The following is a 144,179-nucleotide window of genomic DNA, read 5'->3' on the forward strand; positions in this document are numbered from 1 at the left end:
TTGTCACAGAGGATGAATGCTCAAATTTTTAAAACGATCCAAAAAATTTAATACATGACTAATGAATATAATCTCAATTAACCTAGTTACACTTAAGAAACTATTTGCTTATTCATGTACAAAAAAATTATTTGCCCTCATTTTTTGAAGTAATAAATTTCTATGATATTCTCTGCATAATAGGAGGAAGAAAAAAGTTAAAATTACGAAGTAGTTCCTTTATATTTATATTTGGTTCACTATGATTAATGTATCTTGTTTTATTATCTATGTCAATAAAATGTATCAATCGATTTTCTCTCTAGATTTTTACGATTCCACGATAATGATACCTCCTGTTTTCCTGACTTAACGTCCAATGAGAAGATGGTTTCTGCTTGGTTTCTTTTAAATTAGCTTCTACCTGTGCTTTAAAAGTATTACTAATTTTATTGCTCAGGTAGAAGAGTATTTAAATGAAAAAATAACCACTACTACGTTCTCGCCTCGTACAAAATATAGGAAATAAGTATTATATTAATATTGAACTGGAAGTCACATTTAAAGATTTTATATCTATATCTATCTATCTATCTATATATATATATATAAATTTTCTCATTCAATACCTCATTTCGAGTTTGTATATTTCGTGAAATAGACATGCAGTTTCCGCTTGGTTTCTTTTAAATCACTTCTACCTGTGCTTGAAAAGTATTACTAATCTTTATTGCTCAGGTAGAAGTGTGTTTAAATGAAAAAATAACCACTACTACGTTCTGAAAGGTCATCTCTGAAGCCCAGATTATTGGTAAGTTTTATCATATCTTGCTTGTGCATAAAAATTTACCTAAATCTGTCTAATCCATATATAAATATCATGCAAATATAGAAAAGAGTTTGGCTTCAACGATGCTTCTAAGAACCATTTTTTTATTGAAGATGCTTTTCCAGTCTCACAAGTCTTATTCCAGGCAAGTGCTCTACCTTCATTTCTATGCAGTTTGCTCCTAAAACAGTTACTTTTAAATATTATATTATTTTATACTTTAAAATTTATAATCAATTATTTAAACACGTACTTGCACCATTTGTTTGAAACCTGTGTATAAAAGCATGATCTACGTTGAAAATCAATTATTGATTTTTTTTAAATTGAATTTTTTTAAATATTTTCTCGCTTCTGTTATATTTTGGAGGAATGTTAATTACACAGTATAATTTGTTTTTAACTTTAGGTAATGTTTCAACGAAATATTTTATTTGTGATAACAAGGCCTGCTTTAGAGTGAAGCAAATATGCGATCCCTTAAGCTTCCGTCATCTAAGGGACCCTCGATTCTAAGGAGGTGGATTTCACAAGAAATTATTATAAAAAATATGCTAAATATATTGTTAACTTTAGTTTCCATCAACTTGTAAAATTTATCCAGACAATTACATCTGCATGAATTAAGTAAATCTCTTGTTCTAAATTTTAAAATATGTGATTTCGATTTAAATTTATCGTCTCAAGATGAAATCGACAGAAAAATTTCATTCCTAAGAAAAACACATTGAAGAGTCTGCGTATTGTGTTATTGAAATTATAACATGCCTAGCTATTCAATGTGTAACCTTTCAATTGTCATGTGACGTTATTTCGAAAAACAACTGATACTTATAAAATTTCCATAGACCGGTTTTTAATTTTGAATTATAGTTAATTATTGTATTCATTATTACTTTGCATAATCAAAAAAATCAAATTTGAGTGACTTATTCTTTAGGAAAAATCACCCAAAATGATTTTTTATAACTGTGATATCGTCAAAACATAAGTCTGAGATGGAATAGCATTAAGCATTATTTTACATTTATTTGTGGCTAGATGAAATTTATAATAAACAGTCAGATCCTCAACTTTCTTGCTTCGAGTTGGAGTGTTTCTCATACTGCTATACCGGAAATTTCTATGCATTTTGTTTTTTGATTTATCTATTCTATTATGAAATTTCAACTGAAAATAATTGTGTATTTAGAAAATATTATGTAGATGCAGATCCCTTGACTGATATAGCCGATATCGTAAAGTGTGGAGAAAAATCGGATGCTTCTCTCGGAGCGAGGAAAAGGAAGCGCCTCCGTGAATGTGTTGAGAAACACTGAGGAACTTTCTTTACTTGCTTTGAGTGAAGCTTTATTCAACTCGTTATGTCCGTAGTTCCATGCATTTTGATTGTTAGATGGATGGATGGATTTAATGTATCCCGAAAGTGACAGACAATTGCCTGGATGAATATCATTATAAAAACTCTGTGGTTTTTCTTTCTTGATATGAGTGAAGATTTAATAAACTCGTTATATCTATAGTTCTATGCATTTTGATTATTGTTTTATCGATACTACTATAAAATTTGTACTAAAAATGAATTTTTGTTTAGAGAATATTATGTTGTTGCTCATCCTTGTACTAATATACAGAATTTTATCAAGTTCCTAGAAAGTGGGATTATTTGCACGAAACGATTAAGGCAAGTAACTGGATGAATGTTATAAGATGACAAGAAATTTGCCTCCGTTGGCATAAGTAAAAATTTTTCAACATTTTGTTCCGGCAAGTTCAACGCAATTATTTTATAATATTATTATATCGTCACAGATTTACTCATTATTTTTAGGCATAAATTGCAGCTGTTCTCAGGAATAAAAAAGACTATTTTAGGAAATTGGAAAATTATTTAAATTGGAAAAACATGCATAGCTTCCAAGTAAAGTAGACAACGGATTAGGCGAAAGATCATAGACAACTTACCAAAATTCTTTCTTGCTTTGAGTGGAGCGTTACTCATTCCTTTATACCGGTAAGTTCTATCGATTTTGTTCTTTGATTTTTCTACTGCAATTTGAAATTTTAACTCAAAATGAGTGAAGATTTAATAAACTCTATGCATTCTTGATATGAGTGAAGATTTAATAAACTCGTTATATCTATAGTTCTATGCATTTTGATTATTGTTTTATCGATACTACTATAAAATTTGTACTAAAAATGAATTTTTGTTTAGAGAATATTATGTTGTTGCTCATCCTTGTGCTAATATACAGAATTTTTTCAAGTTGCTAGAAAGTGGGATTATTTGCAAGAGACGATTAAGGCAAGTAACTGGATGAATGTTATTAGATGAGACAGGAATTTCCTTCCGTTTGTGTGAGTAAAGATTTATTCAACATTTTGTTTCTTCAAGTTCAACACAATCATTTTATAATATTATTATATCCTCACCGATTAACTCATTATTTTTAAGCATAAATTGCAGCTGTTTTCAGGAATAAAAAAGATTATTTTAGCAAATTGGAAAAACATGCGTAGCTTCCTTCCATGTAAAATAAACAACGGTTAGGCGAAATATCATAAACGCCTAACCAAAATTCTTTCTTGCTTTGAGTGGAGCGTTACTCATTCCTTTATACCGGTAAGTTCTATAGATTTTGTTCTTTGATTTTTCTATTGCACTATAAAATTTTAACTCAAAATGAGGTTGTCTTTACAAAGTGTTATTTTGCCGTAGATCCTTGTTTTAAAATACCGGATATCATCAATTTCTAAGAAAAATGGGATACTTCACTCGAAGGAAGGAATACAAGAGCCTGGATGAATATTAATATAAACACACAGTAATTAGCCGTTCTTGCTATGAGTGAATTTATTCAAATGTATATGCAGGCGAGTTCAATATATTTTTTATTGCATTATTAAATCCTAAATGAAAGTTAGATTATTTTAGGTATAAATTGCAGCTGTTCTCAAGAATATAATACATTATTTTAGCATCATGGATAAAACAAACATCGCTTCCTTCGATGTAAGGAAGGAAGTAGAGTGGGTGCAAGATCATAAACAACTGATGAGTTGTTTTTATTGCTTTGAGTGAAGCTGTACTCATCCCACTGTGCTCGTAAGTTCCATGCATTCTTTTAATTGTTTTTCTATTTTTTATGAATTACTAACTGCAGATGAGTTTTTTTTAGACAATACTTTGATTGTCCAGATACTTGGTAAAATATTCTCGATTTCATCAAGTTCGGAGAAAAATGGATGCCTCCTTCAATGCGAGGAAGACAAAGGGCTGGATGAATAGGATTATAAAAACTCAGTTCTGTGCCTTTCTTCCTTTGCAAGAACCTGTATTTAACTCCGTATGCCTGCGCTTCAAAGAGTTTTCAATTATTTTATGAAATTTTAAATGAAAATAGATTGGTTTTTAGATATTGTGTTTCTGCGAATATTTGGAATAATATATCCAATTTCTTAAAAGTCGGAAAAAGTGGGATGCTTCTTTTTTAGCTAGGAAGTCAACGGAGTAGGTGAATGTGATTGCAAACACTAATTTGTTGTGTATCTTTCTTGCTTTGAGCGAAGATTTATTCAAGCCGCTATGCATGTAATGAAAATTCATTTTCTCTATTGATTTGATTATTTTTAGGAATCAAACAGATGATTTCAGCTAGAAAGAAAAAACATACGTCACTTCCTTCGAAGTAGGGAAGTCAAACGATTAGGTAAATGGTCATAAACACTTAATTAGTTGTCTTTCTTGCTACTCATCCCGCTATGCTCGTAAGTTCTCTTTGTATTGTTTTTCTTTTCTTTATGAAATATTAACTGAAATAGAGTTTGTTTTCAGAGAATATTTTGCTTCTGCAGATTATATAAAATTGTCGATTTTACCAAGTTCCGAGAAATAACGAAATGCTTCCTTGAATACGAGGAAAACGAAGAACTACGCGAATGTGATTATAAACTCATGTTTGTTTGTATTTCTTTTCGTGAAGTTGTCTTTACCTCTCTATACCTGCCCTTCAATCTGTTTTTTTGTGTGTGTATATTTTCTATTATTTTACAAGATTTTGAATTGATTGAGTGATTGATATAAGGTTTTTAATGATGATAAATGAATAAATCAATGAACATAAATAGCTTATTTCTAGTCTTTCTTGCTTTCAGTTGAGATCTATTCATCCAGATGAAAAAGATCTATTTTAGGCAGCAAGTGGCAACGAATTCCTGGGATAATACTCCCCACTTTAGCAGGTTATAAGAAAATCGGATGCGTCCCTTAAAACGGGGCAGACAGGAGATTAGATGAGTTTTATTAAAAATATTTATCTCTAGTCTTTATTTCTTTATTTGAAATAAACACGCAATTTTAAGAGTCTATAAATTTTTCGGTATATAATTCATAAATACACCTCATAACTAAAGAAAGCATTTATAAATATTTTTATAAGGTTTTTGAATAATTGTTTTTCCCTTTTTCTTCGTGTTATCTTTTTATACATAAAATGCATATCCATTAAGTTGAAATTGTAAGAAATTCTTCTGACTTTTGTTGATACCAGAAATTTGTTGAAGCTTTGGAAACACAAAAACTGAAAACTGCCATTCTGCGCCATCAGTTCATTTGAGAATTCCTCAATTTCTGTATTTGATGGGCAAAACTATTACTCTTAATTGATATTCTTGACAAAATACTAAGTATAATTGCTGGTCCAATTTTAGATTTATGGCATCAGTAATATTATGTCATGTCCCTTTGTTCATTACTTATCCCCTCCAAATTTAGGTCTACCCTTTATAAATATCCTAAGAATGTGTGTTCGTTCCTTGATTGAATATTTTCTTCATGTTAGGTTATGTTTGTAACCTTCTGTTTTGAGTCTTTAATAGTTTTTTGGAGAGATAACTTAATTTTGGACAGCTGTTAATACCCTCAATCGACAACGTGTCGAACCCATAGCCTATCTCTCATTTTGAGTGTCCAGACAAGGAATAAAGAATTATAAATCCAGGCTGTTTTTTAAAGAAGTATCAAAGTTATGTGTCTTTTGGAGTGTTAAGACTAAATACTTAAAATCAAAAGAAAAGAAACCTTCGTTTTTGAACTTTTGTTTGTTTGAAACGTTGTTATTTGAAATGAAGCCCGAAAGTGAAGGAATACTAACTCTGGAACAAGTTATCTACCATTAAACAGAGGCGAATAAAAATCCACTTATTGTTCCTATAAATGAAACAAATGCTTCACAGTAGCACTTAATGTCTGATGAATAGAAATGATAATAACATAAGCCCTTTCAAAATTCCTTAGATAATACATTTATGAATTTAATTTAACAATAACTCTATCTTTTTAACATGATACCCCATAACTCCCTTCTCATCCCGCCAATGTGACCCAATAGAGCCAGTTAATGGCCAATGCACTTATTCCGACAAGAAAAATACCACGTTATAGAATTTTAAATTGTCCTATTGGACATTTTTCTTATTATCCTTATGCTATCCTTAAATAAATTCTAATCCTTAACATAAATTACTGAGTCATAATCAAAATTCTAAAAAAAATTATGCTCAACATATTTTGTTTGTCACTTATTCATCATTAGAATCGAGCGAAGGATTATAGGCCGTCGAGCCTAGGTGCTTTCCAAGAACACCCCACATCAATGGCATTGGCCTAATCGTGACTGAATACTTAATTCTTAAACCATTAGATATAAGCATACAATTCTAGTTTGAAAAATTCTTTCAATGATGTAAGGAATTATGTGTATTTAAAATGTTTCGGATCAAAATTTAATACAATAGAAGAAATAACGAACTTTGAATTTCCCTTGAAGCGACGAAGAAAAGGGACTAGGTTAATATAACTAAAATGATTCCGTTGTTGTCTTTCTTTCTTTCCGTCAATATCTATTTAACTCGCTATACCCGCAATTTAAATACATATTGTCTTTTGTTGGGACTCGATGAAAATGCTTATAAACACTCTGGTGTCTGTCTTGATTGCTTTAAATGAAGCTTTATTCAATTCGCTATGCCTGTAATTTAAATATCTTTTGCCTTTTGTATTATTAAATTCTTACTGAAAATTGGATTTTTTAAGACATAAATTGCAACTGAAGAATTCAACTCCATATGCCGGCAAGTTCAATACTTTTTGTTTATTGTATTACCAAATCCTCATTGAAAATAAAATTATTTTTAAGCATAAATAATTGCGGTTCTCAAGAATAATATGAATGATTTTAGCAAGTTGGTGAAAACTTACTTCGATGTACGGAAGAGAAAAAATAGGAGCATATTCATAAGCAACTAATTAATAGAATTTTTTGCTGTGAGTGGAGCTATACTCATTCTGCTGTGCTTGTAAGTTCTATTCACTTTTTTTTCTTTGAAATTTTGAAATTTTAACTGAAAATGAGCTTGTTCTTACGGAGTATTTTATTGATGCAGTTCCTTGTAATCATACATCGTATTTCATCAAGTTTGGAGAAAAATGTCATGTTTCTCTAAAGAGAAAAACACAAGAGACTAGGTAAATGCCATTATGAACACTCTGCTTTTTGTCTGTCTTGCTTTCAGTGAAGCTTTATTCAACTAGTTAGTCCTTAGTTCAGCACATTTTGTTTATTGTATTTTCTTGATTAAAATAAAATTTTAGCTCAATATGAGTTTTCTATTTGAGAATAATATGCTCCTTATAAACACTCAGATGATCGTCTTGATTGCTTTGAGTGAAGCTTAACTGAATTTTGTCGTTTGTATAGTTAAATTTGTATTGAAAATTATATTTTTATGCATTTATTGCAGCGGTTCTCAGGAATGAAATAGCTGATTTTAGCAACTTGGAGAATTTATACTTAACTTCCTTCCAAGTAAGATTGACAACCAATTAGGTGAAATATTATAAACATCTAATTAGTAGTCTTTCCTGCTTGGAGCGGAGTGTTATTCATCAGTATAAGGAATATATTATTGATGCAGTTCCTTGTAATCATACATCCTATTTCATCAAGTTTGGAGAAAAATGTCATGTTTCGCTAAAGAGAAAAAGACAAGAGACTAGGTAAATAACATTATGAACACTCTGCTTTTAGTCTGTCTTGCTTTCAGTGAGGCTTTATTCAACTAGTTAGTCCTTAGTTCAGCACATTTTGTTTATTGTATTTTCTTGATTAAAATAAAATTTTAGCTGAATATGAGTTTTCTTTTAGAGAATAATATGCTCCTTATAAACACTCAGATGATTGTCTTGATTGCTTTGAGTGAAGCTTAACTGAATTTTGTCGTTTGAATTGTTAAATTTTTATTGAAAATTATATTTTTATGCATTTATTGCAGTGGTTCTCAGGAATGAAATAGATGATTTTAGCAACTTGGAGAAATTATACTTAACTTCCTTCCAAGTAAGATCCACAACCAATTAGGTGAAATATTATAAACATCTAATTAGTAGTGTTTCTTGCTTGGAGCGGAGTGTTACTCATCAACATACGGAATATTTTATTGATGCAGTTCCTTGTAATCATACGTCCTAATGCATCAAGTTTGGAGAAAAATGTCATGTTTTTCTAAAGAGAAAAAGACAAGAGACTAGGTAAATGCCATTATGAACACTCTGCTTTTTGTCTGTCTTGCTTTCAGTGAGGCGTTATTCAACTAGTTAGTCCTTAGTTCAGCACATTTTGTTTATTGTATTTCCTTGATTAAAATAAAATTTTAGCTGAATATGAGCTTTCTTTTAGAGAATAATATGCTCCTTATAAACACTCAGATGATTGACTTGATTGCTTTGAGTGAAGCCTAACTGAATTTTCTATTCACGTGATTTAAATTCCTTTTGTCGTTTGTATTGTTAAATTTTTATTGAAAATTATATTTTTATGCATTTATTGCAGCGGTTCTCAGGCATGAAATAGATGATTTTAGCAACTTGGAGAAATTATACTTAACTTCCTTCCAAGTAAGATTGACAGCCAATTAGGTGAAATATTATAAACATCTAATTAGTAGTCTTTCTTGCTTGGAGCGGAGTGTTACTCATCAGCATACGGAATATTTTATTGATGCAGTTCCTTGTAATCATACATCCTATTTCATCAAGTTTGGAGAAAAAAGTCATGTTTCTCTAAAGAGAAAAAGACAAGAGACTAGGTAAATGCCATTATGAACACTCTGCTTTTTGTCTGTCTTGCTTTCAGTGAGGCTTTATTCAACTAGTTAGTCCTTAGTTCAGCACATTTTGTTTATTGTATTTTCTTGATTAAAATAAAATTTTAGCTGAATATGAGTTTTCTCTTAGAGAATAATATGATCCTTATAAACACTCAGATGATTGTCTTGATTGCTTTGAGTGAAGCTTAACTGAATTTTGTCGTTTGTATTGTTAAATTTTTATTGAAAATTATATTTTTATGCATTTATTGCAGCGGTTCTCAGGAATGAAATAGATGATTTTAGCAACTTGGAGAAATTATACTTAACTTCCTTCCAAAAAAGATTGACAGCCAATTAGGTGAAATATTATAAACATCTAATTAGTAGTCTTTCTTGCTTGGAGCGGAGTGTTACTCATCAGTATACGGAATATTTTATTGATGCAGTTCCTTGTAATCATACATCCTAATTCATCAAGTTTGGAGAAAAATGTCATGTTTCGCTAAAGAGAAAAAGACAAGAGACTAGGTAAATGCCATTATGAACACTCTGCTTTTTGTCTGTCTTGCTTTCAGTGAGGCTTTATTCAACTAGTTAGTCCTTAGTTCAGCACATTTTGTTTATTGTATTTTCTTGATTAAAATAAAATTTTAGCTGAACATGAGTTTTCTATTTCAGAATAATATGCTCCTTATAAACACTCAGATGATTGTCTTGATTGCTTTGAGTGAAGCTTAACTGAATTTTGTCGTTTGTATTGTTAAATTTTATTGAAAATTATATTTTTATGCATTTATTGCAGCGGTTCTCAGGAATGAAATAGATGATTTTAGCAACTTGGAGAAATTATACTTAACTTCCTTCCAAGTAAGATTGACAGCCAATTAGGTGAAATATTATAAACATCTAATTAGTAGTCTTTCTTGCTTGGAGCGGAGTGTTACTCATCAGCATACGGAATATTTTATTGATGCAGTTCCTTGTAATCATACATCCTATTTCATCAAGTTTGGAGAAAAAAGTCATGTTTCTCTAAAGAGAAAAAGACAAGAGACTAGGTAAATGCCATTATGAAGACTCTGCTTTTTGTCTGTCTTGCTTTCAGTGAGGCTTTATTACACTAGTTAGTCCTTAGTTCAGCACATTTTTTTTATTGTATTTTCTTGATTAAAATAAAATTTTAGCTGAATATGAGTTTTCTTTTAGAGAATAATATGATCCTTATAAACACTCACAAGATTGTCTTGATTGCTTTGAGTGAAGCTTAACTGAATTTTCTATTCACGTGATTTCAATTCTTTTTGTCGTTTGTATAATTAAATTTTTATTGAAAATTATATTTTTATGCATTTATTGCAGCAGTTCTCAGGAATGAAATAGATGATTTTAGCAACTTGGAGAAATTATACTTAACTTCCTTCCAAGTAAGATCCACAACCAATTAGGTGAAATATTATAAACATCTAATTAGTAGTGTTTCTTGCTTGGAGCGGAGTGTTACTCATCAGCATACGGAATATTTTATTGATGCACTTCCTTGTAATCATACGTCCTATTGCATCAAGTTTGGAGAAAAATGTCATGTTTTTCTAAAGAGAAAAAGACAAAAGACTAGGTAAATGCCATTATGAACACTCTGCTTTTTGTCTGTCTTGCTTTCAGTGAGGCGTTATTCAACTAGTTAGTCCTTAGTTCAGCACATTTTGTTTATTGTATTTCCTTGATTAAAATAAAATTTTAGCTGTATATGAGTTTTCTTTTAGAGAATAATATGCTCCTTATAAACACTCAGATGATTGACTTGATTGCTTTGAATGAAGCTTAACTGAATTTTCTATTCACGTGATTTAAATTCCTTTTGTCGTTTGTATTGTTCAATTTTTATTGAAAATTATATTTTTATGCATTTATTGCAGCGGTTCTCAGGAATGAAATAGATGATTTTAGCAACTTGGAGAAATTATACTTAACTTCCTTCCAAGTAAGATTGACAACCAATTAGGTGAAATATTATAAAAATCTAATTAGTAGTCTTTCTTGCTTGGAGTGGAGTGTTATTCATCAGTATACGGAATATTTTATTGATGCAGTTCCTTGTAATCATACATCCTATTTCATCAAGTTTGGAGAAAAATGTCATGTTTCGCTAAAGAGAAAAAGACAAGAGACTTGGTAAATGCCATTATGAACACTCTGCTTTTAGTCTGTCTTGCTTTCAGTGAGGCTTTATTGAACTAGTTAGTCCTTAGTTCAGCACATTTTGTTTATTGTATTTTCTTGATTAAAATAAAATTTTAGCTGAATATGAGTTTTCTTTTAGAGAATAATATGATCCTTATAAACACTCAGATGATTGTCTTGATTGCTTTGAGGGAAGCTTAACTGAATTTTGTCGTTTATATTGTTAAATTTGTATTGAAAATTATATTTTTATGCATTTATTGCAGCGGTTCTCAGGAATGAAATAGATGATTTTAGCAACTTGGTGAAATTATACTTAACTTCCTTCCAAGTAAGATTGACAGCCAATTAGGTGAAATATTATAAACATCTAATTAGTAGTCTTTCTTGCTTGGAGCGGAGTGTTACTCATCAGCATACGGAATATTTTATTGATGCAGTTCCTTGTAATCATACGTCCTATTTCATCAAGTTTGGAGAAAAATGTCATGTTTCTCTAAAGAGAAAAAGACAAGAGACTAGGTAAATGCCATTATGAACACTCTGCTTTTTGTCTGTCTTGCTTTCAGTGAAGCTTTATTCAACTAGTTAGTCCTTAGTTCAGCACATTTTGTTTATTGTATTTTCTTGATTAAAATAAAATTTTAGCTGAATATGAGTTTTCTATTAGAGAATAATATGCTCCTTATAAACACTCAGATGATTGTCTTGATTGCTATGAGTGAAGCTTAACTGAATTTTCTATTCACGTGATTAAAATTCCTTTTGTCGTTTGTATTGTTAAATTTTTATTGAAAATTATATTTTTAGGCATTTATTGCAGCAGTTCTCAGGAATGAAATAGATGATTTTAGCAACTTGGAGAAATTATACTTAACTTCCTTCCAAGTAAGATTGACAACCAATTAGGTGAAATATTATAAACATCTAATTAGTAGTGTTTCTTGCTTGGAGCGGAGTGTTACTCATCAGCATACGGAATATTTTATTGATGCAGTTCCTTGTAATCATTCATCCTATTTCATCAAGTTTGGAGAAAAATGTCATGTTTCTCTAAAGAGAAAAAGACAAGAGGCTAGGTAAATGCCATTATGAACACTCTGCTTTTTGTCTGTCTTGCTTTCAGTGAGGCTTTATTCAACTAGTTAGTCCTTAGTTCAGCACATTTAGTTTATTGTAATTTCTTGATTAAAATAAAATTTTAGCTGAATATGAGTTTTCTTTTAGAGAATAATATGCTCCTTATAAACACTCACATGATTGTCTTGATTGCTTTGAGTGAAGCTTAACTGAATTTTCTATTCACGTGATTTAAATTCCTTTTGTCGTTTGTATTGTTAAATTTTTATTGAAAATTATATTTTTAGGCATTTATTGAGGCAGTTCTCAGGAATGAAATAGATGATTTTCGCAACTTGGAGAAATTATACTTAACTTCCTTCCAAGTAAGATCCACAACCAATTAGGTGAAATATTATAAACATCTAATTAGTAGTGTTTCTTGCTTGGAGCGGAGTGTTACTCATCAGCATACGGAATATTTTATTGATGCAGTTCCTTGTAATCATAAGTCCTATTTCATCATGTTTGGAGAAAATTGTCATCTTTCTCTAAAGAGAAAAAGACAAGAGACTAGGTAAATGCCATTATGAACACTCTGCTTTTTGTCTGTCTTGCTTTAAGTGAGGCGTTATTCAACTAGTTAGTCCTTAGTTCAGCACATTTTGTTTATTGTATTTCCTTGATTAAAATAAAATTTTAGCTGAATATGAGTTTTCTTTTAGAGAATAAAATGCTCCTTATAAACACTCAGATGATTGACTTGATTGCTTTGAGTGAAGCTTAACTGAATTTTCTATTCACGTGATTTAAATTCCTTTTGTCGTTTGTATTGTTAAATTTTTATTGAAAATTATATTTTTATGCATTTATTGCAGCGGTTCTCAGGAATGAAATAGATGATTTTAGCAACTTGGACAAATTATACTTAACTTCCTTCCAAGTAAGATTGACAACCAATTAGGTGAAATATTATAAACATCTAATTTGTAGTGTTTCTTGCTTGGAGCGGAGTGTTACTCATCAGCATACGGAATATTTTATTGATGCAGTTCCTTGTAATCATACGTCCTATTTCATCAAGTTTGGAGAAAAATGTCATGTTTCGCTAAAGACAAAAAGACAAGACACTAGGTAAATGCCATTATGAACTCTCTGCTTTTAGTCTGTCTTGCTTTCAGTGAGGCTTTATTGAACTATTTAGTCCTTAGTTCAGCACATTTTGTTTATTGTATTTTCTTGATTAAAATAAAATTTTAGCTGAATATGAGAATTCTTTTAGAGAATAATATGCTCCTTATGAACACTCAGATTATTGTCTTGATTGCTTTGAGTGAAGCTTAACTGAATTTTGTCGTTTCTAGTGTTAAATTTTTATTGAAAATTATATTTTTATGCATTTATTGCAGCGGTTCTCAGGAATGAAATAGATTATTTTAGCAACTTGGAGAAATTATACTTAACTTCCATCCAAGTGAGATTGACAGCCAATTAGGTGAAATATTATAAACATCTAATTAGTAGTCTTTCTTGCTTGGAGCGGAGTGTTACTCATCAGTATACGGAATATTTTATTGATGCAGTTCCTTATATTCATACATCCTATTTCATCAAGTTTGGAGAAAAATGTCATGTTTAGCTAAAGAGAAAAAGACAAGAGACTAGGTAAATGCCATTATGAACACTCTGCTTTTTGTCTGTCTTGCTTTCAGTGAGGCTTTATTCAACTAGTTAGTCCTTAGTTCAGCACATTTTGTTTATTGTATTTTCTTGATTAAAATAAAATTTTAGCTGAATATGAGTTTTCTTTTAGAGAATAATATGCTCCTTATAAAAACTCAGATGATGGTCTTGATTGCTTTGAGTGAAGCGTAAATGAATTTTGTCGTTTGTATTGTTAAATTTTTATTGAAAATTATATTTTTATGCATTTATTGCAGCGGTTCTCAGGAATGAAATAGATGATTTTAGCAACTTGGAGAAATTATACTTAACTTCCTTCCAAGTAAGATTGACAGCCAATTAGGTGAAATATTATAAACATCTAATTAGTAGACTTTCTTGCTTGGAGCGAATTGTTACTCATCAGCATACGGAATATTTTATTGATGCAGTTCCTTGTAATCATATATCCTATTTCATCAAGTTTGGAGAAAAATGTCATGTTTCTCTAAAGAGAAAAACACAAGAGACTAGGTAAATGCCATTATGAAGACTCTGCTTTTTGTCTGTCTTGCTTTCAGTGAGGCTTTATTACACTAGTTAGTCCTTAGTTTAGCACATTTTGTTTATTGTATTTCCTTGATTAAAATAAAAGTTTAGCTGAATATGAGTTTTCTTTTAGAGAATAATATGTTCCTTATAAACACTCAGATGATTGACTTGATTGCTTTGAGTGAAGCTTAACTGAATTTTCTATTCACGTGATTTAAATTCCTTTTTGTAGCTTGTATTGTTAAATTTTTATTGAAAATTATATTTTTATGCATTTATTGCAGCGGTTCTCAGGAATGAAATACATGATTTTAGCAACTTGGAGAAATTATACTTAACTTCCTTCCAAGTAAGATTGACAACCAATTAGGTGAAATATTATAAACATCTAATTAGTAGTCTTTCTTGCTTGGAGCGGAGTGTTATTCATCAGTATAAGGAATATTTTATTGATGCAGTTCCTTGTAATCATACATAATATTTCATCAAGTTTGGAGAAAAATGCCATGTTTCGCTAAAGAGAAAAAGACAAGAGACTAGGTAAATGCCATTATGAACACTCTGCTTTTAGTCTATCTTTCTTTCAGTGAGGCTTTATTCAACTAGTTAATCCTTAGTTCAGCACATTTTTTTTATTGTTTTTTCTTGATTAAAATAAAATTTTAGCTGAATATGAGTTTTCTATTAGAGAATAATATGCTCCTTATAAACACTCAGATGATTGACTTGATTGCTTTGAGTGAAGCTTAACTGAATTTTCTATTCACGTGATTTAAATTCCTTTTGTCGTTTGAATTGTTAAATTTTTATTGAACATTATATTTTTATGCATTTATTGCAGCGGTTCTCAGGAATGAAATACATGATCTTTGCAACTTGGAGAAATTATACTTAACTTCCTTCCAAGTAAGATTGACAAAAAATTAGGTGAAATATTATAAACATCTAATTAGTAGTCTTTCTTGCTTGGAGCGGAGTGTTACTCATCAGTATAAGGAATATTTTATTGATGCAGTTCCTTGTAATCATACATCCTATTTCATCAAGTTTGGAGAAAAATGTCATGTTTCGCGAAAGAGAAAAAGACAAGAGACTAGGTAAATGCCATTATGAACACTCTGCTTTTAGTCTATGTTTCTTTCAGTGAGGCTTTATTCAACTAGTTAATCCTTAGTTCAGCACATTTTGTTTATTGTCTTTTCTTGATTAAAATAAAATTTTAGCTGAATATGAGTATTCTTTTAGAGAATAATATGCTCCTTATGAATACTCAGATTATTGTCTTGATTGCTTTGAGTGAAGCTTAACTGAATTTTGTCGTTTGTATTGTTCAATTTTTATTGAAAATTATATTTTTATGCATTTATTGCAGCGGTTATCAGGAATGAAATAGATGATTTTAGCAACTTGGACAAATTATACTTATTTTCCTTCCAAGTGAGATTGACAGCCAATTAGGTGAAATATTATAAACAACTAATTAGTAGTCTTTCTTGCTTGGAGCGGAGTGTTACTCATCAGTATACGGAATATTTTATTGATGCAGTTCCTTGTAATCATACATCCTATTTCATGAAGTTTGGAGAAAAATTTCATGTTTCGCTAAAGAGAAAAAGACAAGAGACTAGGTAAATGCCATTATGAACACTCTGCTTTTTGTCTGTCTTGCTTTCAGTGAGGCTTTATTCAACTAGTTAGTCCTTAGTTCAGCACATTTTGTTTATTGTATTTTCTTGATTAAAATAAAATTTTAGCTGAATATTATTTTTCTTTTAGAGAATAATATGCTCCTTATAAACACTCTGATGATTGTCTTGATTGCTTTGAGTGAAGCTTAACTGAATTTTCTATTCATGTGATTTCAATTCTTTTTGTCGTTTGTATTATTAAATTTTTATTGAAAATTATATTTTTAGGCATTTATTGCAGCAGTTCTCAGGAATGAAATAGATGATTTTAGCAACTTGGAGAAATTATACTTAACTTCCTTCCAAGTAAGATTCACAACCAATTAGGTGAAATATTATAAACATCTAATTAGTAGTGTTTCTTGCTTGGAGCGGAGTGTTACTCATCAGCATACGGAATATTGTATTGATGCAGTTTTTTGTAATCATACATCCTATTTCATCAAGTTTGGAGAAAAATGTCATGTTTCTCTAAAGAGAAAAAGACAAGAGACTAGGTAAATGCCATTATGAATACTGCTTTTTGTCTGTCTTGCTTTCAGTGAGGCTTTATTCAACTAGTTAATCCTTAGTTCAGCACATTTTGTTTATTGTATTTTCTTGATTAAAATAAAATTTTAGCTGAATATGAGTTTTCTTTTAGAGAATAATATGCTACTTATAAACACTCAGATGATTGTCTTGATTGCTATGAGTGAAGCTTAACTGAATTTTCTATTCACGTGATTTAAATTCCTTTTGTCGTTTATATTGTTAAATTTTTATTGAAAATTTTATTTTTATGCATTTATTGCAGCCGTTCTCAGGAATGAAATAGATGATTTTAGCAACTTGGAGAAATTATACTCAACTTCCTTCCAAGTAAGATAAACAACCAATTAGGTGAAATATTATAAACATCTAATTAGTAGTCTTTCTTGCTTGGAGCGGATTGTTACTCATCAGCATACGGAATATTTTATTGATGCAGTTCCTTGTAATCATACATCCTATTTCATCAAGTATGGAGAAAAATGTCATGTTTCTCTAAAGAGAAAAACACAAGAGACTAGGTAAATGCCATTATGAACACTGCTTTTTGTCTGTCTTGCTTTCAGTGAGGCTTTATTCAACTAGTTAGTCCTTAGTTCAGCACATTTTGTGTATTGTATTTCCTTGATTAAAATAAAATTTTAGCTGAATATGAGTTTTCTTTTAGAGAATAATATGCTCCTTATAAACACTCAGATGATTGTCTTGATTGTTTTGACTGAAGCTGAACTGAATTTTCTATTCACGTGATTTAAATTCCTTTTGTCGTTTGTATTGTTAAATTTTTATTGAAAATTATATTTTTAGGAGTTTATTGCAGCAGTTCTCAGGAATGAAATAGATGATTTTAGCAACTTGGAGAAATTATACTTAACTTCCTTCCAAGTAATATTGACAACCAATTAGGTGAAATATTATAAACATCTAATTAGTAGTCTTTCTTGCTTGGAGCGGAGTGTTATTCATCAGTATACGGAATTTTTTATTGATGCAGTTCCTTGTAATCAGACATCCTATTTCATCAAGTTTGGAGAAAAATGTCATGTTTCGCTAAAGAGAAAAAAACAAGAGACTAGGTAAATGCCATTATGAACACTGCTTTTTGTCTGTCTTGCTTTCAGTGAGGCTTTATTCAACTAGTTAGTCCTTAGTTCAGCACATTTTGTTTATTGTATTTTCTTGATTAAAATAAAATTTTAGCTGAATATGAGTTTTCTTTTAGAGAATAATATGCTCCTTATAAACACTCAGATGATTGTCTTGATTTCTTTGAGTGAAGCTTAACTGAATTTTCTATTCACGTGATTTAAATTCCTTTTGTCGTTTGTATTGTTAAATTTTTATTGAAAATTATATTTTTATGCATTTATTGCAGCGGTGCTCAGGAATGAAATAGATGATTTTAGCAACTTGGAGAAATTATACTTAACTTCCTTCCAAGTAATATTAACAACCAATTAGGTGAAATATTATAAACATCTAATTAGTAGTCTTTCTTGCTTGGAGCGGAGTGTTATTCAACAGTATACGGAATATTTTATTGATGCAGTTCCTTGTAATCAGACATCCTATTTCATCAAGTTTGGAGAAAAATGTCATGTTTCGCTAAAGAGAAAAAGACAAGAGACTAGGTAAATGCCATTATGAACACTCTGCTTTTAGTCTGTCTTGCTTTCAGTGAGGCTTTATTGAACTAGTTAGTCTTTAGTTCAGCACATTTGTTTATTGTATTTTCTTGATTAAAATAAAATTTTAGCTGAATATGAGTTTTCTTTTAGAGAATAATATGCTCCTTATAAACACTCAGATGATTGTCTTGATTGCTTTGAGTGAAGCTTAACTGAATTTTGTCGTTTGTATTGTTAAATTGTTATTGAAAATTACATTTTTATGCAATTATTGCAGCGGTTCTCAGGAATGAAATAAATGATTTTTGCAACTTGGAGAAATTATACTTAACTTCCTTCCAAGTAAGATTGACAACCAATTAGGTGAAATATTATAAACATCTAATTAATAGCCTTTCTTGCTTGGAGCGGATTGTTACTCATCAGCATACGGAATATTTTATTGATGCAGTTCCTTGTAATCATACATCCTATTTAATCAAGTTTGGAGAAAAATGTCATGTTTCCCTAAAGAGGAAAAGACAAGAGACTAGGTAAATACATTATGAACACTCTGCTTTTTGTCTGTCTTGCTTTCCGTGAGGCTTTATTCAACTAGTTAGTCCTTTGTTCAGCACATTTTGTTTATTGTGTTTTCTTGATTAAAAAAAATTTTTAGCTGAATATGAGTTTTCTTTTAGAGAATTATATGCTCCTTATAAACACTCAGATGATTGTCTTGATTGTTTTGAGTGAAGCTTAACTGAATTTTCTATTCACGTGATTTAAATTCCTTTTGTCGTTTGTATTGTTAAATTTTTATTGAAAATTATATTTTTAAGCATTTATTGCAGCAGTTCTCAGGAATAAAATAGATGATTTTTGCAACTTGGAGAAATTATACTTAACTTCCTTCCAAGTAAGATTAACAGCCAATTAGGTGAAATATTATAAACATCTATTTAGTAGTCTTTCTTGCTTGGAGCGGAGTGTTACTCATGAGCATACGGAATATTTTATTGATGCAGTTCCTTGTAATCATACGTCCTATTTCATCAAGTTTGGAGAAAAATGTCATGTTTCCCTAAAGAGGAAAAGACAAGAGACTAGGTAAATACATTATGAACACTCTGCTTTTTGTCTGTCTTGCTTTCCGTGAGGCTTTATTCAACTAGTTAGTCCTTTGTTCAGAACATTTTGTTTATTGTGTTTTCTTGATTAAAAAAAATTTTTAGCTGAATATGAGTTTTCTTTTAGAGAATTATATGCTCCTTATAAACACTCAGATGATTGTCTTGATTGTTTTGAGTGAAGCTTAACTGAATTTTCTATTCACGTGATTTAAATTCCTTTTGTCGTTTGTATTGTTAAATTTTTATTGAAAATTATATTTTTAAGCATTTATTGCAGCAGTTCTCAGGAATAAAATAGATGATTTTTGCAACTTGGAGAAATTATACTTAACTTCCTTCCAAGTAAGATTAACAGCCAATTAGGTGAAATATTATAAACATCTATTTAGTAGTCTTTCTTGCTTGGAGCGGAGTGTTACTCATGAGCATACGGAATATTTTATTGATGCAGTTCCTTGTAATCATACGTCCTATTTCATCAAGTTTGGAGAAAAATGTCATGTTTCTCTAAAGAGAAAAAGACAAGAGACTAGGTAAATGCCATTATGAACACTTTGGTTTTTGTCTATCTTGCTTTCAGTGAGGCTTTATTCAACTAGTTAGTCCTTAGTTCAGCACATTTTGTTTATTGTATTTTCTAGATTAAAATGCAATTTTAGCTGAATATGAGTTTTCTTTTAGAGAATAATATGCTCCTTATAAACACTCGCATGATTGTCTTGATTGCTTTGAGTGAAGCTTAACTGAATTTTCTATTCACGTGATTTAAATTGCTTTTGTCGTTTGTATTGTTAAATTTTTATTGAACATTATATTTTTAGGCATTTATTGCGGCAGTTCTCGGGAATGAAATAGATGATTTTCGCAACTTGGAGAAATTATACTTAACTTCCTTCCAAGTAAGATTGACAACCAATTAGGTGAAATATTATAAACATCTAATTAGTAGTCTTTCTTGCTTGGAGCGGAGTGTTAGTCATCAGTATAAGGAATATTTTATTGATGCAGTTCCTTGTAATCATACATCCTATTTCATCAAGTTTGGAGAAAAATGTCATGTTTCTCTAAAGAGAAAAAGACAAGAGACTAGGTAAATGCCATTATGAACACTGCTTTTTGTCTGTCTTGCTTTCAGTGAGGCTTTATTCAACTAGTTAATCCTTAGTTCAGCACATTTTGTTTATTGTATTTTCTTGATTAAAATAAAATTTTCGCTGAATATGAGTTTTCTTTTAGAGAATAATATGCTCCTTATAAACACTCAGATGATTGTCTTGATTGCTCTGAGTGAAGCTAAACTGAATTTTCTATTCACGTGATTTAAATTCCTTTTGTCGTTTGTATTGTTAAATTTTTATTGAAAATTATATTTTTATGCATTTATTGCAGCCGTTCTCAGGAATGAAATAGATGATTTTAGTAACTTGGAGAAATTATACTCAACTTCCTTCCAAGTAAGATAAACAACCAATTAGGTGAAATATTCGAAACATCTAGTTAGTAGTGTTTCTTGCTTGGAGCGGAGTGTTACTCATCAGCATACGGAATATTTTATTGATGCAGTTCCTTGTAATCATACGTCCTATTTCATCAAGTTTGGAGAAAAATGTCATGTTTCTCTAAAGAGAAAAAGACAAGAGACTAGGTAAAATCCATTATGAACACTCTGCTTTTTGTCTGTCTTGCTTTCAGTTAGGCTTTATTCAACTAGTTAGTCCTTAGTTCAGCACATTTTGTTTATTGTATTTTCTTGATTAAAATAAAATTTTAGCTGAATATGAGTTTTCTTTTAGAGAATAATATGCTCCTTATAAACACTCAGATGATTGTCTTGATTGCTTTGAGTGAAGCTTAACTGAATTTTCTATTCACGTGATTTAAATTCCTTTTGTCGTTTGTATTGTTAAATTTTCATTGAAAATTATATTTTTATGCATTTATTGCGGCAGTTCTCAGGAATGAAATAGATGATTTTCGCAACTTGGAGAAATTATACTTAACTTCCTTCCAAGTAAGATTGACAACCAATTAGGTTAAATATTATAAACATCTAATTAGTAGTCTTTCTTGCTTGGAGCGGAGTGTTACTCATCAGTATAAGGAATATTTTATTGATGCAGTTCCTTGTAATCATACATCCTATTTCATCAAGTTTGGAGAAAAATGTCATGTTTCTCTAAAGAGAAAAAGACAAGAGACTAGGTAAATGCCATTATGAACACTGCTTTTTGTCTGTCTTGCTTTCAGTGAGGCTTTATTCAACTAGTTAATCCTTAGTTCAGCACATTTTGTTTATTGTATTTTCTCGATTAAAATAAAATTTTCGCTGAATATGAGTTTTCTTTTAGAGAATAATATGCTCCTTATAAACACTCAGATGATTGTCTTGATTGCTCTGAGTGAAGCGAAACTGAATTTTCTATTCACGTGATTTAAATTCCTTTTGTCGTTTGTATTGTTAAATTTTTATTGAAAATTATATTTTTATGCATTTATTGCAGCCGTTCTCAGGAATGAAATAGATGATTTTAGCAACTTGGAGAAATTATACTCAACTTCCTTCCAAGTAAGATAAACAACCAATTAGGTGAAATATTATAAACATCTAATTAGTAGTCTTTCTTGCTTGGAGCGGAGTGTTACTCATCAGCATACGGAATATTTTATTGATGCAGTTCCTTGTAATCATACGTCCTATTTCATCAAGTTTGGAGAAAAATGTCATGTTTCTCTAAAGAGAAAAAGACAAGAGACTAGGTAAAATCCATTATGAACACTCTGCTTTTTGTCTGTCTTGCTTTCAGTTAGGCTTTATTCAACTAGTTAGTCCTTAGTTCAGCACATTTTGTTTATTGTATTTTCTTGATTAAAATAAAATTTTAGCTGAATATGAGTTTTCTTTTAGAGAATAATATGCTCCTTATAAACACTCAGATGATTGTCTTGATTGCTTTGAGTGAAGCTTAACTGAATTTTCTATTCACGTGATTTAAATTCCTTTTGTCGTTTGTATTGTTAAATTTTTATTGAAAATTATATTTTTATGCATTTATTGCAGCGGTTCTCAGGAGTGAAATAGATGATGTTAGCAACTTGGAGAAATTATACTTAACTTCCTTCCAAATAAGATTGACAACCAATTAGGTGAAATATTATAAACATCTAATTAGTAGTCTTTCTTGCTTGGAGCGGAGTGTTACTCATCAGTATAAGGAATATTTTATTGATGCAGTTCCTTGTAATCATACATCCTATTTCATCAAGTTTGGAGAAAAATGTCATGTTTCTCTAAAGAGAAAAAGACAAGAGACTAGGTAAATGCCATTATGAACACTGCTTTTTGTCTGTCTTGCTTTCAGTGAGGCTTTATTCAACTAGTTAATCCTTAGTTCAGCACATTTTGTTTATTGTATTTTCTTGATTAAAATAAAATTTTCGCTGAATATGAGTTTTCTTTTAGAGAATAATATGCTCCTTATAAACACTCAGATGATTGTCTTGATTGCTCTGAGTGAAGCTAAACTGAATTTTCTATTCACGTGATTTAAATTCCTTTTGTCGTTTGTATTGTTAAATTTTTATTGAAAATTATATTTTTATGCATTTATTGCAGCCGTTCTCAGGAATGAAATAGATGATTTTAGCAACTTGGAGAAATTATACTCAACTTCCTTCCAAGTAAGATAAACAACCAATTAGGTGAAATATTATAAACATCTAATTAGTAGTCTTTCTTGCTTGGAGCGGAGTGTTACTCATCAGCATACGGAATATTTTATTGATGCAGTTCCTTGTAATCATACATCCTATTTCATCAAGTTTGGAGAAAAATGTCATGTTTCCCTAAAGAGGAAAAGACAAGAGACTAGGTAAATGCCATTATGAACACTCTGGTTTTTGTCTATCTTGCTTTCAGTGAGGCTTTATTCAACTAGTTAGTCCTTAGTTCAGCACATTTTGTTTATTGTATTTTCTTGATTAAAATGCAATTTTAGCTGAATATGAGTTTTCTTTTAGAGAATAATATGCTCCTTATAAACACTCGCATGATTGTCTTGATTGCTTTGAGTGAAGCTTAACTGAACTTTCTATTCACGTGATTAAAATTGCTTTTGTCGTTTGTATTGTTAAATTTTCATTGAACATTATATTTTTAGGCACTTATTGCGGCAGTTCTCAGGAATGAAATAGATGATTTTCGCAACTTGGAGAAATTATACTTAACTTCCTTCCAAGTAAGATTGACAACCAATTAGGTGAAATATTATAAACATCTAATTAGTAATCTTTCTTGCTTGGAGCGGAGTGTTACTCATCAGTATAAGGAATATTTTATTGATGCAGTTCCTTGTAATCATACATCCTATTTCATCAAGTTTGGAGAAAAATGTCATGTTTCCCTAAAGAGGAAAAGACAAGAGACTAGGTAAATACATTATGAACACTCTGCTTTTTGTCTGTCTTGCTTTCCGTGAGGCTTTATTCAACTAGTTAGTCCTTTTTTCAGCACATTTTGTTTATTGTGTTTTCTTGATTAAAAAAATTTTTAGCTGAATATGAGTTTTCTTTTAGAGAATTATATGCTCCTTATAAACACTCAGATGATTGTCTTGATTGTTTTGAGTGAAGCTTAACTGAATTTTCTATTCACGTGATTTAAATTCCTTTTGTCGTTTGTATTGTTAAATTTTTATTGAAAATTATATTTTTAAGCATTTATTGCAGCAGTTCTCAGGAATAAAATAGATGATTTTAGCAACTTGGAGAAATTATACTCAACTTCCTTCCAAGTAAGATCCACAACCAATTAGGTGAAATATTATAAACATCTAATTAGTAGTGTTTCTTGCTTGGAGCGGAGTGTTACTCATCAGCATACGGAATATTTTATTGATGCAGTTCCTTGTAATCATACGTCCTATTTCATCATGTTTGGAGAAAAATGTCATGTTTCTCTAAAGAGAAAAAGACAAGAGACTAGGTAAAATCCATTATGAACACTCTGCTTTTTGTCTGTCTTGCTTTCAGTTAGGCTTTATTCAACTAGTTAGTCCTTAGTTCAGCACATTTTGTTTATTGTATTTTCTTGATTAAAATAAAATTTTAGCTGAATATGAGTTTTCTTTTAGAGAATAATATGCTCCTTATAAACACTCGCATGATTGTCTTGATTGCTTTGAGTGAAGCTTAACTGAATTTTCTATTCACGTGATTTAAATTGCTTTTGTCGTTTGTATTGTAAAATTTTTATTGAACATTATATTTTTAGGCATTTATTGCGGCAGTTCTCGGGAATGAAATAGATGATTTTCGCAACTTGGAGAAATTATACTTAACTTCCTTCCAAGTAAGATTGACAACCAATTAGGTGAAATATTATAAACATCTAATTAGTAGTCTTTCTTGCTTGGAGCGGAGTGTTAGTCATCAGTATAAGGAATATTTTATTGATGCAGTTCCTTGTAATCATACATCCTATTTCATCAAGTTTGGAGAAAAATGTCATGTTTCTCTAAAGAGAAAAAGACAAGAGACTAGGTAAATGCCATTATGAACACTGCTTTTTGTCTGTCTTGCTTTCAGTGAGGCTTTTTTCAACTAGTTAATCCTTAGTTCAGCACATTTTGTTTATTGTATTTTCTTGATTAAAATAAAATTTTCGCTGAATATGAGTTTTCTTTTAGAGAATAATATGCTCCTTATAAACACTCAGATGATTGTCTTGATTGCTCTGAGTGAAGCTAAACTGAATTTTCTATTCACGTGATTTAAATTCCTTTTGTCGTTTGTATTGTTAAATTTTTATTGAAAATTATATTTTTATGCATTTATTGCAGCCGTTCTCAGGAATGAAATAGATGATTTTAGTAACTTGGAGAAATTATACTCAACTTCCTTCCAAGTAAGATAAACAACCAATTAGGTGAAATATTATAAACATCTAATTAGTAGTCTTTCTTGCTTGGAGCGGAGTGTTACTCATCAGCATACGGAATATTTTATTGATGCAGTTCCTTGTAATCATACATCCTATTTCATCAAGTTTGGAGAAAAATGTCATGTTTCCCTAAAGAGGAAAAGACAAGAGACTAGGTAAATACATTATGAACACTCTGCTTTTTGTCTGTCTTGCTTTCCGTGAGGCTTTATTCAACTAGTTAGTCCTTTGTTCAGCACATTTTGTTTATTGTGTTTTCTTGATTAAAAAAATTTTTAGCTGAATATGAGTTTTCTTTTAGAGAATTATACGCTCCTTATAAACACTCAGATGATTGTCTTGATTATTTTGAGTGAAGCTTAACTGAATTTTCTATTCACGTGATTTAAATTCCTTTTGTCGTTTGTATTGTTAAATTTTTATTGAAAATTATATTTTTAAGCATTTATTGCAGCAGTTCTCAGGAATAAAATAGATGATTTTAGCAACTTGGAGAAATTATACTCAACTTCCTTCCAAGTAAGATCCGCAACCAATTAGGTGAAATATTATAAACATCTAGTTAGTAGTGTTTCTTGCTTGGAGCGGAGTGTTACTCATCAGCATACGGAATATTTTATTGATGCAGTTCCTTGTAATCATACATCCTATTTCATCAAGTTTGGAGAAAAATGTCATGTTTCCCTAAAGAGGAAAAGACAAGAGACTAGGTAAATACATTATGAACACTCTGCTTTTTGTCTGTCTTGCTTTCCGTGAGGCTTTATTCAACTAGTTAGTCCTTTTTTCAGCACATTTTGTTTATTGTGTTTTCTTGATTAAAAAAATTTTTAGCTGAATATGAGTTTTCTTTTAGAGAATTATATGCTCCTTATAAACACTCAGATGATTGTCTTGATTGTTTTGAGTGAAGCTTAACTGAATTTTCTATTCACGTGATTTAAATTCCTTTTGTCGTTTGTATTGTTAAATTTTTATTGAAAATTATATTTTTAAGCATTTATTGCAGCAGTTCTCAGGAATAAAATAGATGATTTTAGCAACTTGGAGAAATTATACTCAACTTCCTTCCAAGTAAGATCCACAACCAATTAGGTGAAATATTATAAACATCTAATTAGTAGTGTTTCTTGCTTGGAGCGGAGTGATACTCATCAGCATACGGAATATTTTATTGATGCAGTTCCTTGTAATCATACGTCCTATTTCATCATGTTTGGAGAAAAATGTCATGTTTCTCTAAAGAGAAAAAGACAAGAGACTAGGTAAAATCCATTATGAACACTCTGCTTTTTGTCTGTCTTGCTTTCAGTTAGGCTTTATTCAACTAGTTAGTCCTTAGTTCAGCACATTTTGTTTATTGTATTTTCTTGATTAAAATAAAATTTTAGCTGAATATGAGTTTTCTTTTAGAGAATAATATGCTCCTTATAAACACTCGCATGATTGTCTTGATTGCTTTGAGTGAAGCGTAACTGAATTTTCTATTCACGTGATTTAAATTGCTTTTGTCGTTTGTATTGTTAAATTTTTATTGAACATTATATTTTTAGGCATTTATTGCGGCAGTTCTCGGGAATGAAATAGATGATTTTCGCAACTTGGAGAAATTATACTTAACTTCCTTCCAAGTAAGATTGACAACCAATTAGGTGAAATATTATAAACATCTAATTAGTAGTCTTTCTTGCTTGGAGCGGAGTGTTAGTCATCAGTATAAGGAATATTTTATTGATGCAGTTCCTTGTAATCATACATCCTATTTCATCAAGTTTGGAGAAAAATGTCATGTTTCTCTAAAGAGAAAAAGACAAGAGACTAGGTAAATGCCATTATGAACACTGCTTTTTGTCTGTCTTGCTTTCAGTGAGGCTTTATTCAACTAGTTAATCCTTAGTTCAGCACATTTTGTTTATTGTATTTTCTTGATTAAAATAAAATTTTCGCTGAATATGAGTTTTCTTTTAGAGAATAATATGCTCCTTATAAACACTCAGATGATTGTCTTGATTGCTCTGAGTGAAGCTAAACTGAATTTTCTATTCACGTGATTTAAATTCCTTTTGTCGTTTGTATTGTTAAATTTTTATTGAAAATTATATTTTTATGCATTTATTGCAGCCGTTCTCAGGAATGAAATAGATGATTTTAGTAACTTGGAGAAATTATACTCAACTTCCTTCCAAGTAAGATAAACAACCAATTAGGTGAAATATTATAAACATCTAATTAGTAGTCTTTCTTGCTTGGAGCGGAGTGTTACTCATCAGCATACGGAATATTTTATTGATGCAGTTCCTTGTAATCATACATCCTATTTCATCAAGTTTGGAGAAAAATGTCATGTTTCCCTAAAGAGGAAAAGACAAGAGACTAGGTAAATACATTATGAACACTCTGCTTTTTGTCTGTCTTGCTTTCCGTGAGGCTTTATTCAACTAGTTAGTCCTTTGTTCAGCACATTTTGTTTATTGTGTTTTCTTGATTAAAAAATTTTTTAGCTGAATATGAGTTTTCTTTTAGAGAATTATACGCTCCTTATAAACACTCAGATGATTGTCTTGATTATTTTGAGTGAAGCTTAACTGAATTTTCTATTCACGTGATTTAAATTCCTTTTGTCGTTTGTATTGTTAAATTTTTATTGAAAATTATATTTTTAAGCATTTATTGCAGCAGTTCTCAGGAATAAAATAGATGATTTTAGCAACTTGGAGAAATTATACTCAACTTCCTTCCAAGTAAGATCCGCAACCAATTAGGTGAAATATTATAAACATCTAATTAGTAGTGTTTCTTGCTTGGAGCGGAGTGTTACTCATCAGCATACGGAATATTTTATTGATGCAGTTCCTTGTAATCATACGTCCTATTTCATCATGTTTGGAGAAAAATGTCATGTTTCTCTAAAGAGAAAAAGACAAGAGACTAGGTAAAATCCATTATGAACACTCTGCTTTTTGTCTGTCTTGCTTTCAGTTAGGCTTTATTCAACTAGTTAGTCCTTAGTTCAGCACATTTTGTTTATTGTATTTTCTTGATTAAAATAAAATTTTAGCTGAATATGAGTTTTCTTTTAGAGAATAATATGCTTCTTATAAACACTCAGATGATTGTCTTGATTGCTCTGAGTGAAGCTAAACTGAATTTTCTATTCACGTGATTTAAATTCCTTTTGTCGTTTGTATTGTTAAATTTTTATTGAAAATTATATTTTTATGCATTTATTGCAGCCGTTCTCAAGAATGAAATAGATGATTTTAGCAACTTGGAGAAATTATACTCAACTTCCTTCCAAGTAAGATAAACAACCAATTAGGTGAAATATTATAAACATCTAATTAGTAGTCTTTCTTGCTTGGAGCGGAGTGTTACTCATCAGCATACGGAATATTTTATTGATGCAGTTCCTTGTAATCATACATCCTATTTCATCAAGTTTGGAGAAAAATGTCGTGTTTCTCTAAAGAGAAAAACACAAGAGACAAGGTAAATGCCATTATGAAGACTCTGCTTTTTCTCTGTCTTGCTTTCAGTGAGGCTTTATTCAACTAGTTAGTCCTTAGTTCAGCACATTTTGTTTATTGTATTTCCTTGATTAAAATAAAATTTTAGCTGAATATGAGTTTTCTTTTAGAGAATAATATGCTCCTTATAAACACTCAGATGATTGTCTTGATTGCTTTGAGTGAAGCGTAACTGAATTTTGTCGTTTGTATTGTTAAATTGTTATTGAAAATTACATTTTTTTGCATTTATTGCAGCGGTTCTCAGGAATGAAATAGATGATTTTTGCAACTTGGAGAAATTATACTTAACTTCCTTCCAAGTAAGATTGACAGCCAATTAGGTGAAATATTATAAACATCTATTTAGTAGTCTTTCTTGCTTGGAGCGTAGTGTTACTCATCAGCATACGGAATATTTTATTGATGCAGTTCCTTGTAATCATACGTCCTATTTCATCCAGTTTGGAGAAAAATGTCATGTTTCTCTAAAGAGAAAAGGACAAGAGACTAGGTAAATGCCATTATGAACACTCTGCTTTTTGTCTGTCTTGCTTTCAGTGAGGCTTTATTCAACTAGTTAGTCCTTAGTCCAGCACATTTTGTTTATTGTATTTTCTTGATTAAAATAAAATTTTAGCTGAATATGTGTTTTCTTTTAGAGAATAATATGCTCCTTATAAACACTCAGATGATTGTCTTGATTGCTTTGAGTGAAGCTTAACTGAATTTTCTATTCACGTGATTTAAAATCCTTTTGTCGTTTGTATTGTTAAATTTTTATTGAAAATTATATTTTTATGCATTTATTGCAGCCGTTCTCAAGAATGAAATAGATGATTTTAGCAACTTGGAGAAATTATACTCAACTTCCTTCCAAGTAAGATAAACAACCAATTAGGTGAAATATTATAAACATCTAATTAGTAGTCTTTCTTGCTTGGAGCGGAGTGTTACTCATCAGCATACGGAATATTTTATTGATGCAGTTCCTTGTAATCATACATCCTATTTCATCAAGTATGGAGAAAAATGTCATGTTTCCCTAAAGAGGAAAAGACAAGAGACTAGGTAAATGCCATTATGAACACTCTGCTTTTTGTCTGTCTTGCTTTCAGTGAGGCTTTATTCAACTAGTTAGTCCTTAGTTTAGCACATTTTGTTTATTGTATTTTCTTGATTAAAATAAAATTTTAGCTGAATATGAGTTTTCTTTTAGAGAATAATATGCTCCTTATAAACACTCAGATGATGGTCTTGATTGCTTTTAGTGAAGCTTAAATGAATTTTGTCGTTTGTATTGTTAAATTTTTATTGAAAATTATATTTTTATGCATTTATTGCAGCGGTTCTCAGGAATGAAATAGATGATTTTAGCAACTTGGAGAAATTATACTTAACTTCCTTCCAAGTAAGATTGACAGCCAATTAGGTGAAATATTATAAACATCTAATTAGTAGTCTTTCTTGCTTGGAGCGCATTGTTACTCATCAGCATACGGAATATTTTATTGATGCAGTTCCTTGTAATCATACATCCTATTTCATCAAGATTGGAGAAAAATGTCATGTTTCTCTAAAGAGAAAAACACAAGAGACTAGGTAAATGCCATTATGAAGACTCTGCTTTTAGTCTATCTTTCTTTCAGTGAGGCTTTATTCAACTAGTTAATCCTTAGTTCAGCACATTTTTTTTATTGTTTTTTCTTGATTAAAATAAAATTTTAGCTGAATATGAGTTTTCTATTAGAGAATAATATGCTCCTTATAAACACTCAGATGATTGACTTGATTGCTTTGAGTGAAGCTTAACTGAATTTTCTATTCACGTGATTTAAATTCCTTTTGTCGCTTGTATTGTTAAATTTTTATTGAAAATTATATTTTTATGCATTTATTGCAGCGGTTCTCAGGAATGAAATACATAATTTTAGCAACTTGGAGAAATTATACTTAACTTCCTTCCAAGTAAGATTGACAACCAATTAGGTGAAATATTATAAACATCTAATTAGTAGTCTTTCTTGCTTGGAGCAGAGTGTTACTCATCAGTATAAGGAATATTTTATTGATGCAGTTCCTTGTAATCATACATCCTATTTCATCAAGTTTGGAGAAAAATGTCATGTTTCGCTAAAGAGAAAAAGACAAGAGACTAGGTAAATGCCATTATGAACACTCTGCTTTTAGTCTGTCTTGCTTTCAGTGAGGCCTTATTCAACTAGTTAGTCCTTAGTTCAGCACATTTTGTTTATTGTATTTCCTTGATTAAAATAAAATTTTAGCTGAATATGAGTTTTCTTTTAGAGAATAATATGCTCCTTATAAACACTCAGATGATTGTCTTGATTGCTCTGAGTGAAGCTTAACTGAATTTTCTATTCACGTGATTTAAATTCCTTTTGTCGTTTGTATTGTTAAATTTTTATTGAAAATTATATTTTTATGCATTTATTGCAGCGGTTCTCAGGAATGAAATAGATGATTTTAGCAACTTGGAGAAATTATACTCAACTTCCTTCCAAGTAAGATAGACAACCAATTAGGTGAAATATTATAAACATCTAATTAGTAGTCTTTCTTTCTTGGAGCGGAGTGTTACTCATCTGCATTGCCGAGAAGTTCTATACAGTTTGTTTCTTGTTTTTTCTATTATATTATGAAATTTTATCTGAAAATGAAGTTGCATTTTCAAAATGTTGTTATTTCTGCAGATCCATGCACTAATATACCAGATATCATCAATTTCGGTGAAAAATAGGATATTTCTATCAAAAAGAGGAAGGAAAGAGATTTGGTGATTATTTTTATAAACACTCAGTTGTATGTATTTCTTCTCGTGAAGTCGTATTTAACTCTTTATGCCTGCACTTCAATGCATTTTGTACTTTGTATTTTCTATTATTTTACGAAATTTTAAATTGAAATTAATTTGATTTTTGATATTTTGTTGCTGCTTATCTTTCGATTCATATATCCGATTTTATCGAGTTCGGAGAAAAATGGAAGGCATCCGTCGAAAAGAGGAAGACAGGGGAATGTGTAAATGTTATTATATTCTCTCTATCGTTTGTGTTTGTTGCTTTGAGTGAAGAAATTTTCAGCTCGTTATGTATGTAGTATGGTACATTTCGTTTATTGTATTATGAAATTTCAACTGAAAATGAGTTCGATTTTACAGAATATTATGTTACTGCTGATCCTTGTACTAATATACATAATTTTATCTAGTTCATAGAAAAGTGGGATTATTCCTACGTAACGAGGAAGGTGAGTAACTGGATAAATGTTATTATAAACAATCAGGAATTGGCTTCCGTTGCTATGAGTGAAGATTTATTCAACATTTTGTATCGGCAAATTCAACACAAGGATTTTATAATATTATTAGATTCTCGCCGATTAACTCATTATTTTTAGGCATAAATTGGTGCTGTTCTCAGGAATAAAATAGCTTATTTTAGCAAGCAAGAGAAAACGTATGTCGTTTTTTCCGAAGTAATTAAAGAAACGTTTTGTGTGAATGATCCTAAACACTTAACCAGTTGCCTTTCTTGCACAGATTGGAACTTTATTTATTCTACTATGCCCGTAAGTTGTACGCATTTTGTTTACTTTTTTCTATTGATTTATGAAATTCTAATAGAAAATCAGTATTTTGCTAGATAATATTATGTCGTTGAGGATCCTTCGAATGATGTATCCGATTTCATCAAGTTCGTCGAAAGATTGGATGAAATTCATTGCCATGAGTGGACCTTTACTCATTCTAATATGTACGTAAGTTCTATGCATTTTGTTTTTTCTTTAAAATTATTGTATTTTCACTGAATATGAATTTGTTCCTAGACATTATTTTGTTGATGCGGATCTTTGGAATCCTATATCGATTTCATCAAGTTTGGTGAGAAATGGGATGGCGCCCTAGAGAGAGGAAAACAACGGAATGGGTAAATGTCATTACAAACACTCTATTGTCTGTCTCTCTTTCTTTCATTTCAGCTTTTTTCAATTCGTTATGTCCTTTCTACAAAAAGTGTAATTATTGTATTTTCTTGAGTAATATTAAATTTTAACTAAACAAGATTTTTCTTTTGGAGAATACTATTTTCGTGCGGATTCTTGCATTCATATATTGGATTTTATCAAATTTTGAAAAAAATGGGATGGTTCCACGAATTTAGGAAAACAAGGAACTCGATGAAACTGATTATTCAGACGATTGTCTTGATTGCTTTGAGTGAATCTTTTTTAAGTTTTCTATTCCCCTGATACAAATTCATTTGACCGTTTGTATTATTAAATCCTTCCTGAAAATTATATTTTTAGGCGTAAATTGCAGAGGTTCTCAGGAGTTAAATAAATGATCTTTCAACTTGGAAAAAAATACTTAGCTTACTTCCAACTGAGGCAAACGTGAACACCTAATCTGTAGTTTGTCTCGCTTTGAGTGAAACATTACTCATTCCACTGTGTCGGTGAGTTCTATTTATTTGATTTTTTGATTTTTTAATTGTATATTTAACTGAAAATAAGATTGTATTTACAAAATGTTTTGTTTCAGCTTTTCCTTGTGCTAATCTACCCAATATCATGTATTTAGGATAAAAATTGGATACTTCAATCGAAAAGAAGAAGGCAGGAGCTTATGTGATTGTTATTATAAACACTCAGGAATTTGCCTTTCTTTCCATGAATGAAGATTTATTTCATTCTTTATGCCGGCAAGTTCAATATGTTTTTGTTTATTGTATTATTAGATCCCCACTATTAATTATATTATTTTGAGGCATTCATTGCAGCGGTTCTCAAGAATAAAATAGATGATTTTAGCATCATCGAAAAAACAAACATCACTTCCTTCGAAGAAGGGAGTTCAATACATTGATTGAATGATCAAAAATGCCTAATCAGTTGCCTTTCTTTCTTTGGTGAAGCCTTATTCAATCCCCTTAGTACGAAAATTCTATGCAATCTTTTTATTGATTTCCTATTTTTTTATGAAATATTAACTGCAAAATTATTTGGTTTTTAGACAATATTTTGCTTCTGCCGATACTTTGTATAATATTCTCGATTTCATCAGTCTCGGAGAAAAATGGGATTCTTCACTGAATACGCGATAGATCGGAGACTTGGTGAATGTGATTATAAACTCTCAGTTATTTGTAGGAAGTTGATTTTAACTCTGTATGCCTGCACTTCAAAGCATTTTGTTTGTTGTTTTTTCTATTATTTTATGAAATTTCAAAAGAAACTAAGTTTATTTATAGTTATTATGTTGCTGCGGATCTTTGAAATTATAAATCCGATTTTTTCAAGTTCGGAGAAAAATGAAATGCTTCCAACGATGCTTGGAAGACTAAGGACTGGGTGAATGTATTTATATATATTCAGATATTTGTCTTTCTTGTTTGAGTGAAGCTTTATTTAAATAATGATTCCGGATAGATCATTACATTTTGTTTATTGGATTATAAATCCTCGCTGAAAATGAAATTGTTTTTTAGCTTAAATTGCAGCCGTTCTTATGAAAAATATAGATGATTTTACCCGTTCTGAGAAAACATATTTCGCCTCCTTCAAAGCATTTATGATAAATGATTAAGTCAATGATCATAAATAGCTTATCTCTAGTCTTTCTTTCTTTCAGTTGAGATCTATTCATCCCAAAAAAGATCCCGAAAAAGATTATTTTTAGGCAGCAAGTGGCAACGAATTCTTGGGATAATATTCCCCACTATAACAGGTTAAAAGAAAATCGGATGCTTCCCTTGAAACGGAGAAGACAAGAGACTCGGTGAATTTGATCATTTATCTCTATTCTTTGTTTCTTTATTCCATCCACTGCGCCCGAAAGTTAAATATATATTTCTCTTCTTTGTATTATGTGATACTACTTAAAATTATTATGTTTTTATTGAGGAAACTGAACAGAATCCCATGAATAAAATAGGTTATTTCAGCAAGTTTGAGAAAAAAATAGGTTCTTTCATTTGAAGATATCTGTTTCAAGAATAGGTTTCGTGTTGGTCTGGTGTTAAGATCTCAACGTCGAAATCGGAATTTTCTAGCCTTATTATCTGATTCCACCGACAAGCCGCCGTATAAGAGGGTCTCTCGAACTTTAAATTCATCGAAACTAAATGGCATCCCGCTGATGTGATGTGGAAATTTGAAAAGGGGTTAATTTTATGGTATTCTGGTTTATTTCTCACCTCATAATGGCTCAAAATTACGGTGTCTCTCATTAATTTACCCTATAGTTCTTTATAACCTGAATGTTAATATAATGATCCTTCAAAGTACGGAAGACAAGTTGGGTGAATATGATCATAAACGGTCGGTATTTATCCCTCTGTACATAAAGCTTTATTCTTCCCACTATTCCCTAACTTTCAGTACTTTCTGTTTAATGTATTATTAATTGCATCAATAAAGTTTAACTGAAAAAGAGTTTGTATACAGGCAATAAGTAGCAGAGATGTAGCTTTTTTTAAGGGAAGGTTGAGAAGCGTGGAAAATTATGGACTGATGATTGTGATCTGTGTGAATTTAACATATTAGAAATATTAGTAAACTTTGTTATAATTGTATGTTATTTGAACACGCATTTTCAGAATCTATAATTTTTCCGGTATATAAATCATAGATACATCAAATAAATGTAGAAAATATCTATAAACATTTTTATAAGGTGTTTAAATATTTGTTTTCCCCTTTTACTTCGTGTTATATTTTTATACATAAAATGCATATCCATTAAATGAAAATTGTAAGAAAATTGTAAGTTTTTTTTTTTTGTTTGTTTGTTGATATCAGAAACTTGTTGAAGCTTTGATAACACAAAAGCTGTAAACTGCCATTCTGCGATATCATTGCAATTGAGAATTATTCAATTTCAGTATTTGCTGGGCAAAACTATTACTCTTAATTGATATTCTTGACAAAAAAACTAAGTATAATTACTGGTCCTGTTTTAAATTTACTGTCACAGTAATATTATGTCATGTGCCATTGTCCATTACTATTCCCCTCCAAATTTAGATCTACGCTTATAAATATCTTAAGAATGTGTATTCGTTCCTTGGTTGAATATTGTCTGCCTATTAGGTTATGGTTGTAACCTACTGCTTTGAATCTTCAATAGTTTTTTGGGACAGATAAATTAAATTTGGACAGTTTTTAATACCCACAACCCAAAAAGTGCTGAACCCACAGTCCTTCTGTTATTTTGCATGTTCAGAAATAGAATATAGAATTATAAATTGCAGCTGTTCTTTAATGAAACATTAAAGCTATGTTCCTATTGAGGTGGGAAGACTCAAGGCAAAAAATTCAAATTAAAGGAACTTTTGTTTCTGAACTTTTTTATTTCAAATTGATCCCGAAAGCGAAGGAATATTTACTCTGATCTCGTTTTCTATAGCCAAAGAGAGACGAACAAAAATCAACTTATCATTTCTATAAATGATAAAAAAATGCTTCACAATAGCTCTTAATGTCTAATGAATAGAAATGATAATTACATGTGGCATTTCAAATTACTTAGATAATACATATATGAATTTAATTTTAAAATAAATCTATCTTTTAAGCAGTGTGTCCATCCTAATCTTGACTGAATACTTAATTCCTAAACTATTAGATATAGGCATAGAATACGCCTTAATCTCGTAGTTTCATAAGGATTGAAATGTTACTATTTTACACAATTTCAATGGTTACTTCAAGATTGGTCATCTCGTTCCGGACTCCATTTTGTCGAAAAGAGCATTAATTGATCTAAAATAATTAAGGCTTCATAATATATTGAGTTTTGAACGCAGATTAGTAATTTTTTGTTTAAAGTATTAACATTCCAAAATTATTTTACTAAAAATGGCTTAATATAATCTGGAAATTATATAACAATGTAAATTTCTTAGACTTATATTCTTTCAAATATCTTAAATAATATTTCTTTACACAATTTAAAGCATTCTTCCACGAGGATCTATATTCCAATTTCTAGAAAAATTAAAAATAAGCTCTAGAGTCATGATTAGAGAAAACACCCTATACAGGATCTTGAACATTGCCAGTAATGATTTTTCTTACATCAAAAATAATTTATTTTATCATTTTAGTTGTCTTACAGTTCTCATTTACATCATAATGAATTCGTTTCTCACATTAAAAAAGAAAATACACTCAGTAATTCTGAATACTTTTAATTTTACAATGTTAATAAGGGAAACCCATTTTTTTCCTACATATATTTTTCCAAGATATTTCATCATAAAAATGTCTACAAATGCCAAATAGAGCAAAGAAGCATGAGAAATCTATTGGTATCTTTTGTTTTGAACGGTGAAGACTCATATTTAACAGTTTGACTTAAGCAAGTCTTGAAATATGGATCCTTACACTTCAATTAAAACATTATAAAATATTTATTTCCGCAGAATATCGACATAGCGAAAGAAATTTTACAAGTATAAATTTTCAAGTGTCAGTTTACTCTACATTTTTGTCACTTCTATAGAGGTGTGTGCATGAGAGTTGTTCCTTAAGTTTGATACTTTTTCGCTTTTTAAAAATTTCTGCACTTTTTACATTTTTTTGTATATTTCAGATAAGTAAGAAATGCAGATTAGTCTTTTTTTTTAGTTTCATATTTAATTAGGTTTGGTTTCTATATCATATCTATTGATGTGTCTGCATGACAATTGTTTCTTCCCTTTTATAATTTTCCTCTTTTTAAAAAATTCTTCTCTTTTTACATTTTTAATTTTTGTTCCATATATATCATAAATAATATGTACTGATTAGTCTTAATTTTTATTCATAGTAAGAAAGACCGTTATCTTCATCTGAATTGATTTATAAAAAGGTTTTGTTATCGTAGTGTCTAGAAATAACAAAAGACAAGAAGAAGAAGCAGGTATCTACTAGTGTCTTTTGTTTTGAACGGTGAAGACTCATATTTCAAAGTCTGACATAAGTAACCTTTGATATATAGGTCCTTGCCTTTCAATTCAAACATTATCCAATTGAAATTTCTCTGCGATATCTTTAGAGAAGAAGAAAAGTTACAGGTATAAATTTTTAATACATCAGTTTATTCTATATAATTGTGTCTGTTCTATAGATGTGTGAGCGTGAGAATTATTTCTTTACTTTAATAATTGTTCTGTTAAAAAAATATCTAATCTTTTTTACGTATATATATATATATATATATTGTATGTTTATGATAAACGAGATATACTGATAAGTCTCAATTTATAATCAAAGTAAGAAAGAACTGCATCTCTTAATTTATTCATCCAAACGCTTGATTATGAGACCTGATAACATATCCCTTAAATTACGTTATAACAAGAGAAGTATCTGAGATTCTTCAAATCCGAGAAATATATTATATTTGGCTTATAGCTGATATACAAAAATTGAGTTTTAATAAAAATAGCTTCAATGACTGAGTTCTATTGATATAATTTAAATCAAACTGAAAAATATGAAATAGTACATCGTTCAGTTGTATGAGATTTTCTTTGCGAAATGAAGGTCCAAATGATGTTGTTTTGCTGAGAAAAATGAAATTAAAGGATTGAACATACTTCCAGAATCGATTAAAAATAAAATTGTACAAACAAAAATAAATTTTGTGTTTTACTCCAAGTATAAATTGAAAGAAAACTATAAAAAAATAAAGACAAAAGAGAAAATTCTATATATTTCTAGTGATCGATTATTTATCAAAACATCTTATCTTAATTTCTCCCTAATTAAAAGTCTGAAATTTCTTTCCGTAACTCATAGCTACCTTGCGTATTCATGTAGGATATTTAGTATGTTTTAGAAATGAAAAATAAATCATTGAACTTAAGAAAATATGCAATTATTTTCTTTCTGGCATCTGTAATATGGAACTGGAAAAAAACATATTTCATGGAACTTTATAGAGCAAATTATTTGGTTTCTCAGACAGAGAATCCGATCCATTAGATTATAATTAAATTAATCATTTTAATATTAGATGATTAGAAATAATTGAAATATAATGAATAATTTTCTCTGAAGGTTTGTCCTTCAATTCACTCTTATTTCTGCTTGATTTCAAAAGTAGTGGGCTCGTTCTTTGGTGTGTGATAATAAAAAAACCAAAGATCTGGCCCCTACTGTGGAAGTCAAGTGCAATTCAACTGATACTTGAACCTACATCTCTTGCACGAAAGGCGATGAAAATGGCCGGTGAAAAAAATATATGTTCATTTTTCATTTTCATTGGCTGGTAGCTCGATGATATTCTTTTTTTAAGGTATGTAATTCTTTTTATTTATTTATTTAAATTCAGCATTTTATAAATATAAGATATAGGGATATATTTGCTGAATTATTGCATGAACTTCAATCTTCAGAAAATTTATTGCCCATTTCTATAAATACTGTTTGTTTTGAAGCGTTGTGGGCTGCTTTAATGTGGGACGATCACTGAGTTTGCTATATTTTCAGTTACATATTACCCTACTCGCTCGAAATATATTTTTATGGAATTTGATTCGAAGAAATATTAATTTAGATCACATGAAATTATATTTTTAAAAAATTCTAAAATGGTAGAGTGGTATATGGATGAAAATAACAGTATAAATCAATCTTTTATGTTTTTTTGATGGAATTTTCTTGCTGTGTAATCGTTAAGTCAGGTATATTCTTTTCCCTGCGATTGATATTGTGTTATTAAGACCTGAATGCAAATTGGTTTTTACCCTAATAATTGTTGTGGCTCTTAGGAATAAAATAATCAGCATAACAAATAGAAAGAGAAAAACAATATTTCGAAGCTCGATTATTAAATGCTGGGTGAATATTTTCTGTATTAATAAAATATATATAATATCCACATTTTATCTGAAAATGATCTTTTTTAGGCCGCGAATTCTTGGGATAATATTCCCCATTATAGCAGGTTAAAATAAAAATAGGATGCTTCCCTTGAAAAGGGGAAGACAAGAGACTTGGTGAATTTGATCATGAATATTTATCCCTAGTCTTTGTAGCTTTATGTGAAATTTTATTCTATCCACTGCGCCCGAAAGTTAAATATATATTTCTCTTTATTGTATTATGAGATACTACTTAAAATTATTATGTTTTTAGTAAGGAAATTGCACAGAATCCCTTGAATAGAATATTTTTTTTCAGCAAGTTTGAGAAAAAAAATAGGTTATTTCCTTCGAAGATATGTATTTCAACAGTAGGTTCGCTGTAGTCTGGTGTTAAGATCTCAACGTCAAAATCAGAATTTTCTAGTTTTATTATTCGACTTCACCGATGTGCTGCCTTTTTAGAGGGTCTTTGGCACTTTTAATCCATCAAAACTAAATGGCATCCCGCTGGTGTGATGTGGAAGTTTGGAAAGGGGGTAGTTCTCACCTGATAACGGCTGAAAATTACGGTGTCCGTCATTAATTAACACTATAGTTCTTTAAAAACTGGACGTTAAAATAATGATTCTTCAAAACTAGAAGACAAGTTGGGAATGTAATCATAATGGTCAGTATTTTTTCCCGCTGTACATAAAGCTTTGTTCTTCCTGCTATTCCCTAACTTTCAGTGCTTTCTGTTTACTATATTTTCTATTGCGTTAGTAAATTTTAACGGAAAAAGGTTTGTTTACAGACAATAAGTGGCAGAGATGGCGCTTTATTTGAGGGAGGGGGGAAGGCGGAGAGTCGAAGATTAGGAACTGATGAATGTGATCTTTGTGAATTAAACATATTAGTAATATTAGTAAACTTTGTTATAATTGTATGTAATTTTAACACGCAATTTTCAGAATCTATATTTTTTCCGGTATATAAATCATAGACACACCTAATAACTGTGTAAAATATCTATAAACATTTTTATAAGGTGTTTGAATATTTGTTTCCCCCTTTTACTTCGTTTCATATTTTTATACATAAAATACATATCCATTAAGTGGAAATTATAAGATTTTTTTTTATATCAGAAACTTGTTGAAGCTTTGATAACACAAAAGCTGAAAACAGCCATTCTGCGCCATCACTGCAATTGAAAATTCCTCAATTTCAGTATTTGCTGGGCAAAACTATTACTCTTAATTGATATTCTAGACAAAATACTAAGTATAATTACTGGTCCAATTTTAGATTTACGGTCTCAGTAATATTATGTCATGTGCCATTGTCCATTACTATTCCCCTCCAAATTTAGATCTACGCTTATAAATATCCTAAGAATGTGTATTCTTTCCTTGGTTGAATATTCTCTGCCTATTAGTTTATGGTTGTAACCTTCTGTTTTGAATCTTCAATAGTTTTTTGGGGCAGATAGCTTAATTTTGGACAGTCTTTAATACCCACAACCCAAAAAGTGCTGAACCCACAGTCCTTCTGTTATTTTGCATGTTCAGAAACAGAATAAAGAATTAGAAATTGCAGTTGTTCTTTACAGAAATATTAAAGCTATGTTTATATTGAGGTGAGAAGACTCAAGGCATAACATTCAAATTAAAGGAACTTTTGTTTTTAAACTTTGTTATTTCAAATTAAGCCCGAAAATGAAGGTATATTTACTCTGGAACTTGTTTTCTATAGCCAAAGATATACGAACAAAAATCAACTTATTATTTCTATAAAAGAAAAAAAATGCTTCACTATAGCTCTTAATGTCTAATAAATAGAAATGATAATTACATGTGCCCTTTCAAAATTCCTTAGATAATACATTTATGAATTTAATTTAACAATTACTCTATCTTTTAAGTAGTGTTTTCATGCTAATCTTGACTGAATACTTAATTCCTAAACTATTAGATATAGGCATATAATACGCCTTAATCTCGTAGTGTCATAAAGCTTGAAATGTTACTATTTTAAACATTTTCAATGGTTAGCTCAAGATTGGTCATCTCGTTCCAGACTCCATTTTGTCGAAACGACCATTAATTGATCTAATATAATAAATGTAAGGCTCCATAATGCATTGAGTTTTGAACGCAGAATAGTATTTTTTTTATTTAAAGAATTAACATTCCAAAATTATTTTACTAAAAATGGCTTAATATAATCTGGAAATTATGTAACAATGTAGATTTCTTAGTCTTATATTCATTCAAATATCTTAAACAATAATTCTTTACACTATTTAAAGCATTTTTTCTCATGGATGTATATTCCAATTTTTAAAAAATTAGAAATAAGCTGTGAAGACATGATTAGAGAGAACACCCTATATAAGATCTTGAACTTTGCGAGTAATAATTTTTCTTATAATAAAAACAATTCATTTTATCCTTTTAGATGCCTTAGAGACCTTATTTACATGATTATGAATTCGTTTCTCACATTAAAAATGAAATACGCGCAGTCATTCTGAATAATTTTATAATGATAATAAAAGGAACCCATTTTTTCTTCTACAAATATTTCTCAAGATATTTCATTATCAAAATGTCTACAAGTGCCAAAAAGAACAAAGAAGCATGATAAATCTCTTGGTATCGTTTGTTTCGAAATTTGAATACTCATATTTCAAAGTTTGACATAAGCAAGTCTTGAAATATAAGTTCTTACACTTCGATTTAAATATTATAAAATATTTACTTCCGCAGAATATCGACATAGCGAAAGAAGTTTTACAATTATAAATTCTCAAGTATCAATTTAATCTACATTTTTGTCAGTTCTATAGAGGTGTGTGCATGAGAGTTGTTCCTTTAGCTTTATATATTTTTTTCTTTTTAAAAATTTCTGCACTAATTATATTTTTAAATTTCTTTGTATATTTCTGATAAGTAAGAAATGCAGATTAGTCCTTTTTTGTTAGTTTTATATTTAATCAGATTTTATATCTATATGAGTTCTATATATGTGTCTGCATGACAATTGTTTCTTCCCTTTTATAATTTTACTCTTTTTAAAAAATTCTTCTGTTTTCACATTTTAAAATTTTGTTGTATATACATAATAATTAATATGTACTGATTAGTCTTAATTTTTATTCATATTAAGAAAGGCCAACATCTTCATCTGAATTGATTTATAAAAAGGTTTTATTAACATAGTCTCTAGAAATAATAAAAGAAAAGAAGAAGCAAGTATCTACTAGTGTCTTTTGTTTTGAACGTTGAAGACTCGTATTTCAAAGTCTGACATAAGCAACTCTTGAAATATAGGTCTTTGCCCTTCAATTCAAACATTATCAAATTGAAATTTCTCTGGGATATCGTTAGAGGAGAATAAAAGTTACAGGTATAAATTTTTAATACATCAGTTTTTTCTATATTTGTGTCTGTTCTATAGATGTGTGTTTCATAATAAATTTCAAATAATTTTTCTGTTTATAAAAATATCTACTCTTTTTTACATATATATATTTTGTTGTATGTTTATGATAAAAGAGATATACTGATTGGTCTCAATTTATAATCAAAGTAAGAAAGAACTGCATCTTCTTAATTTATTCATTCAAATGCTTGATTATGAAACCTGATAACATATCCCATAAATAACGATATAGAAGAGAAGTATCTAAGATTCTTCAAATCAGAGAAATATATTATATTTGGCCTATAGCTGATATACCAAAATTGATTTTAAATAAAAATATCTTCAATGACTGAGTTCAACTGATATAATTTAAATCAAACTGAAAAATATGAAATAGTACCTCGTTCAGTTGTATGAGACTTTCTTTGCGAAATGGAGGTCCAAATGATCTTGTCCTGCTGAGAAAAATGAAATTAAAGGATACGTAGAATAACGTACTTCCAGTAGATAACGTACTTCCAGAATCGATTAAAAATAAAATTGTACAAACAAAAATAAATTTTGTGTTTTACTCCAAGTAAAAATTGAAAGAAAACTAAATAAAAAATAAAGACAGAAGAGAAAAATCTATATATTTCTAGAGATCGATTGTTTCTCAAAACATCTTACCTTAATTCCTCCCTAATTAAAAGTCTGAAATTTCTTTCCGTAACTCATAGCTACCTTCCGTATTCATATAGAATATTTAGCATATTTTAGAAATGAAAAATAAATCATTGAACTTAATAAAATATGGAATTATTTTCTTCATGGCATCTGTAATGTGGAATTGGAAAGAAAGATATTTCATGGAACTTTATAGAGCAAATTTTTCGGTTTTTCAGACAGAGAATCCGATCCACTACATTATAATTAAATTAATCATTTTAATATTAGATGATTAGAAATAATTGAAATGCAATGAATATTTTTCTCTGAAGACTTGTCCTTCAATTCACTCTTATTTCTGCTTGATTTCAAGAGTAGTGGGCTCGTTCTTTGGTGTGTGATAATAAAAAAACCAAAGATCTGGCCTCTACTGTGGAAGTCAAGCGCAATTCAACTGATACTTGAACCTACGTCTCTTGCACGAAAGGCGATGAAAATGACCGGTGAAAAAAATATATGTTCATTTTTCATTTTCATTGGCTGGTAGCTCGATGACATTCTTTTTTTAAGGTATGTAATTCTTTTTATTTATTTATTTAAATTCAGTATTTTATAAATATATGATATAGGAATATATTTGTTGAACTATTGCATGAACTTCAATCTTCAGAAAATTTATTGCCCATTTCTATAAATACTGTTTGTTTTGAAGCGTTGTGGGCTGCTTTTGCGTGGGATGATCACTGAGTTTGCCACATTTTCAGTTACATATTACCCTACTCGCTCGAAATATATTTTTATGGAATTTGATTCGAAGAAATATTTAATTTAGATCACATGAAATTATATTTTTTTTTAAAATTCTAAAATGGTAGAGTGGTATATGGATGAAAATAACAGTATAAATCAATCTTTTATGTTTTTTGATGGAATTTTCTTGCGATGTAATCGTTAAGTCAGGTATATACTTTTCACTTCGATTGATGTTGTGTTATTAAGATCTGAATGCAAATTTTTTTTTACGATAATAATTGATGCGGCTGCATGGAATAAAATAATCCGCTTAACAAGTAGAAATAGAAAAACATTTGGAAGCTGGGTGATTAGGTGCTGGGTGAATATGGTCATAATTATTCAATTGCTAGTAGTTTTCACTTTGAAAGAAGCTTTGTTCAACCCGAGATTACATTATGTTTTAAAGTATAGGTCCTAAAAATACGGGATCTAGATTAATTTTCTTAAGGAATGCAGGAAAAAGGTAAGTAATAAGACCATTCAATTAAATTAGCACTTCTGTCACAACACTAATTGCTAATAAATCGAAAAGCAAAAATTATTGCTTTAGAAATTGATAGAAGTAAATTATTAGAGTTAGAAAATTTGGTTTTACTTGCTTACAAGTTTTGTAAAAAAATGTATTGATAATATCATATTGAGATGTTATAAATTAAGTCCTAAAGAGATCGGTCGTTCTTGACTGACTAAAAAACCAAAGTTTTTCAATTTTCGATCTTGCAGCGTGAATTACAGCACCCAATTTCAGCTGGATTTGTGAACCCGAAGTGTACGAAAATAGCGTGATAACATTCAGATTGAAGCAAAAAATAATGTATAAAAAAAGATTTTTCCTTTGGCAAATCAATCAAAGGTACATTGCGATTATTAACACAAGATCTTCGGCGCTGCACCATTCGCAGTCAAATTTTAGCAATTCGTTGAAATTTTCCACAGAATATATTGTATGTCATATTTTTCTTCGATTAAACAAAAATTTTGATTACAGCTTGACTGAAGTCTTCAAAATTTTCTGAAATATTATTTCACGTTTCCTTTGGTTTAACATTATTATGATTTAATTAATATAATTTCATTCAAATTGCATTTTATTACGTTTTATGACCTATTTTTTATAATAAATTATTTCTTCTTAATTTTCGTTCAACTTATATAGTATATATCTTCTGTAACTGTGGAAATTACTAATAATTTTTGTAATGTCTGTTCAGTTTACTTCGTTTAATATGTTTGTGAATAAAATAATTTTCAACGATGGACACCTTTAAATTTCTAATCCCATAGCTGCAATGCTGCTGCCAATTTTATCTTAAGAGTAAATGAAATTTTCTTTAATTATTTAGACCATTTTATTTATCTTCATCTATTTAAAGTTATTTTCTTTTCTTTATTCTTAGACCTTGAGTTCAAGGCATTCGTTTAAATATTTAACTGAGTTTAATACTACCCAAAGTTGCAAAAAATAACTTATGTATTCTTTCAATCAAATAACCGTGAGAATAAGAGTCCTTCAATGCTCTACTAAAATTTAAAAATACATTTAAAATTAATTTAATAATTAAAATTTCAGTTTTACATTCCTAAAAGAGAAATGCTAGTAGAAATCGTGCTTTATTTTAAGTCGGTATTTTTAATATAGAAATAGTTATCATTGGCGGTTGAAAAATTCAGATTAAATTTCGGAAAAGTTTAAAATCTATCAGCTCAGGTCGAATGTCTATATGTCATTGCCTTCTGCATTGAGGTTAATTGGGAAAAAATTATTTTTTTATTATTTTTAAAACTGTGAAACAGTTTACATTAACTTCAGAATAGTCTTTTATATAATTATATTTAAATAAGATAAAAATATTTATATAAGATTCCGACATAAACGGAATTTAAGATTTCAAGGATTCTTTAACTTTGCAATATAAAGCTACTTGCACCTATCTAAAAAATTTATAAATCTCATTTCCGGTTGCTGTTTTTTTTTTTTTTTTTTTTTTTTTTTTTTTTTCGAGGGGAGAGAACTTTTGCATCTTTTAATTTTGACGAATTCTCCTTGTTGTATTTTTAGAAATGCATAGAATGACTTTTATTGTGTTAAATTATTATTAAAAAAATTTCCAGTTCTCCCGATATTTTTTAATCCTTTGATCACACTTTTATTTCGATAATGAAATCCCTTCAAATGTATTTTATATGCTTCTCGCGTAGTATAACCATCGTGACAAATAGTTTTTTAAAGGAATATTTCCCATAATTAGTCAACAAAGACATCTATGTGATTAAATTGTATGTAATCTCAGTGCAGAATGTGTGGAACTTTGGATGCAGAATGAGTGGTTTATAAAGATAACAGAAGGTGTGGTTCATCAAGGGGCACTTGAAGTATTTGTTGTCTTTTCAAACCACCTGTTACACATTAAAGATTTCCCCTTTATAATAAGAAAATTTCAATAATGGGCGTTTTCGAGCTCATGCTTTCCAATAAACTTCTAACCCCCTCATGAGGTAAATTCTACTTCCAAGAGTCTTATTTCATAGCTTAACAGTACTTACTCTGTGGTTTAACTCAACTTCACAGGCTTAGTTTTAGCTAATGAGTAAATAGCACACTTTTGTTCTTTTATCATCATGTTAATACAAACATTATTGAAACCAACTTTCTGGCTTTACTAATAAAATCCTTATAAAAAGTTCTGGATTAATTTAATTTCTCAGACGGAATGGGCTGTTACAGAAGAGAAATTCCGGGCTGGAGTGATCATCTGCATATTTACTAAGGTTAAACACTACTTTTAATAAGGTTCTAGGCAGCGGAACCATATTTTGACTTTCAACATGTAAGATTCTCTTTAATATTTCTGAGTTTCCTTCAGCCAGATATTTTTATTTGAAAGGTTATTGTCAAAATACGTTTCAGCTAATTTCACAAAAACATTTGGGTTTGATTATTTCTAGGGGAGAAACTCCCTGGACCGCAATACAGTGTTACATTACTTTAGAAAAACTCATCTTTGCTTTAACATTAAAAACAGTCAATTTCTCAAGTTTTCTTAATTGAGCTGGAAGACGCAAGATTCTTTGAACCCCAATCTACATATTTTGAATTTGTATTATATGTTTTCAGTGATATAAAAAAGAACTCTTTTTGAAGGCTGCTCTAAAGAAGAACATTTTATTGATTCAAACGTTATGGCGATTGATAATGACGTCGTCTGACTGCGACATTGCATCCAGTCTCATTTCTCTTTCTTTTAAATTTGATATTACCGGAGCATGAAAGTTGTTATTAATCTTTAATGTAGAAGTGCTGGCTGATTTAAATAAAAAGAGTGACGACAATCAGCTCTGTAGTGTCATCTCCTGATCTCAAATTCAAGATATGATATATTTTTTAATCCTAAATTAATATCGTAAATCGTTTTTGGTTTTAAATAATCAAAAATCACATTTTTTTAGAATTGTTTGTTAAACAGTTTTTCAATTTATTTGATAACTGACGTTTAAATTTTCGTCACATTTTTTCCCTTGGTATATGTATCAGAATGGTACCTCTGTACTTGAGAATTCTTCTTAAAGGCAGTTCTCCCTTTTTGAGCTTAAATGATTTGAGTTTGATCTTTATACATTTCATAGAGCTAACACTCCTATGTAATTTGCTTCGTAAAGCTTTGGCGTACTTTAACGATGCAAAATAATGCCTTTTATTGTTCCTTTCTGTATTATGAAATGGCTCTGAAGTGGCATACTACCTCCTCTAAAATGATTTCATTCACTAATGTACTTGCAAATCTTTCTAAATATGGAAAGCCATCAATTAATCTTTCGGGCTAAAATCAATTTTTATCTAATATTTAATGCCAAATTTATCGGGGTTTTGCAGCATATACTGTATAAATGGGCATTGTACGTCTTCTGCTCATCTACAGTTATGTTTTGACCTTTTTTATAAAAAAAAAGAAAAAAAACGAAAAGTCTCAATAAAAGTATTTCAAATGGCTCATCCTTGTACCAATCGATAGTTCAAAATCAAATCTAATGAAAGTGATCAAATGTCAGCTTCACTCCTTCCTCCAAACTTTTGCACTATATAAACAATATTACTTTCAATTTCTTCTGTTAATTTCGTTAATGATCCGATTGAATTTGGAAACCATATTTAAATGTTACCTTTTTATGGTTTTCTTTTGCCACTAACACTTGGCATTTTTCAGGTATGCACAGTGATAACAGATCGGGTGGCACTTGAAAGCGTTATTATAAATTCATTCCACCACTATAGCAAATCTAATTTTTTTTTTTTTTTATAAGAAAGCTTCGGTAAGTAGTCTTGTGCTCAAAGAATCCAGTCATTCTGTTAATCCATTCTTGATATATGATGCAGTATGAATGTTTCATTTTAAATCCTAATTGCATTTCATCTATTGTTCATTTCAGTTTTCCATATTTGATTGTCGCTTATGAGTATCAACAAGCGCATGTTTATTCTCTTAATATCTCATTAGTATAAACGTTAAAAATTAACTCGCAAGCTATTTAATCTTATTGTTGCGATTATTTCCTTATTTCTCTGGAAATTGGAATCTACCTTAGATTTGCTTTTGCTCCAAATGTTATTTGTTTTAAATGTTATATAAAAGAATTGTTATTTTTTCGTAATATGTGTCGTAAATCAAATTTAGTGTATCGTTGAAAAAAGTTATAATTCCGAAGCTGTGATATTTTGAATCCATTTGGTGATATATCTAATCGCGGTGCCACTGCAAGGACAAATGCTTGAAAATCAGCCTTGCGTATAGCCAAACACTTACCTCTTCTTTTAATACTCCCTTGACCGGTGATGTCTTTCAACTCAAAAGATGCCATCTCATTTAATTTTCTTACCATGTCGCTCGACCGGTATTGACTGAATGATCATATTCTGATCGCAATTTTCTATCCTTTCATAGAAACGATAGCTCATGAAATCCTATAAGTAATCCTGGATTTTAGGAACGAAGTATTGAAGATTGAAAATTTGAATGAGTCTCATATATGTCCGTTATTAACCAAATGCGCTCGTTTGTTGTATCCGCACTTCAATTGGCCTAAAGCTGATGATCTGAATTAGGAGTTATATTTGGCTTAGGGTTTGTATTGCGATTATTGAGCCAGAGAAATCATGCCAGAGCTTATTTTTCGAATAGGCCCAATTTCTGAAGAAACATGATGCGTAATATGCTTTCAAATTCAAATATTATTCTTGTTTGATTGTATAGGTAATGGTCCATTGTAACACTTCTCAATGGTAAAGAATATAAGAGAGAGAATTTTAATCGATTTTTCTGCCTTTCCAGTATGCCATATTTCCTAATTATATCTTGTTTCAAACCACTGCCATATTTTCATTTTTTAAACATGCTTTTATTAAATATTTTCAGGACTTTTTGTCAATTAGATATTTCTGTTTCAATGCCTTATTTTAAAAAAATCAATCTAATTTAATAGAAATATGTATATTCTTTCGGTTATTTCTAGGAAAGCACTCTTCAAGCGGGTAGTTAGCGGGATGAATTTTTATCTCAGATATAGATGCTAATATATCATTTGAAAAATTGTAAATATCAGATCTTTGTTTTTTTTTACTATCCTCTATAATTTACAATTTATGTTTTATTTTAAATTAACTTAAAATATTTAGTTTTTTTTATGCATGAATTTCTGAAAGTAAAATTTTTAGTTAGATTGCATTTTTCGAATGATGGGTAAAAAAAAAAAAAAAATAACATTATGTATATCACATATCGCTGTAAGTGTAGGTTTTGCCGAAGTAAAATTAGCAAGTACTTGTTTATTAAGGACCAATTAACTGATTTTAACAGTGAAGGAATATTTTGTTCGAATTGCAGATAAAAGATGGCGGCACTATTTAGATTAGCAGAAACTGAAAATCGGGAGAAACAGAGTAAAAAAAAAACTTTTAAAAATGTCCTGTTCGTTACTTCAGCTTGTTTATTATATATAGGAGGAACTAGTTCTATATTTTATAGTATGAGGTCTACTAAAATAAAAGTTGAACGAAGAAACCTTTTGCCACTTTGTCTACCATCAGTGGCTTTATATTTGACCATTAGTGTGCCGGTTTACTTTCTGGGGAATTTCCTCTCCAAGGGGTGCACCCTTCTGTGCTTCTCCTCGTTGTAAGAATTTGAGCGTTCATGGATGCCACTGTTATAGGAAATACGGAAAAACCCAGATTATCTATAAGCGCCATGTCTGTCATCCTCATAAGGAGTATTCTCTGAATAATCACGATAATTTACAAAATATGTCTTAAAAATAGAAATTGAGCTAAAGTATTTCGAAATACATTCAATTAATTTACACAAACTAGTACTTTTTCAGGTTCAATGTTTTTTTAATCGAAATTTAATGCAATAAGTATCTCGCTTTAATTAAGATTTCAAAAATTTCACTTTCTTTGGAATCATATATAAAAAAAATGATTTCTTTTTTAAATTAGAGATGTAAAAGAAAATTGTGTTATAAATACTGAAACGTACGTCAGATACTTAATAAAAATTTAATTAAAATGTCACACATTTATTTTAAACTCAGAGAATGCATTAAAATGTATTTAATAATATCTCCTTACATTTTCTTCTATAATTCTACACATTCACGATATCAAAGGAAAATGTTTACAACTTGTTCTTTGAAATCATATGATGAAATTGGAAAAATAAGAAAATCAAATACAATTTACTTTAAATCTGGAATTTAAATTTAACCTGAATTTAAATTCTTTTGTTGGTACTTTCATTTGTTATTGAAAATATTGACGCAGTCCTCAAGAAAGCATCTGAAAGCTTGAAATAGTTATGTCTACTTAAATAAGAAAAGATTTTCTATAAATTGCACGTATTTTATGTTATATTTTATTTACTTATATTGATTTTGCACTATAAGAAAAATTATCTAAATTAAAATATTGCCTTTGGTTACAACGAATGATATTCTAAATTTCCGTATAAGACAAAAGGAAATTTTAAAAATCTTGTAATATTTCATAGTGAATGAATTATCGAGGAGTTTATCGAGATATCTACGAATTAAAGTCTTTTATAAAGAATTATAACCTTCATTAGCACAGATTAACATAAATAAAAAGGATCTCGCAATAACAAAGAGTGAGAGACATCGATTCAATAATTTTTTTTCTTTGTTCAAGAGAACAAATATGGTTTTCATTTGAATATGTTGTATTTCAGGTTTGTTAATACTTTATACTGTAATTAATAAAATTTCTAAAGATGAAAAATACATTTTTTAAAAAATTTCTGATGTGTAAATGTTGCTTTTTTGGTATTAAAGTTTTCAGTATAAAAAATTAAAAATCATAAAATGGTCTAAAATTTTATTAAACACCACCTGATATTCAAAAATGTTCAGAATATGTTTACATAATAATTTTCTTTTCCGTGATGTCAAAATTTCTATAAACAATTAGAACAATTTTATAAGCTATTTTAAAATGCCTAAATTTAATTTTAATATACCTTCTAATCCTAGTGTTGTTTTTTTTTTTGTTTTTTTTACATAAAACATAAGAGTAAGACATTAAATGGTGGAATTAAATAATGTTAGCCTTAATACGAAGAGACATAGTTACTATCTCTTAATTTATTTTTCGTCTTTATATTTTTTATGCACCTCCTATTAAATATGTTAATAAATATAATAATTTCTCAGTAGTAAAATGTAGTTTTACTTAATCATGTTTGTAATTGTGCTCAAAAATACATTGGAAAAAATGATTGCAAAATTTCATGCTTTTCCTTTCAATGAGCATAAAATATTATTAAAGTATCTCTAGAAAATAAATGTTTTATTTCAAGTTGTTGAATTTTTAATATGGATTCTTACATCATTTCACTATTTTGTCTTTCTATTATTTTTTTAATATAGCGAATGCGTTTTGTTTAGAGAAAGAGCGATCTCATTAAGGGCATCTTATTGTCCATCCTTAGTATAAAAACAGGTGTCCAGTACGATGCCCTTGATGGAATTGTTTTATATGATTACTCAGAAAAATTTGTGTCCGAAATCAATGGTGCTGCCTTCACTGGAATTCTATATGATTGAAGATGACGATACATCAAAAGACTCCTAAAGGTATTGTCGCGCTTTCATTCTGACTGAAACATGTTCACTCATTTTATGAATTTTAGTATGAAGAAAAGTGAACCTGGTCTTAGAGAGTTCAATTAATCTATAAATACATTCTAGAAGAAAGCTGTACTTATGACTGTTTTATTTTAAAGCTTAAAGGCATTGACTGTATTGCTCTGCTAAACTGTATATATTTGATTCTCGTTTATGAGCCTCATCAGGTACGTATTTGTTATCTAATATTGTATTCATACAAACATTATAAATTAATTTACGAGTCATTTAAAACGTATTATTTTAATTATTCTAGAAAATTATGCTTCAACTTCAAATTTTACGATTCTATTAGTGATATATTGACATGCCGTTGTGATGCTACACAACAGATCCATTTTTACCGGTGAGGAATTTGTTTCTATTTTTTATATCTACGATACGTCACGATGACAAAAATACTTCAATGTTTAAAAAGACACGAAAGCAAATTTAATACCTGGCTAATGAAAATAATAAAATCCATAAACTCAATGAAAAATTACTTATTTACATATCCATATAGAAAATATATATTCTCTTTAAGCCAATAATGAGTTTCTAAGATTCTCTTACTACAATAGGACGACGGTAGGTGATATAATTACGTAATACCCACTTTAAATTTACCTTTAACATTTTATATAATAAACTGTTTAAATATATTTGAAAAAAATAATGGTTATTGCAAACAGTTTCATTCTCTCCATTTCACTTTTTTTGTTGTTGTTGTTTCAAGCTGCGTAATAATTAATAATCATGCTATCTGCAAGCCTGACTTTACAAACAATGAGAATATGGAATTTCTGTTTGCTTTATTTTAAATTAGCTTTTATTTGGGCACCAAAATTCTTAATAATTGCAAGTAATAGCTACTTTAAATTGAAAAGGTAACTGTTTGTAGGCTCTCAAAAATCATCTCCGCAACCTAAATTGACGACAAGTATTATTATTTCGTGGTACCCAACAAATCGATTCAGCTACCCGCTTCAAAATACTTCAGTGATTGTGGCAGAAGTAGAATAAACGAATTTTTGAAATGATCTGAAAAAAATTAATATCTCAGAAGTGAAAGGGAATATCTCTTTTAACTAATAAACAATCAATGAATTATTTGCTTATTCGTGAAGAAAAGTTATCTTTTTCTTAAATTCATGTTTTAAATTTCCAAGATATTTATCGTATATTATTAAGATGAAAGAATGTATAGTTTCGAATTACTTTGTTTAAGCTCGTAACTGATGTTTTATTTTATAATTTATTTTATTTTTATAAATATTTATTTTATAATATTTTATTTTATACTTTAAAACATTATTAAAAATATAATTAATTACTTAATTATGATGATTTGTAATATTATTCATTCATGAGTTCTTTATGTTACTTTCCAGATGGTAAAATGTATATATTTACTTCATTGAGTATAATGAATGATATATTTGAAAATAAATGTTCTTTAATAGCAAATGGGAGAAAGAAAAGGAAGTATCTGTTATCATCACTTTAATTTAAACAAACCAGAACTGGAAAAGCAAAAAGTAAAATTAATTTTTGTATTCAAGAGTAGGTCGATTTATATCAAACGGATATTGTGAAAAATACCAGTAAATATTGATTTTATCTAAGCTTGTGAATTTATGCACAGGCATGAAAAATTTATAGTTACTATTACTTTGGACTGTAGAGAGGACTTTACAGAGCCTATGATCCCTTCACTTTTTTAATTTAAAGAAACTTTTACGGAGGACCAAAAAATTTGTATCAATTTTGATCCACAAGTAGAAACGAATTTAAAATAAAATAAACAGAAATTTTTCTCCTCATTTGATGTGAATCCGGGAGCGCAGACAGCATCATTCTCAGTTATCATGCAGTTTGGAATAGGAAAAACAGAGAAAGAGACAGAGAGAATGAGAGAGTGTTAGAAAACGGGTTGCTAAAATGATTAATTATTAAATTAATACATTTTTGAGATATTCATTACGTAATATTCAATTGAAAGAAGATATAGTTTCGAATTACTTTCTTTTAGCTTGTAACTACTATTTTATGTTGTAATTTATTTTATATTTTACATATATAAAATTTAATCGTTTTAGCATCCTGTTTTCTAAATCTCTCTCATTCACTTTGTCTCTTTCTCTCTTTTTGTTGTTACAAACACCATGATAATTGAAAATGATGCTGTCTGTGTGCCCGACTTCACATCAAATGAGGAGACGGAGTTTCTGTTAATTTTACTTTATATTAGTTTCTACTTGTGGAATAAAATTGTTAAAAAATTTTTGGTCCTCAATAAAAGCTTCTTTAAATTAAAAAAGTAGCGGCTGATAGGTACTGAAAAGTTGTCTCAGCAGCCCAAAATATTCGAAATTATTTTTTCATGCTTCAGTGTAATGTCACAATTTCTACTTCGATAAAATTGATCTGTATTTGCATATGTCACATTTTCCGATCTATTCGATAAAGCTACCTTGGCGGAAATTCGTCGGTGATTATATGGTATTTCAATTCCAAATATTTTAAATGATGGGAAAATGTATTCCTCTGTAATGAAAATAATAAACTCCATGAAACTGATGAGTATTTACTGAAATATCATGCAGAAATATTTTCGCTCCGTTATTTTACTTCTTTTTAACTAATAAACTTCTAAGACATTAATTCTTCAATATTGTGACTAAAGAAGTTATAAATGCGAAGTACAGGTGACTATCAAAATAATGGAAACGACTTAGATTTATAAAAAAAAAGATCCTTTATTATTATGATGTAGTACCGCTTTTGGCATGTTATACAGCTTGGATTCGCCTAGGAATCCATTCATACAAGTGATGAATAATTTTTAGAGGAATATTATACCATTCTTCCTGGATATATTGTGAAAGTTCTGGGAGGGATGCATGCCTGTTCAGGATATCGATTCCGTATTGAACGCTCTAAACTAGACCATAACGGTGCAATTATATTGAGGTCAGGTGACTGACTGTACGTGCCAAGGCAGATATTTAACTTTATGCTCGTGTTCATAAAACCATCATTAGACAAGTCTCGCTGGATGGATAGGTGCATTATCATCCTCCAAAATTCCATCTATTGCAGAAAATAAATTTTGCATCATAGGATGGACCTGGTCAGCTAAAATTTCTCTATTCTTCTCCGCAGCGATTTTTCCTTTTCAAGGTTACGATTAGTCGAGCAGAAAACCAAGATATGTCTGCCATATCTGACAGGTCCACCTCAATGTTTGACAGTTGGAAGGAGACTATCAAGATCTTACGCTTGTGCAGGTATCTTTCAAACGTGCACCGGCCCTGTTGTAGAGAAAAGTGGGAAAATCAATAAACAAGGTTTTGTGAGTGTGGCACCACTATTGACGACGTTTATCCTTAACATCTTTGATAAGTGTCTTGGGAATTAGCACTCTGCCATAAAAGTTCTGTTTATGAAGGTGTCTTCTAATTGTAATCACTGACACTGGAAAATCCAGATTGATGAATATTGAGCTCTGCGGTCACTTTTACTGCAGTTATTCGCTTTTAAGACATTACAATCCGCTTCATCCGTCTCATTCACTGAGCTTCACTTTCCGCCCACTATTTTGCTTTGCCGAGCTTGTCTTGCCGCATTGTGTGTATGCTGTCATGACTTTAGACACCGTACCTCTAGAAACGCCTAAAAGTTGGGAGGCTTCGGTCACACTTGCTGCAGTAACTCCTTTAAATTAAAATTCTACAATTCTTCTACAATTTGGCCTCTTTAAAATATGACAGATCCGATTTTTACGCATTTGAAAAAAATCCAAGAAATACAGAACTTTAATAAAGCTAACACATACTACCAAAATATATGAATTGCAATTTATAAAAAAAACTGATGGCTATTATTATATTTTAATGCTTACGAATCGCATTCAGAAATGCTACTTCTATTCACATGTTTTTCTATTATTTTAATAACCACTTGCATATCCTTTAAGCTTGTATTTATTGTTTTATATAGTAATGTAATTTATTTTAATACTGATGAAAATTTAATATTTAAAGCAACCTGTTTTCCAACTCTGAATTTTTCTTTCTCTCTTTTAGCTGTTCCAAAAAGCATGATATTTGATGATGATACTTCTGTGTGCCCGACTTTGCATCAAAAGAGAAGACGAGTTTCTTTTTATTTTATTTTGAATTGGCTTCTACTTGCGCATCAAAATTGTTTAAAATATTGCAGTGCAATTAGGAGCTTCTTTAAATTAAAAATTAACGGCTAATAGGCTCTGAAAATAAATCGCTGCAGTTGAAAGTAATGGTAACTATGAATTTTTCATGCTTCAAAATTCAAGCCAAGAATTCAGCTTAGATAGAAACGATCTCTACTTGCACGTGTCACAATTTCCATTTAATATATATCGACCTATTGTTGTATACGAAAATTTATTTTTGTTTTCGACCTTCCAATTCTAGTTTGTTTAAACGGAAGTCGTCATAGTAACAGATATTTTCTTTCCAATATACTTTACATATGATACATTTATAAATCATATTGGAGACTATCATGTATCACATTACAAATTATAAAAAAAGCATATTATATGATTAATGCATTAAGATTAAGTCGAGAATATGAGCTAAAGGTCTTAAATCTGTAAATACATTTTTTCTATTTTGTTATTGAGCCGTTTCTCTGTATGAAATCATGCGTTACAGACGAAAATTATACATTTATATAATTCGACTTCTGTTTCAAAAGAAAAAGAAATATTTCCATTATTAGATTGATTTGTTAAAGTTTGCTTAATTAAGTTGCAAGCACTGACACTCGAAAATCCAGATAGATGAGTATTGAGCTCTGCGGTCACTTTTGATGCATTTATTCGATTTTTGGACATTACAATCCGCTTCAATACCCGTCCGTCTCTTTCACTGAACTTCACTTTAAGCCCACTATTTTGCTTTACCGAGCTTGTCTTGCCCCGTTGTGTGTATGCTGTCATGACTTTAGACACCGTACCTCTAGAAAAGCATAAAAGTTGGGACGTTTCGTTCACACTTGCTCCAGTAACTCCTTTAAATTAAAAATTAAGTTAAAAAGGAACGGCTAATAGAGTTTCTACAATTTGGCCTCTTTAAAATCTGACAGGTCCCATTTTTTACGCGTTTGAAAAAAAATCAAAGAAATACAGAACTTTATTAAAGCTAACACATACTACAAGAATATATACATTGCTATTTATAGAAAAACTGGTGGCTATTATTATATTTTAATGCTTACGAATCGAATTCATAAATGTCACTTTTATTCACATGTGTTTCTATTATTTTAATAACCACCTGCATATCCTTTAAACTTGTATTTATTGTTTTATGTAGTAATGTAATTTATTTTAATACTTATGAAAATTTAATATTTAGAGCAACCTGTTTTCCAACTCTTATTTTTTCTTTCTCTCTTTTAGTTGTTCCTAAAAGCATGATATTTGAGAATGATACTTCTTTGTGCCCGACTTTGCATCAAGTGAGAAGACGAGTTTCGATTTATTTTATTTTGAATTGGCTTCTACTTGCACATCAAAATTGTTTAAAATATTGCAGTGCAATTAGGAGCTTCTTTAAATTAAAAACTGACGGCTAATAGGCTCTGAAGAGACATCGCTGCAGTCGAAAGTAATGGTAACTATGAACTTTTCATGCTTCTGCTTAAATCCAAAAATTCTGCTTAGAAAGAAACAATCTCTAGTTGAACATGTCACAATTTCCATTTAATATATATCGACCTATTGTTGTATACGAAAATTTATTTTTGTTTTCGACTTTCCAATTCTAGTTTGTTTAAACGGAAGTCGTCATAGTAACAGATATTTCCTTTCCAATATGCTTTACATATGATACATTTATAAATCATATTGGAAACTATAGTGTATCATACTACAAATTATAAAAAGAGCATTTTATATGATTATTGCATTAATATTAAGCCGAGAATATGAGCTAAAGGTATTAAATCTGTAAAATTCATTTTTCTATTTTGTTATTTAGCCGTTCCTCTGTATGAAATCATGCGTTACGGACGAAAAATATTCATTTATATAATTTCTGTTTCAAAAGAAAAAAAATATTTCAATTATTAGACTGATTTGTTAAAGTTTGCTTAATTAAGTTGCAATGATGGCAGTCATTTCCTTTCCTTTCATACATTTGCAATTAAAGAAATTTAGTTTTCAAATTTCAAATTCGTTTTACTCAGATAAGTAAATATATGTATCTTACCATGTGAAATGTAACATAAAGAGATAATGAATGATTAATATTGCAGTACACGAGACTAAAATAATTTTCTATAGTTTGAATAATGATTAGTATTAATTTAGAGCAGATTAATTTTAATTTAGAGTTTGTAATTCTCATGCTTCATATTTTGAAGACATTTACGCTTTTTTCAAATTTCTTCCAGGCTAATATTAAAGTTTTATTGCGTCCCCACCTCCTTGTTCCAACTACCTTGTCGGAAATCCGCATCCAACGGCTTTCCAAACTTATCCAAACTTTTTTTTTCCCCGAATAAAGATGTGTACCGAAAGTTGAATCATCAAATGATTAATATAACCGAAAAGATTAAATAGCAGACTGATGAAAGTAATAAACTCCATAAATCTAATAAGTACCTACTAACTTATTTTCTTAATCAAGCAGAAAAGATTAACTTTATCTAGCCGATTTGTTCAAGCAAAAAAAAATTTAAATGTTCAAGTAGACCTCTTTTGGTTTTCAGTTGACGAAAAAACGTTTTATAGCCTTCTTTCTTTGTGCATCATTGCGACTTAAGAAAATATATCTACGAACTACTTATTTTTTTAATTTATTGGTTGCTTTAATGTAGTACACGCAAAAAATGATTGTTATGGCAGACCGTCCGAGAAAAAGCATTTTTTCTTATCCTAATTCATAATGACAGAAAATTTTGCTATCTTTATGCCCGATTTAGCATCGAAGGCGAAGACATAACAACCGTTTTTATTTTTTTAATTAGCGGGAGTCTGCCCTTCAAAATTGTTTCTAGTATTTTTATCGCAGCTACTGGGTAAATTAAATTAAAAATGCTACATGTGAAATGTCATCACTACAGCCGAAAGTGATGGTAAGCATTATTTCATGTCTCTGTTTGAAAAGCATTAAGTCCGTTTAATTCAACCCGATCTATTCTTGCACATGAAAATTATTACTGATTTTTGACTGACACTTTCTGATTTCCTTAAACTTAAATTGTGATGTTGGCAAGTATTTGCATTCCTTGGTAAGTTTGCTTAGTAAACATGGCGATACTGCCATGTTTATTAAGCAAACTCTGCTAAGAGCTAGCTAAAATGAAGGCACTGCGTCTTAGCACAGTTAATGTAAAAATATCGAGCTTAATTCATTTGCTTTTAAACCCTTAATTCAAATCAGAAATGAATTAAATTTATTGGCCTTCGAAAAGATCCTTTTCTTGATTTTTGTAAGCATTTTGAAAACGAATCGAGTAAACATGAAAATTATGCAAGTGCAAAATACAGGAGATGAAAGTGTTAAGATTATTTAAAGAAAATATTGGAAGAAATTTTTCAGATTCATTAATAAAGAACTTATTGTGCGACATTATAAAAAATGGCAATTTTGTAAATTAAACTGTTTAATAGTACCTCTCTATGAATATCTACCTATCAGCTACAGACTACTGTAACGTTTTCCAACTTCATTTTAAGTCCCCATTGTCAATTTTTTTTATTTACCTCATCTGACAGCGCAGAACTAAACCATTTTTCAAATATCACCAATGGGGACCTGAATCAAAGTTGCTCAATTTTAAATTATACATGAGAAATAAAGATAGAACATTCTAATTAATTAGCTGTATTTCAAACAGTGCGAAATTAATACGCGATGAAAATTGATGATGTTCCTGTAGTTCGAAAAATTTTGTCCGTACACAAAAGCTTTACACCTCATTTTATTCGCTCCAACTGGATATACTTATGAATAATCTTTCAACACTTTCATTTGCTTTTTCTTTTATTGATGCATTTACCTGGTAAATTCATCTTTTATTGTTTCGATAATTTTAACAGCAAGTCTCTAATTCATGTTTAAATTATAACAGTAAACAGTCGAAACTAGGGTCGCATTTGCTTACATTTTAAAAGAGTAATCACGTCTGCCGTATTGACAAATCCTGCGTTTTTGGGTGAGCGGCATACATGAAATATCGATATATGTAGATACTATGTTAATTCATACATGCATTTCACCAAATAGAATGAAACATAGAGATAATAAATGATTACTGAATAATGAATTATACTTTGACTAATGAATATAATAATTCATTTTGAGCACAAATTCTAATTCTCATACTTTATAATCCAAAAAAAACTTTATTATTTTTTTTACAAACTTATTTACTAGAAAACCATGCAAATAACAATTTTTAAAAGTCATTCTTTCGTCTCGACCTCATCGTTGAAGCTCCCTTGTCTGAAATTCATCACTAATTATGATCGAATTTGAATCTTCAAATTTTTAAAATGATGGAGAAATTTAATACCTCAAGAATGAAAATAGTATACTCCATAAACCAATAAACAACTACTAAATTCTTTGGAAGGGCTGCGGTGGTATGGTGGTAAGGTCTCATATTCGGAACCATAGGGCTTCAGCTTCGAGACCCGCTTCCACCGAAGAACCTTCGTGCAAGCGGGGCTAGTGCATATGAAATCCGTCGGGGCCAAACGCCTTCCCGCTGGTGTGGTGTGGAAGTTTGGAGAGGTGGTGCCAGCTAAGTTGTCGTCCTGGTCATCTGACCGCCATTTAAAATTAAGAGGTCCGTCTCAAAATAGCCCTAGTGTTGCTTTAAAACGGGACGTTAATATAACTAAACTAAACTAAATTATTTGTTTATTCGTGTAGGAAAAGGTTATGTTTGCTTTAGCTGATTTTTGTAAAGTGAAGCAATGAAATTACAAAATTACTTTGCGCTGCATTATGACGAAATATATAAGTATGAATTAATTGCTTTAAATTTATATTTGAGGCTTTATATTATAACGTATCTTTTTTTTTATTATATATCAAAAAAGGATTGTTTGAACAATCTCTCTTTTCTTTCCCTTATGTTTCAAACTGTATGTTAATTTGAAAATGATGCTGTCTGTGTACCCGATATTACATTCAAGGAGAAGATGCCATTTCTCTTTGTCTTTAAATTATTTTTTGTCATCAAAATTGTCACATTCTTTAATGCGCCGTTACTTGAGTCTTTAAATTTTTTTTAAAAAAATATCGGCTAGTGTGTTCTAAAAGGTTATCTCCGAAGCCCCAAAGGAAGCCAAATATTATTATTGCATTCTTTTGCATAAGACACAATTTCTGCATAGTTTAAACCGAGCTATACTTAGCATCTACATCTTTTATCTTCATAAACATTATTAACACTTATGAAATGTTTTACTTAGTCACGTATAAAAAAATTGTTTACTTTAGCTTATTTTTTGTTATATATATATATATATATATATATATATATATAAGTAACCAAAAATATTAGCATTAGGTAATTTAAACCTATAATTGAAACAATCTAAAATTAAAAATATTTTGGAAACGAAACTAACTTATTAAAGGTAGCCTCAAGTTGATTATTATTTGTTTCTGATAGAATTAAATCTTTTTGGATAGCAATTAGTCACAATATTGGTATTATCTCAGTTTATCAAAAGTAAGTCATCAATATACCTCCACCCGTTTATTAAATTATATTTAATTATTTTTTCTCATAGTAACATAGGAAAATATTAGCCAACGGACTTGAGAAAGCTGTACCCATTGGAATGCCCTTTACTTGTTTATAAAAATTAATTCCATTAAAAACGTAATTTTCTTTAATATTAAAATTACATAATTTTAGCCAGTTATTTTTAGGAATAACATCACCATTTAAATATTTCATCATATATAAAAGTACAGATAGTTATTAATTTTTCATGAGGTAGATTGGTGTATAAATTTTTGAAATCAAAAGTATTAAGTTTATTAATGTTGTTATCTTTAAGAAAATCCAGTACTTCTTTGTTACTATGAATTATGAAGTTATCTTCATCTTTCATTTTGTCCAGGATATTTTTTAAGTATTTAGAGAAATGTTTTCTCGTATAGCAATTATAACTACCAATGCTACAAGTCACGAATCTGAATTTTAAAGGATTTTGATGAAATTTAATTGTTGGAATAAATAGGGATAGTTTAAAAAGCAAGTCTTTTTTTTTTTTTTTTTTTTTTTTTTTTGCGAAAGCAAGCATTTTTTTATCTAATTCCTTTTTTCCCGGTGTTCTTTAAAATATAAATTGTATTAGAGTTATATTCATTAATTAATAGTTCTTTAAAATAATATTTACAAATTAAACAGAAATTATTTGCTGATTTATCTCTTACTGTAATAATAAATTTTTCTTTTAATATTTTTATTTCTTTTTTTTTTAATGTTTTGCTAAAATAAATCTCGCGTTCTTTAGATCTGTCAATATCTGTATTCATTTTTATTTTAATTTCCTCTAAAATTCTCACTTTCCATTCTCCGAAACCTTCCGCAGGCCTGTGGTATTTTCGAGATAATTTAGCAATAAAAATATCCAAATCTTTACCAATAGAAATTAATATTTTATTATGATTTATTTTTTCTCTCAATCTAAATTTAGTTCCTATTTCCATTAACTCTATTAAAGAGCTGGATTCAATAATTTTTTAATTACCTGTAATAATATGACCTTTATCCACATCTATAAAATCTTTAAAGTTTTCTTTGTTACAATAACAATCTGTAACCATTTAATTTTATTTTTTCTAAGATCAAAAATGCATTTCGTAATTTTGTGAATGTTTTCACTTCTATTTGTGTCAGTAACTTTTTATCCGTGAATGCTCCTGACACAAAGTTGCCCACAGTGCCCTTGGTTGAGCGCGCGACGGGCATGCGCTAAGATAAATTTCTTATTAGCTTCTTGCATAGTTTTATTTATTTATTATAGTGAAGATATATCTCCCTAACGCTAAAAAACATGGAATTCTCGAAAAAGTTAAGAAAAGAAAAGATTTTATAAATAAAGAAAACTATACTAAAAGATTTAAAAGAGGTAAAAGAAAAGGTGGCAATTTTCAAATTATATTTGAGGAATTTCAAAATTACTGTAATCTGGAACATAATAGTGAAAACATTGACAAAATTAGGAAATACATTTTTCGTCTTAGAAATAATAAAATTAAATGGTTTTTAAATAATAAATTCGTGGATTTAGATTTTAAAAATTCGTACACTAAATGTATGATTCTTGATCTAATTAAATGTAAGCTTAATATTGTAAAAAAACGATTTACTATTTAATAATAAGAATAATGTTTACAAAGAATTCTGTGTGATAAAATGCTTGGATATTTACTTCGAAAAACTAAAATCACCTAAAATTGTACATAATAATAACATATTTTTTCCTCTATCGATTAAACAACTGTTTCAATAGCTTTTAGTTATATATCAACTTCAAAGAAAAAAATTGTAATTATAAATATTATAGCAAAATTTTAGATAAAATAAATAAAACAGATTGTTATTGTAACAAAGATAACTTTAAAGATTTTATAGATGTGGATAAAGGTCATATTATTACAGGTAATTTAAAAATTATTGAATCCAGCTCTTTAATAGAATTAATGGAAATAGGAACTAAATTTAGATTGAGAGAAAAAATAAATCATAATAAAATATTAATTTCTATTGGTAAAGATTTGGATATTTTTATTGCTAAATTATCTCGAAAATACCACAGGCCTGCGGAAGGTTTCGGAGAATGGAAAGTGAGAATTTTAGAGGAAATTAAAATAAAAATGAATACAGATATTGACAGATCTAAAGAATGTGGTATTTATTTTAGCAAAAAATTAAAAAAAAAGAAATAAAAAATTTAAATCAAAAATGTACAGAAAGAGATAAATCAGCAAATAATTTCTGTTTAATTTGTAAATATTATTATAAAAAACTATTAGTTAATGAATATAACTCTAACGCAACTTATATTTTAAAGAACACCGGGGAAAAGGAATTAGATAAAAGAATGCTAGATTTCGGGGGAAAAAATTAAGACTTGCTCTCTAAACTATCCTTATTTATTCTCAACATTTAAATTTCATAAAATTCCATTAAAATTCAGATTCGTGACTTGTCGCATTGGCAGTTATTATTACTATACGGGAAAACATTTCTCTAAATACTTAAAAATTCTCCTAGACAAAATGAAAGATGAAGATAACTTCATAATTAATAGTAACAAAGAAGAACTGGATTTTCTTAAAGATAACAACATTAATAAACTTAATACTTTTGATTTCGAAAATTTATACACCAATCTACGTCATGAAAAATTAATAACTGTCTGTACTTTTATATATGACGAATATTTAAATGAAGATGTTATTTCTAAAAATAACTGGCTAGAATTATGTATTTTTGATATTGCCGAAAATTACGTTTTTAATGGAATTATTTTTTAGAAACAAGTAAAGGCATGCCAATGGGAACAGCTTTCTCAAGTGCTTTGACTAATATTTTCCTACATTATTATGAGAAAATAATAATTAAATATAATTTAATAAACATGTGGAGGTATATTGACAACTTACTTTTGATAAACTTGTTGTTGTTGTTTCTTATGGCACTTGCCAAGGACCAGCCCGCTGTCCGAAGACAGCCGAATTAAGCCTGAGGGGGAGTGTCTCTTGTTTTCATACTAGCGCCAATTAGGGCCAAGAGAAGGCCTTAGCTACTCACGCATCACTCCTTCGCTTGCACATCCCCTTGTTACAGGAGGGTACATTCACACATCTCTCAGATAGAACAACGGAAGGAAAACCATGCCCAAACCGGGAAGTACAGATGACGGTGAAGACGCGCTACCTTTATTCCATGACGCCGGCTTGATAAACTTAGATAATACCAATATTGTGACTAATTGCTATCCAAAAGATATAATTCTAACAGAAACAAATGAAAATCTACTTGAGGCTATCTTTCTGGATTTAAAAATCGAAATAGCTAATGATAATAGTTGGTATCTACGATTAAAGTGATGAATTCAACTTTAAAATAACGAAACTGTAATTATCATTCTAATCTAAACTCTAAAATTTTCAAAAATCTAATTTGTTCGCAATTTAACAGGATCAAAAGAGTTTGAAATAACAAAATTTCCTACATTGAAGCAACAAATAATCTCATTAAAAATTTAACTAATAATGAATTTTCCAGAAACTACTGTAATATTAATTTTTTTATTAAAAAGGGATGATTTGGGATTAATCCTTTACCTAAAACAAAAATAGACCTTCCGTTGCATATTAAATTATTCAATAGAAGGCGCTCAGACCTTCCAATTATTTTTTACTTTGAATGGCGTTAGCTAAGGCAGTTTAGGGCGCGGGGAACGCAATGGGCGAGCTTATGTTAAAAAAAATGTTTTGCCTGCTTCTTGTTTTTCCTTTCCTTTTTGTTTGCATTTGTGTGTTGCAGTCTTTGCAGTGTTTTGTTTGCTTTTTGTTTGAGTGTTATTATTTGGTTATTTTATGTTATTGTATTGTATGTTATTGCTTATTAGTGGTCGTATTTTTCTAATTTATTGTTTTCTTTTCTTTTCTGTAAAAATGGTGTATCTTTTAGGCCTTATTTCAGGGGATTTTCGGGTCACGAGGAATCAATAGAACTTATTAGTCTGTATTCCTCACAGAAAAAAAAAATCCCTTTTTTTAAAAAATCCCAGCCTGAGGGTGACACTTGAGAAAGTCATCAGGCCGGATTCTTAGTTTATTTGGTTTAATTTTGATACTTTTTTTCCTATTAACTTGGTTTTTATTACTATTATATATATATATATATATATATATATATATATATATATATATATATATATATATATATATATATATATATATATATATATATATATATATATATATATATATATATATATATATATATATATATATATATATATATATATATAATTCTCTCTTTTTCACGGACTGTTTTTATTTTATTTTTGCTTTTTTATCTGTACCCGACATCCAATGAGAAAGCGCATATGCTTCTACATGAAAGTCACAAATTCTGCCCATCCATACTTGTACTTGAAACTATACTTGTATTCACTCTTCTATACTTGTACTTGAAAATCATTGCTGATTTTTGACTTGCTTGTTTGACTTGTTTAATTTCATATTGTGATAGTGAGGACCATTTCCTTTCCTTCCTTATATGAGGTAGGTAGAGAACTTTTCGGAATACAAGGAAAATAAAATATGTTTAATGATTGCTTTAATTTCCAACTTAGTCCCCTTCCAAAGATATACACTTGCTCCAGCTGTGTGGAAATGCTTGGATCCTCTCTCTATTGGAGCTTTCTTCTAAGGCTTCAAAGTAGGCATTTGTAGCCTGGATAACTTCGGTATTAGAACAGAATCCCCTTCCAGGCAAAAATTTTTTAAGGTTGGGGAAGAAACTGTTGTCAGAGGGGGCCATCTCTGGAGAATACGGTGCATGAGGAAGAATTTCAAATTTCAGTTCATGAAGTTTTCACATCACAATGCCAGCTTTGTGGACAAGAGCACTGTCCTGGCGAAACCAGATTTTCTTCTTATGAACACGGTGTTTTTCTATGATTTTGGAATGCGATTTTTCCGAAAGATTAACATAATATTCAGCACTGATGGTCCTGTCTTTTTCTAGATAATGCAATAATAAAATTCCCTTATTGTTGGAAAAAAAATGTTGCCATAATTTTTTCAGAAAATAGAGCATTTTTTGGGGGGCTGATTCGTCCTTCGATGTCCACTGTTTTGATTGCTGTTTAGTCTCTGGAGTATAGTAATGGATCCATATCTCATACATGGAAGTGAAACGCCGCAAGAAATCAGTGGGATTTGAATTGTACAGCTCCGATATTGTCAAGCGCAGCAGTTTTTGATCTAAGATCAGCAAAAGGGGCACTCATCTTACTGACAACTTTCTCATTCCCAAAATATCTATTAAAATATAATGCGCTCCTTGCTGTTGTCACCTATGGCACTTTACAAGCTCGCTGACAGTTATTTGACAGCGATTTAAGCCGAGTGAGCGTCTGTTGTTTTTTCAATAGCGCTAACTAGGGCCTAGAGTACGACTTAGCTACTTCACGCGTTACATTCGCTTGCACAACCTCTTTTTACAGGGGGGAACATTCACACACCTCACAGATAAAACATAGAAGAAGAATAACCATGCCCGAACTAGGACTCAAACCCGGGACGCCCAGCTCAGGGGGAAGACGCGTTACTCCTATGCCAGGTCGCCGACTATTGTGTTCGTTGTTTGGATATACCAACAGGCTCGACAACTTCTGTCAGTTTCAATCGGCGATCATTTCTAATATTTTTGTGAATTTTTCTAACGATTTCTTCCGTAATGGCATACTTTGATCTTCCGTAACGCTTCGCATCTAGAGTGCTTGTCGAACATGTTTAAAGTCTGCAACCCATGTTTTAATAGTTGTAAATGAAGGAGCAGATTCACCCAGTGTAATATTTAGCTCAGATTTAATATCCGTTTGAGATAAGTCATTTATAAAAAAAATATTTTATCACAGTTCCCACTACAGTTTTCTCCGCTTGCGGCTAAAAGCTAAAGAACATTTTAATACCTCACAGTTTAAAAACAACCAAACACAAATCTTTGAAAAGACGCAAAAAGTACGAGGATGGCATCTTTAAGTACTTTAATCCAAGTAATTCCGAAAGCGCTATCTCTAGATCAGGCCGGAAATTTTTCATCCCACCCTCGCATTTACAATTATAAAAACTTTATTTTCATTCATTGCATTCTGTTAAGCAAATCTGTACAATTTACCATGTTGAGTGTAACATTAAAAGCTAATGAATAATTAATATTGCAGAACATGATAATCAAAAAGTTAATTATACTTTGATTAGTGATTTCAGTTGTTCCTTGAGAATACTCATTGTAGTCCAAATATTTTATAATTCAATGAATTTGTAATTTATTCAAATTTACTTACTTAAAAATCAGACTATTAATTTTTTCGAAGAACTAATGCGGCCCCACCTCCTCGGCCTGGTTCTTCATCGCAAGTCCGTCCCTGATTCTGACGCAAGTTTAATATTGAAATATTTAAAACTGTCTAAAAAATATATATTTCATGAAAATTGAAAGTAATATTAATGATTACTTACTAAATTATTTGTTTATTCCTGTTGGAAAAGGTTTATCTTTTCTTTAACAGATTTTTTGAAATAATGAAATTCTAAGATTCCTTTTTGAGACAGTGTGATGAATAAAGACATAAAAACCAAGTAATTCTTTTAAATTTTTGGACGTTTTATATTATAATACATTTTATTTTACCATATGTATTTCAAAAATTAATAATTTTGGCAGAACTTTCATTTTTTACTATTTAATCCTATCTGCGTGATAATTCATAACTTTGCTATCTATATACCCCACATAACAGCAACAGCGGGCACTTTGTCTTCTTATTTGATGCTTTTTTATTAGCTTGTACTTGTGCTTCAGAATATTTTTTTATCTTTACAGCGCAGCTATAGTCCTGTAAAGCCTATGTTCTGAGGCACCCTCATTATAGTTCAAAAAGATAGTAAATATTATTCGTTCCTGCGTGAAAATGACTCATTCTCTTTAGTTTAATCCTATCTCTACTTGTACTTGATTTTCATTATTAATTCTTGACTAAATTTTCCTTGCTTGTTTGTCTAAATTTTTAAAAAAATTAATGGTGGCATGAATTTCTTTCTGCTTCTTAGATTTCGAATTGAAAATATTCATATCTTATATTCAATGTATTTAATTTAGTAAATATTTACATTTTGCCTATGAACATACATTAAAGTTGATCTGCTTTAAAAACATTAAGGTTTGCATTAATGTTATTTTTTTCTTCTTTTCTAAATGTCATATTTGAACCCAAATATTATTCAAACGTAATTAAGCAATTTCTACCTCAAGAATTGTGAATAATTCCAAAAATTTCGAGTGAAAAATTAAAACCTTTTATAACGCTTTAAAAGAAATACATGAAATGAAAAGAAAAAAAAATGGGTATCAAAATTTAGCAATTACGTGGGCTTTGGATAAATATTTAAAGGGATTTTTATTAATTTGAAATTACAGATAAACATGTAATGTAATTATATAAACTGTTTCAAAAATTACTTTTTACCAATACGTTATCTGTATTTGCTCCAGCTCAGAATGGACTTATTGTCTAGTTTTTTATAACATTTTACCAAAGTTGTTATTTTTTTCAGATTTTTTAGCAAGAAGCAGTACGGTAAAAAAGATATTTGCCTTCCTGGACAGTCGACTGCTTTTCAATGGTGAGAAATGTGGTGTTTATGGTATTGCTTGGAAAACATTAAATGCAGTATTTCTCACCCTTGGAATCAATTGCTAGTCATCTTGCTCTGTTACCAGTGTTTCATTATCAAGCATCAAATGAAATAAAGAAGTAAAATACCAAATATTTTGACTCCACAGTAAAGGAGGTAGAAAAGTGAAACTTATTACCTATTGTTCTAATCATATACAATATATGAGGAAGATAAGAAAACAATGTCAACGCATAAAAATATTTGAATTTATTTTATATAATTTTTTTTTTAAATAATCTCCTTTGACATTTTGAATTTTGGAAACTCTCGCCTCGTACACATTATAGGAAATGATTATTATATTAATATTGAACTGGAAGTGAGATTTTAAGATTTAACATCTATATATTTTTTATAATTTTCTCATTCAATAATAACTCAATTCGAGTTTGTTTATTTCGTGCAATAGGCATCAACATAGTTTGACTGATGTTTAAAAAAAGATTTGTAACTAATATTTGAATTCTTTGTTCTGGTTTGCATCAAATAGATTTGTGATGATGACACATCTACTTTCCCTTCACATATTTGTTTTTATTTCTAAATTGAGCAGTCAATAAACTCAATTAAATAATATAGACATTTTACCAATTAGAAAGTAACATAAAGAGTTAAGTAATGATTAATACTGCAGCACATAATGGATAAATCATTTATTATACGTTGGTTAATTATTTCAATAGCTCAAAATGATAACATATTGTAATCCTGATATGTTATGATTCAGAAAAAAAACTATAATTTCTTTAAATGCAAACCAGACTATATTAAATTTTAAAGGCCAGATTCCGGCCCAAACCTTTCGGTTTAACTGTCTAATCTGAAATTAGTCATGATTGTCACAGAAGATGAGTGCTCAAATTTTTAAAACGGTCCAAAAAATTTTATATTTGACAAATGAATATAATCTGAATTCACCTAGTAACACTTAATAAACTATTTGCTTATTCATGAACAAAAAAAATTATTTCAGCTCATTTTCTGAAGAACTAAATTTCTATGATATTCTCTGCATAATAGGAGGAAGAAAAAAGTTAAAATTACGAAGTAGTTCCTTTATATTTATATTTGGTTCCCTATGATTAATATATCTTGTTTTATTATCTATGTGTATAAAATGTATCAATCCATTTTCTCTGTATTTTTACGATTACCCAGCAATGATACTTCCTGTTTGCCTGAATTAACGCCCAATGAGAAGATGCAGTATCCGCTTGGTTTCTTTTAAATTAGCTTCTACCTGTGCTTTAAAAGTATTAATAATCTTTATTGCTCAAGTAGAAGTGTGTTTAAATGAAAAAATATCCACTACTACGTTCTGAAAGGTCATCTCTGAAGCCCAAATTATTGGTAAGTTTTACCATATTTTGCTTGTGCATAAAAATTCACCTTAATCTGTCTAATCAGTATATAAATATCATATCATATCATATAAATATCATATTCTCTGTACAAAAGAACGACGAAAAAAGTTAAAATTACGAAGTAGTTCCTTTAAATTTATATTTGGTCCACTATAATTCATGTATCTTGTTTTATTATCTATGTGGAAAAAAATGTATCAATCCATTTTCTCTCTATATTTTTACGATTCCCCGATAATGACACTTCCTGTTTGCCTGACTTAACGTCCAATGAGAAGATGGTTTCTGCTTGGTTTCTTTTAAATTAGCTTCTACCTGTGCTTTAAAAGTATTACTAATCTTTATTGCTCAGGTAGAAGTGTGTTTAAATGAAAAAATATCCACTACTACGTTCTGAAAGGTCATCTCTGAAGCCCAAATTATTGGTAAGTTTTACCATATTTTGCTTCTGCATAAGAATTCACCTTAATCTGTCTAATCAGTATATAAATATCATATCATATCATATAAATATCATCAGTATATAAATATCATATTCTCTGTACAAAAGAACGACGAAAAAAGTTAAAATTACGAAGTAGTTCCTTTAAATTTATATTTGGTCCACTACAATTCATGTATCTTGTTTTATTATCTATGTGAAAAAAAATGTATCAATCCATTTTCTCTCTATATTTTTACGATTCCCCGATAATGACACTTCCTGTTTGCCTGACTTAACCTCCAATGAGAAGATTTTTTCTGCTTGGTTTCTTTTAAATTAGCTTCTACCTGTGCTTTAAAAGTATTACTAATCTTTATTGCTCAGGTAGAAGTGTGTTTAAATGAAAAAATATCCACTACTACGTTCTGAAAGGTCATCTCTGAAGCCCAAATTATTGGTAAGTTTTACCATATTTTGCTTGTGCATAGAAATTCACCTTAATCTGTCTAATCAGTATATAAATATCATATCATATCATATAAATATCATCAGTATATAAATATAATATTCTCTGTACAAAAGAGCGACGAAAAAAGTTAAAATTACGACGTAGTTCCTTTAAATTTATATTTGGTCCACTATAATTCATGTATCTTGTTTTATTATCTATGTGAAAAAAAATGTATCAATCCATTTTCTCTCTATATTTTTACGATTCCCCGATAATGACACTTCCTGTTTGCCTGACTTAACGTCCAATGAGAAGATGGTTTCTGCTTGGTTTCTTTTAAATTAGCTTCTACCTGTGCTTTAAAAGTATTACTAATCTTTATTGCTCAGGTAGAAGTGTGTTTAAATGAAAAAATATCCACTACTACGTTCTGAAAGGTCATCTCTGAAGCCCAAATTATTGGTAAGTTTTACCATATTTTGCTTGTGCATAAAAATTCACCTTAATCTGTCTAATCAGTATATAAATATCATATCATATCATATAAATATCATCAGTATATAAATATCATATTCTCTGTACAAAAGAACGACGAAAAAAGTTAAAATTACGAAGTAGTTCCTATAAATTTATATTTGGTCCACTATAATTCATGTATCTTGTTTTATTATCTATGTGAAAAAAAAATGTATCAATCCATTTTCTCTCTATATTTTTACGATTCCCCGATAATGACACTTCCTGTTTGCCTGCCTTAACGTCCAATGAGAAGATGGTTTCTGCTTGGTTTCTTTTAAATTAGCTTCTACCTGTGCTTTAAAAGTATTACTAATCTTTATTGCTCAAGTAGAAGTGTGTTTAAATGAAAAAATATCCACTACTACGTTCTGAAAGGTCATCTCTGAAGCCCAAATTATTGGTCAGTTTTACCATATTTTGCTTGTGCATAAAAATTCACCTTAATCTGTCTAATCAGTATATAAATATCATATCATATCATATAAATATCATATTCTCTGTACAAAAGAACGACGAAAAAAGTTAAAATTACGAAGTAGTTCCTTTAAATTTATATTTGGTCCACTATAATTCATGTATCTTGTTTTATTATCTATGTGGAAAAAAAATGTATCAATCCATTTTCTCTCTATATTTTTACGATTCCCCAATAATGACACTTCCTGTTTGCCTGACATAACACCCAATGAGAAGATGCAGTTTCTGCTTGGTTTCTTTTAAATTAGCTTCTACCTGTGCTTTAAAAGTATTACTAATCTTTATTGCTCAGGTAGAAGTGTGTTTAAATGAAAAAATATCCACTACTACGTTCTGAAAGGTCATCTCTGAAGCCCAAATTATTGGTAAGTTTTACCATATTTTGCTTGTGCATGAAAATTCACCTTAATCTGTCTAATCAGTATATAAATATCATATCATATCATATAAATATCATCAGTATATAAATATCATATTCTCTGTACAAAAGAGCGACGAAAAAAGTTAAAATTACGACGTAGTTCCTTTAAATTTATATTTGGTCCACTATAATTCATGTATCTTGTTTTATTATCTATGTAAAAAAAATGTATCAATCCATTTTCTCTCTATATTTTTACGATTCCCCGATAATGACACTTCCTGTTTGCCTGACTTAACGTCCAATGAGAAGATGGTTTCTGCTTGGTTTCTTTTAAATTAGCTTCTACCTGTGCTTTAAAAGTATTACTAATCTTTATTGCTCAGGTAGAAGTGTGTTTAAATGAAAAAATATCCACTACTACGTTCTGAAAGGTCATCTCTGAAGCCCAAATTATTGGTAAGTTTTACCATATTTTGCTTGTGCATAGAAATTCACCTTAATATGTCTAATCAGTATATAAATATCATATCATATCATATAAATATCATCAGTATATAAATATCATATTCTCTGTACAAAAGAGCGACGAAAAAAGTTAAAATTACGACGTAGTTCCTTTAAATTTATATTTGGTCCACTATAATTCATGTATCTTGTTTTATTATCTATGTGAAAAAAAATGTATCAATCTATTTTCTCTCTATATTTTTACGATTCCCCGATAATGACACTTCCTGTTTGCCTGACTTAACGTCCAATGAGAAGATGGTTTCTGCTTGGTTTCTTTTAAATTAGCTTCTACCTGTGCTTTAAAAGTATTACTAATCTTTATTGCTCAGGTAGAAGTGTGTTTAAATGAAAAAATATCCACTACTACGTTCTGAAAGGTCATCTCTGAAGCCCAAATTATTGGTAAGTTTTACCATATTTTGCTTGTGCATAAAAATTCACCTTAATCTTTCTAATCAGTATATAAATATCATATCATATCATATAAATATCATCAGTATATAAATATCATATTCTCTGTACAAAAGAACGACGAAAAAAGTTAAAATTACGAAGTAGTTCCTATAAATTTATATTTGGTCCACTATAATTCATGTATCTTGTTTTATTATCTATGTGAAAAAAAATGTATCAATCCATTTTCTCTCTATATTTTTACGATTCCCCGATAATGACACTTCCTGTTTGCCTGACTTAACGTCCAATGAGAAGATGGTTTCTGCTTGGTTTCTTTTAAATTAGCTTCTACCTGTGCTTTAAAAGTATTACTAATCTTTATTGCTCAGGTAGAAGTGTGTTTAAATGAAAAAATATCCACTACTACGTTCTGAAAGGTCATCTCTGAGGCCCAAATTATTGGAACGTTTTACCATATTTTGCTTGTGCATAAAAATACACCTTAATCTGTCTAATCAGTATATAAATATCATATCATATCATATAAATATCATATTCTCTGTACAAAAGAACGACGAAAAAAGTTAAAATTACGAAGTAATTCCTTTAAATTTATATTTGGTCCACTATAATTCATGTATCTTGTTTTATTATCTATGTGAAAAAAAATGTATCAATCCATTTTCTCTCTATATTTTTACGATTCCCCAATAACGACACTTCCTGTTTGCCTGACATAACACCCAATGAGAAGATGCAGTTTCTGCTTGGTTTCTTTTAAATTAGCTTCTACCTGTGCTTTAAAAGTATTACTAATCTTTATTGCTCAGGTAGAAGTGTGTTTAAATGAAAAAATATCCACTACTACGTTCTGAAAGGTCATCTCTGAAGCCCAAATTATTGGTAAGTTTTACCATATTTTGCTTGTGCATGAAAATTCACCTTAATCTGTCTAATCAGTATATAAATATCATATCATATCATATAAATATCATCAGTATATAAATATCATATTCTCTGTACAAAAGAGCGACGAAAAAAGTTAAAATTACGACGTAGTTCCTTTAAATTTATATTTGGTCCACTATAATTCATGTATCTTGTTTTATTATCTATGTAAAAAAAAATGTATCAATCCATTTTCTCTCTATATTTTTACGATTCCCCGATAATGACACTTCCTGTTTGCCTGACTTAACGTCCAATGAGAAGATGGTTTCTGCTTGGTTTCTTTTAAATTAGCTTCTACCTGTGCTTTAAAAGTATTACTAACCTTTATTGCTCAGGTAGAAGTGTGTTTAAATGAAAAAATATCCACTACTACGTTCTGAAAGGTCATCTCTGAAGCCCAAATTATTGGTAAGTTTTACCATATTTTGCTTGTGCATAGAAATTCACCTTAATATGTCTAATCAGTATATAAATATCATATCATATCATATAAATATCATCAGTATATAAATATCATATTCTCTGTACAAAAGAGCGACGAAAAAAGTTAAAATTACGACGTAGTTCCTTTAAATTTATATTTGGTCCACTATAATTCATGTATCTTGTTTTATTATCTATGTGAAAAAAAATGTATCAATCTATTTTCTCTCTATATTTTTACGATTCCCCGATAATGACACTTCCTGTTTGCCTGACTTAACGTCCAATGAGAAGATGGTTTCTGCTTGGTTTCTTTTAAATTAGCTTCTACCTGTGCTTTAAAAGTATTACTAATCTTTATTGCTCAGGTAGAAGTGTGTTTAAATGAAAAAATATCCACTACTACGTTCTGAAAGGTCATCTCTGAAGCCCAAATTATTGGTAAGTTTTACCATATTTTGCTTGTGCATAAAAATTCACCTTAATCTTTCTAATCAGTATATAAATATCATATCATATCATATAAATATCATCAGTATATAAATATCATATTCTCTGTACAAAAGAACGACGAAAAAAGTTAAAATTACGAAGTAGTTCCTATAAATTTATATTTGGTCCACTATAATTCATGTATCTTGTTTTATTATCTATGTGAAAAAAAATGTATCAATCCATTTTCTCTCTATATTTTTACGATTCCCCGATAATGACACTTCCTGTTTGCCTGACTTAACGTCCAATGAGAAGATGGTTTCTGCTTGGTTTCTTTTAAATTAGCTTCTACCTGTGCTTTAAAAGTATTACTAATCTTTATTGCTCAGGTAGAAGTGTGTTTAAATGAAAAAATATCCACTACTACGTTCTGAAAGGTCATCTCTGAAGCCCAAATTATTGGAACGTTTTACCATATTTTGCTTGTGCATAAAAATACACCTTAATCTGTCTAATCAGTATATAAATATCATATCATATCATATAAATATCATATTCTCTGTACAAAAGAACGACGAAAAAAGTTAAAATTACGAAGTAATTCCTTTAAATTTATATTTGGTCCACTATAATTCATGTATCTTGTTTTATTATCTATGTGAAAAAAAATGTATCAATCCATTTTCTCTCTATATTTTTACGATTCCCCAATAACGACACTTCCTGTTTGCCTGACATAACACCCAATGAGAAGATGCAGTTTCTGCTTGGTTTCTTTTAAATTAGCTTCTACCTGTGCTTTAAAAGTATTACTAATCTTTATTGCTCAGGTAGAAGTGTGTTTAAATGAAAAAATATCCACTACTAGGTTCTGAAAGGTCATCTCTGAAGCCCAAATTATTGGTAAGTTTTACCATATTTTGCTTGTGCATAAAAATTCACCTTAATCTGTCTAATCAGTATATAAATATCATATCATATCATATAAATATCATCAGTATATAAATATCATATTCTCTGTACAAAAGAGCGACGAAAAAAGTTAAAATTACGACGTAGTTCCTTTAAATTTATATTTGGTCCACTATAATTCATGTATCTTGTTTTATTATCTATGTAAAAAAAAATGTATCAATCCATTTTCTCTCTATATTTTTACGATTCCCCGATAATGACACTTCCTGTTTGCCTGACTTAACGTCCAATGAGAAGATGGTTTCTGCTTGGTTTCTTTTAAATTAGCTTCTACCTGTGCTTTAAAAGTATTACTAACCTTTATTGCTCAGGTAGAAGTGTGTTTAAATGAAAAAATATCCACTACTACGTTCTGAAAGGTCATCTCTGAAGCCCAAATTATTGGTAAGTTTTACCATATTTTGCTTGTGCATAGAAATTCACCTTAATATGTCTAATCAGTATATAAATATCATATCATATCATATAAATATCATCAGTATATAAATATCATATTCTCTGTACAAAAGAGCGACGAAAAAAGTTAAAATTACGACGTAGTTCCTTTAAATTTATATTTGGTCCACTATAATTCATGTATCTTGTTTTATTATCTATGTGAAAAAAAATGTATCAATCTATTTTCTCTCTATATTTTTACGATTCCCCGATAATGACACTTCCTGTTTGCCTGACTTAACGTCCAATGAGAAGATGGTTTCTGCTTGGTTTCTTTTAAATTAGCTTCTACCTGTGCTTTAAAAGTATTACTAATCTTTATTGCTCAGGTAGAAGTGTGTTTAAATGAAAAAATATCCACTACTACGTTCTGAAAGGTCATCTCTGAAGCCCAAATTATTGGTAAGTTTTACCATATTTTGCTTGTGCATAAAAATTCACCTTAATCTTTCTAATCAGTATATAAATATCATATCATATCATATAAATATCATCAGTATATAAATATCATATTCTCTGTACAAAAGAACGACGAAAAAAGTTAAAATTACGAAGTAGTTCCTATAAATTTATATTTGGTCCACTATAATTCATGTATCTTGTTTTATTATCTATGTGAAAAAAAATGTATCAATCCATTTTCTCTCTATATTTTTACGATTCCCCGATAATGACACTTCCTGTTTGCCTGACTTAACGTCCAATGAGAAGATGGTTTCTGCTTGGTTTCTTTTAAATTAGCTTCTACCTGTGCTTTAAAAGTATTACTAATCTTTATTGCTCAGGTAGAAGTGTGTTTAAATGAAAAAATATCCACTACTACGTTCTGAAAGGTCATCTCTGAAGCCCAAATTATTGGAACGTTTTACCATATTTTGCTTGTGCATAAAAATACACCTTAATCTGTCTAATCAGTATATAAATATCATATCATATCATATAAATATCATATTCTCTGTACAAAAGAACGACGAAAAAAGTTAAAATTACGAAGTAATTCCTTTAAATTTATATTTGGTCCACTATAATTCATGTATCTTGTTTTATTATCTATGTGAAAAAAAATGTATCAATCCATTTTCTCTCTATATTTTTACGATTCCCCAATAACGACACTTCCTGTTTGCCTGACATAACACCCAATGAGAAGATGCAGTTTCTGCTTGGTTTCTTTTAAATTAGCTTCTACCTGTGCTTTAAAAGTATTACTAATCTTTATTGCTCAGGTAGAAGTGTGTTTAAATGAAAAAATATCCACTACTAGGTTCTGAAAGGTCATCTCTGAAGCCCAAATTATTGGTAAGTTTTACCATATTTTGCTTGTGCATAAAAATTCACCTTAATCTGTCTAATCAGTATATAAATATCATATCATATCATATAAATATCATCAGTATATAAATATCATATTCTCTGTACAAAAGAGCGACGAAAAAAGTTAAAATTACGACGTAGTTCCTTTAAATTTATATTTGGTCCACTATAATTCATGTATCTTGTTTTATTATCTATGTGAAAAAAAATGTATCAATCCATTTTCTCTCTATATTTTTACGATTCCCCGATAATGACACTTCCTGTTTGCCTGACTTAACGTCCAATGAGAAGATGGTTTCTGCTTGGTTTCTTTTAAATTAGCTTCTACCTGTGCTTTAAAAGTATTACTAATCTTTATTGCTCAGGTAGAAGTGTGTTTAAATGAAAAAATATCCACTACTACGTTCTGAAAGGTCATCTCTGAAGCCCAAATTATTGGTAAGTTTTACCATATTTTGCTTGTGCATAAAAATTCACCTTAATCTGTCTAATCAGTATATAAATATCATATCATATCATATAAATATCATCAGTATATAAATATCATATTCTCTGTACAAAAGAGCGACGAAAAAAGTTAAAATTATGACGTAGTTCCTTTAAATTTATATTTGGTCCACTATAATTCATGTATCTTGTTTTATTATCTATGTGAAAAAAAATGTATCAATCCATTTTCTCTCTATATTTTTACGATTCCCCGATAATGACACTTCCTGTTTGCCTGACTTAACATCCAATGAGAAGATGCAGTTTCTGCTTGGTTTCTTTTAAATTAGCTTCTACCTGTGCTTTAAAAGTATTACTAATCTTTATTGCTCAGGTAGAAGTGTGTTTAAATGAAAAAATATCCACTACTACGTTCTGAAAGGTCATCTCTGAAGCCCAAATTATTGGTAAGTTTTACCATATTTTGCTTGTGCATAAAAATTCACCTTAATCTGTCTAATCAGTATATAAATATCATATCATATCATATAAATATCATCAGTATATAAATATCATATTCTCTGTACAAAAGAGCGACGAAAAAAGTTAAAATTACGACGTAGTTCCTTTAAATTTATATTTGGTCCACTATAATTCATGTATCTTGTTTTATTATCTATGTGAAAAAAAATGTATCAATCCATTTTCTCTCTATATTTTTACGATTCCCCGATAATGACACTTCCTGTTTGCCTGACTTAAAGTCCAATGAGAAGATGGTTTCTGCTTGGTTTCTTTTAAATTAGCTTCTACCTGTGCTTTAAAAGTATTACTAATCTTTATTGCTCAGGTAGAAGTGTGTTTAAATGAAAAAATATCCACTACTACGTTCTGAAAGGTCATCTCTGAAGCCCAAATTATTGGTAAGTTTTACCATATTTTGCTTGTGCATAAAAATTCACCTTAATCTGTCTAATCAGTATATAAATATCATATCATATCATATAAATATCATCAGTATATAAATATCATATTCTCTGTACAAAAGAGCGACGAAAAAAGTTAAAATTATGACGTAGTTCCTTTAAATTTATATTTGGTCCACTATAATTCATGTATCTTGTTTTATTATCTATGTGAAAAAAAATGTATCAATCCATTTTCTCTCTATATTTTTACGATTCCCCGATAATGACACTTCCTGTTTGCCTGACTTAACGTCCAATGAGAAGATGGTTTCTGCTTGGTTTCTTTTAAATTAGCTTGTACCTGTGCTTTAAAAGTATTACTAATCTTTATTGCTCAGGTAGAAGTGTGTTTAAATGAAAAAATAACCACTACTACGTTCTCGCCTCGTACAAAATATAGGAAAAAAGTATTATATTAATATTGAACTGGAAGTCACATTTAAAGATTTTATATATATATATATATATATATATATATACTTATAATAAAGCTCAATGTGTGTGTGTGTGTGTGTGTGTTGGCGCTCTACAGGCAAGGTCATTTGACATACAGCTATCAAATTTGGTACATGTATACCTTAGAGGTCGGGAATGTGCACCTGGGGTCCCTTTTTTTGAAATTTTAATTAGAATTTTAATTATTAATTAAAAACTAACTATCCGCCAAAAAAATCTTCCATTTTCCCCACCGCCAACTTTTCCGCCAAAAAAATCTTCCATTTTTCCTACCTCCAAATGAGTAAGAGTTCAGGTTTTTTTTTTTCGCCCAACAGAAATGAGGCTAGGGTTAACGTTTTTCGGCGGATTATTTCAAGCTATTCTGTTTATTTTCTTAATGTTTGATGCATTTAAAATTAAACATTGTTAATTAATCGATCTTTCAGATTCATTCTTAAGTACTTTTGAATTAAAATAAAACAGAATAAAGGAAATTAAAAGTTTCTAATCTGCATAGCGTTACCCCAACTGGCTTAGAAAAACTCACGCATTTGCGTTACCGTAACTGGCGTTGAAAATTCATGCATGCGCATTGTGTTCTGATTGTTGCCCTGACAACCATTATCAACGGATGATTTAAATTATTTTTAGGTTAGATGCATGTTTTTGTAATTAAATTTTATTTATGTTAGTTATATATTTTTTGTATACGCTTATACTTTTAAGTACATCGTTTTTTTTTTTTTTAGTTTTTTTTAACCTGTTTTCAACCGATTATTCTAAACTATTCGTTTTATTTTCTTAGTGTTTGATGCATTTAAAACTAAACATTGTTAATGAATCGTTCTGGTCATAATGAATCTGAGAATATTTTGTTGACAAATTCTTGAAATATTACATAAATTAGGAAATATATTCTTTAGTGCCCATAAAGTTTAATCTCTCAGTGACTGTTCTCAGTAATCATATTGCAAAAAATACTTTGTTTCAGTAAAAAATATTATTATATTAATTGCAGATTAATCATTTACACTTTAATTTAATGTAAACATAAATTCTACGGGAGCTAAAAGAAAATTAGAGAGATACAGATTACGTTATGACTGAAGGTCTTTATAATATTATGAGTGAATTGAAATTTGAAATATTTTAATGAAGAAGCTCTTAAAGTAGGAATCACATAAAATATTTAACTATTAAAATTTTAACGAGCATTAAGATTGGCGAACCGGCTGGTCGCCAAAGGCGGCTAGTATATATATATATATATATATATATATATATAAATTTTATCATTCAATACCTCATTTCGAGTTTGTATATTTCGTGAAATAGACATCAATACAGTTTGACTTCGGTTTCAAAAGGAATTTATTGCTAACTTTTGACTTATTTGTTCTGGTTTGTTTCAAATAAATTAGTGATGATGATACACTGGCTTTTCCTTTTCACATTCGTAATTAAAGAACTTTTATTTCTAAATTGAGCAGTCATTATACTCAGTTAAATAATATAGGTATTTTACCAAGTGTAAAGTAACTTAAAAAAACAATGAATGATTACTACTGCAGTACATAATATGTAAATCATTTATTATACTTTGGTTAATTATATGAAGAGTTCATTGACAGCACATATTATAATCCTAATATTTTATAATTCAAAAACAAAACTCTCTAATTTATTTACATGAAAACCAGACTGCGTTGAATGTAAAATACCAAATTTCGTCGCAACATTCTCAGATGAGCTGCTTGGTCAGAAATTCACCATTGATTGTCACAGAAGATGAATGCTCAAATTTTTAAAACGATCCAAAAAATTTAATAGATGACTAATGAATATAATCTCAATTCACCTTGTAACGCTAAATAAACTGTTTGCTTATTCATGTACAAAAAAATTATTTGAGCTCAAGTTTTGAAGTAATAAGTATCTTTGATATTCTCTGCATAATAGGACGATGAAAAAAGTTAAAATTACGAAGTAGTTCCTTTAATTTTATATTTGGTCCACTATGATTAATGTATCTTGTTTTATTATCTATGTAAAAAAATGTATCAATCCATTTTCTGTATATATTTTTACGATTCAACGACAATGATACTTCCTGTTTGCCTGACATAACACCCAATAAGAAGATACAGTTTCTGCTTGGTTTCTTATAAATCACTTCTACCTGTGCTTTAAAAGTATTACTAATCTTTATTGCTCAGGTAGAAGTGTGCTTAAATGAAAAAATAACCACTACTACGTTCTGAAAGGTCATCTCTGAAGCCCAAATTATTGGTAAGTGTTGCCGTGTCATGCTTGTACAGAAAAATCAAATTCTGCTTAGTTCAATACCATTTATACTTGCAAATGAAAAGTATTTCTACTTTTTGAATTTCTTGTTTCAATTTTTTTATTTAAAATTCTGTTCGTGACTGGTATTTGTTTCACTTTCTGATATCCGAAATTAAAGAAAGTTTGTTCCCAAATCTAACATTCTTTATATTCAATTAAATAATATATGCATTTTACTAAGTGAAAACTAACATAGTGTTCATGACTGTGTAATATAGTAGCACATGATAGATAAATCATGTATTTTTTTTTTCATTACATTTTTCCAAAGTTTTTTAATCTTTTTTATGATTTTTATATTTTTTGGAGGTTTTTTAGCAAAAAGCAAATAGGTAAACAAGACATTTTCCTTGCTGGAAAGTCGGCTTGTTTTCAGTGGAGATATATGGCATTGATGGTGTTGCACAGAAAATATTAAATGCAATGTTTCTCAACCTTGAAATCAATTTCTAGTCATCGTGCTCTGTTACCAGTGTTTCCTTATTAAATATCAAATGAATTAAAGAAGTATAACGTCCAATATTTTGACTCTACGGTTAAGGAGGTAGAAAAGTGAAATCTATTCCCTATTGTCCTAATCATGTACAGTATCAGAGGAAGATATATATATTGCTTATATATCTTGATACTAAACGATATTTATATATATATATATATATATATATATATATATATATATATATATATATATATATATATATATTAATAATCTCCATTGACATTTTAACTTCGGAAACTCTCGTACAAAATATAGGAAATAATTATTATATTAATATTGAACTGGAAGTCAGATTTAAAGATTTTATATCGATATATATATTTAATTTTCTCATTCCATAGTACCTCGTTTCGAGTTTTCGGTTTCAAAAGGATTTTATTACTAATTTTTGACTTATTTGTTCTGGTTTGCTTCAAATAAATTTGTTATCTATGTCAATAAAATGTATCAATCCATTTTCTCTGTATTTTCACGATTACCCGGCAATGATACTTCCTGTTTGCCTGACTTAACGCCCAATGAGAAGATGCTGTATCCGCTTGGTTTCTTTTAAATTAGCTTCTACCTGTGCTTTATAAGTATTACTAATCTTTATTGCTCAGGTAGAAGTGTGTTTAAATGAAAAAATAACCACTACTACGTTCTGAACGGTCATCTCTGAAGCCCAAATTATTGGTAAGTGTTGCCATGTCATGCTTGTACTTAAAAATCAAATTCTGCTTAGTTCAATCCCATTTATACTTGCACATGAAAATTATTTCTACTTCTAAAATTACTTGTTGAGATTTTTTTATTTAAAATTCTGTTCGTGACTGGTATTTGTTTCCCGTTCTTATATCCTAAATTAAAGAATGTTTATTTCCAAATCTAACATTCGTTATATTCAATTAAATGATATATGCATTTTACTAAGTGGAAAGTAACATAGTGTTCATGAATGTGTAATATAGAAGCGCATGATAGATAAATCATCGATTTTTTTTAATTTTTTTTTTTTTTGTTTTTTGTTTTTCATTACATTTTTCCAAAGTTTTTTAATCTTTTTTATAATTTTCATATTTTTTGGAGGTTTTTTAGCAAAAAGCAAATAGGTAAACAAGACATTTGCCTTGCTGGAAAGTCGACTTGTTTTCAGTGGAGATATATGGCATTGATGGTATATATTTTTACGATTCAATGACAATGATACTTAATGTTTGCCTGACATAATATCCAATGAGAAGATGCAGTTTCCGCTTGGTTTCTTATAAATCACTTCTACCTGTGCTTTAAAAGTATTACTAATCTTTATTGCTCGGGTAGAAGTGTGTTTAAATGAAAAAATAACCACTACTATGTTCTGAAAGGTCATCTCTGAAGCCCAATTTATTGGTAAGTGTTACCATATCATGCTTGTACAGAAAAATCAAATTCTGCTTAGTTCAATGCCATTTATACTTGCAAATGAAAAGTATTTCTACTTTTTGAATTTCTTGTTTCGATTTTTTTATTTAAAATTCTGTTCGTGACTGGTATTTGTTTCCCTTTCTGATATCCGAAATTAAAGAAAGTATATTCCCAAATCTAACATTCTTTATATTCAATTAAATAATATATGCATTTTACTAAGTGAAAACTAACATAGTGTTCATGACTGTGTAATATAGTAGCACATGATAGATAAATCATGTATTTTTTTTTTTTTCATTACATTTTCCCAAAGTTTTTTAATCTTTTTTATAATTTTTATATTTTTTGGAGGTTTTTTAGCAAAAAGCAAATCGGTAAACAAGACATTTGCCTTGCTGGAATGTCGGCTTGTTTTTAGTGGTGAGATATATGGCATTGATGGTGTTGCACAGAAAATATTAAATGCAATGTTTCTCAACCTTGAAATCAATTTCCAGTCATCTTGCTCTGTTACCAGTGTTTCCTTATTAAATATCAAATGAATTAAAGAAGTATAACGTCCAATATTTTGACTCTACGGTTAATTAGGTAGAAAAGTGAAATCTATTTCCTATTGTCCTAATCATGTACAGTATCAGAGGAAGATATATATCTTGATACTAAACGATATATATATATATATATATATATATATATATATATATATATATATATATATATATATATATATTTCCTATATATTAATAATCTCCATTGACATTTTAACTTCGGAAACTCTCGTACAAAATATAGGAAATAATTATTATATTAATATTGAACTGGAATTCAGATTTAAAGATTTTATATCGATATATATATATTTAATTTTCTCATTCCATAGTACCTCGTTTCGAGTTTGTTTATTTTGTGAAATAGGCATCAATATAGTTTGATTTTGGTTTCAAAAGGATTTTATTACTAATTTTTGACTTATTTGTTCTGGTTTGCTTCAAATAAATTTGTTATGAGGGCACATTTGATTTTCCTTTTCACATTTGTAATTAAAGAACTTTTATTTCTAAACTCAGCAGTCATTATACTCAGTTAAATAATATAGTCATTTTACCAAGTGGAAAGTAACTTAAAGAAATAATGAATGATTAATACCGCAGCACATAATATGTAAATCATTTATTATACTTTGGTTAATTATATGAAGAGTTCATTGACAGCACATATTGTAATCCTGATATTTTATAATTCAAAAAATAAAACTCTCTAATTTATTTACATGAAACGCAGACTACGTTACATGTAAAATACCGAATTTCGTCCCAACCCTCTCGGTTCAGCTGCTAAGTCTGAAATTAGTCATTGATTGTCACAGAAGATGAATGCTCACAATTTTAAAACGATCCAAAAATTTAATACATGACTAATGAATATAATCTCAATTCACCTAGTTACACTTAATAAACTATTTGCTTATTCATGTAAAAAAAAAATTATTTGAGCTCATTTTTTGAAGTAATAAATTTCTATGATATTCTCTGCATAATAGGAGGAAGAAAAAAAGTTAAAATTACGAAGTAGTTCCTTTATATTTATATTTGGTTCACTATGATTAATGTATCTTGTTTTATTATCTATGTCAATAAAATGTATCAATCCATTTTCTCTGTATTTTTACGATTACCCGGCAATGATACTTCCTGTTTGCCTGACTTAACGCCCAATGAGAAGATGCAGTATCCGCTTGGTTTCTTTTAAATTAGCTTCTACCTGTGCTTTAAAAGTATTACTAATCTTTATTGCTCAGGTAGAAGTGTGTTTAAATGAAAAAATATCCACTACTACTTTCTGAAAGGTCATCTCTGAAACCCAAATTATTGGTAAGTTTTACCATATTTTGCTTGTGCATAAAAATTCACCTTAATCTGTCTAATCAGTATATAAATATCATACAAATATAGAAAAGATTTTGGCTTCAACGATGCTGCTAAGAACCGTTTTGTTATTGAAGATGCGTTGCAGTCTTAGAGGTCTTTTTCCAGGCAAGTGCTCTACCTTCATTTCTATGCAGTTTGCTCCTAAAACAGTTTCTTTTAAATATTATATTATTTTATACTTTAAAATTTATATTCAATTATTTAAGCACTTACTTGCACCATTTGTTTGAAACCTGTGTATAAAAGCATGATCTACGTTGAAAATCAATCATCGATTTTTTTTAAAATGAATTTTTTTTTAATATTTTCTCGCTTCTGTTATATTTTGGAGGAATGTTAATTACACAGTATAATTTGTTTTTAACTGGAAGTAATGTTTCAGCAACGAAATATTTTATTTGTGATACCAGGGCCTGCTTTAGAGGGAAGCAAGTATGCGATCCCTTTAGCTTCCGTCATCTAAGGGACCCTCGATTCTAAGGAGGTGTATTTCACAAAAAAGTATTAAAAAAAATATGCTAAATATATTGTTCACTTTAGTTTCCATCAACTTGTAAAATTTATCCAGACTATTACATCTGCATGAATTAAGTAAATCTCGTGTTCTAAATTTTAAAATATTTGGTTTCGAGTTAAATTTATTCTCTCAAGATGAAATCGACAGAAAAATTTCATTCCCAAGAAAAACACATTGAAGAGTCTTTGCGTATTGTGTTATTGAAATTATAATATATCTAGCTATTCAATGTGTAATCTTTCAATTGTCATGTGACGTTATTTCGAAAAATAATTGATACTTATAAAATTTCCATAAAACGGTTTTTAATTTTGAATTATAGTTAATTACTGCATTCATTATTACTTTGCATAATCAAAAAAATCAAATTTGAGTGACTTATTCTTTAGGAAAAGTCACTCAAAATGATTTTTTTAACTGTGATATCGTCAAAACTTAAGTCTGGGATGGAATAGCATTAAGCATTATTTTACAATTTGAAACTTTACACCAAGTGTAGACCATCACGAACAGTTATCATACGGCATAGTTGATATTAAAATGACTGGAAACTGGGTTTCGCTGAATTTTTTGACACTAACAGAGAATGATTTTCAAATATGTTTTTATGTAATTTAAGAGAACCTAACTTTAAGTGCTGGTGATCTCCATAGCCATGACTCTAATAATACAGGGCAGCACAAAATACTTTTTGAAAATTGTTTTAATTTTAATAATTAGCTTTTCAGTGCTCATTCAAAAAATGAAATTCGTTTTTCCCTTCTATTCAGTAAGGGGTTTTCGAAAAGCAATCTCATTTTTTGTGGGGGAGGAGGGAGATCTGATTAAAATATTTGATATTTTTATTCTACCTCATAAATGATGCATACTTAACAGAACTAGGATATTAATGTAATTATTTAAAGATTAAATGAATTTCTGAAAAATATTATGTACCCTATAATAGTTTTAAACTTTTTCTCAAAAATTCCTTTTCGTTTTATTTTTGGAGAACTTGCTGGGAATGTCTCTTTTCAACATCCAGCAACGGTAATTATGCTGATATTCCATCTTTCCTATTATAGCCTTTCTCAATACTTTGTAGTGGTGGAATCTTTCACTTTGTTCCTCTCTGGCTGTACCTAAAGCTTCAGAATAACAATCCAAGTCCGAATAGGGAAAATAAACTTTTAAGTTTATATTACACCCTAATATCTTGAAATTTGCTGACATATCTTTTTTTTTGTGTGTGTTTCGATTTAGAGGTCAAAATTTTCATTCTTCATTTCCCTGATGCTGGGGCCTATGAATATACCCCCGTATCCTTAAACTTGCTTTATGTAAACATGGGAATTACTCTTAGAGGTATTTGAAATAGTCTACTTATTTTGGAAATGATTTAACAAGTTGTTTTATAGAGCATAACTTATCATGAAGTGGTAGATGCTGAACTTTTTATTGATTAATTAAACTTTCCAAGCCACACGCAGAATATACTTTGCGCGGAACCCAAGATTTGTTACTGAACCCCGCTTTTTTTTTTTTTTTTTTTTTTTTTTTTTGCAAAAATATGTAAAGATCACTTTTATTTACCAAATCTGAAATAATTCTTTTTTTATGAATAGTTACTACAAATATAGTAAAAACAATCTGATAGATTATGCCAATCGCAATAAAAGCTTAAAGTAAAAAACATTTCTTATCAAAGCTTTGAATTATATATACTGAACTAAGATAAAATATTGAGAAAGAGAAAACTTTTCAGGAAGGGAAATGATGAGAAGGGATGAGAGAGACATGCAGGAACAAGATAGCGATATGATTTTTGCTGGGTTTTTAGGGATTTTTTACTTTGTTTACCAAGTAGTTTAGAAGAAAATTCTAAATAAGAATTTATTCTTTCTGGGATATAAAGCAAATTGTTACTTAAAATATATAAATGCGTTTAATAAATTCGTTCAAATATTCCTTTACTCTTGAATATATAAAGTTCGTACGCATTAGGGCTGTGATTTGCGATAAAACTATATGTGGGGAATATTTATAATTATTTTTCCAGAAATGAGTATTCAAAAAACTAGAAAAAAAAACATTAATTATATTTAAAACACTTTTATCCTCACAAACCTGTGGAATGGCTTTAGCATGAAAAGTGTTGAAAATGATATTCAAATGCACATTTCAAATATGATCCTAAGGTATTCTATTTATTTTGTTCTTTTCATTGATTAAATTAGATTATCAGTAACTATTAAGATATTAGTTGTTCATTGCTGCTCTGGAAATTTATACATTTTTTAATACTGCGTATAAAAGATGGGAAATATTTCCCTTTAAACTAAATTTAAAACTAATCTTTTATTATAAATTCTTGAGTGACACGCAATGATTGGCAAGAGTAGATGCTCTGCATCCTCTCATAAGTAACATCAAAGTCTTATATAATATTATAATTGACATTAGTGAAAATTATGATTTTATCAATAAAAATAAATTTAGAATAAATTTTTTGATTGTACATAAGAGGAATTAAGCTTTTGATATGGTTAAGATACATAGTTTTAATTATGATTATTTTGCTTGATTTATTTTAACTTCTATTTTCAAAATGTTTGCTTATTTTAATCGTTGTTATCTGAGCTGCTTGGTGAATCGTAAGATAAAAGCTTTCAAGGATCATACTTAAATGTGCTATTTTCGTAGACAAGTTTTATAATCTCAATAAAGTAGGTATCTCTAAATGATGTACATTTTAATCATAATCTTTATAGTGTAGAATACTCTCGGATTCTTAATAGCAGAAAACATATAATATTTCCTTTTTTCAAATTTTCGAAAAAGTGAAAAATGCCATGTACAGTAGAACCTGACTCCACAAGCATAATTCATTCTGGAATCTTGCTCGTGATGCGAAACACTCGTTAATCGGAGCACTTTTTTACATGGAAATACATGTTAAATAGGGCAGTGAAAATAAATTCCAAAAACAAAATATTCAAAAATTTAAAATTGTTTAATTTATTATTTATAATGCATGCTTTTTTCGTAAGAAAATTATCTAAAGACATTTGTCTTTAGATATGCTTCAAAATTTCCAGAAAATAATATACAGCAATATCATTAAATGAATTAGTAGAGCGCACAACTACTGCCTTATAAGGGCGATGCTTCTCAAAATATGATGCAACAATTTACCATGCATTCAACAACTCCATTATTTCACTGGAAGGTTGATGCTCAGTTATGTTTATTATTTATTCCTCTCGTCATCAAATCTCCTCTTAACTTTTTTCTGTCACATAGATTGCAATTCCTTAAGTTCTTCGGTAGCTCTGGCTATACGCTTCCACCAGCTCACCGATGTCGTAGTTATCCACCTCTAGCCCCATAACCTTGCTCAGCGACAAAATCTAGCCACAGGCATTTGATCAAACCTCTTGGAGTCACATTGGACAACCCCATTGGGCCAAAAATTCTTCCAATGTATTTATATGGATAATCTTCAAACAAGCGCTCAGTACAGACTGATGCAGTTCAATCTAGAATGCAATGTTACTGTGTTTAATTATGCGAAACATCACTCGTTCAGAAAGTCTCATTTTTACATTTTATTTTGCTCGCTAAGCGAGGTTTGACTGTTTTACGCAAAAGCATAAAATTTTCATTGAATTTTCTAGGAATATTTTTCACTATCAGAAATTTTTATTTATAAACTGATTATTTTTAAAGCTAGTTTTTAACTGGTTATTATCTTTATCCTGATTTCACTATACATTTATCCTTCTGCTTATTATGAATTTTTTGCTAATTGCTAATTTTTTCAGAGGTAATATTATCGCGATCTTTGAAATAACGCAACTGAATGACTATGACTTGGTCACTTTTTATGAATATAATCTTAAAAGTTTGATTAGAAAAATAATACTTATAAAAGTAATTTTATAAGTATTAGCTATAGTAATTGGCAACGTAAAGAATAAAATTAACACAGTTAATACATTTAGAAATAACTTATTAGAATTATTATTTAGTATGTATTACAATATGTCTTGTGCGTTATTTACATCTCTTTCATTTAAAATTAAATCCTGTAGCAAACAAACTTCCTGGATTAGGTTTTCATCTACATCTTTGTTATAAAACTTTACAAAGTTTTTGGAACATTTCACTAATTTATGTTTTTCTAAAATTATTATATCAGTGACTAATTTGAAATCAAAAATAATATTTATTATACTTTTAAATCCATTTTTTATTTGTAGAATAACAATATCAATTACAGTGTTAAAAAAATAACATCTAAATTCCTCTACCGAGTTTTTTATAACTTCGTCTTCTGCTAATTCGGAATATAATCTTTTCTTTTTCAAATTCGCTTTACAGGAAAATATTCTGAAATGTTCAAATGATGTGCTAGCACTTTTGCTTCGTCTAAAAATGTGTTACAATTTGTTCTTACATTTTGGATTTCAGTTTTAATTTTATTGTGTAGAACGAAAGCCAAGTCAAGAACAATTGTATTTGTTTGAAATAGTTTATTGATACTGTTAATTTTGGACAATGTTGTGAACCATACTATTAAAAAAAATAAATGGCATTTCTTGTATTGCATCGAATAAACTTTTAGCTTCGGATACTGCTGTATTATCGTTACTTACATCAGTAAATTCTTCTAGGGCATTACAAGTTTGTTCAAACTGTGTATACACAGCTTTAATCGAATCTATTTTGGCTTCCCAACGAGTGTCACATAATGGTTTAAGAGCAATGTTTAAATGCTTTTGTAGAATTTCCCATCTTATTTTAGATGCAGAAAATGAGCAATATAAGCGTTGCAATACCCCCCCCCCCTTTTTTTTTACAATATATACTTCTGGAAGTGGCATCACAAATTAATAAATTAAAGAAGTGTGATAGGCAAGGCACAAATTGCATGCAGGTTTAGAGAAAGTATTCTAGACTGTCTACATTCAGATTTCCTTTCCATATTGTTGCCGTTGTCGTATGTCTATCCACTACAATTTATAATATCTAAATCAAGCTCACTTAATATTTCCAATACAGCTTTTGCTAGTACTTCTCCAGTTACTTCAATAAACCCTATAAATGACTCATATATACTTTTTTCTCTTCAAAATTTATATACCTATTAAAGACTGTGTTTTATGGGAAATAGCAGAGGCAGAATCCATTTGAATTCGGTAATACGTGGCTGCCTTTGTATCGCCTTTAATTTTATTTAGAATTTCATTTCCCAACGCAGGAATAATTTGTTCTTTTGATGTATGTGTTAAATCATGCATAGTTCTGTTTTTAATTTTTTATTTATTTTGCTTATATGATCCATAAGGACATAGTTGTATTTACTTAATAATTCGATTGAACTAAAAAAAATTCCATTATTAGACTTATTATTTTGTGGGTTCCTAAAAGTGGAAGATTATGACACTCTAAAAATAAAATCACATCTACAATTCATTGAAATATAAATTTGAGTCGTGCCTTTCCTTTCTTATATTAACTTGATTTGTTTTATCAATAGTCGAACATAAATTTAGTCGTTTTAATAATTCTTTGCAAGCAATAAACGAATTAATATGACAACTAGAGCGTTCATGATCTTGGATTACATTTGACAGCTTTCTCCAGTTATAATAGCAACCTATAAATCATGTAGTTTTGTCATTTCTTCTTCTTTTGGAAAACAGTATACAACAAAAAGAAAATATGGAGTCTTGCATCTTTGAATAAATTAACCAGCTGCGAAGTTGAGTTTCACCATTTGGCATTTTTTTAAAGTAGTATGTAGTGGAAAATGATCTACCTTCAGCATTTTTAGCAAAAACTCCTTTGTGTTGGACAGGTCCGATTTTAACACAAAACATTCTAAATTTATCAGTTAATATTTGGCCATAAACCAGGATCATTCATTCTCTCTTGATCATATTTGTTATTGTCATTTTCGTCATTATTTTCTGATTCGGTCACATTTGTATAAACACACGAATCTTCAACAAATTTCACCGTTTAACATTTTCATTTCTAGACTGTGTACTTTGCTCTGAACTTTCTTCTCCAGTTGAAGTTTGAATTTCAATTTCTGAAATTGAAGCAATTTCTTTTCCAGAATTACTTCGTAGCCAAGAAAACAGATCTATTTGTGACTTCTTGAAGTTTAGCTTTTCTTCTTTTTTCTTTTCTGATAATTTTCTGTTTTGACACAAAGAGGGATATTTCATTGGTGTGCACATGGTTATATCTAACATTATTAAGCAGTTTATAGAATGAATTATCAAATTATTATATGCTATACTATAAGCTATTACCTAGTAGGTGAGGTAAGTGACTGTAAATCTATTTGCCTTATATTAACAATATTTTGTACACTTGCACAAGATTATAATATATACTATGTATGTCGGCGGATTCGGATATATACCTAGTATATATCCGAATCCGCCGACTGCTACATTTAAATTTCTTCCTTAATTTTTTTCATTCCGGTCGTGGCCGGTGAAGCAATAATGCAATGTGCATTGCAGGAGTTGATCGTTTAATTTATCTTCGGTTTTTTTTTGTTTGTGCAACTTAATATAAACAAACATAATAAATGCGCGCATAAGAAATATTACATTAGATGCAGAAAAAATATATATAGCTAATGATTTACAAGTCCATTTGAACCCAGCCTCGACTTCTGGCCACCGCTAGCGCCCAGAAGTTGCACCAATATGTCTGAAGAGGTTTTCTTTATTCATAAATCTACTTCCTCCCACATCCCATTCTTTTATAGGTATCACTGCGATCATTGCCTAATACCGGCGTCAGTCGAAGCTCAGCCAACCTCGGGAAAACAAACTTGTATACTTTCAGTACGTGTAAACGCTATTATTGTTCAGAACACTATTTTAATTCTTAATCACGGTGGGCCTCCTCAGTCGCTGGGCCCGGGTGCATAGCACCCGCACCCCCCCCCCCCCAGATGGCCGGCCTTGGCTACAACACATCGTTAAACTGTTGAATTTTTAATCGGGCACTAGTCTTTATAAACCATCAGCATTTTTTCAGTTGAGTACTTGGGTAGTAAGAAATATGGATATATCTCTGTACGCCATCGCTCATCGCTGTTGCTCAGCCGATTGAGATGCAGATTTTTGTAAGAATATAAAAGGAATCCGAGACGTTTTTATTTAAAAGTTAGCACAAAACGCATAATTTTCAATTTTTTCAATAAACCACCCTACAGCATATGCTTCACGTTCAGTAGGAGCTTATTTCTGTTGCACGTTGTTGAATTTCCGCGAGCAAAACTGATAGGGCATAAATTACCGTAATGGTTCCTTTGGAAAATAAAGCACTAACTCCTTAGGAACTTCCATCACATTGGGTAACATGAGGTTTCATAGAATCCGGAGTATACAATTTAGGAGCTTCAAGCAACAATTGTTTCAATTCCTTGAATGCTCGTTCTCCACTGTTAGCCCAAGAAATAAATTCTGGAATATTCTTTTTTGTTAAATCAGCATAAATTTTGGCGTCATTGTATTAATAATTAAAGAAACCTAACCATTTTTTAAAGCTGTTTTGGTTAAAAGCGTTTAAATTATTTCAATAACACACAGTTTTTCAGGATATGGTTGATGTCTTCCAGCTCCTGTATTATGATCTAGATTATTTATTTGCGTTTTTGCGTAGATACATTTTTTAAAAGTAACAGTGAGTTTCAGTTCCATTAATTTAGACAACACGGCATCTAGATGTTTAAGATGCGTATTCCAGTCACAAGAAAAGACAGCAATTTCGACAAGATATTCTTGGCGAAATTCACGATGTTATGTTAAAGAACTGACTACTACTTTCTGAAAGGAAGCTTCAGCACTGAGTAATGCAAAAAGTATCATCTTCCACCTGTATTAAGTACGATGAGCCTTACACGAAGCAAAATCTGGATACTTCTAAAGGAATTTCCCAATATCCCTTTAATATATTTAGGCAAGTGATAATGTTAGCATATCCGATTTATTGATTAGATCTGTTATATACCCCATAAGGTATCAAAGGGCTTTGTCGATTTATTTAATAGTCGAAAATCTAGGCATAAAGGCATACTAACATCTTTCTTTGCTACACGGGCAATGTGATACACGATCTCTGTTTCACAGGATTCTATAAGACCTAAGCTTTCTAATTCAGCAACTTGATTATCAACTTCAGGCTTTTATAAACATTCGATATCTTTTTCCTTCAGCATCCGGTATTAATAGAATTTTATGTTCACCAACATAGGCGACTTATATTTTACCAGAAAACAATGAGAAATGTTTAAGTAACTTCAATGTTTAAGCAAAGTTCAACTAATTCTACTTGTTTACTTTCTTCAAAACGATTAAATTCTACTTCTGTGTTATTGTTAGTCATAAGAAGTGGATTAATCAGCGTACGGTGATTTTCTACAAATTCATCATTTTCAAAAAAAAAAAAACATCCTATGGTTTGTGTTCCCGCATGAAATTGTCTTATTTTGTTGGCATAGATCTGTCGCGCATTACCAGCTGATAATTTAAATTTATAGGAATTGAGATTTACCCCGTCAATTCTTTTACCAAGTACAGTCCATCTTGCACATAATTCGTAAACAGAATCAGAGAAAGGCAAATACTCTAACTCGCCTTTCTTGAATTTTTAATTCTCTTACCATAATTAAAACATTAGGCATAAGAATCCTATTTGTCTGCCATGGTCAAAGATACACAATCGGTTGCTCTTTCTAAATTTAGTTTTAATTTTTGCACATAATCTATTACTGAATTACTCAGATGTAAGGGTAATGGTATCTCATCTGACCAAGAAGATTTAAGGACAGATAGAGGACCGCTACCTTTGCGTTTATACATGAGTCTGGTGGTCGCGTTTATACACGAGTCATACAGGCAGCTGGTGGGATATGCACGAGACGACCTGGTGGCTTCTGAGGAATAGATTTTCTCCTTTGACATTCTAGGCAGTGAATCACATATCTTCGAACATTTCTGTACAAGCCTGGCCAATGAAATCGCTTTCTTATTCTATCATACGTCCTGGTGAATCCTAGATGTCCGGAGGTAGGGTCGTCATGGAGAGATTCTAGAATACTGAGCCGTAAATGCTTCGGGATCACAGGTAGAAATTTCCTTCCGGACGGCTCAAAATTTTTCTTGTAGAGGACTCCTTCGATTAATTCAAAGTTTCCCAATCTGCTTGATTCGGTACTTTGTTGGTCTCTTATTATTTTGGCCAATACGTCAGAGTACGCGAGGCATAAGCTATTACCTTTTCCTTCTCATCTTGGATTTGGACTAATACTGCGCCGATTCCGTATCCACTCGCGTCAGTGTGAAGTTCCGTTGGTGCATTTTCGTCATAACTGCCTAAGACAGGATCGGAGGTAAGATCTTTCTTTAAGCTATTAAAAGCTTGTTCAGGTCCCCAACAGAATTCTGTGTCCCCCTTCAGTAACAATTGTGGGGGTTCGGCTTTATGGCAAAAGTCCTTTATAAGTCGGCAATAGTAAGAGCAAAGTCCCAGAAAGCTTCTGATGTCATGGATATTTCTAGGCACGGGAAAGTCACTCACGGCCTTTACTTTTTCTGGGTCCAGTCGTACGCCATCACTGGATACTAGGTGTCCCAAGATCTTTATCTCTTATGCTCCAAAGCGACTTTTTTTTTTTTGGATTAAGGATAATGCCTGCGTTCTGTATACACTGAACCTCTGAATCAACCTCTGAAGATGTTCATCGAATGTTCCCGAGAACACCACAATGTCATCTAAATAGCAAAGGCACATTGTCCATTTTAAATGTCGCAGAAGATTATCCATCATCCTTTCAAAAGTTGCAGGAGCGTTGCATAAGCCAAATGGCATCACTTTCAACTCGTATAGTCCCTCAGGTGTTATAAAAGCTGTTTTCTCACGATCGGCTTCATCAACTTCTATTTGCCAGCAACCGGAGTAGAGATCCATAGACGAAAAATATTTTGCCCCTTTCAGGCAATCCAAGGTGTCGTCAATACGCGGCAATGGATACAAGTCTTTCTTGGTAATTTTGTTGAGTCGGCGATAATCAACACAAAAATGCCAGCTTCCATCTTTTTTCCTGACCAAGACGACTGGAGATGACCATGGACTTTCAGATGGTTGGATGATGTCTCTTTCTAACATTTTGGTTACCTCCTCATTGATAATGCGCCTTTTAGATGGGGACACTCTGTAAACTCTTTGACTGATAGGTAAGTGGTCGCCTGTGTTTATTCGGTGTTTAACATTGAGTTGTCTTCCTTTCTTGAAAGTCCTCTCTTGATCGAAAATTTCTGAAAACCTATGCAGTAAATGCAACATTCTTTCTTTTTGGTCTATCCTCAAATCCGGAGCTATCATCGTGGTACAGTCGATGACACCTAACTTTGCCTTTGAAGTGGTAATGGAATTAAGCGATCCTTCGTCTATGGTATTTACACAGTCTTCGCGTAAGGGTTCGGCATACTCGATGCACATGCCTTTAGGGATGATCTGAGGTTCTCCTTCTCCGTTGGCAACCTATAGTTCGGCTTTACCATTAAGGATCGTAACTACAGTAGACGGAATGGCAACTTCCTTGTTTAAGAGGAGCATCCTATTTTCCTCTACTATTACGTCGATAGCTCGATGGTTTTTACGCCCCAAGACAGTAATCTTTCTGATAGAAAGAAAGAGCAGGTGCTCTATAGTCTTCCAACGTGAATGAACGGCTGGAGTCTGGAATTCTCGAATGACGTCTTGAAACAAGAGCTCCGAACGGTCACAATCTATAACAGCTTGAGAAGTGCCCCAAAAGTCCCAAACAAGGATGATATCGTGACTGCATTGCGGCAAAACAATAAATTCAAAAGCTTGAGGTCGGCCATTGATTTCGAGACGAAGCGTACATTTTCCCACTGATCTCACGTAATTTCCATCGGTGACTTTTAAAAGAACATTGTTAGTTGTTGGAAACATAACTTTCTTCAGTAGGCGACGATATTTCTCCGAGATAACAGAAAATGAGACTCCAGAGTCTACAAGGGCAAGTACTGGCTCATTGTCGACGATTACTTCAATGTTTTTTCCAGACATCTTTGCGGAAATCGGAGGATTTTTGTCACTAGCTGCCTCACCCCCCAAGAAAGGTAGCACCGCTTAGTTTCCCTCATTTCTCCGGCTAGAAGACTAACTAGATCTTCTATATGGCGACGGAGATCTATAGCGGCGTGTCGGCGATCGTCCTCGTGATGAGATGGGCGACAAACTTCGGACTGCTGGTCGGTTATATTCGTCGGCATAGCGTCCCTCATTCGACGGCGGACGGCCGCAATCTCTTCTATTAACCCGATACGCCACAAAAATAGCTTTTCGATCTCGGCAGTATTGAACTACATGGCCAGGGCGGCCACATTGGAAACAGACGCGTCTTCCATCAGGGGTGCGCCAGATATCTGTCTTTCTCTGTGGTTGCTGTGCTACGGGCGTATGTCGTCTGGCAACGTCAGCATAGGAAGGTTGGCGTCTTGGTTTGACCTTTGTCCTCTTTGGTGTTTTCTGTGACAAAGGAGCCAAAGTATTTTCCACTTCCTCTCGAACAATGGCTTCAATGCCTTTGTCTTGGAGTTCGGGATCGACTAGTGAAGATATGAAGCGCTGGACCTCCTCACGCACTATTTGACGTACTAGTGATACCAGATCCAGTTGTTGGTCAATTGCAGCCCTTGGTTCCACATTTGGGAGCCTTTGAAATTTTCTACCCCGGGTCTTCTTTTGCTGCATCTCTTCGATCTTTCTACGCCATTTAGTAAAGTCCTCTGTAATGGTTATTTCTTTCGTCAGTAGTGCCTGGTAAACATCTTCGGCAACTCCTTTCATCAGATGAGTCACTTTCTCTTCTTCTGACATATTTGGTTTGACTTGATGGCATAACCCCAACACGCTTTGGATGTACGACTGCGTGCTTTCGCCAGATTTTTGAGCTCTATTCTTTAGCTCATCTTCTTCCTTCTTTACATAGTGCTGTGTTTCTCTATATGCTTCTTTTAACATTGATTTGAAAACATCCCAGGAAGTCAAGTTATCTTTATTATTTTCAAACCATTGTTTCGCTGTGCCGTCCAGGAAGAAGAACACATTTGCGAGACAAGTCATGTCATCCCATCTGTTGAATTTTGACACTCTGTCATATTCTTAAAGCCATTTGTTTGGGTCCCATGTCTCCTTTAAATACAGATGGATTACTGTATTGTAGCTGTACTGGTGTCAGGACGACCGATTTAGTTTCCTGTTCCACAGGCATTTTTCTTGTCTTTCTGGGTGGTGGATAATAAAGTCCAAATTTTGGTTCTAGGCCTTTAAGGCGATCGCTTCTTTGTAAATTCCTTTTCACGCTGACTAGAATCCTACCCGGCGCCTCCACCAAAGAATGTCACGTAGATACTTTAGTGTGGAATGCAATGACACACACAAGAAGTAGAGCTATACCAATTTATTAACTCAACTCAGAACTGAGAACACAGTGACTGACAGATCTTCTGCTTTTATACTAGCAGGGAAAGTTCCAGAATACTTTTCTGGAGACAGTAAGAAAAGTCCAGAACACTTGTCTGGTAAACTAAAGAAATGTCCAGAATCTTCTGGAATATGAAATAAAGGAAAACATAAAATCGAGGAATTAAATGTTTACGCAGAAAGTGAATAACGTTATCTCTTGCAAGATTCAAACTTATGACCTCTTGATTATGAGATCAGTTCTACTATTCAGCCTCTCTTTCAATGCGGCAATATAAATAAATATTTTTCTTAGTGGTTTCACTAAGCCTTTAGAATGTACAATGAAAATTCCTTAAATATTATTTTATTTACGCTTTAAATTAATTCTAATGCATTTTCTGAAGCCAATTTTGAAAAACAAATACTGTACACAATTGAAGGTAGCAACATTTTATAATCTTCACTCAAAACTCAATTTGTTCAGTAATATAAAATTTGAATTATAACTAAAATAGCATGCATGAATAGTAAAAAATATAGCGTTGATAATATTTTTTCAAGCTATTAGAAAGAAAAATTCTTATTAAATGAGGTTTGATTCGATACGTATTTAGGATGTAACATACTTAAAGAATCGTGAAATATATCCTATACTTTCGTTTCAGTACATTTTATAAAAAATACTAATACTTCTAATTTTAAAAAATTAATAAAATTTAAAAAATATGACTTAATTTTTGCAATTTAAATGAATTTAATAAACAATACTTAACTTGTTTCCATTATTTCTCAATACTGAAAATTGTTTCATCGCTTATCTAATTTTCCTTGGAGAATCTACAATCAACTGAGACACTCCGTCGAAAAAAATGTCAGTAATGGAATTTTTCTAAAAATGGAAATATGATGAACATTAAATGCATGAGTATTTGGAGCAACTTTTTAATGCCAACGACTGTAAAAAACTTCATAATTGCAGTGACCGAATTTTTGGAAATAAATGAAATTTGCTTATCGTAATGATTTATTTGTAAGTAATTGTTGTGAATAGTGGCGAAAATATATTAATAAATAAATAAATATTTTAATATATAAATAAAATAGAACTTTTAAATATTTTCATTTGAGAAACATCATATATTTCCAAGTACTTAAATTTACTAAATGCGGGCATGTGAATTTTTTTGGAAAAAAAATTGTTGATTTAAACTCGCATTTTCTCTAGCATTTGCAATCGAAACTCTTATTTCATTATGAAAAAGATCAAATTTTTTCGGTAAACTTGATGGTATAATGTATTTTAAAGGCATACGGATTGGATAGTTTAATTACACGCTGATTTTATGGATAACTGTTAGCAATCCTATTTTGTGAAATGAGAACTACTACTTTCGTTTCTACTTAATTTTTTAATTGTAACATAGTACTGCCAGATCATTTAGTCATAAATTTGTCAAATATCTTAAAAATAGTAAAGGGGCTTTTCAAGAATTGGAAGAGCAGTTCATTGATGGAAAATCAACGTAAAAGTTAAGTGCAGAGAAGATATTAGGATTGCAAGTGTTGACTGAAGTAATGTACAAAATTCTTTAGAACTGGAAAAACGGATCAATGGGTTGGTCATTTTTTTAGGGAGGAGGGAGATTAATATAATGAGGGGCTTACTCTTTGTTCCTTGATGATTCGTTCTACATTTTGCTTTAATTTCGAATGTGGAGTGCATTTTGCTTCAGTTTTTGTGTTCAAATTACCATTTATCTTCAAAATAGTTTAACTTTCCCAACAATTGCGAAGATAAGAATAGTACCCTTGTGTCATTTTGTTCGTCCTTACGTGGAAATATAGCAATTCATAAAAGGATATTACTGAAAGCAGATTAAAGTTGCCGATTGACCATCAAGTAGCCCATGTCTAAAGCTGATTGAAAATCTTAAGAGCATTCATAATCTCAAGAATTATTGGTATAAATAACCATTAAATAAATTTTCTGCATCGACTTAGAATTTTCATTTAAAGTGAAATACCCTTTCAATAAAAATTTGCAAACTTGGTTGTTATATATATTTAAAGTTTACGCTATCGCTAATTGCAAATCTATCTAGTTGCTATTTATCACAAAAGCTAGTATAAAAATTAGAAACAAAATTTAAACATTTTTCAAGCCTCTTTTTAGAAAAAAAAATTATATAACATCCAAATAAAATGTCACTTTGTAATTCCAATTAAGCTAAGTGAATTATTTTTTGAAACTCTGCTTAAACATACTTTTATTTTTTTATGAACAGTATCAACTTAAAAGTACTTACTCTCCGTTGATAGTCGATCGGCAGTTTATATGAGCCGCACTTTTTTCCCTTACACCATTTGCATCATTTCATATTCATTTCTTGGAACAGACCAAAAGAAAAAGAAAAAAAAATGCGTTTCCCGTTATGAGTAACGAAATAATCATAAAATAGGAGAATATCACAGCAATGATCTATAGTTCCCTTCAATCCCTCAATGGTTCAAAGTTCAGCAGAATCTGGTAGATCTCAAAATGTATACATTTTTAGTCATAGGTCTGACAGAGGAAGTAGGCCAACTTCAATCAATCCCACGAGTGAATTTTTATTTTTTTATTACTGCTTCAATTTAAAAAAAAAAATTTAATCACAGCTTGAATTTCAGGTAGGTGCTGACTTTAATTAATCTTATTAACTTTGCAGACATGACGATGATTTACTCGACACTTAGCAGAATTTGTGTTTATTTCAGTGACCACTATGTTCATTTTTTTCAACTGATTTTAAATAATTTAATGCTCGACAAATTACTTAGCAATACCTTTGTCTAGAAGAAAGTATATTAAGTAAAGAAAATTTAATTTTATCAAGAAATGTTGACTTTAATAAAAAAAATTAAGTTACAGTTAATTTTCTTAATTATTTTTCAACATATTATGCAGTTATTTATATATTTTACACAATTTCTATGAAAAAAAGTATAAAAACTTCGTCAGTTATTAGTTGTTTTTTAATAGGATATGTAATTCGTATTTTGTTGGTGTATTAGGATTCGATTTTTAACATTACAGAATTTTAATGGTTTGTTGCTTTTTAACTTTAAAATGCAGGCTCATTTATGCACATTTTTTTTCACTTAACAATAAATTTCGCGAAATTTTTTCAAAACATTAAATTTCTTTCATTTAAATAAAAATCGTTTTTCCTTTCATTCTTGTGCTTCTTTCTATTATTTATTGTTTATATTATCAGCTTTAAATGTTCTCTATTTTTTGCAAATTTTTTTGTGATTTTATTAAATCTTGTATTTTATGAAATCTGTTCATATAACATCCAGCGTAGCATTTGATATTCAATAGGCGATTTCTTTTTAATCTTTTACTGGAAATAATGAAAGATTTTATTGTTACAATCTCAATGTTTTGCTTGGTAACTTGTACACATGATCTTCGATTTTTTAACATGTCTTTTTGTTTGGAATTATGGAATCGTATCAACTAGAGCTTCCAAATAATGATACATTTTGCTTGGTAAGCTCATGCGGATGATATTCAATTTTTTAACATTTCATTTTATTTAGAATTGTGGGGTCGTATCAATTAGAGCTTCCGAATAATGTTAACATATTTTTGAAATTGTAGCATTTTCAGTCAAATGTTAAATCAAATTACACTTTAAAATCTATCAAATTTTCTCTTAATTTTTAAACGACGCAAGAGTCTTTATTTCTGAAATTGTATTGCACTGAATCTGCTAAAGTTTTCACTGTTGTAAATAAACTTATTTCCAAAAGTTAGACTTCAAATTGAAAAATCACGATATGTCAACCTAAAATAGTTCGAAATATATAATATATAAATAAAATATTCGGATATATTATAAATAAAAACAAAATGCATTGACTAAAAAATTGCAAATAGCGTACAGTTGCCATCACTTTTTGTAAATATTATACAGATTAAAACCAATTGCTTAGGAGGAAACGGCAATTCAATCAACAACAGTATCTCTACTAATAATAAAGATGAATGTGCGCGTGTGAGTAGAAACTCAGCAAATCAGACCGTTTCATCTACAGCTACCGAATTTAGCATATATATACCTTGTAGGTTGAGAATGTGCACCTCAGAGCAATTATTTTGAAATTTTAATTAATTGAAAAATTAACTGAATTTGGCACTTTTCCGCAATAACTTCTGAAAATATTACTGCACAAAAATGTATTTTACACCGTCTCAAAGTTTTTAAAAATATATCTTTTAATGACATCAATTTAATAGCCATGTAAAGTTTTCCTGAATTCTGACAATTTTTTAAAAATATGTTTCTTGCTTAATTTTCAACAATAGATTATATTATTATCCTGAAATTCAAACTATTGTCACTGTTTCGTCAAATATTTTTTCTCTGGATCTTCTTCCATTGTTGTAAGGTATGGAAGAACGATTCTGCTTAATTAATCTCTGAGTAGTTTTTAAAACGAATAAAAAAGTGAAATTACAGTACTGCGAAAGTTAGAAGATAGATGAACCGGATATTTTACGTTTTTAACAGAGATATAACACTATGGGACTGATCTCCATTAGAAAGGTTCATTACTCAATAAATAGAACATATGCAAAATAATGAAAATAAACGGCTTTAGTTTTTGACAATTTAGCGGAATCATGGACTTGAAGTTATATCTCAAGGAATGAATTGAAATTAAATTTAACCGATATTCACAGCAAGTCAGCTGGTTGCCAAAGGCGACTAGTATTAAATAATATGGAGGTGAAATTTGCCAGTATAATTGCGTTATAGAGTCCCAATCCGACTAAAAGCATATCAACAACAGACTGACATTACAAGATGGCTAAGTGTATTCTGTATTGAGCCGGCTGTAAATCAATTTCAACTATTGGTTCAACTTCTTGAAAACCTATTGACGGCAGGTCAAGAGTTTCCACCTGTTCCGATAACAAATATATTCGACTTAATGCATGTTGCAACAGGTCTGCAACTCCATTTCATTTTAAACAAAAAGAGCAGCTGCATATATTAATTTTTATTCATTCGACTGAAAAATAATATTACTAATAAAATGAAAGCAGAGTCGTTATTAAAGTTTTTCATTAGTTTTCCATACGCATATTGCATACTAAGAAGCTTTTAGTGTAACAATGTACTAAGAAAATTTAAATTAATAAGTTAGATGCTTCCTGTTCTAAAAACATTTTAGAGGATGCATCCGAGAACCTTACTTACAATGACTTATTCTTACTTTAGCAAGTAATAATTGACAAAAATATGTATGATTTTCGAAAGATGCATAATTAGCAAATATTTTTTCTTATTCTTACAGAAACATATTTCCAAAACATTATTAGTATTATAAGTAAAATATAACATTACGAATGCTTTTAGCCAATATTTATTCGAATCTGTTTGTATATTATTGCAGTATAAATAGAAATATGTGCATTGCATCATTTGATTAATGATTTCCTTTATAATTTATCACAAGTAAAAAAGTAATTAGTATATTTATTATTTAAAATAGAAATAAAACTACTGGATTGTAGTTATCTTTGTCATCAATAATAAAAAAAGAAGCTGAAATTGTTGATAAGAATCAAATAGTATCTATTTATGTTGAAATGTTTCGATTTTTAAAAGATAAACATATTGGAAATTCTGTTTGTTGCGTGAATTATTTAACGGTAGAACACAGTAATAAAAGCCATCTCACACGTTTACAGATCATTGGAAGCTTACCAAAATACAGATGTGATTGATTTTAAGTGGATAGTTATTGTATTTCAAGCATTCATGTATTTGCTTTAATACTTTGATTACCCACTTAAAAACAAGTTCACACTAGAACACCAAGAAGCAAGAAGGACAAGAACTAGGAAAGATAAAAGCAGAAGTACACCTTTCAGGTAATTATGTCTTTGGGCTTTTTTAATTAAGAAACTGAGTTCGCAAACGAGACAGGGTAATCATTCTGCTCCAATTATATGAATTAGAAAGAGGATTTTAATTCTGTTGAAATATTTTTGATTATCATCCACAACATTCTCTGATCAGGCATTAATTCGATAACAGCTTCTATAAAATATAAGTTGCTTAGGCAGAATAATTAACAAATTATGGCTTTCATATAATTTTAATTTCTTTTACTCGGATTTCATTATACTTAACAAATGATTGCTTTCATGTAATTCTAATTTCCTTTACTCGGATTTCATGTAATGGATAGTATTGCGTCAAAGTAAGCAAATCAAATTTCAGTTTTATAAAAAAAGAAAACATTATAAATAAAACAAGCATTATAAATAAACTTTATAAAACAATCAAAAGTTTTACTTTGTAAGTATCTACTTTATAATAAACTCCAGAACTAAAAATGCTCCTCTTTTTCTATCAGAAAGAATTCTTTACCAATGTTCGACGTATATCATCTCCTATTCTAAATTCTTTTCCCCGTCAGTTTTTGAAGAACGAGTATTGTAATATTTTGTTAGTTTCCGATTATCGTGAATAAAATCATCCAACTTTTATATAAGCTCTAAATGTTAATCGACAGTAAATTAGTAAACTATAAACTAATAATAATTTTATGAAATGATGATTATTGTATAATGAATGATGAATATTAATATGTTCTTCTGTATCGGTTTTAATAGTTGAGGCATTCCACATTGTATTTCCTTGCACATTACTCAATTGAATACAATTATTTTACAGTTTTATTGAACGGACTCTATTGCAAAATTATATAAGAATTAAAATATAGGAGATTTTTTAGATTTACTAGAATATTGTTGTGCAGGTTCGTCCGCTCGAACCATAATCCAACATCTACTTTCTAAGCCGTTGGAAATAGGCATAAACTTTCATATGGAAAAATGCTTTATATAATAAAAGAATTATATTTTATGCTTGTTGAGACAGCAAAAACACCATTAAAAAATTATAAAATCTAAATTTTGTATAGTCTTTCAGTTTTGTCCGATATATTGTTAAATATTCTTGTTACTTTAATATTTTAAACAAAAACGTTCCATCTTTCGCCGCTAAAGCTGATCGAGCTATGAAGCTTTGAATTTAATTATTTTAAGTCAATCAATGGCTACCTCGAGCTGGTACAGCCCGTTAATTGGCTAAGATTCTGAAAAAAACCCATGGAAATTGTCTAAAATGGCTAAAAATGATCATTTTCTAAGCTTTATGAGCCAGTTAATTTTAATCGCTGAAAATGGAACTTTCTTGTCTAAAATTTTAATTTTTCAAGAATATTTCATTAAATATTACTAATAGAACTTGAAGAGTGTATGAAGATTAATATTTCGTAATCTCTTCAACAGCACCTTTTGGCTGGAACATCAAAAAATATTATAATTCTTTATATCAATTAAAGCATTTTCCAATTGGAGTGTACTGGTTTCGAAATAAGCTATTAGACTACAATTAGATATTTTGTATATCGAATGATAAAGCGGATGTGGAGAGTTCCCAAACTTTTATCATTCACAATCTGAAATCATAAGATAGCACACTCTTAAGATTTAATTTTAATAGCTATATTAATAAGAGATTTCTTTTATTCTATTAGTTTTGCAACCGCTTTTTTTTCCAATGACTTTAAATTTAACAAGTTGTCTTAAATTCGAGGTTTATAATAAAATACGTGCTCTGCAACAGTGAAAATAATTCGTCAACAACAGTGAAAAGAATTATTTCATGCAGCTAATTTGTACTGAGATAATTTTTAAACTTTTTTAAATCTATAAAATGGTAATATATTATTTTCGAAGTTGAAAGTGATATAAAATTTATTTTCTACATGAATCGAAATATGTCACAAGCGTGAAAAATAATTTCTATTGAAATGGAACGTGTACTTTATTTAAAGAATCGAGGATAAATATCTTATTCTGGTGTCGTTTTATGCTTTAAATCAAATTTTTATCATCAAAAATAGTACGAAAACTTGCGCATCATCAAGATTCTGATTAGCATACTTGAGTCAGTGAGGAAAGTGCGCTTTTTTAAAATACCCATCTTTTAGCATTAATTTGCATTGAAACATTCAATTAAAGTATGATATAACATTGATAGTATTATAATATTCTATTGCTGACGTAACTGCAAAATGTTTCTTTAGTTTTCTGTTGAGTGATTGTGTGGATAAAAGAGCGATTATCCGGAACCAAATAACTTAGGTTATCTTCAAGTACAGTTCAATGAACTTTGAAGATAAGGAAGATCTTCAATTCCCAGAGAATATATCAAAATATTCATTTTGTTTTTGAGTGCTTCAGTTCAAAAGGTCAGGTTCCTTGTTGAAAAAGCTATTTTCTTCATAAAACTGGGTTTCTTATCATTTCCCTTCAATTGCTTATATTACTGGAAGCAGATTTATCTTCAAGTTAATGGTAAATAACAATAAGCTTAGATAAGCAAAAAGTTCGTATATCGACAATTATGTTAACTCAAGAAATTATAGTCTGTTTCTTTGCGATCATGCTGATTCATTTGTGGAATGTGTGGTGAAAAGCAGTATGATATTAAAAATGAAATATGACTTTTATTTCAAGGGTAGATTTTAAAAAATTCTTGTTAGTTTCTCTTTATTTATAATTTACAAACTCAGTTTGTGAGATAAAAACAAAATTAGATATTTTTGTAATTTTTATTTATGATAATTGTAAAAATTTGCTTAATGTGAAAAATGAAGGTATTTTCTCCCATTTATAATTAATGTTAATTAGATATGGGGAATAGTTGAAAAAAGAATTTCTAAGAAAACATCAGTCTTATTGGGAGAAATTTTATGACTCATCTCTGAATTGACAAATCTCTAATTCAAACTGAACAGTGACATGAAATATTAGATACTCTAATCTTTTATCTAATATAGGATTATTTTGACGAGGTTCAGCGTGGAATGTACTGAATATATCTAGAGACAGCAAGAAATATTTATGAACAGAAAAAAATTCTAATAATGTTTTAATGTCAGAATCTTTGCAACATATCAGAATGTAAATAAATATTTAATTAAAATATAAATATTATTTAATTAAATATATTTTGCTCACGAAAGATTATAAAATTCACTCCATGTTTGAGGTTACTGAACGATACAAAAAATATGTCTGTTCACATTTTGAAAAACATATGAAAATTTGAAACAGGATATAATTCAAGATCAGGAGATGATAGAAATCAGTAATCTTTCCGTAATAAGCCCAATAAGTCATCGAGACCATCTTTTTAACACAAAAAAATAATCACTTTCCTATTTTATGGTGTGAATATGATAGGTATTAGGAGCTTATTTTCTTCCAATAAATGCAACCTTCAGATTCACGAATTTCAAAACTTTATTACAAGCGCATATTCAGATGTAAAGAAGACCGGGACGAGTTGACAAGCAGGACAAGATAAAGGATGATTTAGTTTATGTTTATATTATTCAAACTTCACAACCTTACAAATACTGCTTGCGTTCCATCTGCTAGACACTAAAAATTCGCACGGTGAAGCCACTACCGCTATTTCGTTTTTTGATAGATGATGTTCATATATTTTGACTACACGTTGTAATTTTTAAGGTCTGCGACACAGGTTTTGGCAAGAAATGACTGGTTATTCTTTCTTATACATGATAATTTAGACAATTTTATGATCAATATTTCACTCTTGTTAATTCTGCTAAAAAATAGATCGAAATCTTAACTTTTCCAGTCGGTGTAAGTCAGTGTTACCCAAACTTTTGTATGTACCCCTTCTATAATTTTCGTAACGCTGAGCACCTCTCGTCAAAAAAAAAATGGATGTATTTTAATAACAATACAAAATATACTTATTTTTTTTTGTGACATACACAAAATAATAAGAAAAGAGAAATAAAATTATTCATAATAAAATATAAATAAGAGTTATTTTGTAAGTAACATTTATTTGGATCAACGAGAAGGATGAAATTGTTTGTGCTGAGATGACAGGTCGTCATAATTTGGTTCCCTGTTTGTTAATTTTAATCTCAGATACGATTCCACGTCCAATAGTCTGTTCCTTTTTTTCGACTTAATCTCTAGAAATGCTGAAAAAGCAACTTCACATAAATATGAAGTTGAAAAAGGCAAGATGTATTTCAGAACTTTTTCTGTTAAGACTGGATACACATGATGCATTTGTAACCAGAATGATGTTAGGGTACTCTCCCTATGTTTAATTTTCAAAAATCCGTCTGAAGCCAATTCCAACAATTGCTCTTCTTCTGCATGCGTCAAATCTTCTGCCATGGATGTTGTGTCAATGTTAAACGGATCTCTTATCCATTCAATATCTTTGTTTAAATCAGGGAAATAGTTTTTAAAGCCCACTTGCAAACTCTCCAAATGCTGTGTTATGCATTTCAGAGTATCAGCATCAATTTTAGTAGTCGAACTTGTTATAAACTCACGAAGAGAAGGAAACGAATCTACTTCTCCACTACCAACTCTCTTTTGCCATAAATTTACTTTTGCGATGGTAGCTTTCACTTTATCTTGAACGTGAAGCAATGAAATTCCTTTGTCTTGTAACGATGAGGCAGTTTAAAACAGAGAATATATCTGCTAAATATGCAAGTTTGCAAAGCCATTTCCAGTCATGTAAACAATTTCTCAACTCAAATCTATCATTAAAAAAACATTGTCTAAGTTCAAACAGGGACAGTGGACCAGATGATTGGACCTTCTTTCATTTTGGACAGAGTCACGTGATTTTCCGGGAGTTGACTTTCGCCTTAGTTGTACCCCCATCAAACTCTTATTGTACCCATGGGGGTACGTGTACCATGCTTTGGAAAACATTGGTGTAAGTTGACAATCTTGCCATTTTTGCTCCATGTGCATCATGTTATTATTTTCTATTTGGCATTTATATACAGTTATTTCTTATTTTGAGCGATTTTCTTCATCAGCTTGATCCGCAAACTGTTTCAAACCATACCGTTAATCGCAAAGGCTTCAGATAATATTTTAGCAATCTCGCCTTTGGAAGATATTCTAATTGCAAAGAAAAAAAACATAAAATACAACCAGAACAATTAAAGCAACAGAAGTAAACGATTCGGGATGCAAAAAAGGACCTGTTACTTAGAAACTGAAATTTATTTCCAGACATTTAGGCCATGTGTTGAAACATCCTATGAAATTTTAATGCAGTTCTTGCATATTGTGAGATGTATTTTGCCCTTCCATCAGTAAACTTGAATAAAATATCAAAATATTGCAAAAGCTACATATGATATCACAAGCGATTCTTAAACTTTGGAGGAATATTTAAACTCATAGCTTTATTTAGTGGAAATTTGTGTTCAGTTTTTGATAATAAAAAATGCCAGTTTTGAATTATATTAATTTATTATAAGCCAGAGTTTTAAATACAGTTACATTTTCATTACATACAATTTCAAAAAACCTACTTAACAATGTTTAATTAATTAGTGTAGTCTTATATCTTCAAATATATCCAACTTTTGTCAGGGTTGCCATCATGCCCCGAGGTTTCATGTTATCTCTAGGTCAGGATGATCATCTTGGTCCAGTACAAAATGATATTTTTACAACATCTTTTCAAAATAGTAAAATATTATTGATTTTATTAAAATAAAAAAAAATTTCAAATTAGGTTCTATACAAGAGAAGAACGTTCTTAAAATATACGCAAAGAAAAACAATTTGCCAAAAAAACTGAATTCATTTAAAATTGTCGACTATTAACATCATCGTTTTTTCCCGGTCTCCCCTATATCTCACTTTTTCTCGATCATTTTTTACTATATTATTATATATAGATTTTAAAATGCTCTGTAGTTGGTTATTCTTGTTGCAATATTGAAAATAACATGGAAAATACAAATTCAATGTCGAAATGTGATATTTAATTGTTCTTAATTATCTTATCATTCTTAACCATCTAAATATTTTATTCCTCTGTCATTTCTTAAATTATTGCAGCATTTGAGAAATTTTTAGAAATATATTAGACTTTTTGTCTTGATTATTTCTCTCTCTCTCCACGCAGCTATTTTAACTGAATTTTTTCCGTGATATTCAAAGATAGCAATGCTTCTAGATTGTGAATCTGTAAAAAATACATATCTGGAGAAGTTTAATAACTTTAATAACTTTTTTTAACTTTTAAACAAATTAATAGTTTTGAAAATTGTTTATAACATTATGTAAAAATTGCAAAATTATTGCATTGAAATGCACTGGAGGATGTAAAATTTCTTGATTTGTATCCATATTTGATTTAAGCTGATTTTGTTTTCAAAACTTCTACTCCTAGATTATATATATATAATGTACACACATATTTTTAAGCAGCTTCGTGGCCGAAGAGAGAAGGCACTTTGAAATTTTAAAACTTCCGCTTTATTCCATTCCGGGAGGCGTTATTTATGTACAAGAAAGAAGCGACGATAAAACTGACGTCCGTTCACAAGAAATACGAGAACAGAAGAGCGAAAAAAAAAAAGACCGAAATATTTTTCCTCAGTGGTTTCATACTATGAGATTCTGATAGGGATTCTTTACACGCGTCGATTTAGGAAAGGGAAATATAAATATCTTGTAAAAGAATTTGTTTAGAACGACAGATTTTTAACCCTTAACACGGAGCGTGAGAACTTGCTTTGTTCAGCAGTTTGACAGATCTTGTGTAGCATTAATTAAATAAATAAAGTGGAATTGGATCAGGAAATGGGAGAACATTTTAGAATGAAGCTAATATGGATTAAACTAGGAAATCTTAATATGAATTAAACCTTGGAAATTAACTAGGACTTAAATATCATTACATACTAAGACTTTTAAAATATCATTACATATATACAGCGTGGTTATAATTAAAATTCCCCTATAAACAGCATCCTACAACGCAAACGGATGAACGGATTGCAACGAAATTTGGGGCATAGAATATACACGAGATGCGCTTACGGAATTTTGAAAAAAAAAAAAAAAAAACATTAGTACCAAATGTCCTCCAGAGGGTGTCTTTTCCTGAAAAACATTAAATTTAACAAAATAAACGACCGAAACAGAATACAGAAACAATATTAATAATCCAGAACAAGAATTATGAGTAATAAAATGTAAATCCGGGAAATGCTGTCAGTTCTTGTGAAGAAGAGAAAACTTTATGCGAAACAGGTTAGGGTAAGAAACATTTTGCAGTCGTTGTCATGTTTTTTGTGAATGTTTCCGGCTGTAATGATGACAGTATCTTATTGCGACGGTTTTGTGACGTTGAATAGCTTAAAGGACTCCTTAATGTTTCATGTGCGAAACATCACAATTGATCAGTTACGATCTGCTGATGAACACACTGTCCATCGACTTGAAATTTTGCAGATGAATGAAGATGGTCACATGAAGCACCTTTTCCTACATCATCCTGGACACGATTAAATGCTCCTCTTGTGCAATTTCGTCCTAATCTGTTCCTGTTTCTGCAAACTGAATTTTTTTTCTCAAACAGCGTACTGTTATTTTTTTCTTACCTTTACTTAATGTGTTAGATGACAAGGTGATCAGAAACTAGTCAATAAATGTTAATATTGTTTCTGTATTCCGTTTTGGTCATTTATTGTGTTAAAATTAATGTTTTTCCGAAAATGACACCCTCTTGTGGACATTTTGGAATTAAAAAAAATTTTTGAAATTCCGAGAGCGCATCTCGTTGAAGTTTAGAATGAAGTTAGTCTATATACAAAATTTCGTTGCAATCCGTTCACCCGTTTGCATTGTATGATGCTGTTTATAGGGGAAGTTGAATTATAACCACCCTTTATATAAGTCTTATTACAACACTCAGTTAAATTTCTGATTAATACTGATATAAAGCTATTTAAAATTTTTAGGTATCAAAAATGATACCAATAATAAAATCTTAACTTAAAACTTACTGATTACTTTATAGTATTTTTGCCAGTTCAATCACTTTCTTTTCGTTCAAATTTTTTATGTATTAGAGAATATCACAATAATATTTAATGTCTTTACTATCATTTTTAAGAAACAAAAATGGAATTTTAAATTGAAAAATCTATCATATTTTATGCGAATTTTTACGTATTAGTGTTAACAGTGATTATCAATATTAAATTGACACATTTCACCAATATTTCATTTTTTTTAATATGTTTAAATCATTTATTTCAGTACCGAAATCAGTTGTATAAAAAATGAAATTTGTAAGCAACCATAAAATTATTTATTAAATTTATAAATATAAAAAAATACATACAGTTTCCAGAAAGTTTGCAAATTGTGTAAATAATAAAGAATAGTGAAAAATATATTTAAAAATAGTCCGTTTTGACAAGTCTAGTTCAACAATTAAGATAGAAGGCAGACATTATCTCAGACCTAAACATTAATTTTTGACAATTTCTTATACTTTTTTTCAAATTATTGTGGAGGCTTCATGAAACCATATTTTACTGAAAAGAACTGCAGTTGCAATCTTTGGAATGAACAGATACAGATTCATTTTTTTTCGCTCATTCTAAATATATGTAAATACATATGATAGTACTTTCTATTTTTTTTAACCATGAAAGTGCTCCTGGTAAAATCTGCCAGATCTATAACAAATAAGTTCGTTTTTTCACAAAGAAACATAAAAACAATAGATTGAACCATCAAAATCCGTATACCATCAATCGCAATCCAATTTTTCGACGTGTCATTTATGGGCATTTCTGTTCTGAATGTACGAATTGTTATCTGTCGCAAAGTTTATCTCCTCCAGCTTAATCAGAGGTCAACAAATAGTGGGGGCTTTTTAAGGAGGTAAGCATCGATGAACTTCTTCAGAGGTAGAGAAGTTCGTGGGTGAAAGGTGACAAGAATTCTCTTGGGTGACATCTCCGCGAAATGAAGGTTCGTAGGATAGCTCACATAAACCTTCGACTTCCATATTAGGAGCAAGTTTGGTAAGTGTAATTTCAATAATAATTTAACTTATATTGAAATGTTGGTTCGTCTGAAATGAAGAGGCGTTTAAAATTATTCTCATTTCTAAAAAAATCGTGTTTATTCTCATTCTTTTTGTTGTTTTGTTTTGTTTTCGAAAAATTCTCTAGCTGGTCATTTTCAGATTTCACAAACTATTTGAATATCATTTCCCCCAAAACAAGTAAAGTCGTTTTACTACTATTATTTTTAGTCTTTTCGGTCATTGAAACTGTTCTCTGTCGAAGGGTATACGATATATATAACGAATACGAAAAAGAATGATCTAACATAGAAAAGTATTAAGCAACGCAATTAGTTGATTTTATTAGAAATCATATTTAAAATCATGTTTGAATCTGTAAAATTATTTGATTATACTAACGTAAATCCCCCCACACACCCACACACACTGATTGTATTTCAGCTAAATTTTTTTTTCAGTCATTTATCCAATTATTGTTGTGGAATCCATTAGTTTTCTTGAGCTTTAATTTTATAAATTCAAAAATGTACGGTTCAATCACATGGCAATTCAAAATTAATACTTGACCTTCTCTGTCATATTTAGATGAAGGTTAAGGTTCATGTGGTTAAATAAAAGTCATATATTATTCTGGAGTTATGAGATTAAAATTTAGTGTCAATGAACTTCGCAATGAAAAAACAAAATGAGTGAAGAGGTTAAATTGAGCTGTTGCATTGATCAGCTGAATGTTGATTGTTATCAAAAGATGCCTGTATAGTTACAAATATAGAACCAATAATTTTCTTTAAAAATAATTTTCCTTTATTTTTCAAAGAAGGCGGACTCAGTTACTGTTATTAACGCTTTTTATTCTAGAAGAAGTTTTTTATGTAGCTTTTTTATCATATCTCTATTCTTTTTCTTGCATTTATGTTTTTGTAGAAACATAATAATTTTCAGAATGGCATTTCTTTCAACCTGGCACTATTGAAATCAAAAGTGTGTGAAGAAGCAAGAGTAATTATTTCGACAGCACCATCTTGAGTCAGTTACAATAGAAGATTCAAACTGTAAATACCTTCATAGCAGCTATAATAACTAAAATAAGCACAAAAAATTTAATTTTTATTTCAAAAATTTATAATATTTTTTGATGCGGTACATTTAATAACTTGGCATTTATTGTTTGGAAATTTTTAAATATATTTCGTGGTATATAAAAAATAAAATATTTTGTACTGATTGACTGATTGATAGAAAAGTGACATAGATATGAAGTTTAGAACTTCACTAATTTAGAACAATTTCGACCATTTCAGTGGCTGCCTGGAAGATTATTTATCAACCAGCGTCTCTAGTTCGAAACTATTGTTGGTTGGTTTAAAATTATGAAATTCGAAACTTCGTAACTCGTTCAATTTTAGACACAAAAAAAGTGAAAACATTTTTAAATGTCAGTGTGTTAAGAAAATTTTACTAAATATAAGTAATAGCTCCAAAGAACTGCATTAAAATGCATATTCATTCATATTTCTTCGTAAATTCGTATTCGTTCATATTTCTAATTGCAAGGTAAGTTGCAAAGTAATATATTTTTTGTATCTGAAGTATATAATGGTTATGAGTATTGATTCCATTTTCTGTTTTCAAACTTTCGCCTGAGAAACAGGATAATGTTCTTAATTAGCCCAAGTAATTTTCATCATGGGGTAATTAGGAACAGGCTTTTATAGTTAAATAAACCTCTAATTTTCATGCATTTTGGATAATTTAGTATATGATAGGAACTGATACTAAGTCTAGAAACACGGTAGTCTAGAAACCAGTCCCACCAGTAATGTTTTACTATTTTATACTAAATTAAAAAGAGATCATTTTAAAGAGATCTGTATATTTTAATCAATTACATTGAAAGTACCAGAATGAATGACCATTATTTATTTTTCTGAGGGAGTGATCAAGTTCATGGTGGTCAGGTTTGAAAAGAAACAATTTGAACTAAATCAAAATTTGTTTTAGTGGCCAATGACAGCTTATGAGTGCAGAAAGTAAGATAAAAGTTATACTACCAGATTTTATTGCTGGTTAATTTTTTTCATGCAACTTAAATATCATAGAAAAATTAATTTAATTGAAGACTGAATGCTCCGTTTGAAATGGAAGCACTCTTTTCTACTACTAATTGAACTTAAATTATTCAATTTAAGGTAAATATCTAAATCTTATATATTTCCTACTCGGCCAGACATTTCTGTTTTTATAAAGGTTCATTTTCTGACTTTTTTTTGATAAAATTAGGGAGAGACTGCTTATAAATTACTTCAAATTGAAAGTATTAAATAGTTAGGACAGTTTATATCCGATTTCTTATGAAATAGAATAAATTTGTATTGAAAAACATTAAAAAATGTATTGTAAGGTATTGAGGAGTGGCCAGTGAAATAAATTCTAAGGCAATAAGCAGTACTCTCTTATCAATATTGATGTACAAATATTTCTCTTCAAATCAGTTTGCTACGATAACTAAAAGAAAAAATACACCCCAGCTGCCCCATATTTTCTGGGATAATTGGGAACATACCGGAGAAATTATAAACATTACTGTAACTGAGATTGGTTAATTAATAAATTAATTTCGGGAAAAAAGCATTATTTACCAATCTTTCCAGAATATAATAATGCACTTACATAAATTATGAACTTATTCTCCTTCTCACAAGAGCATTTTAAATCGAAGAAAATCTTCTGCAAAATTTGTTCGCAATTACCCTAACTGATCATATATATGTTTTTAAAAGTTTGAGAGTTTGAAAGAGCTCAAAAATTCGCAATAGCAAATTTACATAAATAAAATAAGCTCTTACGAAAGGACTCACAGTTTGTTGGCATTTGTACTACGTGTATTATTTAAACCAAATAACAACTGCAAATAACGCATAGTTCTGAAATAGAAATTAAATATGCTCTGTATATGATAGCAGATACGTAAGAAAATTTAATTCTTATGTTACCATCTAATACAAAAAAAAAGGATTATAATGATAAGATTAAATATACTGTTAATAATATTCACATGAAATAAAATATTTACCAAATTTAAAAAATTTTTAAAAAAACTTCAAATTGATTAAATTTGAGTAATATTTTAAAACCTATCGTCACAGTAAAAATTTCTGAAGAAAAAAAAATGTTTGAAATCTCCTTCAAATAAGATAGAACTATTAATGGTTAGCATAATTCCTATTTCACTGTAATACTTTTTGGCGAAAAAGAATATTGCTAAATAGATGATTCACTTTGTTGAATAACCGTGGCATGCATAATTGATTGATAAGTTCATTGTTAATTAAATAAGCTTTTGTCTTTTGTGTTAAAAAAATATTAAAAAATTCCATACATACATACAAACAGAAAGATAGTCTTGTGGCATTGAAAACGGAGCAGTAAGTGATTTATTGTAATGTAACCCCAATTAAATAAGAGACTGAAGTTAGTTATAATTTTAAAAGAATAACAGAATATATCATTTAGCAAATAAAAATCTTTATTAAGCAATTCACGCATCTCTGCTTAAAACGAAGTAGCTTTTTTAGCTTGATTGAATAAAAGCACTTTCTCTGAGGAAACATTTTTTTAACTGTCAAAATTTTACACTTTTTTTTTATTTATTTTTCATATCTCACTTACTTTGTAATAAGTAAAATACTTCGCGAATCATGATAGAAAAAAAATCTCAGAACGTTTTTTTAATTTTCGGTGGCTCTAACAAATTTTTCTATTTTTGTTATCGTATAATCCCTTATTCAGTCAAATTTAACAAAAACTGAAAGAGATTAATTTTATTATTGAAAAAACTTACCAAATTGTATGAGATCATAAAGTTATTTATGTTTATTTTATTTCATATTAACCTACGCCAGTGTTGCGGATATTAAATCTGAAATGCTTCGATCTTAAGCTTAGTAATGGCCTCAGGTTTCATTTTCTACGTTAGCACAGGAAAATGAAATTTGTTTAAACATGTTGATATTACGGGAAAGTAAATCACCGCATGAAGAAAAAAATTTTATAACACGAATGAAAAATTTGCCAAACTGAGAGAAATACTTAGACCTTCAATACACTTCTTTAAAAGCGTGATAATGCTAATAGTTTGATAAGAGAATTTTGCATAGCTGTTAAAAAGAAATTATTGTTAATATATTACTTAAAGTGTATTAATTTATAATTATGACCTTCTTAGCAAAGAGACCTTCTGGTGATATATCTGGAAGGATGTGCAAGCAATTCCGGATATCATTAAAATTTATATTGCAGAATACTTAAAGTGTACTACAATAAAATCCTTTAATATTATGTAATATAACATTCTGGGTTTTGACACTCCTCATTACTGATGCAGCAATACTTAAAGAATCATGTATTTTAGTGAGACTTAAAACTAAGCCATAGCCTTTAGGATCTGCTAGATAGGTAATTTTTGTCTGTTTGTTTCCAGATCTGAAATTGCATTATTCCTTGATTTTTGAATACTTATTATTTCATCTTTGTTATTGTTATTTCGCCAGTTCTACGCACACATTTAATGTAATTCACAACACAAATCAGATGGCAGAGACTTTAAAACAACTCCATTTTATTCGCGTCCTTTCCACTCTCTCTCTCTCTCTCTCTACTCTCGCGTTACAGAATTATTTTCGCTTCACTTTGGGGCCACTTCACTTTGCGCCACCATACAATCATTTCACAACACCGAACATCCACCCCCGGGGTTGAATACATTCAAAAACTTAAAAGTAAACAACAACAATACAAATGAACACATACCACTTAATATAATAAACAGTATACAACATTGCAAAAACAAGAAATACTCAATTTATCAAATATACACAGTTGAATTCACACAGAAGGTAACAAGTATAATACTCAAAAACAACGAGTGATCATAACACAAAGAGAAATTTTCGCACAAATTACTCATTTGGGATGGGTAAAATACAAATTTTAGTAATAGGACGTTTAAAAACTCCATTTTTAGTTTTCACTAACACTACTCTGATTTTATTATCTTTACCATAATACACTTCAAGAATTCGACCAAGAGGCCAGTTACACACGGACAAATTTTCTTCTTTCAAAATTACCATATCATTTATTTTTACATTATTTTTCTCAAAAAACCATTTATTTCGATTTTGAAGTGTACTTAGGTAGTTATTTTAACAACGTTTCCAAATCTGTTGTACAATTTTTGTTAGTTTTTGCCATACCTTTAACCTGTTATCAGGCAGTTCAGTTAAACTCGGTTCAACAATTGCTGAAATCGGACGACCAACAAGGAAATGACCAGGAGTCAAAACATCAAAATCGTTAGGGTCACATGATAAAGGGTAGAGGGGACGTGAGTTGAGAATTCCCTCAATCTGGTTAAGAATCGTTAAAAATTCTTCATAAGTGAATTTTAAATTACCCGTAATTCGCTTTATATGATATTTGACGGCCTTGACTCCAGCCTCCCAGAGGCCTCCATGATTTGGTGCTCTTGTTGGAATGAAACTCCACTCAACACGTTCATCACACAAAAATTTACTCATATTATTGTTACTATTACTCAGAATTTTTCTCAGTCTCTTTAACTCTAATTGTGTGCCTACAAAGTTGGAAGCATTGTCTGAAAATATACGTTCAGATTTTCCTCTTCTACTAAAAAATCGTTTTAAAGCCGCAATGAAGGCTTTGCTAGTTAGATCTGAAACTAATTCAAGGTGACATGCTTTTGTGTCCATGCACACGAAAACACACAAGTAAACTTTATTGAAAACACCTTTTCTCTGATTAGGATATTTAATCCAGAAATGCCCACAGAAATCTACTCCCACTTTGTTAAAAGGAAAATTTTGAGAAATTCTCTCGGTTGGCAATTGACCCATAATTTGTGAACAAGTAACGGGTTTTTCTTTAAAACAAATTGTACAGTTATTAACTAATTTCCTGTACATATTACGACCATTTAAGGGCCAGAATCTCTGTCTAACAATAGACAATAAAGTTTGTGGACCTACATGCAATTGTCTTTGTGAGTCAATTCAAGAATCAAATTAGTTAACTTGTGATTCTTAGGAAGAATTATTTGGTGTTTTTTGTCATAATTTAAATTACTATATGCCAGTCTACCTCCTACTCTTAGTACCTTTTCAGAGTCTAGAAATGGAGAGAGATTTTTTATCTTACTTTGAGGGCTAACCATACCCTCAGTGGACAAGTCCTTTAATTCTGATTCAAATTCTACCTGTTGCACCAACTTCACAAGCGTAGTTTCCGCTCGTTGGACTTCGGATATCTTCAATGGTCCAATTTGTTTGTTAAATGGTTGCTTACAATTATCGATGAACCTGCAAATATAACTAAGAACACATAAAATTTTTTGGAAATTATTAGATACAGAAAGAATTTTGTTCAAAAAACTATTGTCCAAAGTCACACCCAAAGTTTTTCTCTCAGACGATTTTAGTTCTTCCTGACACACACTGTCATCACTAAGTATCACGTCATCCTTTTTAGCGACAATGTTTTCTTCATGTAGGAAACTCGGTCCATTCCACCACTTCTCACAGTTCAACAGTGAGTCGGCGCTGATGCCTCTCGTAAGAAGATCAAATGGATTGTCCTTTCCAGGACAATGGTGCCACATATCTTTGTTTGTCAAGGATTGTATTTCCTTCACACGGTTGGCGACAAAGACTTTCCATCTGCTGCTGGAACCTTGAATCCAACTCAAGGCTATAGTGGAATCTGTCCAAAAGTGGTTGGTTGCTGGTATTTTCTCACTGAGGACTCTTGATACTTCTTTTGCCAATCTCGCAGCAAGTAACGCACCCATTAATTCCAAACGTGGAAGGGATAATGGCTTTAGAGGAGCCACACGGCATTTTGAAGCTAAAAGATACACACAAATTTTGTTAGGAGTTTTCAGTCTTAAATATGAGACAGCTCCATACGCTTTAATGCTAGAATCGGAAAATGTGTGTATTTCACACTCTGGGGGATTCTCACTATCACACTCAAGGACATATCTAGGAATCTGAAGTTTACCTAAGAAAGACGCTTCTGAACACCACTGTTCAAACTTCTCATTAACATCTGGCAGTAACTCTTCGTCCCAGTCTGTTTTACTTTGCCAGATTTCTTGAAATAAAATTTTAAATCTTATAGTGAAGGGGGATACAAATCCCATTGGATCAAATATTCTGCCTGCGGCCATCAACAAGAATCGTTTAGTATTTTTCCTTTTCAGAAGGAAGTCCAATAGACCTTTTAAATTAAGACTAACATAGTCATTTTGAGGACTCCACGAAAGTCCCAAAACACGATGTGGTTGGTTCACGAAATCGTTAATATTTAAATGGTCGAAATGTTCTGTCTGCCATTGTTTCATTAAATCACAGTCATTTGAAATCCACTTCCGCAAATTCATCCCTGCATAATCCATGATTTTTGCTGCTGTGTTTGACAAGTCAAATGCTGATGATACGTCGTCTTCACCAGCGACGAGATCGTCCACGTAAAAACAACTATCGAGTGTCCGCACAGTAACGGGATATTGTTCCTTATATTTCTCAATATCGGTTTTTATAGTTGCGGCCAATAGAAATGGAGACGAGTTCACACCAAAAAGAACTCGATTGAATCTATACACTTGAACATCGTTTTCACTGTTAGCCACAAGAAACCTAACTGCGTCTTTATCTTTTGGAGTCAAAGAAATCTGGAGAAAGGCTTTTTCCATATCAGTTAAAATGGCTACTTTGTTCAAGCGAAAGGATATCAACAAATCAAAAATGTTTGGATTTAAATTAACTCCTTGATGTAAACAATCGTTCAGCGATAATTGTCCTATTTCATGTGCACTAGCATCAAAAACTATACGTAATTTTGTTGTTAGAGATTCATTTTTTATTATCACTTGGTGAGGAAGATAAAGCACTGGGTTATTTGTTGAAGCAAACGGATTTGTTACCCTCTCAATTATCCCCTCATTTAGGTAACCCTTTAAAACTTTACAATATTCAGAATACAACACCTTATCATTTTGCATTTTTCTCATAAGACTGCTGAGTCGTCTTTTTGCTAAATCAAAATTATCGCTCAACTCATTACTATCTCTTTTCCACGGGAGTCCCACCTCATACCTACCATTTTTAAAACATATATTTTCCTAAAACAATTCTAAATTCATGTCCTCCTCACTAGTAATACCCTCGTCAATGACACCTATTGATTCTAACTCCCAAAAGGTCTTTAATGTTGTATTTAAATCACTATCTCGAATTAAACCACAGTGAATTTTGTTATTCACCTCCTCATCTACACTTCCGCTAGCGACATATCCGAACACTGTATTTTGCAAAAGTAGTCGAGAATCTCCTGTATAAATTTGACCTGGCCTAATCAATTCATAAAATATTTCCGCGCCTAATAAAACATCAATTTTTCCAGGAATATTAAATTTGTAGTCTGCCAGCTCAATATCGTTAGGTAAATCAATTGAAACATTAATCATTCTTGACGGAATTAAATCGGTTATTTTTTTGACAACTAGCAAATTAAGCTCTTTTTTAAAACTCATATCAAGATTATTTATGGTTGCCATAACACACCCATTAACCGTTATTGATGAATCATTTAAACAAGATACAAGTAAATTAATTTTCTCATTCCTCAACTGCAATCTATCCGCACAATCCTTCGTTATAAAATTTGACTCGCTTCCTCCGTCTAGAAGGCACCTCACTTCATGTCTCGCTCCGTATCTGTCTCGTATTAAGCATCGCACGGTACTCAATAAAACTGTTTTTGTTTTGTTTTGCAAAAAACTCGTAGCCACTACTGATGCATTTCTCTCGCTCTCAATTTGGGGGAAGGCAATATTTGCTGACCCTCCCTGACTCAGACTGACGTAAGCATGTGCATTTGGATACAACGGCGTCGAATCATTGGCTCCTGTTGCAGTTTGTGTCTGGGCGGAAGAGTTATCTCTTTTGGGATAATGAATTAATCTATTGTGCGGTTTCCCACAAAAACAATTTTTAGCTCTACACGGCTTCTTAACAAAACAATTTGAGGAAAAACATTTATAACATAAGCAATTAGTTTTCACGATATCTATTCTTTCGTCAACGCTAAGAGATTTGAACACAGGACACAAATACAGCGGGTGGGATTCCTTTGTTTTACAACTATTTACAATGCATTTAGCATTTTTAACGGAAGACAGATAAACACTTGAAGTATTTTTTGACCCACGACTATTATCTTGATTACTGACATCATAACGCCGCGGTTCATATTTAGATTTATAATTAGGTATTAAACTTTGTTCTCTAATTTTTCCCTTCGACGATATGAAAATATCGCATTCTCCGCCTAACTCAAGTGGTTTAAACCACGTCTCTCCTTGTTTTACGCCAATATGAGTAGTTAATTCTCTATCCAACGTCTCGATTATTTTATCTGACACTATTAATTCACAAATTGATTTTAAGTCTTTTACCTCCCGTAACTGACAATAGTATTCAAAGGTTGCACTCAATCTAGATGCGAACTGCACATAACTTTCATTGGGTAACCTTTGCGCCTTTTTAAAGTGATTTAGACATTCTTGGGGTGTTGGTTGAAACTAATTTAACACTATGGCTTTAAGTTTATCATAATTACTCAAATCTTCTTCTCGAAGATAAACCATTAAATTACACGCTTTCTCTCCAAGGATATTTAAAAGAATTTCGGGTTTTAATTTCCCGGGAACATCTTTGGTTTTAAATGCCTTCTCAATCGACTGAAAAAATAAATTAAATGACTCGGCTCTCTGAGGAATCAGAATAGTTAGAGTTTTAATACTCTTAATCAAACTCTCTACATTACACTCTGTTCCGATTGTTTTAATGTCATTTTGTGATGGCTCACTCTCTCGAGATTGTTCACGCAATTTTGCAATTTCTAATTCCCTTTCTAACTGGGACAGTTTAATTCTCTCAAATTCTAGTCGATTTTCGTTTTCTAATTTTTCCCGCTCAAGTCGATTTTCGTTTTCTAATTTTTCCCGCTCAAGTTTATCTTTTCTCTCGTTTATTTCCTCAAGTACACAGTCAACAATAGTTTGATACTAGTCTTTATCTGTTTTATAAATCTTACTCTCCTGTATTAACTCTCATAAATCTAGAACTTTAGCATTATCAGGTATAGGTAATTTTAACTCCTCGGCAATAGCCTTTAACTCCTCTTTTTTAAACTTAGTAATACTCATTTTCACAAAAATTAACTCAATCACAAATGAAATTAATAAAACACAATTTAATTACGTCTTAAAACACTAGATATAACAATAACAATATCATAAAATTTGAATAACTAACCTCTCACCAAGTAACAATAACAACTGAACTCCGTGAAACCCAAACTTGAACTCTGAACAACACAAGACTATCGCTTTCGTTTTCAATTAATTTTCGATGCACTATTTTCAAAATTTTTGTTCTTCGGTCCCAGCCACCTCCGGGTCGACGGACCATGTTATTTCTCCAGTTCTACGCACACATTTAATGTAATTCACAACACAAATCAGATGGCAGAGACTTTAGAACCACTCCATTTTATTCGCGTGCTTTCCACACACTCTCTCTCTCTCTCTACTCTCGCGTTACAGAATTATTTTCGCTTCACTTTGGGGGCGCCACCATACAATCATTTCACAACACCGAACAGTTATATACTCATTTATTTAGGAAATAATCTTTGTATGGATGTCGGGAGTAAATTAATCTTAGAGTTTTCTTCTAGGAAAATGTTTTTCATTTTTGTGGAATAGTCTTTAATTCTTTAACAGTGATCACATTATAGATTACCGATGATTTTCGATATTTTATTTCAAGTTAAATCTTTTGTGAGTGAAATGACCTTAAAATGTTTAAAAAGCAATTTTTCTTTTCTACTAAAGATTACAGGTACAGAATATTAGATTATACTAAATGCTAAAAAAAAATCGGTATGTCAGATATTTACAGCAATTTGGTGTTAATTGCTACAAGCTGTTAGAAGCTCAATTCTACGTAATTCAGAATAATTTCTAACACTGCAAAAAATAGAAATTCATTGAGTTTATTATAATGCCTTGTTTATGAATTTAAATTTTCACACGATTTTTATCTATTAATAACTATTATTTTTATGAATGGATGAATGAAAATGTAAAAAAAAAATTGATTAGGCAGATGTTTATCCTTTATAAAATGATATTTTACAAATATATGATAAATCATAAATGAATGATAAATGATATTTATTATATTTTTAAGTTATCTGCTTTGCAGACCAAAGATTGAGTGAGTATTATATTTGTTTCTGTGATGACTTTGAAACTCTGCATCATCTGATGATGAATTCTTTTGTTTCGGATGGCGAACAGATTCTAAACGTATCACCAAGGTCCGCTGCAGGTGAATCCATTCATATCATCTGTAACCGTCCTTGATGGTGCGTACTGGATCTAAGATAACATCGCATTGACTTATAATGTTAATCTACTTAACAACTGATGGTTGCAAGCTTAAGATTTCTATCTGATTCAGTGACATCCAGATTTTCGAAAGTTTGATTTTGCTTGAAGAGTAAAGAATTATGAACTGCCTTTAATGACTGCCGAAATTCGGAGGTAAGTATGAATCTTTTCTTTTTTGATTACATGAATATTTATTTGGACCCTTCATTAATCTTAGATATTCATGATATTTGTAGATTTAAAATTTACATATTTTGATTTCATGTGTCAATTTTGGTCTAAAAATGTTCACTTCCGTAAGAAAAATTAATTGTTTCTCCATTGGAATCCTTTTCTTTAATAGTTTGTTGGTTTCTTCATCCATTTATTTATTCATACGAAGAAAGAAAGAAAACTGAAAATTCCAGTTTCTCCATTGCAAAAATGAAAGCAGCAATGCTTGTTTATTTTTCTTCTGATTTCTTAATTCTTTTGACTATATTTGCGAGTTACTAACAATTTTTTAAGCAGAATATCAATAATAATTTTTATTCAAATATGATTTCTTCAAAACATGCCACCAACCCCACAATGGCATAGCTTAAGGAATTAGAAAGATAAAGATGAATGTTTAATGTATATTAATACATGTGAGGCTTGAAGGATGGCAATTGTAAAAACCCTTTCTTTGGCGTCTTTTGTGTGAGCCGTAGAGACAGTGATCACTCCTTTTTAGTCCCAAAATTTTTATTCACAGGTTCATAAGGGACACAGCACAGATTACGACACAACATTATGAAAATATTACAAGAAACAACATCACGATCTAGCAGAGCGACCTTCCTCTGCTGCCTCTCAGCCAGTTCTCTCTCTCTCCTTCTTTCTCCTCCCCCACTTCCGTTAGGCAAGCGGGGTTACTCTCAGGGGTGAGAAGGGTTGCCAAAATTGGCATGTCTTACAGCAATATTTCAGTAGGAATATTTATATCTTATATTATAATAAATGACATCCTATTTAATACGTAAAAAGAAATTCAAGTTTCACGTCTTCGACTATGCGCTCTTAAAAATTAAAGTGAAAAACCAACAGCATTTGATTCTGTCGGTTAAAATTTGAAGTGCCAATTAATTCACCTGAACACGACTGCATTTTAAAATACAAATAGTTAATAAGTTTTGGAAAATAAAACATTATTTCAGATTTGCTTTGGGCTTGCTATTTAGGTGCCGATTTCGGGACCGAAAGGTTTCGGAAAACCTGATTCTACCAAAAGATCCGTAATGTATGTGATCTGGTGCATACTAAATTTAGTATCATAGGGTCAAACATCTAAATCTGGAATGTGGAAGACAGTTTCCACCCTTCGTCATTTGGCAGTAGTTTAAAGCTACAAATTCAGTCCTAAAATAGCTATCTGTTGCTCCAAAATGGGATGTTTATTAGCATTTATGACTAAATTAAATTAGTAGCTAATGAAAGTCGGTCATCACTACACTCGTCAGTTAACACTCATACAGCTTTATAAGCCTACAATAATATCTATAAATAATAGAGAAATATTTTAGGAAATTGCATAAAATGTTTATTAAACAAGGAACCAAAATCCTTCAAAGGAATTCAGCAGAAACTGTTTGAAAAATTGTAGTTATATGCCATTAGAATCTAAACAATTTCAACTATTGTTAATTTCTCATTTTATTTAATAATACTTTTACTTTATTCTTTAAATAATGATCATGCCGTAGGAAACTTGTTATGAAAAAGTAATAGAAAAAAACTGCTTGATATTAATAAAAGTAATCGCCATTGAAATATCGCCAGAAATGGGATTTAAATGTAGACTTTAAGTTAAGAATTTATAAAAGAACTTAAGTGTATTTTTTTAAATGTCTGCCTGTCTTTTATAACAAGAAAATATAATTACTAATTTATACTTCTTTCAACCTTAGTAGTATTTGTGTAATAGGAAAAAAAAAGCGATAACTGTTTGTTTCAACCTTCAGTAATGAGGATTTAGGTTTTCGGAAGAACGTAGATGTCACACATCATCGTAGGCAAAAAAAAAAAAGTTTAAATTTTTTGCATATATCTGATCTAGCATCTGAATTTCTTTTAACTTCAATAGTAGCTGATTCATGCTTACCAGCATGATGCATTCATTAGCTGATTAATATAGCTTAGTAGGAATCCCTTGCCAAATTCATGTGAAACTTCACATTTCTAGACAGGAAAATTCAATTTGAAAATTCATTTTAAGCTGGAAACATTGATAAATTTGTATCTTTTTTTCATTACCTATCTCGGAATTAACAATAATTTCAACACTGTAAAAATTTATTGCCACCATATTTCTGTTTCATTTACTAAGGAGCAACCCAGCGAGAGTGGTATTTCCAAAACTTTCTAGTATATTCTCTAATAAAGGTGAATTTGTGTTTTAAACGCGTTTTTTTCGCAACTGATTGTAACCAAAACTTGATATAGAACTGCAATTGCAGTCACAAAATCACATATCAAATTTGATATATTTAAGTCATTACGTTTTTTGGTTATCGCGTTTATAAGCTTCTGAAAGCACAGACTGACAGATGTTCAACCCGTTTATGAATTCGTTCAAAATTTGATTCGTTCAAAATTTGATAGCTGCCTACAATATGGATGCTAAATCTGTATATCGAATTTTATCCATCTAATTCTCTTCGTTTTGAGAAGAATATAAGCTATCATAGTAACTTATATTCGAAAAGTCAGACAGATTTCTTCTGAATAGATTTCTTAAAATTTGATAGAAATCTACATATTTGGTATTAAGACCATGCGCAAATTTCATCTATCTAGCTCAAAGCGAATTTGAGTTATCTTGCCACTGGCAGACAGACAGACATTTTCTAAAAATGTATTTTTCGAATTCAGAGATATCTAAAATGCTGAGATGCGATAAAAATCTCGAGTTTTTGACGATTACAATACTTTATTTTCCTATACGAGTAAGCAAAAAAAAAAAAAAAAAAAAGACTATTTTTTCTTCACAGACACTACCTTGTTGCCATTTCGAATACGAGTATGAAACACAGCCGCAAAAGTAGCCGAGTTCCCAATATTTCACTCCCATATAAAGCGATTACGGGTCCTTCTCGATGAAAGGATGATTGATTCCTTGTAGAGAGAAAGCACATTTTGAAGAGGACACAAATCCCCATCTTCGGTACTTGACGCACTATCATTCGAGTGTATAACTATGACCCTGGTCGCAGTTTCTTATATTATTTCTTATATTCTTTCTTATTTCTTATATTCATTAATCAAAGATACATTTATTATTACCATTGAAGAATTTGCACAGTATGTAACGCTGGTGGCTGGTGACTTATTTATGATGTACTAATGCCAAGTCTCATTTATGATTGTCTCATTAAAAATTTGTACGAAATTTCCATTTTAGAAACTTGTTTGTTAGAGAATTTCTTCAAAAAACTTATTGTTTTCTTTCTACGACATACAAAATTTTAGTCATATATTTCTAAAATTTCAAAAATACTCTGAATGTCATGTTTAGAACTCAACGGAATGATTGATGATTTTTTCAAAAATTTCAGACATTTCCAAATGTTCAAGCATAGATGAAAATATGATTGAAATTGAAATCGTGGATTTAAAAATGAAATTTTAACTATGCTAAAGTTCCCATTTAATTTTTTTTAAATTATAAATAAAGTCTAAAAATTTTCCTATCTGGTAAAAATATTCAAATCAGTTCTTAAATTTTAATTATCTCTTATATTAAAAAATCACTAGATGTTCAATAAAATGTTTAATTATTTAAAGTATGTTATTCGCTCTTATAGAGACTTTTAATTTCCTATGTTTTGTAAAAAAAATTAAACAACAATTTTTTTTTAATTCAATTAACTAAAATTTTTAATTGCTTTTATTAATGATTTTTATATTAAAATGACGTCGAAAACCGCATTTCATTAATCTTTAGATTCAGAGTCCGTAAATAAAAGGAGTTCAAGCAAATTTATTTTTGACGTTTAAAGAAAAGATTTTTACAAAATTACTTCTCTTGAGAAGTTAACTAAATTTCATTAATTTTTTGTGATTTTTATTTATAAGGTATTCAGATATCTTTGACAATGCCTATAATTTTATTCATATAAATGCTAATTTTCCATCTGCGTATCAATTTCGTATTACCGCTGGTAAGTATTCATTTTTTTTTTTCAATTCAGCCATTTTTAATCCGGCCAATTTAACAAAAAGTGATGAACCTGGAAAAATAAATTGTTCCATTGCTATTTGTCCATTAAAGAATATTCAAAAGTCTTCAACATTCGGAAATTTAACTCAAAAAAGCAGATGAAAAATTCTTTTTTCTTTCTGATCTCGTTGATAATGGGATCAAAAGCAAATTACCTAATTAGTAAACCCAAATGTTTGTTCAAAAAATTAATAATATTAATCTTTTGCTTGAAAAGTCTCTAAAAATGTTCGGTTGTAGATTAACTTCCTGCAATTAATAATTAATAAATGCATTATATGTATTTTCCGCTCAGAAAATAAGATATTTATTACCATCTTCAAAATAATATCATTATTTATTAGAAAAAGAACTGCTGCGATGTGTTTTGCTTCTAAATTAATAATTCGTCAGAATTCGTGTTTACTGAGGAATGCATACTGAGGACCTCTCAGCACAATTTTTGAAAAGCACGCTGCTTTAACTCTCTGCAAAAATATGTGTTATGTCATGTGTGTTCTGTAACTTACGTGTCTGCAGATGTACAATTTTGAGTCCGATACGACGTTGGTCCAGAATTAAGATTTTCTAGGAATTGTAAGATCTGACCTGGTATGTCTGTGACGTAATTTTTCAATTTTTATATGCTTTCAATCAGAACACATTGCAAAATTTGCTTACTGTTTTCACAATATACGACACCCCTGATTACTTCACCGTGGATAAAACAACAAGTTGGCATTGTTTTTTAATGCATTTATATGCATGCATTTATATCATATATCCTATGTTAAATATTTCATGACTGCTTGAAGATCACAAAAATGCATGAAAGCGATGACATGCTATTATATTAAATCTCAATTTATTCGATATTAATGAAATTGTTTTCATCAGAAAGGAATTAATTGTAAAGAATAATTTTTATGTTATCTAATAGTTTGCTCTAATAATTTTTAATACTGTTTTTAAAAAATGAAATTCTGAAAGATAATTATGAATGTTGAATCTGAATTCTGTACTACATAATGGTAATTATTTTTTTGTTTTAAAAAAGAGAAATATATACACATTGATTCTTAATCTTTCTGCCTTATACTCTATGAAATAAATTCATGTTCACGGAGAGACCATGTGAAGTTTAATTCATAATTTCATGAGAAATTAAGTTTGCCATGTGACTATGACATCATATGAAATAACTCCATTTCTAATTATTTCTATTTATTGTAAATAGAGAAATACTTTTTACGCATTTTTTTTACATTTTCATTTTTTTAGTAATTCATTTATGTAATAGAAATTACGGGGACTTCATCTAAGTACAAAATTTACAAAATAAATAAATAAATTCAGAAACCATAACATATATAATTATTAATTTAAATCATTCCGTGTAATAAATTGTTCTTTATTTATTTCGCGATTAAGCATCTTCACTTTTATATTCCTCATATGAAGGACGCAGATAATATGCAGAATCCTCTTTCCTTAGTTTTCAATAAAACGGTGTGTACGAATTGCATTGCAACAATGAAAACCATTGCTGTAAACTATACATAAAATCATTTTTAAAAATTCGTCACAGTTTTGGAAAAAATTTCACAACTAAATTGATATAATTGAAAATGCAACTTTTTGAATTTGGAAAGGGTGTAAAAATCATTGTTGAGCAATTATATTAGGCTGGGGAAAAAGAAATCCATTATTTTTTCGGTACTTGGCTGTAGTGATCGATATCTCGTAATGTATCGATCAAACTATTTTAGATTTATGTTCGTTGGAAAGGCGACATTTCGCACTAAAAAAATTCTTTTGTTTTTATATTTTGTTTGGTCCATTCAGTTGGGATTTACAAGGTGTTAAGGATGGAAGTCAACAAAGAGAAAATTTGGTACAATTCGGAAAAGCTAATGTGGTGGCAGATATGTTATATCGACCGATGTGTAAACATGGTTAGATAACCTGTGAGTGCTGTGCTGTTATGGTAGACCTCTCCACCAGGTCGTCGAGTGACTTACGAGAGGAACAACTTAAAGTTGTAGATTTGAAAAGGATTATAGAGATTTTCGATCAAAGCTCAAAGGACAAGAATTTCCTCAATTGAGCAAGTCGAGGATATGTCCGAAGGAGTGCTGTACAGATACGCATCTGAATTTGACTTCGAGGAAGCTCAGTTGGAAGTCCCCAAACAAGAGTGGAACAACATTTCGAAAGAACATCATGATGCCCCGACCTCTGGTCACTATGGTGAAAAGGGGATATATCAATGGATTTCAAAGAGATATTACTGGTCGGGAATGAGATCCTTTATCTTAGACTACGTCAAGAAATGCCCTGAATGCAGTAGATATAAAGCTGAAAATCAGAAACCCGTTGGACTATTAAGGACCCCAGCTTATTCCCAACGATTTGAAACACTAGCAATTGACCTTTTCGGCCCTCTCCCAGAAACAAAAGATAGTAAAAAGTGGATATTCATCATCTAAGACATGGCAACAAAATGGGTAGAACTTTTTGCCTTGAGGGATGCTACAGCACAAGAGTGCGCAATAACATTGCTAAAAAAAGAAACCTCTTATTTTTATTATTACTATTATATACAGGGTGTCCTCTCTTATTGTGGTCCAATAGCTAATTTCTATACCCCAGAATTAGACATAATGATTCCAATTAAGAAAAAATACTTTAAATGACGAAAAAAAGTGTATTATTTGAGTCAATCAATCTCTTTCTGAAAAATTTATGAATTCTAACTTTTTATACGCTCTCCGGTCCTATCAGTTATATTAAGCAATTAATTATATTTGATACTTAATAACATACAATAAAAAAATCTTTTGTTTTATGACTACATTTGTCCAAATTACAGCTGTTTAACTTAAATAATTGCCGTATGCAAATTCATTTTAAGAAAAATTTGAAAAAAATAATACAACAATGCATAGTTTAATTTGCAAAGGATTTTCAAGATATATTTTCCGATCACGAATTTAGTTGAAAAATTCGTCTAAAATAGTGATTTTCGATGTTTCATAGCTTTATTAGTTTTAGTTGCTGAAGAATGATTTTTTTAAAGTATTATAGTGCCAAAAATATTTTACTAAATATGATTGACAGAACAGAGGGATTGTGTAAAAATATGGATTTAATAACTTTTTGAGAAACTGATTTAATTATTCAAAAAGCATAAAATATATTTATTGCCGTTATTTAAAGCATTATTCCAGTTGTAACTATGTGCATATCTTTAACAATTTAGAAGTTAGCGGCGCTGTTTGGCCATGTTAAGAGTGGACATCCTGTGTATGTGTATATATATATATATATATATATATTGGAGAAGGATTCGATTAAGATAAAAGACTACATTTTAACTTTTCTAGTGCTGTCTGAATATTTATGTGAATAAGAATTCAAATTTAGACTTTTTTTATAAACCATTTGCATAGAAACATTGTTTTCTTTATAACAATTCTACATTATTTATAATTTTCGTTTAAACAACACTGTAATTCTTTTTCTAGGCTTGCATTCCTGAATTTACCTTTCCTTGGATCATATTTAACAATAACAGATAGACTAAAGCATCTAGATCATGGCGCATAGGTTATTACGAGTGAAATACGAAAACTTCCTGGAGCAACCTATGCTGCCTGGTTCTGGGTTTTAAAACATCTAATTATATGCAGTAATGCATACGAGTGTGACCACCATTTTCTTTAATCTGAAAGGTATTCTGCAATTTTGAATGTCTTGGAAAATGCAGCTAAATCGCAAGTTTGGAATGTTGTGGCACTTTGTAAAAATGTTGCAATTTGTACAAAAGTCCACTTTAAAATCATATTGATGGTAAGTTTCTTACCTTATTTTTCTGTTAGCAATAATTTCGTTTACAATACTCACTCCACATTTATAACATTGCTAAGCAAAACAATTATGCGTAACATAAAAATGTTTATTTGCACCCTTTTGTCTGGTGAATTACTGAAGTCTAAAGTCTAATTGAATTAGTTAATTCGTTTAGTTGTTATCATTTAGCAAGATAACTTAGCCGAACGTTAGAAAATGGACTAAATAAGAAATTGCCACGATTTTCCCAATAGTGAATTTAAAAAATTGCCTGAAATATCCATTCACAGACTTTCGCCTGAAGACCTGTATTTTTTTATAACTATTTGATAAATACATTTCGGAAAAGTATTGCAAAATATCTGTTATATAATCGGTGAAAGTAACAGATAAAGGTTTTAAAAACATGTTTGCCTGAGAACAAAAAAGCATCTATTTTGATTTGGACGATTATTAATAGAGCTAGCATTTAATTTAATTTTAAATCTATTGCTTTCTTTTCAAATTAACAACCTCAAAAACATTTAATACAAGTAAACGAGATGAGTTCATTGGTATAATCTACAATGGTTTGAGAATTTTCAATCTGCGTTTTAAATCATTTCTGAATGTCTACGTTTTTGCTTATTTGGTGAGATAATTTTAAAACGTAGAATGAAAAAGTTTGCTTTTCTGTGAGACTTAATTTCAAACGATTCATATACAAAATTATTTCTTGAGCATTAATTATTTTTTCACCAATAAAACAAAAATGTAATGTTTGTTAAACTTTGTTTTTCATTTCAAATAATTCAAAAAATTAAGAACATTACAAAGCAGATTGATAATCTCAACAATAAATCCCCTGCAGAGCAATGAGTCAAACACAGTCATTGTCTATAATCATATACTGAATCTTAAATGATTTTGCTCACCTAGAAGGAATTCATGTCATTTGTAAGAAAATGTATCATCAATATTTTTGTTAAAATAAAAGACATTTTTCTTTATCATGAATGTCGACCTTTCCTAGAATGGTACTCGAATAAAAATGAAGTAACAGATCCTAGAATTAGTCTTGTGGATTTTTAGAGAAGAGTTGTCAAAAATCTCTCATTAAAGTCCATGAGGCCAGTTCTGGTTTCTAAAACATCTAGTAATTATTTCAACAATGGTGGACAAATATTGTATAAATTCCAGGGAAATTTTCTTTTAAGATTAGAGGAAAACACCAAATCCTCTTGAAGAGTGAAAATTACAAGCTAAGTTTCATATCTGTCTTGAGTTGTCATTTTAAACTGTGTTTCAATGCAGATATTAATCTATAATCTAATAAGGGTGGGCAAAAAGTCCGTAAAAACTTTAAAAATTCATAAAACTCGAAAAAATAACCAAAATAAAAAACGGTTTGCAGGTTTAGCACTGACAGATCATGGAATTTCTTTTTAAATGAAAAAAAAATAATAATAATTAAAAAACAGCCGACAGTTGGTGCTGGTATGAACGACTTAGCTGGAACTATGCAAATGTGACAGGCAATTATAAATACTCAAGCTCTTATTTCAGAACGAGTTCTCTGTTGCATGCTATGTAAGTGAACAAGGATGCTGAGTGGGAAAGATAAAGCTTTATAGATGAAGCTGTTTTAAATGAACCAGGATCAGCACTGCCTAAATTCCGACTTCAGAAAAATGTGAAGACTGGAAAAGAGCCTTTTACAGTGTCATGCATCATAAAGCTTGTTCAGCAATTTGAGGAAACTGGATCGCAGGAGGATCGAATAAGGTCCGGACAACCAAATCTAAGGCAGATACATTCGGCTCGCGTTGCAGCCGAAATGGAAACATTAGTGTCAGAATCTGTTATTCTAGTCGAGGAATTTATGATACAGACATTCGGGGAAGAGAGAATCACTAGCAGACTTAGCAAGTTTCCATGGTCTCCTCTGTGTCCAGATCTGACACCAGAAGACTTTTGGTTATGGGAAATTTAAAACCCCGAGTGTATTGATACCGTTCATCCAAACTTTCAGAATTAAAAGATACATTTTGCTGAAAACTGCCATATATACAGCCAAACATGCTGCACTCTGCTGTTACTGGATTTGTGACACGCCTGCAATGTGTTATCCCTATAGAGGTGGGCGTGTGGAACACGTATTGCTATGATAAATGATTTGGTAACATTATTTTTGTTATCTGCGTGTCTTTTCTTTCACTTCTGTACAAAACGCCACCTATCGACTGTTTCTTAATTATTTTTTTTATCTTAAAAAAATCCCGTGACGTATCGATGCTAAACCTACAAACCGTTTTTCAATTTGCTTCATTTTCTGGGTTTTATAATTTTTTAAAGTTTTTACGGACTTTTTGCTCATCCTATATTTGTAAATCCTCAATGTTTATGCATTATAAGAAAAAATTTCTTTAATATATTTTGTTTAAATAATCATTTTTCTAGATCAATGATCCTGCATGTTTACCTTACCACTAATGATATTCTAACGGAGATGACAGGAGTGAGAACTTAGATCTGGTCTTATGGACTTTTGCTAGATAGCTGAATAAAACCACTCGTAAAAGTTCATGAGGCCCAGATCTGGTTTCTAAAACATCTAGATATACTTCATATCACAGTACATAAAAATTCTATTTAAAATTGATCCTGCACTCCAACAAGGTTTGATTTTCAAGGACTTTTAAGATGCAGATTAAAATCAATATTTAAAAAAAAAAAACTAAATGAATGCCTTTCTGAAATGTTGAAAATGGCATGAAACTCACTCATGCACATTAGTATGTGAATATGTTGGTAAGATATTTTCTGCACTTAGCTTTCTTATGTCTCTTTTAGTAGAGAGAATTTATCATTAAATAAGTTACAATTTTTTTTCACAAATCTGACAGACTAAATAATTTAAAAAATTTCTCCAAAGAACTTTTGTCATCCAGATATATCGTTCAACCTTTTAGTTCTTTCATTCAAAATTGCGCTAGTCTTTCACTGAAAAAGAAATAATTTTTCATTACTACTCTTATTAATATTTTAAAATAGCTTTATTTCAATATTAAAACTGAAAAGTTTTACGTTGACTGTTTAGATCTTCTTCAGTTTCTTCTACAAATGATTATTTTTAAATAAAAAAATGTATAGAACCAATTTTGTTAAAACGATATTTTTTATGAAATTTTCGAAATTTCTTCTTGCTTTAATTTTAATTTTTACTAGAAAATTGCACAGTGTCTATAATTTAATGCTGGTAAAATTAAAACCTTCTACAGATTCTTTTTTTTCTCAATATTGTTATGAATTTTGTGTAATTACGTAAATTGTGTGAATAGTTTAACTGTATAAAAATTATTTGTAATGGAAGCGTGCATCAGCGAGAAAAAGAATGTTCTAAGGGGATTTCCAACAGAAAATAGCCGTATTCGACTAACTTGGCGATGTAAGTGTGTTGGCGACATAATGAGATCGCTAACGATTTTTACCACACATTAATATGTGCAGTGGAAGCTGAGAAATAAAGATTTGTTCCTAAGGTACGTTGGAGAAATTTCCACACTTGCCTGGAACGTCCGCGCAGCTTCTGCGTTTGCTCCTCCCACTTTAGAGGGACGCTATATAAGAGCTCAATAGACACCTCACAAAACTTGAAGGTTGGTTTGATAAATGGAAAATCGCAATTAACGTCACCAAAACTGAAGCAAAAATATTTCACAAATCGCCGGTCAATAAATCATACCTCCAGCTTAAAATTAATGACAAAATTATCCCGCGGTCTCAGAACTGCAAATACCTTGGCATAATAATAGACAGAAAATTGACATGTAAACCCCACTTTATCTACATTAAAAATAAGTTCCGAGATCTTGCATGAAAATTTTACCCCCTTATATCAAGGAACTCCAAAATGAGTATAAAGGAAAGTATAAGTATAAGTATAATGAGTATAAGGAAAATAAATTACTTATTTACACAGCCTATTTGCGTCCAGTACTTACATATGCCTGCCCAGTGTGGGGGTACGCTGCCAAAAGTAATTTCAAAATAATTGATCAACAGCAAAACCAAATTATTAAAAATATCTGTAAAGCCCCCAGATACTTTTCTAATTCAGAAATTTACAAAGCAATTGAATATCCCTCACTCAAAAAATTCATTAAAAAACTAGCCACCAACTTTTATAACAACCTAGAAAATATTGATAACGAAGCAATAGAACTAATCTCTAAGTATGACCCCAATCCGTTATTTAAAAGACCCAAAAATGTACTCCTTTAAATAAACCCTTCCGCTAACTCTCCTAACCCTTTATCACTACCTGTTCAAATTAATGTAAACATACAATGATCATGAAGCCATCGAGTGCTATAAAAAAAACTATCTAATTTATCCCACACTAGAATTCAATCGCAAAGACCCGCTTACTTTCGGCAGCATACCCACTCACCCACTCCACCAGTAACAACCAATAGCCTTACGTCTTTTGACAATCCTCATCCTCTCAGCCTGCCACAATCCTAGCTTCACGCAGAACCACATCTGAGACAATCCTCACTTTTCCCCATTACTTTAACTAATTCATGGCAACATAATAAAAGTAAATGCTCTAACAGTCACAATCAATAAGGGGATAAACTTTCTCCGAGGACGGGAACAACGATAAGCCTGCCATCGAAGTCGAAGTCTGAGATGGTTAGCGAGAACGTCTTTTCTTTTTGGCGTGCGTTCGTTCTAACAAGAGCTTTGCTGTTACCGTAATTAGCGGATTGAATAGTGTTAATTCGCCGTGTATTTGTAGTTGTGTGTATTTAATACACGTTTCGTAGACAATAAAGTCTGCATTTTATCTGGAGAGAATTTTCGTAACAATATTTTGGTTTCTCCTTGATATAAAGAGGTATTTCTGTTGATTTTTTTTGCATCCCATGGAATTTTCTGATTATATTTTTTTTTAAAGTTAGTCTCCAGAAAAAATTTTGTTATTGAATTCAATTTGGTTAAAAATACCGAAAGATCGAATCTCAACATATCTATACAGGATATTTTTTTAGCTTGATTCTCAGTATTTAATATTAAAAAAATAAATACATGCAGAGTAAAACATTAAAATGTCCGAAGAAAAATATTTTTTATCTTTTCGATTTTTGAAGTCAATTTAAAATCCATTTTCCACTCTCCCTCTACCCCCTCCCCATAACATAAAAACTTCAGTTGAAAAATGTGTTTTTAATACTTCATTTTTTTAAATGAATACGAATACAAGTTAAAGAATAAAATAATCTTTTAAAATTATTTTCAGTGATGTAGCTTTAGAATATTTCAAGAGTGTTTTATACAGAAAAACTTTTGTTGGATTTACAACACATCTGTATGCATAAAATCTAAAAAAATATTCTCTTAAATAAGTTTCAAGTATGGAAAAAACAATGTTACGGGACTATAAATGGAGACTGGGATTACTATTTTATTGTAGAATTTCTTTTACCTAAGATCAGACAAGAGGACAGGCACCGTCAAAGACAAGTCCATGGCTAGAATCTTAAGACTACGCGTCAATATAAAATAATGTCTTCCCTGCCTTTATTTATTACTTCTCCCATCTTCAACCACTTCTTTTTATCTAGTAATGGCTGATAATTTTTCTCAAAGTACTAAGTAATTTTAGTCGCAAAGTTGCTTTATACATTTCAATCGAATAAAAAATTTTCAATAAATGTCTTGTTGATTTGCGCTATGGTATTTTTTTTAATTAATGTTAAATAAGAAAGAATATGACATTCGGTACTATATGATATCATACTTGAAGGTATTATGAAATTTATGTAATATAATTTAAGGAAAAATGTTTGCTAGCAAGATATACGATATATTTTATTTTTACACTTGAGTTACAAAATTCTGTTTTCTAAATATTTAAGAAACATATTCGCTAATAATTTAATCTAATTAATGTGGTCGTCTGAAGTTTATAATTCAGTAAAATTATTTCAATACTGCCTTTACGCAGAGTTGAAGTCTAAAATTTTGCAAAAATGACAAATAAATTACAACTGCAATTACTGTGTAAATTTCCAAAATCTTCAAGATGCAGTTAAAACATTTTTAAATCTTAAAAACCACAATATTTATTTGTCTAATATATATTTTTTAAAGTCTCGTACCATTTATTAACAAATGAATTCCTGACTGCTGATAGATGATGTCATATCTGTGTATTAGACACGATCTGGACGAGAAATTTGAATGATTTGGAAAAAAAATGAAAGAGGGTTAATTTCGTTTATTTATCTAGAAGATGAATATATATGTAGAGTTTTAGTAATGATTCTTTAACAACAAATATTCTTTTTTATGACTAAAACTGCTTAATTTTTTTAAACCAAAATTAAAAAAAAAAAAATACCGTGTCTAGTAATCCGGCAATCCTATGTTACATCATATGAATAGTGATCTGTTCAGTTTATAATTCGAATGTTATATACTTTCTCCCTCAGTAAATGTAATTTTCTGTTTGATGTTGATGATTAGAATAACAGTATATCTACCTGAATGTGTATAGTTTATTCTGCATAAAAGGTAGAATTAAGCCTCAGATTGTTAGAATTAAGAAATAGATTTAATTGGTAGTGCAGTTAAAATTTTCGTTGTTAACTCCCTCCATTTTATTTCTCGATACGCTTGTAATTATTATCAACAATAAATACTTTGATAAAATTAAAATTTATGCATCATTTTATAAATTATATTTGAAAAAAAAATATATTTTTGACAGCACTTTCGGCTTTTCACATGAATTATCTTTATACAAACTAATATTCGCCCCCCCCCCCATCTTCAAAAGTGCGATAAAATAATGAAGAGCAAAACCATGTAATTTAATAAATGAATGAGTTTTTCATTGGGTTTTCCTATTCAAAAGAAAAGGAAGTAAATATTTTATATGAAATTTGAAGTATATATATATATGTAGGATTGCGGTAACGTTGCACTTTCAAATCTATTGCTTTCGACACTGTTACAGAAAAATTTATCTCTAATATCTTTTTTCCAAATAAACATCTGTTAGAATAATGAAAATTGCATCATATTACATTCATAACAAATTATCAACTACAATTTTTTTTTAAAAAAAATTTATTTTTAAGTACAGTAAACATTACCGGACTCCCCTCCCCCACTCTTTTTTTTTTTTTTTTTTTTTTTAAACTTTCTCATATACGAAAGCGAAAATATCGTCGTCAAAAAATTTGACATCGAAATTCTGAAAAACAAATCCTTGGAATTAGTCGATCAGTCATTCTATATGTCTGAGAACCCATTAACTCAAAAACAGTTTGAGCCAAGCGAATAAGATTTAGTTTTAGTTCATCACATTTGAAGATTTCTATCAAATTTTGAGCGAAATCCATTCAAAGAAAATCTATCTGTCCATCTGTCCGAATACAAGGTAAAAAGAAAACTTTCAGACTAAAAGAGCTAGATTGATAAAATTTGATACAGAGACTTAGCATCCAACGTGCAGATTTGTATTGATTTCGGACTCAAATCAGTTAAACAGTTGACCGCTTATCAGTTTGTACTTTTGCATGTATGTAAACGTGATAACTCAAAAACGCAATGGCATAAATAAATGAAATTTGAAATGTGATCATATGATTTCATTTATAGCTCTGAGTCAAATTTTGATTTCAATCAGTCGGAAAGACGTTCAAAATACATATTGAGTTTCTTGGCACTTGAGAGATTAATCGTCAATAAAAGGAAAGAAAGAAATATCCAAACACCTGGCATTTATATGCTTTTAGTAATAAATTTTCACCATTGGCATGGGGTTAATAATAAATAAGTATCGATTTTCTTTACTACACTTCGAAGCACATAGCTTTCATGCGCGGGGCTCGGAAAATAAAAATCTATGTACTCATGTTTTCACTACCCACGATTTTATGCGGGACTGGCGAGAGAGATAGCATATTTATTAAAGAATATGCGAAAAAGTTTCGAAGAAACCATTCCCACTGGTTAAATTTTTAAAAAAAATCTATATTTGATTTTTAATATGGATCACTTTGTGCTGCCTTTAAAATTTATATGTCAATCATACGAATTTAATTTATTCTCATTTTCTATGTACACAAATAAATGAATCCATCAAATCTAATGCTAAATGACTGTCTCTCTCTCTCTCCATATATATATACATACTTATAGCGGAAGTCAATGACATCTTCATAAGAAACGTATTAATGAGGTTTATTTTAATCTTGCATATATGAATCGATTTAAAATTTCAAAATTTTAATTCTAAAACTATGAACCCAAAATAACACAGCTTTATATATATATATATATATATATATATATATATATATATATATATATATATATATATATATATATATATATATATATATATATATATATATATATATATATAAAGTTTTAGAGGGTGGCATTGAGACAAACGTTAGTGAATATATGCTGCTTTTTGAAGTCAAATATGATGAGGGAACAAGAAAATAATTCCACATATCCCGGGAGCTATTTGCATTTTTTAAGTCGCCGTTGACGGAAAGAGAACAAAAACATCGCCCAGGCGCCGTTAACATCTGAGTCATTGATGGTATGTAAAATTACTATTATAATTTATGAATTATTTTAAATTTTAATATAACGTAAAAATTGTTCTGGCAATACATTCCGAAGTTATTATCGGTAACGATGGAAATTACGAGATATAAACATATCAATGTAGAAACTAGTTGTATTATATTAGATTAAGTCTCCGTTTTTTATGAAGCTCCACCAAAGTCCTAAAAGTCCACAAAGTTTTCAATGTTGACCAAATGATAGAATGGCTCTTGAGCCATTATTCGTCTTTCCAAAATTCATTATAACATTACTCACTAATATAAGGGCATTACTATACAGGGTGTCTCAAAAACCTTGACTGCGGCTTTTATTCCCGAAATATTGATCGTAGACATATAATGTAAATTACAAAGTTGCGTAAAAAAAGGTACAAATTGCTATGAAATCAATTAAAGTTTTCAGAGGATTAAACTTTAAAAAGTACAAAATTTAAATTTTTATGCGGACACCTATAAAAAAATTCCACGATGAGTAAAATGTGCTACATCCTTTAATAAGGTCATGAGTGAAATTTCAGCATTTTATTATAAAAAGTCTCAAAGATATGAAACTACATAAATGCTGGCTTAAACCATTTTTCGATGCCTGGATATGAGTTCGCAAAGAGAAAAAAATCATGTCGGGTATTCGCGTTTTAGGGGC

Source organism: Argiope bruennichi, chromosome X1 (genome assembly GCF_947563725.1).
Source record: "Argiope bruennichi chromosome X1, qqArgBrue1.1, whole genome shotgun sequence".
NCBI classification, from domain to species: Eukaryota; Metazoa; Arthropoda; class Arachnida; order Araneae; family Araneidae; genus Argiope; species Argiope bruennichi.